The 130733-nt window shown below is 40.4% G+C and overlaps 2 protein-coding genes across 3 annotated transcripts in view; one reads left to right on the top strand and one right to left on the bottom strand.

Annotated features, from left to right (window-relative positions):
- Positions 1 to 9575: 9575 nt before the first annotated feature.
- On the top strand, positions 9576 to 101566 carry RHOJ (ras homolog family member J). Its single transcript, XM_032180242.2, has 5 exons — positions 9576 to 10180; positions 76680 to 76738; positions 88790 to 88954; positions 90907 to 91002; positions 98936 to 101566. Exons 1-5 carry the CDS (start codon positions 10003 to 10005, stop codon positions 99080 to 99082), a joined length of 645 nt encoding a protein of 214 aa, XP_032036133.1. The 5' UTR covers positions 9576 to 10002; the 3' UTR covers positions 99083 to 101566.
- A 24588-nt stretch (positions 101567 to 126154) lies between these two features.
- The window catches only part of GPHB5 (glycoprotein hormone subunit beta 5), a 17564-nt gene continuing 12985 nt past the window's right edge, over positions 126155 to 130733 (bottom strand). Inside the window, exon 3 of one of the 2 annotated variants that reach the window (XM_032134683.2) lies at positions 126155 to 127528. In XM_032134683.2, coding sequence (XP_031990574.1) covers positions 127340 to 127528 — 189 coding nt within the window. In that variant the 3' untranslated portion in view covers positions 126155 to 127339. The remainder of the gene's footprint in view (positions 127529 to 130733) is intronic. The other variant, XR_009210311.1, reaches the window with a different exon arrangement.

The following is a 130733-nucleotide window of genomic DNA, read 5'->3' as shown; positions in this document are numbered from 1 at the left end:
TATAAAGATGTCTAAGGGAGCTTGTTCATTCCTTCTGCCATGTGAAGCCATCATCTAATAAAAACAGGCACTCAGCCAGGCATGGTGGCTCACACCTGTAATCCCAACATTTGGGAGGCCAAGGCAGGTGAATCACCTGAGGTCAGGATTTCGAGACCAGCCTGGTCAGGATGGCAAAACCCCATCTCTACTAAAAAAATACAAAAATTAGCTGGGTGTAGTAGCACATGCCTGTAGTCCCAACTACTAGAGAGGCTGAGGCCAGAGAATCACTTGAACCCAGGAGACAGAGGTTGCAGTGAGCCAAGATGGTGCCATTGAGCAAGACTCCGTCTCAAAAAAAAAAAAAAAAAGGCCTCACCTAGGTTATAAACATGGAAGAATTTAATTCCTTTCTTTCTTTTGTCCTAGGGGTTTTCATAGACTTGTTTGAAGGTGTTTTTCATATCCGCCCCCAGCCCCGACTGTTTCTTCCACTTATCCCATTGAGGGTTGGTCCCCAGATCTTTCCTCCCAGTGTCTCCCAGTTCACCTCACTCTGAATCTGCTGGCGTCGTGTTCTTGGATTTCCCAGCATCAAGGTGAGCAATAAATTTCTATCGTTTGTAAATTGCTCAATCTAAGGCATTTTGTTGTAGCAGCCCAAGTGTACTACATCAATCTCTTTTAGCTAAAGCTAGCTGGGGTCCAATTTTGTTCCTTAAGTCTATTATGTATTCATAACTATGTTTTATGAGATGTGGGATTAGTATATTTTTAATTTAAAAGACAAAAAGTCATTATTTGATAAAGATCTCTCAAAAGTCTACCCAAGTGAGGGCTTAAGTGACTTGGATCTAGGTCTTAATCATGTAAATATAAAATAGTAGATTTGAAGAGAAAATCAACTCAAATTATAATCACATGTGCCCGGAACATTCCTCCAGCCTTTCATAGTTTTGATAAGCAAGCATCGAGTTCTTAAGCAAATCATCTCTATATGCATTGTGTCAAATAGCACATGACCAAACACAGTTCCCAGGACTTCTCCATTTTTCTTTCATGTATCAGTCAGGGCTCTTTCAAGTGCACATAATGAATATCTAACCTAAATGAATTTAAACCAAAAAAGGAATGAATTGCCTCATTCAAAAGGGAAATCCAAGTCCCAGGGCTCAAATTGTGTGATCAAGTATCTTTTTTCCCTGTCTTTCAGCTGTTTTTCTGTGCTGTAGCAGTAAAAAGCATGAGCTCTAGCAGTAGGCTGCCAGATTTCGAATCCTGGGTCCAGAACTTGTTAGCTGTTTTACACTAACCTTATCAATTGACTTCACTTTGCCTTCAGTTTTTTTAATTATAAAAATGAGAATAATAATAACGTTTACATCCCAGGTTTTGGATAAAATGAGTTCAAAAATATAAACTCTTTTATCATCATCATTATCAGCATCAGGCAATCTCTTTCTACCTAGTGGCAAAGATAGCCCCGACAACAGCTTATGTGATCCTTAGTGAGAGGAATTCCAGGGGAAAAGAGCACCTTTTTCCAGACAGCTTCAGGAAGAGCTCCGGCAATAATTCGCATTTGCCAAACCTGAATTACATGTCCACCCCTGGATCAGAGAGTGGGGTCAGCCCCCACTGAGCAACTTGGACTAAAGGTATAATAGAGGGGTTCCTCAAAGGGAAATTGGAGTGCTATTACCAAAAAAGGAAAGAGATCGTAGGCACAAACAACTATGTTCACTACAGAGCCAACTACATCCTGATTAGTAAAATGGTAAATAATAGTTGTTGCTGTTTTACACAGTGAACAATAGTATTCATGAGAAGGACACAGCCTGTAAGCCATGTTTTAAGAAAATTTTCTTTATTATTTGGGAAATTAGATTTCATAATTGTAGAAGTCCTCTCTAGATTCAATGAAATTGAGGTTTAGAAAGATCTTGAGACATAATAAAAAAAAGAAAATACAACAGAAATAAGCCTTTGGGTATCTGCAGAGTGGGCAGGTATTACTGTGACGGCTCCTCATTCAAGATAACAAACAAATGGCAGTACTCGAGTTTTGCTGTCATTGGAATTAGCCATGAATGCTTTATGGATATGGATAGCTTTGAAGGAAGGATCATCTTCCCCTTGATATGGAAGGGTGACCTAAAGACTGGATCAAAGGGCATATGTGAAATTTACAAAGGCCAACTCATTTTAACCGTATTGCCTATTTTCCCATTAAAGTCAGTAAATATGATATTTTATCATATAAAATTAAAGTGAAAAGAAGTTACCTTTCCACTTCCAGAGTAGACAAAAGAGATACACATTTCATGAAATCAGTTATAATTTTTCAAATTTTCTGAAAAGTGAGGAAAGATACAAAATAATCTCCATATATAATATGGTCAAAACCAATAGAAGCAAATTAAAAGTCACTATTTAACCTTGTTGAAGTGCCACAGTGCTTTTTGTAAATCAGTACAATCATGAAGTGGAAAACAATAAACGGAGATTTTATAAAATGTGTGTCTGGAAAATAAACACTTCGCAAGAATTTTGCATGGTAATAATAAGGTAGGAGATGACATGATTGTATGTCTAGAAAACCCCATTGTCTCAGCCCAAAATCTCCTTAAGCTGATTAGCAACTTCAGCAAAGTCTCAGGATACAAAATCAATCTACAAAAATCACAAGCATTCTTGTACACCAATCACAGACAAACAGAGAGCCAAATCATGAGTGAACTCCCATTCACAATTGCTTCAAAGAGAATAAAATACCTAGGAATCCAACTTACAAGGGATGTGAAGGACCTCTTCAAGGAGAACTACAAACCACTGCTCAATGAAATAAAAGAGGATACAAACAAATGGAAGAACATTCCATGCTCATGGGTTGGAAGAATCAATATCGTGAAAATGGCCATACTGCCCAAGGTAATTTATAGATTCAATGCCATCCCCATCAAGCTACCAATGACTTTCTTCACAGAATTGGAAAAAGCTACTTTCAAGTTCATATGGAACCAAAAAAGAGCCCGCATCGCCAAGTCAATCCTAAGCCAAAAGAACAAAGCTGGAGGCATCACGCTGCCTGACTTCAAACAATACTACAAGGCTACAGTAACCAAAACAGCATGGTACTGGTACCACAAGAGAGACATAGATCAATGGAACAGAACAGAGCCCTCAGAAATAATGCCGCATATCTACAACTATCTGATCTTTGACAAACCTGACAAAAACAAGAAATGGGGAAAGGATTCTCTATTTAATAAATGGTGCTGGGAAAACTGGCTAGCCATATGTAGAAAGCTGAAACTGGATCCCTTCCTTACACCTTATACAAAAATTAATTCAAGATTGATTAAAGACTTACATGTTAGACCTAAAACCATAAAAACCCTAGAAGAAAACCTAGGCAATACCATTCAGGACATAGGCATGGACAAGGACTTCATGTCTAAAACACCAAAAGCAATGGCAACAAAAGCCAAAATTGACAAATGGGATCTCATTAAACTAAAGAGCTTCTGCACAGCAAAAGAAAATACCATCAGAGTGAACAGGCAACCTACAAAGTGGGAGAAAATTTTCGCAACCTACTCATCTGACAAAGGGCTAATATCCAGAATCTACAATGAACTCAAACAAATTTACAAGAAAAAAAACAAACAACCCCATCAAAAAGTGGGCGAAGGACATGAACAGACACTTCTCAAAAGAAGACATTTATGCAGCCAAAAAACACATGCAAAAATGCTCATCATCACTGGCCATCAGAGAAATGCAAATCAAAACCACAATGAGATATCATCTCACACCAGTTAGAATGGCCATCATTAAAAAGTCAGGAAACAACAGGTGCTGGAGAGGATGTGGAGAAATAGGAACACTTTTACACTGTTGGTGGGACTGTAAACTAGTTCAACCATTGTGGAAGTCAGTGTGGCGATTCCTCAGGGATCTAGAACTAGAAATACCATTTGACCCAGCCATCCCATTACTGGGTATATACCCAAAGGACTATAAATCATGCTGCTATAAAGACACATGTACACGTATGTTTATTGCGGCACTATTCACAATAGCAAAGACTTGGAACCAACCCAAATGTCCAACAACGATTGACTGGATTAAGAAAATGTGGCACATATACACCATGGAATACTATGCAGCCATAAAAAATGATGAGATCATGTCCTTTGTAGGGACATGGATGAAACTGGAAATCATCATTCTCAGTAAACTATCACAAGGACAAAAAACCAAACACCACATGTTCTCACTCATAGGTGGGAATTGAACAATGAGAACTCATGGACACAGGAAGGGGAACATCACACTCCGGGGACTGTTGTGGGGTTGGGGGAGTGGGGAGGGACAGCATTAGGAGATATACCTAATGCTAAATAACGAGTTAATGGGTGCAGCACACCAACATGGCACATGGATACATATGTAACAAACCTGCACATTGTGCACATGTACCCTAAAACCTAAAGTATAATAATAAAAAAAAGGACTACAAAGATCATGATAAAATTAAGACTTTAAAAAATTTAGAAAAATAAATAAATAAATAAGGTAGGAGTCTTTTCTAGGGCGCTTAACCTGAAGGCCATGTGTGGCTCCATCCACCTTCTGTCCATGGCTACTGGGGTTATAAACATGGAAGAATTTAATTTCCTTTTTTCTTTTGTCCTGGGGGTTTTCATAGTTTTGTTTGAAGGTGTTTTTCACCACCCCCCTCCTCGCCAGCCAAAGACTGTTTCTTCCACTTATCCCATTGAGGGTTGGTCCCTAAATCTTTCCTCCCAGTCTCTATCAAATCTGATATTTGAGCTGTGGTCTCATTCAAGCCCTAGTAGCTTTCATGACTCTCTTTTTTCTGATACAGATGATTTCTAGATACAAAGTAATTAGCAAATGAACTGTTAATGAAATCTGAGCAGACATATTCAGTCCACAGAGCAGAATTACATTTCCTTCCACATTTAGTGCTTCACCAACAAGGGGTTGGTCAGAAACAAGCAGGCTCTCAGGGAAACTTGTATTTGTGTAATCCAGTCCAGTAACCAATATACCTCCTTGAATACAACAGAGCACAATATCTCCAGCTACTGTTGAGGGGCCTTCAAGTCCTCCATCTATATATTAATTTTTTATGACATTGATGCTACCAGATCATCGTAAGTAGAAGGCACATTTTTAGTTGTTTTCCTAGAAGAAGTGGAAAATTTCCACCAATCTTTCTTACTCTCCCAAGAGATCCTTCATACAAAAAAGGAAAAGAGGATGTGACTTGGCCCCAATCCACGGAAGTTCAGCCTGTGGCAGAGACATGATGCTTGCCCACCCAGACGATGACCAACCCTATGACTTTAGCCTTTTTGGACCCATATCACTAACTAGAGGAAGTCATCACCAAAGATCCTTGTCTGACTATAAGATGGCTATTTCTGCAAGCTATTCCCTGCTCTGTGGCCTTGGTGGAGGAACAACCCAGACTACCTCAACACTAAACTCTTCTCCCTTCTAAAGCACACCCCTCCAATCGGAAGAACAGGAATCAATAGGAAAGTTCTTTCTAAACTGTTACTTAGCTTCAGATTTTCTGCATTAAGGGAACTTAAAAGTCTCTAATTTCTTGGTTCCCATAGAAAGAGACAAAAAAAGTCAGATAAAGCACAGGACTGTCTTCCTCAGAGACAGGACTTTGTATTCAGAGTTAAGGGATGCAATAATGAAATGCAGAAGAAACACACACACACCTTTATTATTAGCGGCCAAATCAGCCTCTTCCTTCCTAGGAAGGAAAAAGATGTCCCATCTGCCTGTGGCTTGCAAGTCACCTATACCTCTCAGAATTAAGAGATTTGGGGAAAAAAACAGAAGTCTTCCAAGTAAGAAAAAGAAAGCCATTTCTGGAATTATGAAAAGACCATGTCCAAGAAAATGTAGCTGATGTGATATGATGTGATGTGATGTGATGTGACATGATGTGTGATATATGGCATGATATGACATGGACAATAGCCAGAGGCTGGGTGCAGGTGGCCTCACAGAAGAAAAATGCAGATACATGAGCATCCCTGACAGCAATGACTCACGCCCCTTGGGGAGGGGTGGTTCCAGTTCAGACTAGTCCTAGGACGGCCTGTCCAGTTTTAGCAGTGCCCCTACTGATCTTGAGGTTTAGGTCAGCGGGAGATTTAGGTCAGAACCCCTAGAACTACATAGCCCCTCCTGATTCATAACCATCACCAGTAAAGGCCAGACTCTCACATTAGTCCCAGAAAGGGCTTTCTCTGGAGTGGAAACTCATGATGAGGCGGGGCATCCTGGAATTATCAGAATCACAGCACATCTCATGTTCCTAAGACTGAAGTCAAAACAATATCCTCCACAGAGGCTAATCCAGAATCAGAGTATCTGATCTCATTGCATTACTCCCCTATGTAACTTCTAGTTTCAAGCACCAAAAAAAAAAAAAAAAAAAAAAGAGGGGAGTGAAGACTTGGCTCTCTTATTAAGGTCATAATAAAACTGAAAGCAATAAGAAGAGTCAGAATTTTACATAAAAAATGCCCTGTTGGCATTTGGGGAAATTTGTGTGAAGCCAAAGCTCAGAGGACAAGAAAGAGCTAAGGAATTAAGATCTCTTGGAAAAAGCAGAAAATAATCACCCAAAAAGATTTCACCACATTCTGGTAAGTTTGTGTAAATTTGGTGCTTGAGGTAAACCAAATAATTAATGGCTACATAACCACCACTCAGTCATTTTCATGGCCCAAGATCCAAAAGCACAGGCATCTGGTAAAGAATATTTTAGCAAATGGTCTTCATGCCACTTCCAAATGCATACCTGTCAACCTTTGGAATTGAAGGACATTCTTGACCATGCTACCTGGGCAAGCAATCAGAATTCTGTGGACTCATGGACCTATAAAAACAATGATGAATTGTCTTTATTTTTTTTAAGGTTCTGTTATTCTGGTTCAGATTCATTTTTTTAATATTTAAAAAGATTTCGTTTCACATGGACAACATGATCCACATAATCACCAGGCTGAGATGTTAAGAATTTTAACTTTTTTGCCACTTTTAATAGGATGTCTCAAAATCTTTTCTCCATAAATATTCAGTTTGGTGTGGGGGTAGTAAACAGTGATAAACCATGTTTGTTTTGAGAAATATAGCCAACATTCTCAACGGTCATAACCCATCTTTGCATGTAACCCAATCTGGCAGATGTACCAATCCTTTCGGTTAGAGGTAAAGGATCTATAACTAGATACTTCACGTCTCCCAGATGTCTTAATTCAAAGTTCACATAGAAATCAGAATGGACTTAAATGTCTGTGTCTGATGGCATAAGATTTAGGCTATACATAGATATAGCAAAATTTCACCTCAATCCAATTTCTCAATTTTGTCCTAGGCCAAGTATTCACTGGGCTGGGGCATGTTTGTAGTGTTGGGATAAAAGCCTTTAGTTGACCAGGGCGGGCGGGCATGTTTTATAACTCCCATGAATGGAGTACCATGCCACATTCACTGCCCAATCTCAGGGACAAAGTCAAAGGAAGAACCTTCTCAACGTTCTGCCAAATACATATCATCATTGTGCTCATTAGGCTCAAAGTGATTGTGCTCATCTTCAGGATGAAGTCTTGTCACTGCCAATCACTCTTTTATCTGCACAGATTTGTTTGGCTGCCACCTTCATACTCAAGCCTCTTTTCTAGAAGCAAAATATAAGTTTTCACATAGTAATTTTGTTATCACATATTCTAGGTGTTCCAGGTAGGCTAAATGAGAATAAAATTGTATAAATCACATGAAGTTGTAGGTGTCTTCAAATGCTTCAGAATGGCACGAAACATAAACAATTCAACTTCCATATTGCAAATAAAACCTCAGCTAAATGGTCTGTGGTTGCCACACAGGCTGTTCACCGATATTTGGTCCTCTCCTTTCTGATACATGGTAGGATTATACTTCTGACCCCCTGTTGAACCCAGCATGGGCATGTAATTTGCTTTGACCAACAAATATGAGCACAAGTGTCACTTCCAGGAGGAAGCCTTAAGAGTCAATAGGATGTCTCAAAATTTTTTCTCCATAAATATTCAATTTGGCACGGGGGTAGTACCTCTTCATCATATTCATTTCTTCTTCTGCCATGATGATCGTCAATATTGTCAATATGACTGCTCTATCAGCCTAGATCCCTGAATAAAGATGATAACAATATACAATAGAGATACAATGTGAGCAATAAATATATATATACATATATACTCATTTAGCTTCAGGGATTGTTTCTTACTGCAACATAACCTGACTGATACACCATAACTTGACTGAAACACCATCCCTTTATAGGAAAGAAAGGCTTGGACACTAAGCACTGTGATAAATGTTACTATAATCCAAAACAGAAGAAACTCCAGACTATACCTATTATACGGTAGCGTATAGATGATATGTGGGTATGTCTATTACAGACTTTTCTCCCATCTCACCCCTCACCAAAAAAAAAAAAAAAAATTCTCAAACATTTGAATAATCCGAATTCTTCAAAATCAATGTTCAAAAAATGAAAGTGAAAAAAACAGAGTTCCATCATTTTGACCCATTTGTCAAAAGTCATTTGCAGAGTTCCACTTCTTTTCTAAGACCAAGCACATTAATCAAATACAGAGCTTCAAAGGGACTTCATTTTGAGTGACCAAACAGACAAATAAATTAGCTGCCCATGGCTCCTTTGTAATTGAAGAGGACCAGTCTGACCCAAGGGGAGAAGACTAAATCAAAAAGCAAAACATCCAAGTAAAAACAGCATCGAGGGCCTTAAACAAACCAAAAAGCCATCCTATACCCTCTCCTGTCCAAGGGTGTTATGTATGAGCCAAGCACATGTGTGTTTATCTACTAATAAGAGAATGCAAACATTCCACATGTGATTGATTTCTTATGTGCTACCATCATAAAAAAAAGTTTGTGTCTGGAATACATATTTCAGACGTGTGGCAGTTTATAAACCTGATCACACATATTATACCTACAACTTACAAAACTTTTTCTCTTTGAAATGATGTGACTCTAGAAGGTTTTCTTCTTTATTTCTGGGAAGAATCGCTTAAAGTTTCTCATTTAAGTAAGTAAAGAACTGCTCGTTTTTAGTTTGCAGAGCTTCTAACTAGTGACTCAGTGAAGAGTGATGTCATATGTTATCCTAGGACTGCTGGTGTGGTTCTCTCTGCTCACTCTAACCATTCCCCCTGTTTCTGTGGCAGGCAGTTAATCCCCGGTTTCCATCCTCTAGTCAGCTTCTTCCCAGCCAGCCACAAGCGAACAGCCTCACAAGCAGGGGAAGAAACAGGAAGTCTGACAGCTTGAGTCTGCAGTGGGACCCCTAGTGTTTTCCCACTCCATGTCCTGGCATCGTTCCCCAGAAGTACAAACACACACACACAGAGCTCCCATTGTTGCAGCCTTCCTCAGCCCACTGATCCTAATATGGAATGCAGCAGGAAACCCATGATTTCCTGACACTCGGCAAGCTGGAGGAAGCAAGGGGAAAAAACTCCATTAAAAAGCCCAGCTTTCCTCCATGTTAGATGTGACTTGGAAAATGAGAAAGATTTAGCAAAATTCCACTGTGTCTTTTGCCAGGCTAGAGACGGGGAGAGCAGAGTAAAACCCTCAGGCTGCTGAAATTTCTAGGCTGTTAGGAAGCCCCTCGAATTCTGTGAAAATGAGGGTTTCTTAAGTCACACTGAGAGCGGAAAGGGGCAGACCCTTTTCATAACTCCCTCAAGTGTGTGTTACCTTTCTTTACCAGCATGGTAAGCGACAGGGCATATCCCGGCCTCGGACATGTCTGTATGATCCAAGGTACCCAAAGTCAGACAGAGTAAACTCAAGCCTGGCACTGGCTTTCCGCCGCTTCATGTGCTTTGGAAGAAGCAGGAGAAGCAATAGCAGCAGGAGTCCCCAGCAGCTGGAGCCGCAAGAATGAACTGCAAAGAGGGAACTGACAGCAGCTGCGGCTGCAGGGGCAACGACGAGAAGAAGATGTTGAAGTGTGTGGTGGTGGGGGACGGTGCTGTGGGGAAAACCTGCCTGCTGATGAGCTACGCCAACGACGCCTTCCCAGAGGAATACGTGCCCACTGTGTTTGACCACTATGCAGGTAAGAAAAAGTGGGAAACTCTCTGCATCCAGACAAACGATGCAGGGGGCGATACCTTAAGTTCAGAGGGGCCTGGCTCATTTCTAATGTCAGTATTGGGTGCGGGCCTGGCAGTAACCAGGGAGCTTAGCGTAGCGTACAACCCAGGACTTGACTGTTGGTAGAACAATTTGTGCATCAATTTGTATGGTAACACTTTTCCCCCTTAAAGCGAATGGGTAACGCCAGGAAAATACTCTGACGTGCCCTCTAGATTTGGGGGCCAGAGCTTTTACTCAACATTTGCCTCAACATTCATTAAAATTTTACTGTGAACATTTTTAAATGCAGTAGAATTGCATCACAATTCTTTTCTGCCAAAAAAAAAAGAATCACCACTAGACACACAAATGGTGAAAGGATTGTTCTTGCCGCTCTTTGCGTGTTCACCTCATGCCATTTATAAATGAAAATGCTAAGATTAATAAAACACTCGTTTTTTCTATAACAATTGGTGCTATAATACTATAGTTTTGTTTTCCTGGGGTCATAGATTGGGGGAGAGTTTTTAAAAGGTTTTAAATATCCTTTAAGCAATCTGTATCTTAAAAGAAAAATGTTTAATTAACATGTTTTTAAAAGTAAAAATACAAATAAAATCTGAATCATTTTAAAGTATGTCCTGAAAGGACAAAATGCACATAAAATATTTTAAAGCATGGCAGTTAAGACATTGTAGTCACAACTTACAGGGGACCTTCTATTTTTTGAGTGTGCTAAAATTTGTAGGTGTACTTGTCTGGGTGATACCATTATCTAAATTTTTCCATTTTGATTCTTTTTTTCTTAATTTCCAAAACAAATTTTATTAAGTTTATCAAAAGCAAGTTAATGAAATTCTTCAAGCTTATAGTAGCCTACATTTTATAACTTTTTATCACAGTGATCTTTATCAGAGATCTGAGACCTCGTGAATGGAAAATTTCTCCTCCTTCATTTTGGCTTTGGGTCAGGTTCAACGAAGTGTCTGCTTGGCAATGTGGCCATTTGAAATCCTCCTTCTGTAGAAAGTAGCTTCTTTTCCAGAACTAAGCCATCACCTAAGTCACTGCTTCCCCCTACACTTACATGATGTACAAAAATGTTACACAGCAGACAGGGAGAGAACCGCAGTGAATACAGTATCCATTTCCCAGCAGGTTTTTCTATATTTGTAGAAATTAAGAGCAAATTTTAATGCTGGCTCACTTAAGCCTTTCTGAAAATATAATAACTATGCCCAGAGAAGAACATTTTAATGAGAACAGAATAAAGAGAAGAACAGGTTGACTTTCATCTTGAGAAAAAAACTAATTATAAAATTTGAGGGTCTGCGCCTTGAGAAAGTTCCTCAGATTCTTCTCCTGAAAGCATCTTAGCAAAAGTTATTTATTCTACACCTTTTTTCTGCCAAGAAAGGGAAAGTGGCTACTTTATTTCAAAAACTTTTAAATCAAAGGTGGAACTGAAAATCTAAAGGGAGGGGCTTCAAATGCCTATGAAAATTATGTATCCAAATCCCCATGTATTCAGGGAGCCAGTTACACTATGGTATCCAGGAAAAAAGAGAATCAAGTCAGCCTATAAAAAATCTACACTAGAAATCAAACAAAGGCTGAACCACAGCTAGATTCCACTAGGCTCCAATAATTTTATATTTTAGTTATGTACACACTTACTATTGTTGAGCATTAAAGCATCTTAAAGATTTTGGCTAGTCTATTATTTTAGCTCCCAAGAAATCACAGCCACTATACTCAGAGCAATACTTTGCACATAGTAAGCATTCCTAAACATGGTTACTTTGATGTACACTTTGTACCTCTTTAAGTATATAATCATCTCATGTGGTTTCAGTAAGGTTAAAAAGAGAATGGAAACATGAGCCACATATCTAGGACTGTAATGAAGTGGTCATTTCTCTTTTTTTCTTTTTTTCTTTTTTTGAGACAGAGTCTTGCTCTGTCGCCCAGGCTGGAGTGCAGTGGCATGATCTCAGCTCACTGCAACTTCCACCTCCTGGGTTCAAGCGATTCTCCTGCCTCAGCCTCCTGAGTAGCTGGGACTACAAGCACACGCCACCATGCCTGGCTAATTTTTGTATTTTTAGTAGAGACAGGGTTTCACCATGCTGGCCAGGCTGGTCTTGAACTCCTTACCTTGCGTTCCGCCTGCCTCAGGCTCCTAACGTGCTGGGATTACAGGCATGAGCCACCGCGCCCAACCAGAAGTGGTCATTTCTATAAGCAGGGGGATCTTCTCCACCACAAAGACTTGAGTTCCTTTTACCAGCACTCTCCTGATATATGATCTGGTTGAACATAAATCCTTAGGCAGTCACATGAGAATCTACAATCAGTTGTAAAACAACTAAATGCCCTCTTCTCCATTTGGATCCAGTATCTAGTTCCTGGGTCCTACTGGCCTACTTTAAAATGACAACCTGCAGTTGAGTGCTGAGACTTTAGAAGCTATAGTTTAAGTCATAGAGAGCCTATCCATTGAAGACTTTTTACTAATAACTGCCCAACCCAGAAAAGTAGAGATAAAATAATAAGGATGGAAATACAACCTACTGTGCAAGATGGTGATCTCTGAAGTCAGATAGCCCGGTTCTAATACTGGCTCTGTCATTTACTCTGTGGCCTTGAGCAATTTACTTAACCTCTCTGTGCCTCAGTTATCACAAATGAGAAACAGGGACAATTAACGTATTAGAATTGTGTGTGAGAACGAAGTGATTAACATATGTAAAGTTCTTAGAACAGTGCCTCATGTGTGGTAAGAGTTAGGTACATGGTAGCTATTAAGAATACAGTCTCGATACTTCCATACAGCCAGGAAAAGGAATGAAAATGTAATTAAAAGATAAAGACTACATGAAGGAAAAATGTAATTACAAGAGTATCCTTTAGAAGAGTAAGGTAGGATGGAGTGTATGTATTTTCTTCATAAAATAGTTACCATGTTTATTGATAATTAACAAATATGTCTATATGAGGTAATAGTAATGGGATATTAAATTGGGAGGGGAAATATCAGTTTTGCATGAGTAAAAACTACGCAAAATTGTTTTGAATGAGTTTATTTTTGCAGGAAAAATCAACAACCAGCTACAAAAAACAATTTTTAAAGTTCTATGAATTCTGATGTATCCCTACCTCCTACCTACCAAAAGCACATCTGCTCCATGTAGCTTTCCTTGACTCCCCAAGAATAATTCCCTGTTCCATCTCCAATCCAGTTTCACAAATTTGTTTACATCTCTAGGATCTTCCACTATTGTATAACAATTTATATGCTTCCTTATTTTCCTATCTCTGCTGTGCTGGAAACCCCTTAAGGGAAAGGAGCTGTGTCTTTCACGTCCTGTGAAATCCAATAGTCAATTCTAGGTCCTCCTCTTGATCTCTTGGAAGCTTTTTTTATGGTTCATTACCCTCCTTCCTAAAATATTATCTTGGCTTGGTTTCTGGGATGCCATATTCTCCTGGTTTTGTTTCCACTCAACAGCAAATCTTTCTCCATCTCCAATGCCACCTCCCCTCTCTCTTCCCAACCACCAAATGTTGGGAAACACTGAAACCTCAGTGTTCAGTCCCTGGGTCCTCTTCTTTATTTACACTTAGGGTATGCTTGATTGTATCTAGTTTTGTAACTTTAAACATCATTCATATCCTGATAACGCCAAAACTTGTAGCTACACCATCAAAACCCTCTGAGACTCAGATTCATATATCCAACTATTTGAGTATCTAATAGGCATCTCATTCTTAACTTGTCCAAACTGAATTTTTTAACTTCCCCAATCTACTCTTCCCCTAGGCTTCCCCATGTAAGTACATGACCACTCTTTTCCACCCAGTTTCTGAAAACAAAAACTTTGGTATTGACTCCTTTCTTCCTTTGACAACATTCCCCTCCCTTTCCATTCAAACCATTAGTTATCATCCCTTCCTCCTACCAATCAGCTCAACATTCAAAATACATCCCAAACCTGATCACTTATCACCATCTTCATTGCCTTCACTCTTGTCCAAGCCACCATCATCTCTCATCCAAACTACTATAATCAATTCCCAATTCCCTACTTCCAATCTTGCCCCCTATCATCAGTTCTCCACATAGCTGGCAGAGGGACTGTCCAAAACCCCAACTTCTCCAATTACTTCCCTTTACACTCAGACCCAACGCTGTATTATGTTGTATATGATGCACTCCATGACTCAGTCCCTGTTATCTCTCCAATCTCATCTCTTAACACTCTCCTCGTCAGTGTTTTTGCTGTAGCCACACTCACCATCTTGCTATTCCTCAAGCACACCCAACTCCTTCCCTTGAAGTTTGTACTTGCTTTTTCCCCAGTCTCATACTATTCCGCTAGATCCCCCATAGCTTCAATTGACCACATTATTTAATGCATGTGTGCTTGCACACACACACACCACACACACACTCTCTCTTTAACCTATCTTGCCACATCTTTCATTATAATAGTTAATACTACCTGATGTTATATATGTATTTGCTATCTCCAGCTTCAAAAAACAAAGTCCCACATGTTACAGACTCTCAACAGACTCTCAACTCAGATTATTCTCAACTGAATAAATGAATTACTATGTCTTCGCAATCTTAGTCCTTCCAACACTTAGATAGTTTCTGGTCCATTAAAACTTTGATGAATAAATGAACAAATTGCTTGTCCAATAGATATCTCTTTAGGAATGAACATACAAAAATGTTTATTACATTTATTATATTTCTGAACTATTTTATTCAAATTTTAATCATTTTATCCCCACTGTAATTGTAAATAGCATTGAATTTTCTTTTTTTTTTCTTTTTTTTCTTTTTTTTTTTTTGTGAGACGGAGTCTCGCTCTGTCGCCAGGCTGGCGTGCAGTCAGCTCACTATAACCTCTGCCTCCCAGGTTCAAGCGATTCTCCTGCCTTAGCCTCCCAAGTAGCTGGGACTATAGGCATGTGCCACCACGCCCAGCTAATTTTTTTCTATTTTTAGTAGAGACGGGGTTTCACCGTGTTGGCCAGGATGGTCTTGATCTCTTGACCTCGTGATCTGCCCACCTCAGCCTCCCAAAGTGCTGGGATTACAGGTGTGAGCCACCACACCCAGCCAGCACTGAATTTTCTTGACCTAAGTGGCCAGTGTCACATCTACTGAATAGCTCAACTATATAATGTGTAAATATCACTTGGGATTCCTTCATTTACATTATATTCAAAAGCTGACATACATTTTGGGTGCCTCACTCAAACTCCTCTGGTTCTAATATACAGAGCATATTTCAGAGTAACCCTAAGTTTGGCTGACGGCTAGGTCTAAAGGGTAGGAGCAGTAAGATGAAGATGGGAAAAGTCACTCTTGTTTATTACAAGTGTGCCTAAGAAACAACCCTGGGCTCTGCTCCTTACTCCCTTCCAGGGATGAATCAATGTGTCCTAACAATCTTTAGAGCTTTCACAGCTTACCATGGAAGAATTGCATTTCTTCCCCCATCCTATCTTTAGTTTTGAGTTTTGTAGCAGACCCCTCACTGGTAAAATATTCTTACCGATTAATGTTTCACTTGACATATAGCCTAAGGATAAGAGCTCCATTTTGAATTTAGATTGTATGTTGAGTTAGATTGAGTACATGGTTTATATGTCAGGGTACATAGGTGTGTAAAATAAGCTCATTCCAGCTGAAACCTCTTTATGATGTTCACCATTTCCACCATCCTCTGTATTATTTTGTCTGTGAATCTTTCTTCTATCACCCACCCTCCTAGAGCTTCTTTGTTGAAAGCCATCAAATTTGGAAAACCACATGAAGCCACTATTTGCAAACCCAGGCAGCCTATGCAGGAAATTAACACAATTCATGGAAAGAAGAGAAATCCAGTTATTCTATCAGCTGATTGAGATGTAAAAGGAAGTTGTTTTTACAGAAAGCTGAAGGTCAGTTCTAACTTTTTCCACTTAGTTAAATGGTGATCAGCCCAAAGTAGACAGTCATAACCTTAATGGCCAGAGCAGGGGGTGGGAAACAGGTCCAACCCACAGGGGAAAAAAATAACATAATTATAATAAATAGTGAATAAAAATAAAGTCCCAGGTTTATAAAAGGTTGTGACACAGTTCTGCTCATTTGGGAAAATTTATTCAGAAGTTTATCTTTTGCTCTTTCTGAAGACACCTGAGAGTCTCTCATATCTGTAATCCCAGTGCTTTGGGAAGCCAATGCACAAGGATCCCTTGAGCCTAGAAGTTTAAAGTTATAAGGAGCCATGATCATGCAACTGCACTATGACCAGGGCAACAGAGCAAGACTTCATCTCTAAAAAAAAAATTATGGATACATTAATGGTTGTTCTTATTTACTTATAGAGTATACATGATGTTTTGACATAGGCATATAATGGGTAATGATTAAATCTGGGTAACTGGTATATCCATAACCTCAAACATCTATCATTACTTTGTGTTGGGAACATTCTAAATCTACTCTTCTAGTTATTTTGAAATATACAATAAATTATTGTTAACTATAGTCACTCCGTTGTTCTACTGAATACTAGATTTTATTCCATCTAACTGTATTTTTGTACCTTGTACCAAATAGCCAACCCTTCTTTATCATAAGATGCTATCATTTTCTCAACTTTCCTGATGAACAATTCCTGGCACAAAGATACTACTCTATTTCCCTCAAGGCCTAATTGCTTGTAATGGGGTAAGTGGAGGCCATGGAATAGTAAACAATATAAGCAGTATATAGCTAATAACAATAAAAGATCCACTGTTAGTTAGGACCTGCTATTAACAAGTAAACCCAAACATGTAAGAGATTAACTCAATGGCAAGGTATTCCTTGCTCATGTGATGCTCCTGAGCAGGTATTCAAGTCAGTAGGGCTGCTTTCTTCTATGTGGTCATTTAAGGTCTCAGGCTTCTCACATCTGGTAACTCTGACATCCCCTAGGATTTCAGTTATCTGCATCCACACAGCCTAATGAGAAAGAGCATGGAGAAACTTGAATGGAAAGTTTTATGGGCTAGGCCTGGAAGTGACAAACTTCGTTTTCATCACACTGCATAGGAGTTTATTTAGTCACAAGGCCACGCCTCACTGTAAAGGAGGCTGGGGGGAAAGCCCCTCTATGTGCCCAAAAGAGGGAAGAATGGATTTTGATGGAAGCTAGCAGTCTCTGCCTGTATCAGACTCTGTGGCCACCAAATATCCTTGCACATTTTTTCCCACATGTAAAAAAAAACTCACTCTTTTCCCCAGAAGGACCACCTAGAGTTGCATTCTGGCACTGCAACTGTGTCAAAGACCAGCATCTGTTAAGTGATGCATGATTCTGTTCACTTGATCTAAATGTGACTCCTTGTGATCCAATAAAAGACAAATTATCTACCCATATACACCATTTGCCCCGTGCAATGGTGGAACAGGAATGGGATAATCAAAACATTCAAACTCCCTTTCAGAAAGGGAAGAATGGGAGACACATTGCAATAATAGAATTCTGATGACAATCCTGATAGTGTCATCTATTAATGGAATCCAGAAACAATCATTTTCTAACTCTTTGAACCCATGAAAATCTGTGTTCTATCAATCTCAGCTTTAAAAACAACCAATTCATCTCTTCCCTTTCTTATAACACCTTGCTAAATACGTAAAATAACAATTAATACATACAAACATTCTGTCATTTTCCGGTCTCTTCATAGAGTACTATGGACTCAGTGGGAAGTAGCTTTACCTTCCAGGTTTCACAGACAATAGTTTTACAAAATGTTTTGCCACAGTATAACACAGATCATCTTTCCAACCTGCTCTGTTTTGTCACCATCTGCCACCTAACAGCTAAGCCAACAGCACATGTATTTTCAGGTTTTTGTAACGATGGCACCATACTACTAGGTAAGCTAAGATGTGTAACAAATAGGCCAAAATATATAAGGGTTCAAACTATTACAATCCTATTTTCTTACATAATTACAACATGTATTTTAGATTTAGAGGGTACCTGTGCAGGTTTGTTAGCTGGGTATATTGCATGATGCTGACATTTAGGATATGAATGATCTTGTCACCCAGGTGGTGAGTACAATACCCAATAGTTAGTTTTCTGACCCTCGCCCTCTTCCTTCCCTTCCCAACTAGTGGTCCCCAGTATCTATTGGTGCCATCTTCCTGTCCATGTGTACCCAGTGTTTACCTCCAACTTATAAGTGAGAACTAATGTAGTATCTGGTTTTCTGTTTCTATGTTACTTTGCTTAGGATAATGGCCTCCAGCTGCATCCATGTTGCTGCAAAAGACATGATTTCATTCTTTTTTATGGCTACATAGGATTCCGTATTGTATATGTACCACATTTTCTTTATCCAATCCACCATTGATGGGCACCTATGTTGATTCCATGTCTTTGCCATTGTGAATAATACTGCAATGAACATGTAAGTTCATGTGTCTTTTTGGCATAATGATTTATTTTCTTTTGGATATATACCCAGTAATAAGATTGCTGGGTAGAATCCTGCTTTTGGTCAGATAAGAGACCTTGGCAGGTCTTCAGGTTGGTGAGATAGTTCTGTTCCATGTTGTCATTCAGGGATCTACTTTTTTCCATCTTGTTACCCTGCCATCATCTAGGGCTTTGTGGTGCTCTGTATCTAGACATTAGAAGATGAAAGACTATGGAGGAGTAAGGGTAGGGAGTGGTTGTATGGGCCAGGCTGACAGGTGGCATGCATGACTTCTGTTCACATTTCACTGGAGAGAACTTAAACTGTAGGCCACACATTATCACAGGAAAGGCCAGCTATGTGCCCAAAGAAGGGACAAACAGACTTTAATAGACACTTAGTCATCTTCACCACAGTCATTAAGTTGAAATTGCTTATACCAAATACAATACGCACAGATAAACATATCAACTGCCTTAGCACCATATTTAACTCCCTATTTATTCCACTACATATGACGTACCTATATTTCCCAAACTTGCCTGGGAAATATAAGCTTTTCTTCTTGTCATAAGAAAAGCTTACTTGTCAAAAATGCAGATTCTTTGGTCCATATAAGGGCTTCTACACCAGACCCATTTAGAGACAGAGCTGTGAATATGAACGTCAATAAGCTTCGTAGACATTTCTAATTAAGTAGAACTTGTGACACTGCTGTTTTAGAGTTCAAACCCATTTAGATATCACAAATGTATATAGTTTCAGCTAATGTGACTTAGTAGGTTCAGAAAACCCTTCTTTATGCTGTAATGGTGCCTATGAATCAAGCCAAAAGGAGCAATTCTATAGTCAACCATCCATCAGTAAAAAGCAATTTAAAAACAGATATGCATGTAAAATTTCTTGACTTGGGAGTTTCCAGCAGATTGTGTCAAACAGAAAAGGCCTTTAGTGCCTCTTGGAAACAGCTAGCAAATTCCTAAGTGAGGAACCAGGGTGCTCTCAAAAAAGATCTGTACCTGTGGTAGGGACATAGAGAGCTCCTGGAAGAAGGAGAATACAGAAGGCTAAGAACAGAAAGTATTGGGAGAGGGCTGGTGCAGGGTGGGAGGAGAAGCCTCAGGGAGTCAGACTAGAGGCAAGTGGGAATTCTGATGCATAGCAGTAAGGAGACTAACCTTACTTACCCAAGGGCAGCCATGGGTAGACAAGTACCAGCTGCTGGGGGAAAAGCCTTGAGCTTGGGCATAATCTGCAAAGCTACATATGTGTGAATCACTCTGCCAGTGAAATAAATAATCAACATGACTGTAAGACCTTCAGAGGGGTCACTGAGGGAAATTAGAGAGCACCTGCCCTCATGGGAAGAAGCAAACGAGTCTTTAAAAAACAGGAAAGAGCCTGGGATCTTTGGGGTGGTTTTGATGCAGTTGTGTTTTGGAAGCTATGATTTGTTTTTCCACATTCATCCAGCCTTGTGATTATGAAATGAACAGTAAACATCTGTTTCCTCTCTGCAAATCCTTCTGTTCTTCTTCATGCTTTGACCTAACATTTGGGGAAAAGGAAAGAAAACAAAAACAGAAAACCTCTTACAGTACAAGTTCTCTGAGTCCAAAAAGACCTCTACTTAGGTCTTCCTGAAAGAGAGATGCATAAATGTGGGGAGAGGCAGATATTTTGTAACGGGAACTCAGCCACCCTTATCTGGACAGCCAGTTTACAATCACTCTTACTAAACGGGGACCAAGCCTTCCTTTAGTCTCTCCAGCTGTTTTAATACAAACTGGTAAATCAACTGGATCCAGATTGCCAACAAGAGACAAACAACACTCTGCATGGCCTGAGCAGAATGCACCACAATGAACAGAATGATTCCTGATCTTTCTGCAGCAAGTTACTTAATTATCTAACATTAAGTAGCTGAGTATTTACTGTATGTCCAGCCCTGTGTTGCCTTTGTTATCTTGCTTGAGCTTCACGTTATCTCTAGGTAGTAAGTATCCTCATTCCACAGATAAGAAAACTGAAGCTCAGAGAAGTGACATGTCCAACGTCACTCAGCAAAGAAATAGCAGAACTGGGATTCAAAACTATTAGCTCCGCAAAGGGGGCCCACTCTGATTAAGTTGGTCCACCTTTCAAAACCTATTTATCTCCTCTGTCATTATAATTTTCTTTGTTTATTTAATTTTCCATGGCTTGTCTCCCCCTAGAATATACAATTCCTGAAGGCAGGGCCCTTTCTGTCTTGTTTACTTTTATGTCCTCCATACCCGGGAATGAGCCTACAATATAATATAGCCACCCAGAACTGTTTGTTGAATGAATGAATGAATGAATGAATGACATCCAAGAGTCTCAGTCTTAACCAGTGCACTACACTGAAGTTAGCATCTTATGTGGACACTCAGGATAATTTTCTATGTTGAAATTATTTTATCCTCCCACATGCTGAAAGGATATATTGCAAGCACCATGAGCATACATTAAAATAGATTATATTCACCTTATTTAAAACTTGTAAAAAAATTGTTTTCTCTGGAAAAGAAAACACCAAAAGGTTTTGCTTCCAGTCAAATTTTAAGCTTATGAGTTCTGAGTGATTTAGCTAGGCATAAAGTGTTTTCCTAATTATATTGAGGATTTCTGTTCTACCTCTGTTATATTCTGATGCTATATCCTAGAGGCAAAGGGAAAAACTTAATTACTTGAAGTATGTGCTGCATACATTTTTTCAAATAATGAGATTAATTAAGAGGAAAAATAATAAGCAAGTAGTCTCCTTAATATATGCCAGGTACAAACCTCCTAAGAATTGTGAAGAATGTTCATAAAATCTAACTGTTCATCTCTTAGAAAGTATACCAATTTTCAACTGGTATGCTTGCAAGAGATGCAATGACTGTGTTCACATTCATTCATAATGGGGCACTTTATACTTGTCAAAGTAAGAATTATTAGGAGGAAAACAAGGCTATGCTCTCTCTCCTCAGGAGTCTTCCTCTCTGCTCATATTGAATTAGCTTGCACTGGAAGCACTAAATGCTTTTTTTTCTAAACTAAAATGAATTTCATATGACATTTGCAATAGTTCAAGCTGCTAAATAAGAGCTTTAAGAGTTTTCCATAGTAAACACACTTTTAACCAAACTTTTCAAAAGAGACAAAGAGTTGATGCTACATCTTAAGTGTCAATATTAGGCATAAACTTTGCTGTAGAGATTCTACTCTATTCATTTCATTCATTTAGCCTCTTAATAAGTCTCCATATCATGTTCTTTCTTTTGGATAAACTAAATCTGTCAGGCTGGTCAGAGCCATTTTCTTTCCCTCAAGCTGAGCAAAGATGAAGAACACCTCATTATTATCCTCAGAATAATTACTCTTCATGTATTTCAAGACCTAGAAAATTCTCATCTCTGTCATCCTCAGATGATACACCCAGATCCTTCTCACTCCCCCATAGCTACTTGACCTATTCTTTCCCCCTTTTTTAATGGACAGCTTTTCATGTATTCACTGCAAGTCAATCACAAACAACTTGCATTTCCAATCTACAGCAAGCACACAGTCACTCTTGCACTTTTTGGCAGGAATAGGTATCTTGTCAACATGGTTAGGTGCAGTCCTAACAGGATGTAAACTCTAAATAGTCTTTTAGATTACCTCTTTTTCTTTTTTCCCCTTTTTCTTTTTTCCCCTAGGTATGCAAGTTAATTTAGGTCAACCTAATTAAATGTAGACAACCGAAGTCACCAATGAGAGTACTACATTTCTCTTCTGGCATTTTAATAAATCTCCATTCAATTATCCCAGGTTTATCTACATTATAATATCATGTTAAGGCTTTCAAAAGACAGGATCTCTTTAGATCTAAGAATTAGTATCATTGTGGGATCTTCATATAAGTTCAAGGGACCACATGGCACCTAATTAGAAATGCCTATGAAGCTTATGAAATTCATATTCATAGCTCTGTCTTTAAATGGGTCTGGTTTAGAAGCCCTTTTATGGACCCAAAAATCTGCATTTTTAACAAGTAAGCTTTTCTTATGACCAGGCAAGTTTGGGAAATATAGGTATGTCATGGCACTTGAAGAGCATACTTAATCTTGGCTCAACAGTTTTTGGTATCATAGGAGGCATTTTCGTCCTTGTGATTACATAGATCACTGTGTTTTATAGTAATGTATATGGTATCATTTTAATAGACAGCCTAGTTTTACTAAGATTTAGTATGCAGTACATTACACTTCATCTTGAGTTATTCTTTTGCTTCATTCATTTCCTACCAGTTAAAACATTAAAAGCTTCTTAAGGTTAGTGCACATCAGCCAAACATCCTATTTAGCAACCTCACCAACTGCTACAGATCCAATTCCAGTTTCACAAAAGATACTCTATACCAGGGTAATCTAGAACTCATCAGATTTTCTGGACACGGAAAGAAATCTTAGGCTGTAAGCTGTAAACAATCCCTGAGACAACTACAATTGACCACAAGTTATCTTGGAGCCTACTATTTCATCAACTAACCTTAAGTATAGCATATACAAAGCAGAAGAAATGGATTTGTGTCATCATAAAAGTTGTTATATGTGGTTCCTCAAGTAATTTCCAAGACTCTAACTGATGTCCGAGTGTTGCACTTATGGTAGGAGAGGAAGAGTAGACGGTTGGGATATAGATAAATAGATATATAGCTTCAATGTCACAAGGAGCTAGTAAATTTACCATAGTTTTCCTTTGTGATGTCCTTACTGCCTCAGCTTTCCTATCTTTCACCATCTCTTGAGCAATTTAGAAGCCTATTCCCTGTGAAATGAGGAAGAGAATTATATTTTATTGGCAGACACTTAGCTCCACTTTTACAGCCAGTATCTAGTTATTCCCATAAACCCTGCAATTAACTCAGAGCCCAGAAAAGAGCACCACTCAGAGCATTTTGAGGGTGAAAAGGGTCAGCCCACAGAAGGATCCATTTGTTCAGTAAAAAAAAGTTAGCATTTTTCCACTTCTTTGAAAATGGGGACCAGCACCTTTAAACAAAGTATCTGATAATGGTAACTTCAGAGGATTTAATGCACTTTTTTTTTTCATTTCATGGTTGTTAAAATCAGGAATCTACTAATCAAGAAAAATTGTTTTTTCTTATTTAGGCTTTTTGCCTTCTTCTACTTCTTTTTTAAAGGTTTCTAAACTTTCTTTGGTATGTGCATTAAGAGCTGTCTTTTCTGGCTGGGCATGGTGGCTCACACCTGTAATCCCAGCACTTTGGGAGGCCGAGGCAGAAGGATCACAAGGTCAGGAGATCAAGACCATCCTGGTCAACATGGTGAAACCCTGTCTCTACTAAAAATACAAAACTTAGCTGTGTGTGCTGGCACACGCCTGTAGTCCCAGCTACTTGGGAGGCTGAGGCACGAGAATCACTTGAACCCAGGAGGCGGAGGTTGCTGTGAGCCAAGGTCGCGCCACTGCACTCCAGCCTGGCGACAGAGCAAGACTGCATCTCAAAAAAAAAAAAAAAAGTTCTCTTTTCCTCCCCCTCTGTAGTATCTCTGTCTGGTGAATTTCTACATGAAGGGGAACACACATCTCTCTAAGAGAAAGGCAGCAGTACATTAACTTAACGAGCAGCTCCTGATAAGCCATATTTCACGGTAGTACTATTTAAATTTCATCTTTTATTAAGGAATAAAAATACTTAAAATATTCTAATGGTATATATGAGAATCATAGAAATTCAGTTATGGAAATTATGCTGCGATGCAAGGGGAATGAAGAAGGACTGCATATTTCTTCTTTGGTGAATTAATCAGAGATTCTGAAGAAATAATGCAAGTCTATCTCCAAGCAATGTCTATCAAATCTACAGAAAGATAAAATTAAGTAATATTTTTCTCTGTGATTCTTCAAGGACAAGGTTTTTTTAATCCCCATTATTTGTTCTGCTAGGATTCATTAGTATCCTCTCTTTGGTGCAGACAGTGATCCTCTTCTATTACTCCCCAAACTTCTGCTCTTTTCTCATTATAATATCAAGTCTCTTAATACCTGGGTGATAAAAAAAAAAATCTGTACAATAAACCCCCATGACACAAATTTACCTATGTAACAAACCTGCACATGTACCCCTGAACTTAAAAGTTAAAAAAAAAAATCTAGTTGGTTACATTAAATAGAAAAAAAACAAAAACCAACCAACCAAACAAAATTCAGGTCTCAGAAACAAGAAGATTCCATGTAATCTAGGGAGGAAGACAAGCCGAGGAACTACCCAGTGCCCAGAAATCCTGGCTGGGCAGCTCCATCTCATTGGCCAGGAGATGTGCTTTCGAAAGAAAGCTCTGCCTGGAATCCTGTTCCGTTACATCAGAGTAGGCACCTAACTTAAGGGAGCTGGATATCCTTAGAAAAGATCGAAGTGTTCCCTGGAATACCAAAGACTGCACTTTTAACTTGACTTCCCAAACTCCTTCCTCCCTCATATACACTATCCTTCAATGGCTAATGATACGGAAATTCAAAAAGCAAAACAGAATTTTTTACTAAAGAATCTGACACTCTGTTCTATTTCTAAATATCTATACTGTATTTGGTCTCTTGAAGCAATAAGACCCCACAAACTTTCCTACTTCGCCTCTATTGTCTCTCAGCTACAGAGACACCCTCTAAAACAGCTGCTCGGGCTGGGCACAGTGGCTCACACCTGTAATCCCAGCACTTTGGGAGTCCAAGGCAGGGAGATTGCATGAGTCCAGGAGTTCAAGACCAGCCTGGGCAACATGAGGAGACCCTGTCTCTACAAAAAAAATTTAAAATGAGCCGGACGTGGTGGTGCATGGTTGTGGTCCTAGCTACTTAGGAGGCTGAGGTGGGAGGATCGCTTGAGCCCAGGAGATCGAGGCTGCAATGAGCCAAGATCGAGCCACTGAACTGAGCTTGGGCAAAAGAGTGAGACTCTGTCTCAGAATATATATATCTATATCTGCTCCTAATCCCTCTGCCAGGCTCTTCCTTCTAACAAGGCAAGCCTCTTTCTTCCTGTCACACATGAGCTTAGAGTAGGTACTTGGTAATAAATGCTGATTCTATTTCTAGCACTGGAGAATGGTGATAGCATTCTCTGACATTAGAAATAAAATCAGCATTATATATGAAAGGATACAGCACTTTTTCCAGTGTCCGAAACAAAACGGAATCCCCAGTGATGAGAACTGTGTTACGCATCTCCCATGGATGTGCCCAAGGAGTTCATTTTAAACTCCAAAATCAGAAATTTAAACTAGACAGTTTGAATATGACATTGTCATGCAATTTCGAAAGTAGTCGTGGCATCCCCCTTCAGAGGCTCTGAGAAGATTTCGGTGTGAGTGGATTCACTACATAATGGGCGCAGCCTAGTGTTGTGGTGGATCTGAATGTCAAGAGAACAAAGGCAGAAGAATGCAACTTTTTTTTTTAATACTTTAAGTTCTAGGGTACATGTGCACAATGTGCAGGTTTGTTACATATGTATACATGTGCCATGATGGGAGGCTGCACCCATTAACTTGTCATTTACATTAGGTATATCTCCTAATGCTATCCCTCCCCCCTACCCCCACCCCACAACAGTCCCCGGAGTGTGATGTTCCCCTTCCTGTGTCCATGAGTTCTCATTGTTCAATTCCCACCTATGAGTGAGAACATGTGGTGTTTGGTTTTTTGTCCTTGCGATAGTTTGCTGAGAATGATGGTTTCCAGCTTCATCCATGTCCCTACAAAGGACATGAACTCATTCTTTTTTATGGCTGCATAGTATTTCATGGTGTTTATGTGCCACATTTTCTTAATCTAGTCTATCATTGATGGACATTTGGGCTGGTTCCAAGTCTTTGCTATTGTGAATAGTGCCGCAATAAACATACGTGTGCATGTGTCTTTGGGTATATACCCAGTAATGGGATGGCTGGGTCAAATGGTGTTTCTAGTTCTGGATCCCTGAGGAATCACCACACTGACTTCCACAATGGTTGAACTAGTTTACAGTCCCACCAACAGTGTAAAAGTGTTCCTATTTCTCCACATCCTCTCCAGCACCTGTTGTTTCCTGACTTTTAAATGATCGCCATTCTAACTGGTGTGAGATGGTATCTCATTGTGTTTTGATTTGCATTTCTCTGATGGCCAGTGATGATGAGCATTTTTTCATGTGTCTGTTGGCTGTGTAAATGTCTTCTTTTGAGAAGTGTCTGTTCATATCCTTCGCCTACTTTTTGATGGAGTTGTTTTTTTCTTGTAAATTTGTTTGAGTTCATTGTAGATTCTGGATGTTAGCCCTTTGCCAGATGAGTAGATTGCAAAAATTTTCTCTCATTCTGTAGGTTGCCTGTTCACTCTGATGGTATTTTCTTTTGCTGTGTAGAAGCTCTTTAGTTTAATTAGATCCCATTTGTCAATTTTGGCTTTTGTTGCCATTGCTTTCTTTTGATGTTTTAGACATGAAGTCCTTGCCCATAAGAATGCAACTTTTTAAAAAGCATTTTATTTATTGCCCTCCTCACCTCTGTGTTTCTGGAGAACACAAAGGAGCTAGGGAAGGAAGGACACAGCTCCTCCTGCTCTCAACTCACCTATCATTGATGAATGACAAAGGGCAAGAAGGAGTCAGAGCAGGGTCTGGGCTCATGAGCAAATCGGTGGACCTTGAGTTTGTTTTTCACAGAATTCAGAGATGCCAGTCGCGTGTGAAGATGCTCCATCTTGGAGAAACTTTCTCCAAGTTTTATCCACACTGCTGGGTAGAGTTGAGAAGCAGTGGTCAGCCATCTGGACTATTGGTTCTGGTGGGACCTATTGGTCTAGCAAAGAGGTCCTATTATCCTCTGTCTCCAAGGCCCCACCCAGCTTCTCTGTGTTGAACCCCCACCCTTGACAGATGACTTTTCCTTAGTGTTACAGATCACTTTTCTCTCCTCTTCATCCAAGTTTATATTTACACATGGCATGTTTAACAATTACCCTACTCTCCCATCATCTCAGGATCTACAAGTTGAGTATTGCCCAAAACTCCATTCTCACATCCCCCTATATCAGTGTTTCTCTTACCAGGAGGTAATTATTATCTGCAGAGTTTCATGGGAAAGTTATGAAATATTCATAGAGGCTAACTTTCATACCTATCTCTTTAGTTCAGTGCTGGGAAGGATGTTTTAAATGTGAATATCCCAACCTTGAATTTCAAGGACATCCCTGGAAGAAAAGACAGAGAAAGGCAGAGACAGAGATACAAAGACTTCATCTCTCTTGGTGGTACAAGAAGGAGGGAGATATATTAATATATTCCTCAAGTATTGTCCTCCAATACCCCTACACAAACTCTGCTTTTTCAGATTAGGGTTCAACCTCATCGTTAAAAGATGACGTCAACATGTTTTAATTTTTTCCATGAAAGCTCTTTAAAAGTTTTTATAGTCTGATTTCATAGTCCAATTTCACTCAATCCTGAGAGCCTCTAAAAATAGCTTGTTGAGCAAATTTATTACCACAACCCGCAATCTCTCTCCAATATTTAATTTTACATTGAAATCAGGTATTTAGGAAATAACTTGTCTTTTTGATAACACAGTGCTCCAGGGGTCCCCAGGTAACTAACTAATCCTTTGCTAGCCAAACACTCCCAAGAAATCACAAATTATATAATGCACATGAAAGTGTTTGTGTGCTGGAAAGCACTATAAAATGTTATTGTTTCTTATTAGTAATAAATCACTTAATTTATTAAATGTGCCAGGAGTGCAGAATGACATAAGGTGTAATTAGCCACAAGGCACAGCAAAATCATAAAACCAAAGACATCCTCTTTCCCCAACACTGCATCTCTAAGAATGTAGTTAATCTTTATTTGTTCCTTCACACATGCATAAGCAATATGAATACATGAGTGCCAGAAATAGGGCTCAGAACTGGACGTCTCTGCTTCATGTACTGTAACTCATGCGCACGGTCTTGTTCCTTTTATGGGTAGAAATGCCTCCAAGCTGTTTGCATTATCTCAGCAGCAGTTGAGGGGAGGGGGATCGGCACAGCCCACATCCCCCAGCCTCAGTACCAGAAGAATCGTTTCTAATCAAGCATGTAAATCCATTTGTATGACCTTAGAAAGACTCCCAATAAGAACATTTGGATATTAAAACACTCTATTCTAAAAGACATCATTGTAATTGTACTGTTTACTGTTGATACTATAGTTAAAACAATGAATTGTCTAGTGAAAAATGCAGGCCTGCTTTATACGGAATAGTTAATAAGCACAATGAGTCCCTACTAGGATAGATCCAGAATTTAGTTATTTGGAAGATTTTGTTTGTTTGTTTCTTTCCTGATTCCCCTAGCATTCTGACTTTGGAAGTTAATGCCCACTCTTATCCCACACTCCCAGTTTGGGAGCCCTGAGCTAACCCCCAACCCCTTGACCCCATCTCAATTTTGGAAGTGTTCAAGGTCAATCTTCAAGGAAAGCCAGTTTCCTCGGATGTATCCAACTATCACTTAAATAAACTATCATTTATGCATTTTTTTTTTGAGATGGAGTCTCGCTCTGTGGCCCAGGCTGGAGTGCAGTGGCGTGATCTTGGCTCACAGCAAGCTCCGCCTCCCGGTTCACTCCATTCTCCTGCCTCAGCCTTCCAAGTAGCTGGGACTACAGGCGCCTGCCACTACACCCGTCAATTTTCTGTATTTTTAGTAGAGACGGAGTCTCACCATGTTAGCCAGGATGGTCTCGATCTCCTGACCTCATGATCTGTCCACCTCGGCCTGCCAGTGCTGAGATTACAGGCGTGAGCCACCATGCCCGGCCTTATTCATACATTTTTAAACAATAAAGGTTAGAAGTTGATGGGGGAGAAAAATTTTCCCTTGGAGCAACATGAATTGCCTCCAGCTTTCCAGGAGAGGGTTATATTTGCCATCGAAGAAAAAAGAAAAGAAAGCCATTTATAAGCAGTCTCATCTCTATTCCCATAAACATTGAAAATCTTTCATTTTTCAAGCAATTTTAACTCTCAAATGTGTACTGAGAGTTTCTGAAAACCCATTTGATGTTTTCATTTTTACTTCTGTAAAATAATATCTCATTGAGACTTCTGATATGACCATGATTGTATAAATCCAGTGTTCTTCTCTTCTGTTCCTGAAAACTATCCAAAAGAAAAATGGGAAACAAAAACACAAATTGTATTTTCAGTAAAACTAGGACACAGACTCTAAAGTATTTTGAAAAGGACGCTGAAAAAACAACAGAATTCACAGAAGAGACAACAGTGGGAAGTAGAAAGAAAGACCAGTGGTGTCAGGTCTTAGAAATGTCCCATAAAAATATACTTTTTTTTGAAGGCGAGGGACAGGCCTGGAGGGGAAAAGGACTACAACCCATGTATATAAAAGAGGTTCAGAAAAGAGATTAATCTTGCAGGTATCAGAAGCCTTCAACAGACCCGGTTCACATCACAGAAGCTAAGGGCTTCAGGAAGAATAATGCAGATGGAGCCATATTTTTCTGAAGACATAGTCTCTGTAACAATTGAAAGTATCAGCCTTTTCATGTAAAAAAAACTGCCCAACCTGGAATGCCCCTTTGACCCCTTCTCGTGACCATTCACAATAGCTTATACAGAAAAATTCACCTCTTTATATAAAAATCAATTTTTGAAAGAAACTAGTATTGCACTTAAAGGTGCCAGAAGAAATAAAGGAGGAAAAAATCAGCAACATTTATTAGCAGCTGAGACTTGCTTTCAGGAAAAATAATGCCATATGATAGGTAAATATTGTGAACAAATATTTTGCTATGACTGAGAAAAATATAATGAAACAATTACCTCTATTAAGAAAGAACACAAGGCAAAAATGCAAGAAATCAAGGAGAGATGGCAAGACACCTGGAGAAAGGGGAATGTGGGCTAGCAAAACTCAGGAAAGAATTAGAAGGAAAAATAAAGCCATCAGAGAAATGTAGATAAAATTGGAAACATCACAGAAACAGACCCTGTAGAAAACACATTAAGGAGTATAAGAATAGAGATATGAAAAGTAAGCCAGATGTAACATAAATGGTTTAAAAGAATTAGAGAGAAAATTATATATAAAACAATATATAAATAAAATAATAAAATATGGATATAATATATAAATAAAATTATATATAAAAGAATAAACAAGGGAAACTCAGCATATGTATAACTGGAGTTTCCAAAGAATAAAAGAATAAAAGCATAGTAATGTCATAAACCAGATTTGAATATTCCTCAAGAAAAAAAAATATCCTGGAGTGAAAGACATGAATCTACACCTTGGAAAAATTTTGCTAGGATAATTAAACTGGCACAGTCAATGTAAAGGCAACTCCTAGAAAAGTTAAAGAATACTAGCTTTAAAGAGACAGGCAAAAAGATCTGATCACTTAATGAGATGAAGGGAGCATATTATATAGTGTTAAGACCTATTCCTAATACTAGAAGATGATGGGGCAATACCTAAAGATAATCCAAAAAAGGAAGTATGAGCTAAGTATTTTTTTTTTTAAGACAGAGTTTCATTCTTGTTGCCCAAGTTGGAGTGCAATGGTGCAATCTCGGCTCACTGCAACCTCTGCCTCCTGGGTTCAAGCGATTCTCCCACCTCAACCTGCCAAGTGGCTGGGATTACAGGCACCTGCCACCATGTCCAGCTGATTTTTGTATTTTCAGTAGGGACAGGGTTTCACCATGTTGGCCAGGCTGGTCTTGAACTCCCGGCCTCAGGTGATCCACCCGCCTCGGCCTCCCAAAGTACTGGGATTACAGGCGTGAGCCACCGCGCCCAGCCGAGCTAAGTATTCTTATATTCAGCAAATAATACTTCAAGTAATGGCTATAAATAAACTGTTTTGAATATGCAAGGACTCTAGGAATATTGGTCTCATGAGACTTTCTTGGGGAAATAAACTAATATAAGACAAATTTCAAGCAACAAAGACTGGGGAACGTATAGTAACAGCACTAGTAGTTAACAGTAAATGTATTTAGCAGTAGAACTAAGACACAACAAATGTAGGCATTAAACTGACAGAACAAAATGTAAGTATAATAAGCCTTTCCAGTATAAAAATAATACCGACTGGGTGCGGTGGCTCACCCATGTAATCCCAGCACTTTGAGAGGCCTAGGCGGGTGGATCACTTGAGGTCAGGAGTTCGAGACCAGCCTGGCCAACATGGCAAAACCTCGTCTCTAATAAAAATACAAAAAAAATTAGCCAGGCACAATGGCAGATACCTGTAGTTCCAGCTACCAGGGAGGCTGAGGCAGGAGAATCACCTGAAACCAGGAGGCAGAGGTTGTAGTGAGCCGAGATCCTGCCGCTGCGTTCTAGCTTGGGCAACAGAGTGAGACCCTGTCTCAAACAATAATAATAATATCATCAACAACAATTTGGAACAGAAACAAAAAGGGGTGGGGACAAATAGGTACATACACCAATCGCTTTCTCTGTAGAAACTTGGAAATCAAAAGAACATTTAAATCTAACAAGTTTAATAATAGAGGTATACTTGTGATAAATCCTAAGAAAGATAATACTATTCACTAAAATTGGATAATGGCAAAAAAAGAGTGAAGAGGAGAGAAAGAAAATATGTATTTATTTTATCATTGTTCATAGTAAGGAAATAATAAATACTGTTTAAAAAAATGGAAGAAAAAAGGCCATTATATGAAATTAACAATGATGAATTAATATCTAGTACAAAAATGTGAGCATCCCTAAATATCAGTGCTACACATGCTAGAATATTTATTCTAAATATAGAATATATAATATGAAAGTATTAAGACCAATCATAACTGTCATATCAATAAATGTAAATGGCCAAAATTAACCTTTTTTAAAAAAAGTATTTCTGAATGAATTGCAAAGCAAAACCCAGTTTTATGCTGTATACAGAAGACATACTCAAAACTAAATGATTCAGAAAAATATTTGTTAAAAGATAGGTAAAAGTCCATAAGATAAATGCATAAAAGGAAGCAAGGTCTTGACCATATTATCAAGCACAGTAAAATTCAGTTCAAACTGTACCAAAAGAGAAGAGGGCACTTTATAATGAATGCTAAAGAGTTCAAAACATGGTTAGAATATAACTTATAACTATCAATGCATGATATAACATACTATCAATAGTCTGAAAGTAAAACCTAGAAAATATAAAAGAGAAATAGGAACACATTGGTAAAAGTAATCTTTCGTCCACCTCTCTCAGTCTATGGTAGATCAAGTGGAAGGAGACAAAAAATCTCAAAAGAAATATTTCCGGAGAAGAAATAGAGAAAGTTGTTAAAGGGTTAACCTCCCCAACCAAAAAAAAAGTACCAATCTCCAAGGGTTCTGTAGGACAAGCTGCAAATGAAAGTACCAGAACCTGATGATTTTGTAGGAAAATCCTACCAAACCATTTGCATGCTATTATCTCTATTTGAGAGCATCATAAAAGAAGGAAAAGTTACAAATTACTTTTATGAAATAAGTGTAACACTAATACCAAAGCCCAACAAAGATTTAACTAAAGAAACCTATAGAATAATCTCACTTTAGAAATATCAATATATGACTACCATATGGCTAATAGAAAAAAAGAAAATAAAATATTAAGAAGTAGAAATATCAATACAAAAGTCATATATAAAATACTGTGAATTTAGCAGCCAGGTGCAGGAGTTATCCAAAGCATTTAAGGACGGTGCAATGTCAGAAAATCTATTAATAAAATTTATCATTTTAGTAGGCCTGAGGAGAAAGACGATATGATCATCTTCATGGAAGATTTTTAAGGCATTAGAAAAATGAATTATTAAAATTTAATTTAAACAACAAAACAGGGAAATGATGGTATGATAGCCTCAAAGTTGACCACTGTCAGTTCCTTCCCTCCCTCTATACACAACATGTCCCTCCCTCTGTACATCAAGACATCTACACATCTAAATACCAGACACTTCCTTCCACTTAGAATCCAGCTATCAACTCCATGAAAACCAAACCATGTAGAAAGACCAAAATGAGAACTAATGCACTGTGGTGAGCAGTTTCAGCTGAGCTACCAGATAGTGGTCAACACCAATTACCACACATATGAGTGAGCTATCTTGGATGTTTCAACTCAGCCAAACCCTCAGACAACTTCATTCCATGCTGATATATTCTGAAGCAGAATAACTGCCCAGCTGAACCCAGTCAACCCACAGAAATGTGAGAGATAATAAAATAATTATTGATTTAAGTCACTAAATTTTGGTGTGGCATGTTATGCAGCAATAGACAACTTAACCACATAGATATTTTCTCAATACATTTATCATTTCAGGCCAGCCATGGTAGCTTGCACCTGTAATACCAGCACCTTGGTGGGCCGAGGCAGGAGGATTGCTTGAAGCCAGGAGTTCAAGACCAGTCTGGGCAACATGAGATCTCGTCTCTACAAAAAAAAAAAAAAAATTTAATTAGCAAGGTGTAATGGCATGCGCCTGTAGTCCTAGTTACTCAGGAGGCTGAGGCAGGAGTATCACTTGAGCCCAGGAGGTCAAGGCTGCAGTGAGCTACAATTGCACCACTGTACTACAGCCTGGACAACAGAACGAGACACTGTCACTAAAAAAAAATTTTTAAATAAAAAAGTATCAATCTAAAAATTAGGATTATGCTTAATAGAGTAGAAGTATTTCCACTAAAGTTAAGGAATAAGGCATGGGTTCCCATATTATATTATTTAACATTTTATGGGAGATACAAGATGATGTAATTGGATAAGAGGTATTATAGGTATAAAAAAGCTTAAGGAAGAGTGAAAACTATCACTGCAGATAGTATAGCTCGAAAAATCAACTACAATGCTACTATAAAAATATGTTTAAAATTAGAGACTTATGAAACTAAATTTATAAATAGAAGTCAATAGACTTTATATGTACATAAACCAGTTAGAAAATATAATAAAAGAAATTATTCCACTTACAATAGCAACAAAAAGGATTAATTATCTTAAATGAATATATGATCTTTATTTTTAAATTTTTTAAATATTTCTTAAGGACACCAAACAATGTGAACAAATGGTAATACATATGAATATAACAAAGATCCATTCTTCCCTATGTAATTTATATATTTAGCACAATCTTAATAAAAAGTCTAGTGAAAGTTTATATAGAAAAACAAAACAAACTGGAATAGCCAAGAAAAATCTAAAGAACACAAAAAGGAAAAATACCTATGAGTCATTAAAACAGATTATAAAATCTCTAATTACGACAGTGTGAGACTGACAAATAAATGTACCAACAGTCCAAAACAGTACTTTATAGAAAGTCGAAACATAGAAAATACAAAGGGGACTTTCGCAGAAGAAAAACAAATTATTCAACAAATACTTTCAGACTGCTGGATCTGACAATGATTCTAGCTTAATAACACACTTGACTGGCAAGGATGTAGAAAAATAAACACCAAAGACAGATTTACATGAAGTAGTGAAGATTACGTTTCAGAGCCCCTCATTTGCAGGAGCACCTTCCAAGTTTCTGGAATGGCTCTAAAAATGTGCTCACATCATATACACCATGGAATACTATGCAGCCATAAAAAATGATGAGTTCATGTCCTTTGTAGGGACATGGATGAAACTGGAAATCATCATTCTCAGTAAACTATCGCAAGGACAAAAAACCAAACACCGCATGTTCTCACTCATAGGTGGGAATTGAACAATGAGAACACGTGGACACAGGAAGGGGAACATCACACTCCGGGGACTGTTGTGGGGTGGGGGGAGGGGGGAGGGACAGCATTAGGAGATATACCTAATGCTAAATAACGAGTTAATGGTGCAGCACACCAACATGGCACATGGATACATATGTAACAAACCTGCACATTGTGCACATGTACCCTAAAACCTAAAGTATAATAAAAATAAAAAATAAAAAAAATAAAAATAAAAAAATAAAAATGTGCTCACATGGTCATAGATTTATTAATTTGAATTTAGTCACATTGGTATAGGGTTTTGCTGCTTTTATGCCCAGTTAAGTTATTGCTAGCCTTCCTGGGATAAGAACGACTTCCAAGAATATTCCTGTGACCCATCTACCAACTCCCCTAGGGCTGTAGGACAGAGGTGAAGGTCCGTAGATTCTATTGTCCTATGAGCATGTCCAGGCACCCAGCACTGGAAGAATGAGTTGCGGAGGTGATACAAGGCTTGATATGTTTCTCATTCTAAATAAAATACATGTATACTTTTATACTAACTTTGTATTTGTACTGTTGGATTATCTTTCTTAAAGAAAACTCATCCATTGATTGATGGTGGGAACGTAAACTGGAGAGCAAATTTATCAGAATTTCAAACACACATTCTTTTGACCCAACAATCCCTCCTTCTGAAGTTTTATCTTACAGCTGTTCTCATACATGTGCAGAATGACTTACAGGCTCATTCTTGGCAGCACTGCTTGTAATAGCAAACAATTGGAAATAATCCAACTATGTAAGAACAGGGGACTGATTCAATAAAGGATGACACACTCATGAAATGGAATACCATGCAATTGTTAAGAATAATGAAGCGCTTAAAGAATTGATCTATAAATATCTTATGATAAAGTTGTATGTGAAAAAAGTCAAACTACAGAAAAATGTGTATGGTGTGCTGGTATCTGTGGTAAAAAAGACTAAAACAGAATAGAAACACAATTGCAATACACACACACTTTAAAAATCTGAAGAATAAACAAAACACTAAGACACCAGTCATCTACTGGAGGTTGTAAACTGGATAAATGAGAAACATGAGCGGGAATTAGACTATTCACTGCATGCATTTATACATTTTTTATGTTTTAACTCATGATACAATTTTTTTTTTTTTTTTTTGAGACGGAGTCTTTCTCTGTCCCCCAGACTGGAGTGCAGTGGCACTTTTTTTTTTTTTTTTTTTCTGAGACGGAGTCTTTCTCTGTCCCCCAGACTGGAGTGCAGTGGCACGATCTCGGCTCACTGCAAGCTCCGCCTCCCGGGTTCACGCCATTCTCCTGCCTCAGCCTCCCGAGTAGCTGGGACTACAGGCGCCCGCCAACACGCCCGGCTAATTTGTTGTATTTTTAGTAGAGACGGGGTTTCACCATGTTACCCAGGATGGTCTCGATCTCGTGACCTCGTGATCCACCCGCCTCGGCCTCCCAAAGTGCTGGGATTACAGGCTTGAGCCACCACGCCCGGCCTCATGATACAATTTTTATGTTTAACTCATGAATGTTATTATGCATTCACAATTAAGTAATTTTTGAAGGACCTCATGGCAGCATTACCTTCCGAGTTTCTTCCAGAAGCCTTCCAGAGCCCTTGGTGAGGATTGCCTGCTTTTCCTATATGCTCTCATAGCTCCTTCTTCTCACCTGTCATAGCACCTATCACACTGTATTATAATGGCCTATTTACTGAGGTGTCTCTTCCACTAAAATAGAAGTTTCATAAGAGGAACCAAATCTCTAAGCATCTGGCACGGTGCCTGCTTCATACAAGGTGTACAAAATGCTTGTCAAGAAAAAGTCAATAGGAAATAAGTTGTTTCCTTTTAGAAGTAAAATGCTCAACACTGTTTGCTTAGATAGTATATCTACAAAGTGAGTCCAAATATTTGGGTCCAAATAACTGCTTTAAAGCAAAAAAGAGAAGGAGGAACATTAGTTTGAATTTAACTATGTTAGTATTATGTATTCATTTTCTATTGCTGTATGGCAAACTATCACAATCTTAGTGACTTGAAACAATTCTCATTTATTAGTTCACAGTTCTGTAGGTCAGAAGTCCAGCAGGCATGAATAGATTCTCTGCTTAAGGTATCATAAGGTCAAAATCAAATTGGTGGCCAGGCTGGTCTTGTCAGGAGTCTCTGGAGAAGAATCTGCTTCTAAGATTATTCGTTTTTGCAGAATTCATTTCCTTGGGATTGTAGAACTGAGGTTCCTGTTTCCTTGCTGGCCATCAGCCAAGCACTGTTCTCAGTTTCTAGAGGTCACTTGCAGTCTTTGACACATGGCCCCCTCCATCTGCAAAGCTCTCAGTGAAGCACTGCCTTCACAACAGACTCTTCTCCCGTTTTAAATCTCTAATTTTCCTTTCTGCTACCAGCTAGAGAAGACTCTCTGCTTTTAAAGGGAACGTGTGACTAGGTCAGGTTCATCCAGATAATCTCCTTATCTTAAGGGCAGCTGATTGGTAACTTCACTGCATCTGCAAAATCTCCTTTGCCGGGTAACAGTAACATAAACATGGGAGTAATACTACGGGTCAAGGATCACTGGGGTTATTTTAGAACTATTTCCACCATACCGTGTTGGCTCTTAACATGTCAACACTAATTATCCCTAAGGAATAGTTACCCAAATTTAGGCAGCAAAGAATTTTCTCCCTTCTCCACATATTTCTCTCTCCTTTCAATTTCTGGGATTTAATGACCTGAGAACACCAGCTGGTGTGTCTAAAGATTGCCTCAACCACCCTTACAGAAAAACAGTGTGTGGGAGGGCAGAGTGGGGTGGCGGTGGTGATGCAAGCAAAGGTATGTGCATGGACAATCCTAAAAATAGTCACAGGAAACTGAACAACAAAAAACGTTACAAAAAAAAAAACTAGGAAGCCCAATTTCTATAGGTATCTAAGACTGACCAAGATATAGAAGGAAATTCCCCAGACCTCAGTGGAGTGCTACTGAAAACAGAAACGTTGTCCCTCACATAAGGCCTTTGAAGTTACCATCAACTCAACTGACTTTGGTGTTTTCTAGTTTTTCTCCCTATAACTATGTTTAAGTTCTTTCCTTTCTTTCTTATTATATGGTATTATTTGGCGTGTCTATTCTCTAGTTCCCTTTGATTTGACATTGCTCTTCTATACAACAGTACCATCAAAACTAGCAGTAGTTCCCACTGCCCAGCATTTGTGACCCCAGTACTCACGTGACTGTCCTTCACACCTTCTTCAGAACCCTGCTCAAATGTCACGTTAGCAGCAAGGTCTTCCCTAATCATGCTGTATAAAAACAAGCTACTCTCCACTCATCTTGCCTTATTTTTCAGTAGAATTTATCACTATCTAATACATTGCACACACATATGTACACATAAACACACACACACACTTCTTTATTATCTCTCTATTAAGAAAAGGGGGCCATATCTCTGGCATTTAGAAGAATTCCTGCACCCAATAAATATTTTTTGAGTGAATGAATGGAAGTTTACAAGGGTACAAGGCTTTTTTTTTTTTTTTTAGATGGAGTCTCACTCTGTTGCCCAGGCTGGAGTGCAGTGGCATGATCTCGGCTCACTGCAACCTCCACCTCCTGGGTTCAAGCAATTCTGTGATCTTGGCTCACTGCAACCTCCGCCTCCTGGGTTCAAGCAATTCTCCTGCCTTAGCCTCCCAGGTAGCTGGGACTACAGGTGCCCACCACCATGCCCAGCTAATTTTTGTACTTTTAATAGAGATGAGGTTTCACCATGCTGGCCAGGCTGATCTCAAACTCCTGACCTCAGGTGATCTGCCTGCCTCGGCGTCCCAAAGTGCTGGGATTACAGGTGTCAGCCACTGCGCCTGGCCAACACTTTCACTTTTAATTATTTTTATGTTAGTTCTTCCACAATTCCAACAATGATTTTTATCCATCCCTACCTTTTTCCTCTGATTTTATAAGCCCTTTATCATGGATATAAGACAGTACTTATGAATAAGCACAGAAACATTTACCAGTTCCATAATTCACTAGTGAACACAACTACCTTGCTGGGTGATATTAACAACTACTCAAATAAAGTAAAATCACTTTCTTTATAACATGCTCTGCTTCAACCATTGTTTCTCCTGGTTCCATGGGCAAAGAACTAGTCATGCTTTTGCAAAACTTCACATTACAATAACATTGTATAGCCATGTTAGGAATGGACACACACATATGTACAGTGGTCAAAAGACGTGATTTTAAATCAAATATGCACAAATTAAACACTCAGCTCGGTATTGCAGTGGTGACTGATTTTAGACAAGTCACTTAAACGCTAAGCTATTGTTTCTTCATGTATGAAATGAGGATAATAATAGGACTTATTTCACCTAAAACTTACGAGGATTAATTAAGCCAATGCATCAATATATGTAGCAGTGTTGAACAAATATCAGTGGCTTCTGCTATTGTTGTTTCTGTTAATGTGGGAAAGATACTTGATACAACTTTTTTGTCCTTTTGTAATATCTTATCTCATAGACTATATTTTCTTTGGCTATGGTCAGTTTCTTACATCCAGGGAAGAGTAAATAATACAAAATGCCCACAAACAAAACCAGTGTGGATTAACGTCAGTTGGTTTGGCTCCTAAAACACTGAAATGAGGTGGGAAGTTATGGTGCACACATGTGTGAGAGTCTCTTCATAAGGAGAACAGACAGTCATGACAGTTGAGTGCTCAGGACACTGGCATGCCTGAGGCAGGGAATGATGCGACATGACTTCCTGGGGTCTCTTCCAGGCCTACATTTGATTTTTCTTGGTAAAAGCTCCATACACTATGAGTTTCATCAAATCATTTTCAACTAGAGAATCACAGCTGCCACCCTCAAGTGAAGTCTTACATTCTTGGGAATTCAGGCATACTTTTCTGATACTTCAAAAGATTACTTTTTCACAAGTCCTTCTTAAATTTAAATTTAGAATAAGAAAGCTGTCTTATTTCCCTAAAAACTATATTTTGCTGATCCAATATAATCCAAAAGAGGATTTAGATGGTAGCAGAAGGGAGAAAGGTAGGTTAAGGTACCTGGGAAGTGGGCAACAAGGAAAACAAGCACAGTCTGTGTCTCAGAGCCACTTCCCTGAATAGCTGTTTAGCAAGTTTGCCGGAATCTAAAGCCAATGCACACTGGTTCCTTGCAAGAAGCTCTTCACCACACAGTCTATATCAAAACTCAATAAGCCATAGTTGGTTTAAATTAAGTTACATTATCATGTTTCTCATGTAAGATCAAGAGACAATAATAAATATGATTTATGCAAGCATAATAATTATACCATACAATTCATCCATTTAAAGTCTTTTTTTTTTTTTTGCCCTTTTTTTTTTTTTTTTTTGAGACAGGGTCTCACTCTGTCACCCAGGCTGCGGTGCAGTGGCGCGATCTCGGCTCACCGCAACCTCCATCTCCCAGGTTCAAGCCATTCTCCCAACTCAGCCTCCCGAGTAGCTGGGACCATAGGCACGCAGCACCATGCTGGGCTAATTTTTGTGTTTTTGCAGAGATGGGGTTTCACCATGTTGTCCAGGCTGGTATCAAACTCCTGGACTCAAGCAATACACCTGTCTCGGCCTCCCAAAGTGCTGAAATTACAGGCATGAGCCACCACACCCAGCCTCCATCACTCAATAAAGACATATTTTCATGAGTATTCTTAATCCTTCAAAGTTGAGGTGAGTAGCCAAAAGATAGGTGAGGCAATATTAATTGAGGAGAATGTAAGGATCATGGGAAGCGGTATGTAAAAAGAAATGGAAAAGTTACTTGGGAATGAAAAAAAAGAGAGGGCTTTGTATTCTGAAACAAGACTCGAGAGCATGGCCTTTGAGCTCACGAAATAAGTAACTTCCTGCCAAATCCTGACAGACAAAAAGTATATTAGTAGTTTTCAGGGACTGTGAAAGGGCTAAATGGGGAGTAACTGCTCGTGGGTACAAGGTTTCTTTTTAGAGTGATTAAAATATTCTGAAATTTATTATGGTGGCAGTTGTACAACTCTGTGATTCTACCGAAAACTACTGAATTGCACTTTAAATGGATGAATTGTATGGTATGCAAATTATATCCCAATGAAAATGCTGAAAAAAAAATTGGAAGGGGGAAAACTAAAGATAGTAATATGATGCCTTTGCTTATGAAAGTGAACCTCAAACTAGACAGTAGCTAACAACTGAAATAACAGGAGAGAAAATTTAATTTCAAATTATTAGATAAATTCATCAAAGCCCTTAGTTCCTGAAATCACACACTAGATTTTATTTAATAGCTACAATAAAACCTGGCTACCAGGACAAATAACTCTTGAATCTGTCATCTCCATTCCTACTGTCACTGATTTAGTCATCCTCTCTTCCCTGGACCGTTATACAGTAACAGCCCTTTAACCAGCCTGGCTTCTCCCTTGGGACTCATTCTAAATATTACCACTAGAGAGATCTTCCAAACAACAACAACAACAAATCCAAGCACATCAATCCTCTGACCAATATCATTCAGCAGCTCCCAACCATTCCCAGAATAGAGTTAGGAATCTCTAGACAGGCTTAAAATGCCTTCATTTTCTATGCTCTGACTCCTTTTTTCAACCATATCCCCACCTACCACCCAAGTGAGCCCTGGGATTGTACCACACTGCACTACATGTCAGTCCCACACTCCCATTTCCACATTTGTGCAAGCCACCTGGTATGTACAACCGTTATTGTCCCTGGAAAGCTCTTGTACATCTTTTAATACACAGCTCAAACTTTACCTCCTTGCAAGCTTCTCTATTTCCCCAGATGTTCTACTGGGTGATTCCCGTACTATGATTCCTTAATTCATCCATGTATTCTACAAATATTTATTGAGTGGGTCAAGCATATAGCGGGTCAAGCATATAGTACCTTATCTGTGCCTTTATTACAGCAGGGCTCACACTGATAGAACTTTGTACATCTCTGCTCCTCCGACTAAACTATGATCCCTCAAGGACAGATATCATGTTCTATTGTTCATCTTTGCATCCCTGCTCCTAATATACTGCCTGATATATTACAGGTACATAACAATGCCTTGGATAAGTGAAAAAAGGGCACTGAAGAGATTATTTGAATATGCTCAACATTACCTATGAATCATCCTTTCGCTTCAATATAAAAGACCTGATATAAAAGAGATATGTTTTCTTGGTACTAGTAATAGTAATGCCATTTTGTGGTTGTTCAGATCTAAAGCCTTTGGATATATAACCTACACATGTACACACACATATATGCATATAGACAGATGTAATTATATAGTTTTTCATATTTGAACATGAAAGAGTTTAAAACAGATAAAATAAACCATTAACATAATTTTTCTCACTTTTGACTTTTCACATATATTTTTTCCAAAAAATATATATGAATTTGTACTTAAGAAAGGTGAAATTTTCTGTCCCCAGAAGCTCCATCTACACTGTTACGCAGATAACTGTTTTCTTTAACCACAATTTCTTTGGTAAGCCCCAAACCAACATTCCAATCATTTGCTAAACATATCCACTGAGGCATGGTGCCCTGTTAAAGAAATTAGTTCCCTTCCTTTTAATTTTAAAATATCTAGGAACCAGTAAACTCAGAAACATTGTGATCCTGAAATACTGTTATATTTCCTGCCAAGTTTCTTCTGTCTCATCTAAATCTCCTCGGGTTTCTGTGCTAAGACAAAAGCACTTTGGTGATTATCTCTTTACTAATATGCCAAACTAAGTTCTCGGGGTTCTTCCTTCGGGACTCTAAATTATCAAAAGGCATATCAAAACTATTACTGGTTCCGGGATGTGATACATTGCACAAGAAAACTTTCCTGGACTCCAAAAAAAAAAGAGGCACTATCACAGGGAGGAAAAATAGGTGAAGAGACAGCTATAGATTCAATGCTCTGTTTTAAGCTGATTGGATCCTGATTTTAAAAAGAAAAAAAGCTATTAAAGTCATTTTGTAGGCAATTAAGGACATTTTAATATGCAGTGATTTAGATTACATTAAGAAATTAATGTTAATTTTCTTGGTTATGATAATGCTACTGTGGTTATCTAAGAGAGTGCTCTTATTCTTAGGAGATGCTGCTAAAGTATTTATAGGTAAAATGTCACCATGTCTGAAGTACTTATAGGCAAAATTTACTTTTAAGTGGTTCAGCGGGCAAAATATATGCATACATATACAAAGAGAAAGTATTTGTGGTAAATTGTTAACACTGTTGAATGTAGATGGGGGTCATAAGGTGTTCCTATAATTCTTTCAACTTTTCAGTATGTTTCAAAATTTTCAAAACAAAAAATTGGAATAAAATCCTCTTTGAAGAAAAATGTTTTTAAAATAACAAGTATCCCTTCTGCTGCAACACACACTATTTCAAATTGATAAGGTCATTTAGTATTAGAGATAAGTCTGTAGGTCACTCATTATTAACTCCAGAACTGTGTTTAAATCAGAAAGTTGAATTCGCTAATCTTACCATAGAACTTATCAAAAGACTTGAGGTTATAATTATTTTCTCCTAGAGAAGAAATTTCAAAATGTAAGTTTATGGCTTTCTGTAATAAATGCTTTTTTGCTTGAACAAGTATTCCCCAGGAGAAAAATGTGCACATGGAAACACATGGAAGAAATTCTCCTTCCTTAAATACATTTCTTAATTATTTCAATGTTTTAAAAGCAATCATGAACAGGTTTTATTGTTTTAGATTTTTCCACATATAACAAACCTTCCTTTCTACATCCTCTCTTCTTACTCTGACCATACAGAATTCTCTTTTAAGGCCAACAAGTTCCAAGAGAGGCTACAGGCTCTGTTTCATGCATCACCTGACATAGTACGTTTTCTTGGAACAAGGTCTCTTCAGTAAAGCCTGCTGTGTAAGCCAGCTATGGTGGTAGATTACCCAGCTGAATGCCTTCTGGGATATTTTTTTCAATGTCTGTGTATTAGTCCGTTTTCACGCTGCTGATAAAGACATACTCAAGACCAGGCAATTTACAAAAGAAAGAGGTTGAATAGACTCACAGTTCCACATGGCTGGGGAGGCCTCACAATCATGGCCAAAGGGGAGGAGGAGCAAGTCACGTCCTACATGGATGGTGTTAGGCAAAGAGAGAGCTTGTGCAGGGAAAAGTCCCCTTTTTAAAACCATCAGATCTCATGAGACTCATTTAACACCACAAGAACGGCACAGGAAAAACCTGCCCCCATGATTCAACCACCTCCCACTGGGTCCCTCCTACAATACATGGAAATTCAAAATGAGATTTAGGTGGGGACATAGTTAAACCATACCAGTCTGTATGTGGCATGAAATGTTTTCTAGTTACCAACAAGTAGTGAAGTGTCCCGAATTCTCTCTTCATGGGAAGAGGCTTGAAACACACACACACACACACACACACACACACACACACACACAGTTATCGCTCAATCTTCGTAGGAGGATTGGTTCCAGGACCCTCCACAGATACCAAAATCCACAGATGCTCAAGTCTTTGATATCCAATGGTGTAATATTTGCATATAACCTAAACACATCCTCCTGTATACTTTAAATCATCTCTAGATTGATTACTTATAATACTTCATACAGTGTAAATTCTACCCAAATAGTTGTTATACTGTATTGTTTAGGGAATGATGACAAGAAAAAAATGTGTTCAGTACAAATGCAATTGTCCCTTTTTTTCCTGAATATTTTTGATCCTTGGTTAGTTGAATCCATGGATGCAGAACCCAAAGATATGGAGGGCTGACCTACTGTGCAGAAGTTTAATTCAAAGGAACTTGAATAGACAAAAGAAGGCGTTTCATCATACACAGCTTGCCTATAGAAATAAGAGAAAATATGAGCAAGAGAATAAAAAACAAAGTTTTCTTATTTTTTGAGAAGGAGCTTGGACCCATATGAAATAAGATGACATAACCTAGAAAGCATGATCTGACAAAATATTAACCAGCTCAGTTTATTTCATGAGAAAAAAAACTTTAAAATTTAAAAAGAATAATTTTCTTTAGTTTCCAAAGTACTCTGCACAACACTTGAAACAGTATAAATGTCAGATCAATTGCAGTCCCCAGAAAATTTTTAATTTTAAACATTAAAAAGTGTCTGCTCTTGAAAGTCTTTATCATTTCTAAAATCTTCCTAGCTTCCCTCTTAGGCCAAAGCAGGAGACTAGTATGTGGCATGCATCCTGTTAGCCATGACTCAAAAACTCCAATACACACTTGTTAAGTTTCAGTTTAACTTAAAATTTCATGGTTTCAAAGGGCAATTTCTTCTTCCGGCTTTCCAAATAGTATCCAAATATGGCAGAAACAACAGAAATAGCTGAGAAATGCTGATGAAAATTTAGCTATACATTTGTTTAAAGTTTGATTTTTTATGAATTTCTACTGGATTCGAAGGTTAGACTGAATTAATCAGTGTGGATCGTCAGACTGTCTCCATCACACCTGGTCTTGTTATCACAGCACAGTGAGACAAAGGGATTTTTCACATGCTTCTCATTCTTTAACAAGTACAACTTAGGTGTGAAATAAATTTTTCTTGCCACTTAAGCCTGGCTGTTCTCCCACCCTGCTCTGTCCTGCTGGTCCTTCAGCTGCCAAGCATTGGCAAGCTTCGGGCCATATTCACCACACTCTAGATTCACTCTAATGAGTTCATCTCTTGGCCTTGATTTCCACCAGCAGTAGATCATGGCTCAACATGGCAAATCCTTCACGTACGGAAAAAAATCTTCCTTGATAATTCGTGAGAGATGAGAACAAAAAATTGTACAGTTCAGGTATATTTAGAAAGCTGAAATCAAATTCATTTTAGAAGTACTCTTAGCGGTAGCTCCTGTGTTTTGTTTGCTTGTTTATTTATTTGCTTGCTTGCTTTCCTGGGCCAAAGTGAAAAATGTAGTTCAGATCAGACCACTTTTAGGAAGCCGTGTAAACTGTTGAAGCAACAGTCATCATCAGCATGGTATAAAACTAGCTTTTCAAAGATCAGGGTCAGAAGAAAGGGGGTTTCGCCATGTTGGCCAGGCTGGTCTCGAACTCCTGACCTCCTGATCCGCCCGCCTCAGCCTCCCAAAGTGCTAGGATTACAGGCATGAGCCACGGCGCCGGGCCAACAACTCATTTTAAAGTAGGAATTGAAATGAGCATTCAGGTGACAAATTTGGCCTATGTTACAGAGAAACTCTGGGGAGCCCATAGATTTTCTGTAATTCTCCTGTCATTCTAAGAACACTTGAAGACAAGAATCCACATACTCGCATGGACTCCTTTGAAAAAATTACAATGGATTCAAATTGTTTCTGAAAGTTGCTTTGACTAGAACCACTAACTTAGTTATCAGAGGCTGACTTGACTGACCTACTGCACCGACCAGAGCTTCTTCTCTGCATCAGGGGCTAAGACAATCATGTCAGTGTGACTTGGCTGCCATTTTTGTGATGGCCACTGCTATCCACTTGCAGGACAGACACACAAGGAAGGAGACTTCTCTTAAGATGATTAGAGAAAGGGAAAGAGAAGTCTCTTTACCAATCTATGTGTGATATTTTCTGGAATTAGGGGTAGAGAAAAGGGAAGCTTATGAAGAAAGTCAGGGCCAGGCTAAAAGACTAGAGATGAAATTCTGAAGAACTGAAATAAAAACTTGTGTGGATGTCTGAATCTCACTATTTCTAATCCTCAGGAGTAAAGGCCCTGACTTGCATTGCCTTTATAAAGTGCCATAGAATTTTTATATTTTATTTCACATGGTAAGTACTCTGTAAATATGGTAGAATGAGAAAATAAATAATTTAAAACATTGAAAATAGAGCCTTTGAGAAAACCCTTAAAAGGTTGGATTTGTTTAATAGGAAGAAGCAAAGGCTGAGAGGTAATTCGTGGTGAAACAAAAATATTAAAAGTTTTAATAATAAGAGTATGTAAATATACTTTCTTTCTGGGAATAGCCTAAGTGTAGTTGTATCTACAAGAAAGAGAGTAAAAAATCTCATCCTTTTCAAAGATGCACATTTATTATTGTCATCAAAACCATTAAGTGTTTTTTGGCATGAGATACTACTATATTAGTTGCTATGCAGAGCAATTTGAAGCGAAATCCCACATTTCTTTAGGAATTATAGCCTCATTCCTGCAGAGGCTGCTGTAGCACAGTATAACAAATGCTTGCTGGTTGATTGATCTCAGAGAAGGGAAAAGAAAAAAGATACAGCTGAAGATGTGTAGGGCTCCAGGCATGAGAAGAGAAATGTGAATAAATAGATACTGGAATATTTACATTGAATATGTGGTAAAAGTAATAAGGGAAGGAGTGGATGATTGATACCCAGCAGAAGCTGTCAAAATACAAAAAAAGCAATCCCACAAACTATAGGGTCACTTGTTTTATAAACCTGTTATTAAGTCACGCAATAGATATTTCATAAATACCTATTATCCTTACAGAACAAGTAACAAAACATAATGAAATCAAGTTATGTCAGGATTTTCCCCATGAAATTAGGTTTCTCAAGGAAAATTATTCAATTCATTTAATGTAACTAAGACATTTATAATAGGATTCCACTGTATTGCTTTTCCCATTTTTGACAATGGTTCCATGAAACGGCAACTATAATTCACTAAGAATGTGTTCAACAGTGGACTAAGTATTTGAAGCTTTTGGTTTCAATTTCAACCCATGGCAAGTCCTCTCCGAATATTTCCCTTGCTTTCTCCCCAGAAAGCTCAGGAGAAACAGTGACTAACATAATATATAAATACAAGATAACAAAGACATCTGGAAAGTCCCTTTGAGATTACCATCAGTTCTAGAGTGGCTCGCAAAATGCTGCTCAGGGAAAAGTCCAGTGCAGTGGAGGCCATGCCATATGTACATTCATTCCATGGTCATTGAAGTCTACATTTTTGTAATGTGGATTTTAAGCAGGGAGTCAAAAATTCAGTGTCATCCTAAATGTATTGACCATCTGTCCTCTAAGTTTTCTGGGAAAGCAGGACCAAAAATCATTTGCATCCTCCCAAGTCTTCCATAGAGCCATAAATACTTAAGAGGCAGAGAGACAGGGAGAGAGGAAGAGATTACTAATCCCATCAACAACTTGCCAGTTTTATTTTTATATTTTAAACGAATACTTGTTACCCTTGTCTCTGGGCACACATTCAGAATGGCTTGCCAATAGTTTTTGGTGGTTTCAAGGGAAGGTTTAAGATTTATTAATACAAAGGAAAGCAAGTACAAGCAAAAGACACATTAACTACCTTTATGTGCTTTCTGCAGCTTTGCAGATGACAGGAACATCAATATCCAGTTAACTTTGCAGAGCAGTTAGTTATGTTGTTAAGAGGTTACGAGGAAGAAAAGTGCAGGCTGGCACCAGAGCCAACTGGGAAGTCAGCCTAAGGCCTGCAGGGTATCTGAAGGCGCAAAGCCCCATCGGCACTGGTTGATCCAGTAGCAAAATGTCAAACTAATTTATATTCAGGCCAGGAGGTTCCATGGACTGAAGAAAAATGAATAAGTAGTATAAGGACACTATTTTTCAAGGCTACATTACCCTCAAGTGAATTAAAAGTTCATTGGTGAAATCACCAATGCCTCTCAAAAATTTTGACCAAATGTAGTGCTTTAGTAGAAAATGACTACAAAGTAAATGCTTTGGTGGTAAGTCCAAAGGAAGTTGAGTGACTTGGAGATGGTATGGGAATGTATCCAGAAACAGAGAGCACAAAATGTCTTTGAAAGTCCATGTTTTACTATCCTTGTGAATTTGGCATTCTACCTCATAATGTCGCCTTGTTTAAAGTGAAAGTGAAGTGTATATACTTTCTTTCTGGAATAGCCTAAGTGTAGCCATGTCTAAAAGAAAGAAAAGAATGATGTAAAATGAAATGGCCACAATTTTTTGCTACATGCAGTATTTTTGTATAAATGAACAACTCTGGCAAATGATTAAAAATGAAAGGTTCCATTTCCTATTGAGTTTTATAGTTCAAATGTAATCCCATACTTGAGGAGGCAGGAGAATGGCTTGAGACCAGGAGTTTGAGACCACCCTGGGCACCATGTAACATACCAAGACCCCATCTCTATTTTTAAAATTAAAAAATTAGCCAGACGTGGTGGTACATGACTGTAGTCCTAGCTACTTGGGGGTGCTGAGGAGAGAGGATCACTTAAGCCCAGGAGTTTGAGACTGAGTGAGCTATGATTGTGCCACTGTGCTCCAGGACGACAGAGCAAAACCCTGTCTCAAAAAAGAAAAAAGGGGGCAGGGGGTTTTGTTGGGAGTTGATGTGCAGGAAGACACATTCCTTCTCTGTGCCTCACTGCTCAAACCCACTTGGAGAAGCCTGGCTCTGATGGGAAGGCACACATTGACAATCACCATAAGTTTCTTTGCCGTGATTCTTTTTAAGCCATTCCCCACTCCAATTCTGTGAGAAAAAAACTCATAAGCTCTCATCCAAACCAAACGCCACTGTCAACAGACCTATACAACCAGTTATGTTAAGGATGGTAGTTCAAAGATGTAAAATAAAATGGCCACAATTTTTTGCTACATGCAGTATTTTTATATAAATGAAAAACTGGCAAATGATTAAAAATTAAAGGTTCCATTTCCTATTGAATTTTACAGTTCAGACCAATATGTTGTGTCATCCACATCCCCAAATACAAGGAACCCACTTGATTCCAAGGGGCATGACAATGCATATTGTAGGCATAAAAAAGTGGACAAGCGGTACTTGCACCTTCTCATAACTTTTTAAATTGAAATCCAAAACAAATTGAAGAAAATTTCAAAGGGAAAAAAGTGATAAAATATACCTTCAGGCTCTCTCTATCCCCAATCTGAACAAGCCCTTTTAAAAGCCGAAGGGAAAACAAATATTTTTCCTCATCTGTCTTGAGGTAACCCAGCTAGTGTCGTTATTAACTGGTGTTTCAACTGGAGTGAAGAACCAAAACTAGCTGCTCCTATTCCCATGCTCTTTGGAATGGCATAAGGATATAAAACTTGACATTTCTTTTTTGTTGTTATTGTTGAGATAGACTCTTGCTCTGTCGCCCAGGCTGGAGTACAGTGGCGTGATCTCAGCTCACTGCAAACTCCACCTCCTGGGCTCAAGCGATTCTCCTGCCTCAGCCTTCTGATAGCTGGGATTACAGGCACCCGCCACCATGCCTGGCCAATTTTTGTATTTTTTGTAGAGACGGGGTTTCCCCATGTTGGCCAGGATGGTCTCAAACTCCTGACCTCAGGTGATCCACCCACCTTGGCTTCCCGAAGTGCTAGGATTACAGGCATGAGTCACCACGCCCAGCCAAAACTTGACATTTCTAATGCACCAAAGAGGAGTTAACCCCATGACCAACACCATATTTTAAGTCTAAATGGCAAGGACATCCTAAAAAGTATTGCCATAAAACAACTCCTCAGAGAGTGAGGAAGGCTTAACTCATGACTCCTTTAAACACGTTATGAGTAATACAACAATAGCAGTAACTATTCTGGAATGGTGAACTTTTTTTTTAATTGGGCTATGAGAGATCATACACTCTCTTCCAAGGAAAGCAGCAGTCATTTACATAATTGTGCAAAAGGCACTCTTTCTGATGTGATGCCAAAAGATTGACATGATGAAAAGCATACTTTATAGATGATCTTCTATAACTGGCTAACATCAATTGATTAACGGTACATATTCCTACTCAGAACATGTACGACATTCATTTCTGAAACAGATGATTCTATTTACTTCTCATCTCCAGTCTCATTAGTTCCAGCACGGGGATGATAGAGCTTTGACTTCATAGATTTGTTGGGAGGAAGACGTAAGATACAGCATGCTCAGAAAAAGTTGTTGGCAGTTGGCATATTTCAAGAAGGCAATAAATTTTAGCTGCTATTGTTGCTATTATTGTTGTTTGTGAAGCTATTGAGAACATTATCAAAAAAAGGTAATGTTCTGGCTGGGCGCAGTGGCTCATACCTGTAATCCCAGCACTTTGGGAGGCGGAGGCAGACAGATCACCTGAGGTCAAGAGTTCGAGACCAGCCTGACCAACATGGAGAAACACCATCTCTACTAAAAATACAAAAAAAAATTAGCCAGGCATGGTGGCACATACCTGTAATCCTAGATACTTGGGAAGGCTGAGGCAGCAGAATCGCTTGAACCCAGGACGCAAAGGTTGTGGTGAGCCAAGATCGTGCCATTGCACTCTAGCCTGGGCAACAAGAGCAAAACTCTGTCTAAAACAAAACAAAACAAAAAAGGTAATGTTCTGTTGAAAAATGGCATCTTTGAAAATTAATAATGGCTACCACTTTTAAACACCCATCAAATCTCAAGCATTACATTAGTGATATTTAGACACATTATCTCTAATCCTTACAAGAATAACACAAAATTATTAAGACCCAATTTCAAAAACAAGAAAACTGAGACTGAAATACATTAAATAATTTGCCCAAGGTCATAGAACTACTTAAAAATTAATTTTCAACAAATAAACAAAGGAGTTCTCAGGTAGGCAAAGGCTTAGCTTTGATGTCATTATTCTTGTCTCTGATTGTGTCCACTCACACATGGGTATTTGTGTGTACACACGTGTGTTCACACACTCCAAAAGCAGCACAGCATGTTGAAAATTGTATGAGCTTTGGAGTTTAACAAACATGAATTTACACACAGTGTCCAGGGTTTGCTGGCTATAGGACCCTCTCTGCATATCACTGTCTTTAACTGTAGAAGTTGCTGAATAACTAAAATCCAAACATTCCCTCATCACCTCAATCATATATTTGGAAATATTAAACCCAAAGTGTTTCCATCTTGTTCTAAAAAACTCTGTAGGCATCAAGGTACTGAAGCAACTTCAACTCTTTCAGTGCTGTTATGTCTGAGCATTACTACATTTTAGTTATCACATACAAACTCATAATAGAAAAGATGTTCAAGATTCTCTTGCTTCATTAAAAAAAAGGCATAAAACACAACTGGCTACATCAATACACAGGGTATACTATTTAAAGAATTTTCTTGGCCGGGTGCACTGGCTCACACCTGTAATCCCATACTTTAGGAGGCTGAGGAGGCAGGAGAATGATTTGAGGCCAGGAGTTTGAGACCACCATGGGCACCATGCAACACAGCAAGACCCCATCTCTATTAAAAATTTAAAAATTAGCCAGACATGGTGATACATGACTGTAATCCTAGCTACCTGGCAGGGGGCTGAGGAGGGAGGATCACTTAAGCCCAGGAGTTTGAGACTGCAGTGAGCTATGATTGTGCCACTGCACTCCAGGATGACACAGCAAGACCCTGTCTCAAAAAAAGAAAAAAAGGGGAGTGGAGGGGTTATAACTGTACAAATCTGATCTTAGACCAATGTGTAAATCTGGAACTATGATCTCTTTGTTGGTAAATGCTTACAAACTGAAGGGTCTGGGACACTCCAAAAATCCTTAACTAACCATGGATGCTACTCAATAGAAGACGTCCACAGGCGCAGTGGCCCAGACCATCAGAGTCATCAGAAGAAGGGGGTGATTAGAGCCCAAGCTTTGAATTCACACAGACCTGAATTCTAATCCTGGCTCTGTCACCTATTAACCAGGTAATGGATGTTATTATTAGATAATTTATGACCTTTTCATAAACCCAAAGGAGACTCCATAGTGCAAGAATTCCTGGTGTTTCAAAGACCCGGCTTAGGAGTCTCCTGATTCCCCTCCTCCACCCCAGCTCTCTCCTGGCAACAACCCAGGTTGCTGGGCCAGGCTCCAGAGGGCACAACCCCATGTCTGGCTCCCATCACCTTCTTAGCTACTCACTTTCTGCCTCCTCTCTCTCACGTCCTCTCTACTCACCACTCATGTCTAACCCACTACCTTTCACTACAGTCTTGGAAATATTTCTCTTAATCTCAGGCAATTTCTTTTCCTTCCCATTTCATGTATAAGTAAACAGCACAACCTACAACAACAACAAAGATAAAAATGAAAAGTCTAGAGTGTTCAGGGAAATTGGGCTTAATAATAAGCCAGTGATAATCAAGAGCCTTGTAAGCATCCAGAGGTTTTCTTCAGAATCTCTATAAAAACCGCATCATAGGTAAAGCCTGGACTTTGAAACCAGACAAACTGGTGTTCTATTCCCAGCTCCAACTCTTACTACTACTGTGTTCTTGGAAAAATTACAAAACCTGAGACTCTTTTTTTCCTGTACTATTTTTTTTTTTTTATTTTTTAGACGGAGTCTTGCTCTGTCCCCCAGGCTGGAGTGCAGTGGCGCGACCTCACTCACTGCAAGTTCCACCTTCCGGGTTCATGCCATTCTCCTGCCTCAGCCTCCAGAGTAGCTGGGACTACAGGCGCCTGCCACCATGCCCGGCTAATTTTTTGTATTTTTAGTAGAGACGGGGTTTCACCGTGTTAGCCGGGATGGTCTCGATCTCCTGACCTCGTGATCCACCCACCTCAGCCTCCCAAAGTGCTGGGATTACAGGCGTGAGCCACCACGCCTGGCCTTCCTGTACTATTAAAGTAAGAAATTAATGAGATAATTCACATAAAGCACTTGGTACAGTGCCTACACTGTAAGCATGTCATGAATGTTAGCTATTATTCATATGATTCTCTCTCTCCTATTTCTTGTACCTTGTTTTTCTTTGACCACTAGGATTGAAAATAAAATTTTCACAATTTTTTCAGTGTAACAGTATGTGGAGTAAGAAAAACTTCTGTTTTGTTATATATTTATAAGAAGTCAGCTTTACTGTGCACTATTGCGAGCCAGCCTAGGAATCTAAACGTAGAAGTGACGAGGAATGGAGGGTGGGCAGATAAATATATTCCAGGTTCCAAATTCAGCTTGACAAACTAGATCACAACCTGTTTACAGGCTTATGAGAGAGGGCTTCAGAGTCAGCCCTTAGTGGAAATAGGGCTTTAATTCATTAATTTATTAATCCATTTTAACTGTTCCCTACATTCTTACCCGGCTCCATTTTACAGATTTTGAGACAGAACTGGAAGGGGATTCAGAACAAGTCTGGAATTAGAAAGACATTGAGCTAGGCTGGGAGGCTTCTAGGAGAGAAAGGAATCTTGGCCTTGATCTTGGGTGAAGAATGAAGAAAGGAGTAGCCAGAGCAAAGACTAAGCAAAAGTTGGTAGAATTGTGTTGAAATAATACACAAGTTTTCTCAGTGTAAACAGTAAGTAGTATGTGGGCTTTTTTGACCCTCAACAAGTCCCTTAAGCAATGAACTTGGAAGAACAGCCTTCTAGAACAGCATCTCCAGTGGTGTTTCCCTGCCCACCAAATGTATCTGAGCTTTCAAAGCATGGAATTTGAAATTAAAACCTTTCTTTTCAGGCTACCCTCTTTTTATCATTCTTCCATTTCTACTTTTCTCTTTCCTGTAGCCCTACAATCTAGTGTGTTCTAGTGAATAGGTGAAAAAAATATATAAAGAAACTATAATCTTAGAAGAAATGATGGACATTTTCATTGTAAATTCTCTTGGAAGAGACTACTAAGTTTCTGTTAGCAAATGCAAACTATCCTTATTCCCACTTATGAAAGTAAATTGTCTCCTTCTCATATTTGAATGTGCCCTTGGGTAGAATAATGATAGGGGCGTCATCATGGCTTTTGGTAGGATCTGTTTTGCCTTCTTCTCACCTGTTGGTTATGTGTGAAATAAGATAAATTCCTCATATAATGTATAGCCCCTAATAAAGTATTGTATTAGTCTGTTTTCATGCTGCTAATAAAGACATACCCAAGACTGGGTAATTTAAAAAGAAAAAGAGGTTTAATGGACTCACAGTTCCACTAACCAGGGAGGCCTCACAATCATGGCAGAAGGTGAAAGGCACATTTTACATGGCAGCAGGCAAGACAGAGGATAAGAGCCAAGTGAAAAGGGAAATGCCTTATAAAACCATCAGATCTCATGAGACTTATTCACTACCATGAAAACAGTATGGGGGAAACTGCCCCCATAAATCAATTATCACCCACTGGGTCCCTCTCATAACATGTGGGAATTACGGGAGCTACAATTCAAGATGAGATTTGGGTGGGGACATGGCCAAACCATATCAAGTATCATATTAATAAATTATGATATGGATCTTTGACTAGGTGTGTTAGTCTTGAGTAGTGTATCAAAACATATGCATATTTTCTTTTATAATACAGTAATTCTATACATTCAAATGTGGGCAAAATTTTGATAATTTATGTCAAGGCAAATGCAACTAAAAGAAGTGGAACATTTGTAGAGCTAAGGAAATAATAAAATACTCAAGTTTTGGAACTCCTTGACTTACATGCCTTAAATCTGAGTCAGACTTCCCTAGATACTAGTGTTATGGAAAAAGAATTTGCTCCCTCCCATCCATTCCACTGCCAGATTTATTATTTATTATAGCTCTTTTCCATTTTAGCTCCCTTTGTCATTCTAAGGTATCCAGAAGGGAATTCCATATTTTACTATTTTGAGTAGATTTCAGAGACAGAAAAAATGATGGGAATTTGGCCCTTAATAGAATGGTCTTTTCTTCTGCAATTATATAAACTCAATACTGATTTTTATTTCCTAACATTGCTCTCTTTCCTCTGTTTATCATTCATTTATTTAACAAACATTTATCGGCATGGTGGAGCCACAGAATGAACAAGGCAGACACAGTCCCTTTATCACTACAAGTTACAGGGGTAGTCCTAGCTTCAGATGAAGCTTTAAACATTACTCACACGACATCTTTCAGCCCTGCCTTCTCAGGGTTGCTTCCATTCTCAGATTTCTTTTCACAGTTCCCAGATGGCTCCCAGCAGCTCCTGGAGCTTCCTCCTTACTTATGCACTACTGGTCAGAAAGAGGAACCATTCCCCACTTCCCCCCATCTCCACCCTCACTCAAAGAAAGGACCTAGACTTGAGTATTGCTGGTCCCAATTGGTCTGACTCGGGTCATGTACCGGTGCCTAAGCAATCAATGTGATCAAGGACATGGGATATACAACAGGTATAACTCATCAGAGCCCATTCTTGCAAACAGTCAGAGCCCACTGCATATGGCTGAGAAGCTCAGGGCACTTTTAGGAAAGAAAAGAAGGCATGAAATTGATGCTGGAAGGAACAAGACATGTCCACTGAAGTCCCTGTCCTTACAGAGCAAAAAGCTTCTAAAGAGTTGGCAGAATAATGGGAACTCACCAACCCTATGCACACATGAATCATTTCTGATAGATGAGGGCTAACAAGTGCATAGTCTTGGGAATCTTCCCATAGCAACAGGATGCAGGCCGAGTGTTCTGTTAAAAACTACCACCGAGCAGCCAGCATATGCTCAACACTGCTGGCCTCTGGCAGCGATTTAGAGGTGAAACCCTTCGTGTCCAATTAGTCTACACCTTGACTCATGCAGTGGCTAAGAATTGACCTTTATTTATAAAGTTCAGAGTCTCAGATAAATTTGACAAGAGCTGCTAAAAGTTCAAGTGTTTGCAAGGATATTAGTTTTCTCATTTAATCATAATTTAATTTTGATTAACAAGTGGACCTAGTTAGAGAAAACTGAAAATAGCTCCATTTGAACCTCATGTTAGTAGAAATACTCCTTCTCAATCTTGTTTTCCACCTTGAATGCTGGATTTATTTCTAAGCTCACATGTTATACCTCATCAATCTAATGCTCTAAGTCAGTGGTTCTCATCGTCGGCCACTTGGGGAGCTTTAAGAAATACCAATACCTAGGTCTCAACCCCAAAATATCAATGCCTAGATATCGATAGATTCTGTTGTAATTGGTCCAGGGTGCAACCAAGGTTAAGAACCACTGCTCTTAGTAGAACCATGTTAGAGACAAAAATAATGTCTCCTAGGAAGCATGTCAAATTTGCACAAGCAACCAATTTAAATGCTGTAGCCAATCAGTTAGGAAACAGCTAAAGTTGACCCAGGATTAAATCAAATTTGGAAATAGGGGGAAATGTTCTCCACATGGACAGCAAGTCACCCATCTGTGCATGCTTTTGCCCCCGCTAGACACATCTCCCACATCTCTACTGCTACCACCTGGTCTAAGCTACCATCATCTTTTCTCTGGGCCACTGTAATATGCTCCCAAGCTATAAAATATACAAGCTCTGCAGGCCATTATCTGCTTACTCCCCTCATTCACTACACTCCAGCCATGTTGACCTGTCTTTTTTTGTTTTGTTTTGTTTTGTTTGAGACAGGGCCTCACTCTGTCATCCAGGCTGGAGTACAGTGGCCCGATCATGGCTCACTGCAGCCTTAACCACCCAGGCTCAAGTGATCCTCCCAGCTCCTGAGCAGCTGGGACTACAGGAACATGCCACCACGCCCTGCTAATCTTTGTAATTTTTGTAGAGATAGGGTTTTGCCATGTTGCCCAAGCTGGTCTCAAACTCTTGGGCTCAAGCGATCTGCCCACCTTGGCCTCCCAAAGTGCTGGGATTACTGCGCCTGGCCTCACATCTTTCCCATCTCAGGACCTCTGTATGTGTTTTTTCCTCTGCCTAGAATGTGCCCCCCCCCACACACACACACACAAATACACAAGGACTTTTTTCCACTATGCACACAAACACTGTGCCTTGCACACTCAACTTACTGCTCAGCGCTCAGTTTCAATGTCACTTCTTCAAAGAGGTTGTCCCTGACCCCTAATCTAAAGTGAGCCTCTAAAGGCTGGGTGCGGTGGCTCATGCCTGTAATCCCGGCACTTTGGGAGACCAAGGTAGGCAGATCACTCGAGGTCAGGAGTTCAAGATCAGCCTCGCCAACACGGAGAAACCCCATCTCTACTAAAAATACAAAAAATTAGCTGGGCGTGGTGGCAGGTGCCTGTAATCCCAGCTACTTAGGAGGCTGAGGCAGAAGAATTGCTTGAACCTGAGAGGGAGTGGCTGCAGTGAGCCAAGATTTTGCCACTGCACTCCAGCCTGGGCAACAAGTGAAACTCCATCTCAAAAATAAATAATTAATTAATTAAGTTAAAAAATTAAAAAGTTAAAAAAATCAAGTGAGCCTCCTGTCTTACATTCCCTTCGAGTCCTGTTTTATGTTTTCCTAGCAAGGGGTTATTTGTACAGTATCTGGCTCCCCTTCTAAACTACAAGCTCCCTGAAGGCAAGGATATTCTGTTTTCCTCACCCATGTATGCCCTAGCACCCAGCTTTGCCCCTGGTCCATAGTAGATTCTCAGTAAATAATTATCAAGTGTAAAGAAAAGAAGTATGTTTTATTGTACCACTTCCTTAAACTGAAGGATATTGTAAGAAATGGCTTCTGAAGTATATAACCATAGTTACTCAAGATCATGTTTAGAACCTTGTTCACTACATTATTGTAAGTCTTCTCTTTACAAAAACCCATAGAAAAGAATTTTCACAGTCTCAATTCTAGGAATAGTGTTTTTCCTGAGAGAGAAACACAAGCCTAAGCTTCAACAAGCTCTCTGCAGACAAACCCAAAGAGAAAGGGGAAGGTGCTGAGCAATGCACACCCAGTTACTGCTCCCAGATTTACCAATCAGATGATTCACTCCACTGGGGGCATTCAAGCCAAGTGTGTTGACCCTAAGTGATTTCCTTCACATGGAAACATTACGTCAAGGGAAAGGAGGTCCTCTCTCCCAAACATCATTGACTTAATAACATTTATTTATTAAGTATTTTATAAGATAAAGTCTCTATTCATTTTCTACCACTTCTGTAACAAATTACCACAACTTATTATCTTATCATTTTGGAGGTCAAAAGTCCAAAATGTCACAATGGATCACGACTGTAATCCCAGCACTTTGGGAGGCCGAGGCAGGCTGATCACATGAGGCCAAGAGTTCAAAACCAGCCTGGTCATCATGGCGAAATCCCATCTCTAGTAAAAATACAAAACTTAGCCGGGCATGGTGGTGCACAAGAATCACCCGAACCCAGGAGGCAGAGGTTGCAGTGAGGCGAGATCACGCCACTGTACTCCAGCCTGGGCAACAGAGAGAGACTCTGTCTCAAAAATAAATAAATAAATAAAGTCCAAAATGTGTTTCACTAGACTCAAATCAAGGAGCCAGCAAAGCTGCATTCCTACAGGCTCCAGGGGAGAATTCATTCCTTGCCTTTCCCAGCGTCTAGAGGCTGCCTGGCTCATGAGCCCTTCCACAGCACCTCAACCTCTGCTTCTATTCTGACATCATCTTCTCTGACAGGTTCCAGGAATTAGGATGTGGGCATCTTTGGGGGACCATTATTCCACCTACAACAGTTATGTCAAATGATTAGAAGTCTGTGGATAATCCAAGGTATATATTTAGGATGTGATTAAAACCATATCCAAGAACTATCTACTAATTCAGTATCCAGTATCATCCATTCAGACCAGTTCATGAATTCAAATAGTTCAGCCCAAAGACATAATATAAAATACTTTTCATCCTGAAAAAGTAGCCCAGGGATATTTTCAAAACTTTGTTTTAACCCCGAGAAAAACATCCTTCCTAATCAATAGTCCTCTAGTGTGCAGCTGTGATGAACGAAGCTCTTGTTATTCCTCCTGCCTAGAATTTACTACTCTCTTTGTTGTCCCCCAATCCCCCATACCCCCGACTCTCACTCCTAGCCGTCTCCCAATCTTCTCCCTCACTCCTCCATGCCTTCCCAAAAAGGCAACAGCATCAGGAAAGGGACATGAAAATGGAATAAGAAATATCTCTTTTTTCTTTAAGAGATGGGGTATCATTATGTTGCCCAGGCTGTACACAAACTCCTGGCCTCAAGCAATCCTCCCACCTTGGCCTTCCCAGTAACTGGGACTACAGGCATCAGCCACCACACCTGATAGAAGCATCTCTTAAGAATAGGAACATGAAGATGAGATCATTTCTAACAGACAAATTACAAAATTCTCTGTAACTATTTAGGTTGGGATTTGGCTAGATTTTTAGACAATTTTTCTAGCTTTCCTTCTAGCTCTGGATCTATATAGAAATTGTTTATATCACTTGCCTATTCTTTCTTTTCTTATAAACTCTTAAAGATGAAGGCCTCTATCATTCTCAAGGTCATATAAGGGGTCATTCCATAGATACATGTCTGTTATTGGTCCTGAGCCTAAGGCTGTCATTTGCACATGCCAACTCCTAATTCCCCCATCTGCTAAAAGTACACTTCCCTGAATGCTTTGAAAGCATATAGGTTTTAGATAATTTTTTTTAGAGGCAGGGTCTTACTCTGTCACCCAGGCTGCAGTGCGATGGTGCAATCACAGCTCACTGTAACTTCAAACTCCTGGATTCAAGTGATTCTCCTGCCTCAGCTTCCCAAGTAGCTAATTTTTTTTTAGAGATGGGATTTCACTATGTCGCCCAGGCTGTCTCAAACTCCTGGCCTCAAGTGATCCTCCTACCTTGGCCTCCCAAAGTGCTGGGATTGCAGGCATGAGATACTGTGCCTGGCCCCTAGATACAATTTGAAATCATTTGCTTAGTTATTTTCTTGTATTCATCCTGGCCACTTCCCCCTCCTTGCCAATCTCTGCTTTCCTCCAGCCATTTCTATTTTTAGGCAGGTCAGCAGTTATTGATTTGTAAGGCTACTCCCTTCTTACTGTTTCTAAGATCATATGACAAAAACAACTAGTTACAAATGCCATGGTCAATGAGCAGAAGATCTGATCCTTGCAGCACAGTCTAAAAGAGAACAGTTTTTGCTGACTGGTAGAGGGTCAACCAATGTGACAGTTAAAAACACACACACACTGCTTGAGTTTGTCTCAGGAGGTATGGCTAATATCCATTTATTTTCACTAATTCTTAAGCCTGGAAGGTAACTAGCAGATATGTTCTGTTTTTCTCTCTGTCTCTTGGTTGGGAGTCAGATTTGGAAGCAGAGTCACTGCAGCTCTAGAACTATCCCCCACAGTGCTCCCAGGCAGCACAGTGGTTGGAGTGATGGTAGAGCCAGCCCCTTGCAGAGGTGGGGGTCAAGGTCTTGAGCCGATCCCCCAGGACCTGAAATTGACAACTGCAATGGCTGCCTTATGTCATGCAGGACCGGATCAGCATTGTCTCGGCTGTCAGTGCTGGGAACTGGCCAAACACTCCATCACTGTCTATCTTGGAGTGAGCCCAAGCCATGGGCTCAACAGCCTTTCTTATTTTCTAGAATTGATCAGTTTCAATTCAACAACTGCATCTCCTGGCATGCACACCAGAAAGTATGACCATGGCCTTCTGCTATGGTTTCCTGGGTGCTGGGAAAGCTACAGGACTCCACAACTCCCCTCTAGTCCACCAGATGCTCCTGAGATCCCTAGGAGAGCTTTATCCGTTTGATGTGATCCCCTGTGAAATGTATGCGCTCCTGGGGGAGGGGGGGCATTTAAGCCATCCATTCATTCAGCAAACCTCATTAATTGAATACTCATTACTTGCAAGGCACTGTGCTGGGCCCTAGAGACTTCTCTTTGCCTGTAAGGAGTTCACAGTCCAGTCAGTTATTAAGCATTTGTAGTAGCTCAGTGTGTGGGGGAAGAAAGAAAATTGGAAAGATTTTAGTCAAGGAGAAGAGAAAAGCAGGATACCAATTTCCAAGGCCAGCGAGGAGAAAGCGGGGAGAGCAGAGCTCACCCAGAGAAGATAAACGTGTAACTTCCCCAGCTGCTCCTAAATCCATGCCCACACAGGCTGCCATGGTAGACAGACGGACAGATGGACAGACAGCAACAATGGGTATTTCCACAGGTCCAGAAGCACATCTTTAAAATTATGTCAGATAACTTCAAAAGGACTCTTGAAGTCCCCACATAGAAGAAAGCGCATTGGATTTTTATAGCGATCCAAGCTGCTGGGTACAATCTACTGAAATATTGGACTAAACAACAGAAAAGCAGCACTTTTCGCAGCCTTCTTGGCCCCCATCACTCACTTCCCTCCCTTTACTCATGCTCTCAAATGTTGAGGCCATGATCCCCTTATTAATGACTTAGGGGAGCAAGAGAAAATTTTCCAAGACCTAAGGTTACTTTGTTGTAATTTCATCTCTTTCATCTCTTTTTGGCCACAGTCCCTTCCAAGCTTCAAATCCCCCCCTGAGGTAACCATCAGCCCTCTCGGGAGGTTCTTCCCACAGCAGGTCCCTGCAGCTCTCTGCAGGAATTCATCTGGGACCATGCCCCCACCCTCTTAAGGTCTGGCGACTAGTGACGGGGCAAGGATGAGCACTCCAGCTGCTGTCCTGACTAAGTTGCCTCTCTGCATTTCCTTTGTGGAATACGCTGCTCCCTTTATACGTAACTGTCAACCACCTTAGGGGCACAGAGAAGCTACATTTAAAGGAAGGATGAGAGCGTTGTCTCTTGAAGTGGGGTCTGCAGACCAGTAGCAAGGGCACTACCTAGAAGCTTATTAGAAAAATAGATTCTCAGGACCCACCAGACCATCTGAATTAGAATCTTCACATTAACAAGAACTACCACCACCACCCAGCCCCACCTCCCCCCAGCCTTACCCTCCCCTACTCTATGCTCCTGATTCAAATGCACTTGTGATGGCAGCAGGAGGAGAAAACAGCTCCAGCCCTGCTTGCTGCCCTGTCTCAAACTCAACTGAAGGGCCACCAATCCAGGTGTGAGCTTTCCTATCTCTCTTTTGGAGCCACACATTTCTTGCAGCCTTAAGAAGAGGCTCTTGCCTTGACTTCACCAAGAATGCCAACTCTACCATGAATAGAAGGATATTCTGTGTCACTGAGGCATTTACAAATCATTATGGCACCTTTATTCTCTTTTTTACCTTTTTTAAGAGACAGGGTCTCGCTCTGTTGCCCAGGCTGGAGTTCATGGAGGGCAGTGGCCCGGTAGTAGCTCACTGCAGCCTCCAACTCCTGGCTCAAGCAATACTCCTGCCTTAGCCTCCCAAGTCGCTAAGAGTACAGGTGCATGCCACCTGGCTAACTTTTTTTTTTTGGTAGAGACAAGGTCTTGCTAGTTGCCCAGGCTCTTCTTGAATTCCTGGGCTCAAGAAGCCATCCTCCTGCTTTGGCCTTCTGAAGCACTAAGATTACAGGTGTGAGCTACCATGCCTAGCCATGTGTTTATCCTTTATTCCTCAACCACATGCTTCCATAGCTCATCCCTGTATCACTTACTCCCTGCACTATATGCCAACTGGGGGCCGGCATCAGATCTCTGTGACTAAAAATATTATTTTATTTATTATCCATCTGTTGAATCCCTATAGTGGGCCAAATACTCTGCTAGATATTTGTCCTTTAAGCAAGAGCCTGTGGATCAGAGAGCACAGTCCCACTGTGTAGCCCTCATTATAAATTTGTGATTGGAGGGGAGGGAGAGGCGCAAGCTTCACAAGATAGGGATACCGGAGTGACAGCAAAGGTAATCAGTATGCTACTGCAGCCCACCCCAATCATACCCACACGTGGCTCTTCTGTAACATCCTTTGTCTCTTGGCCAGTCCCTTCTTGGAGGGCAGGGCTCAATAATGTACCAGTCCCCCCAGGAAAGAATAGGCTGGACCGAAGTGACAAGAGTCTCTTGGCCGGGTGCAGTAGCTCACACCTGTAATCCCAGCACTTTGGGAGGCCGAGGCAGGCAGATCACGAGGTCGGGAGTTTAAGACCAGCCTGGCCAACATGGTGAAACCCCGTCTCTACTAAAAATACCAAAAAATGGCCGGGCGCGGTGGCCCATGCCTGTAGTCCCAGAACTTTGGGAGGCCGAGGCAGGCGGATCATGAGGTCAGAAGTTTGAGGCCAGCCTGACCAACATGGTGAAACTCTGTCTCTACTAACAATACAAAAATTAGCCAGGCGTGGTGGCATGCACCTGTAGTCCCAGCTACTCAGGAGTCTGAGGCAGGAGAATCGCTTGAACCCGGGAGATGGAGGTTGCAGTGAGCCAAGATTGCACCACTGCACTCCAGCCTGGATGATAGAGCATGACTCTGTCCAAAAAAAAAAATTAACCAGGCATAGTGGCACATGCCTGTAGTCCCAGCTACTAAGGAGGCTGAGGCAGGAGAATTGTTTAAACCCAGGAGCTGGAGGTTGCAGTGAGCCAAAATCACGCCACTGTACTCCAGCCTGGGCAACACAGTGAGACCGTCTCCAAAAAAAAAAAAAAAAAAGTCTCTCTTTATCAGCTCACCCCGACCCAGTCCCCAGCAACCCTGACCCCTATCGACTCAAGAGCCAAGCCCAGCTCAGGCTGAGTTGCCCTTCCAGGCAGAGCCAGCTTAGACAAGAAATTTAACAATCCTCCAGAATTCATTTGGGTTTTCCCAGATGACGGGTCATAGGTCAAGACTGATGGAAGCAGAGAGAGGCCACAGGTCAGAGAGTTATCTGAGCGACCAGGTCAGGTTAGGGCAACAATGAAGATACCATGGAAGCTGTGAGCCAGGCCCAAACAGCCTAGGAAACCAGACTGAACCAGCCCCTTCTTCTCAGGAGGTGCTTTCAAAGATGGATTCAGGTTACAGTAGCCCACAGCTCTCTACATCCTCCTTCCTTCCTCACCATATTCCTTCCCCACCCACCCCATCCTTCTCCCCTGCAAATATGACTTTTTTCCCCTCCTGTGATTTTTTTTTTTATTTGCAAGGCTGTCATTTCTCTGTCGTTACTGGCAAAGCCACTGAATATCACCCCTCCCCAGCCTTAGTCCCGTGCCAGGTCCTGAATACCTTACTCCACGAGGACAGAGGAGGGGAGGTGATTTCACATCCCTCCATCCAGGGGAAGTCTCGACCCCTCATCCACAGGGCTCCTCGCACAACCTCATTTTGCCTCTAACCCATTAGTGACTGACTCCAAGAGGGCTATCATCTGGCTCACACCTGTAATCCCAGCACTTTGCGAGGCCGAGGCGGGCGGATCATCTGAGGTCAGGAGTTCAAGACCAGCCTAGCCAATATGGTGAAACTCCATCTCTACTAAAAATACCAAAAATAAGCCAGGCGTACTGGCGGGCGCCTGTAATCCCAGCTACTCAGGAGTCTGAGACAGGAAAATCGCTTGAACCCGGGAGGTGGAGGTTGCAGTGAGCCAAGATCATGCCATTGCACTCCAGCCTGGGCAACAAGAGTGAAACTCTGTCTCAAAAAAAAAAAAGGGGGGGCTATCATCTTATTTCTAATTCCCTTTCCTACCCTGGAGCCTTTAACCTACTGGTCTAATAGAGATTACAGTTTCAGCCACCCTATGCTAGCCTTGACAGTGTCATACTTTACACAGCTAAGCATCTACAGGTTCCAAGAGAAAGATATGAGGTTAGTATAACAAGAGAGTTTAGCAAATAACCCCTTGACCTGTTTAAGACATATATATATACATATAGTATTATAAATGTTCCATGTTGGGACTACAAGAAAAAGTATTACATTAAAGAAGTTTATCATCATTCCCCTCCTATTTTCCCCTCCTTTGACTGAGGAGAGAAAGCATCCTTGGCCACCCAGCTTCCCTCTCCCCAACAGCCCAAAGGAGAGTATGAGGGTACCAGCCATGCCCTGGGCTTTCCTGAGTTGCCAGAAAGTAGACTAAACCCTTTACACAGGCATGCTGCTAAAGATGGTAGAAGCAAAGCTTCAAGGCTGTGGCAGGCCATGAAAACTACTGAGAAGAAGGTGGTTTTAAGAAGCAGTGCTATGGTTCAGGATTTGAATCCTCCCTGGTGTCTTTATCTTTCAGGTGAGATCAGAATGGTTTACAAGTATTTTTGGCTGCGGGTACTATGTGTTTCCTTGTATGTGAAGCCACCATGAGAATGTACCACATGGTTCCCGTTTATATTTGAGTTGCATTTTTTAAATGCTTTGTTTTGTTTCGAGACAGAGTCTCACTCTGTCGCCCAGGCTGGAGTGCGGTGGCATGATCTCGGCTCGCTGCAACCTCTGCCTCCCGGGTTCAAGCAATTCTCCTGCCTCGGCCTCCTAAGTGGCTGGGATTACAGGTGCATGCCACCATGCCTGGCTAATTTTTGTATTTTTAGTAGAGACAGGATTTTGCCATGTTGGCCAGGCTGGTCTCAAACTCCTGACCTCATGATCCACCTGCCTCAGCCTTAAACACTTTTAAATGCACAGAAATTCTAGTGAATTAATTGCACCTTACCTAAAACTGGGCAGAAACACATCAGCAAAGCCAACAACAACAACTCGAATCCTCAGATTGCTAATCCAGTGAACCTACTAACCCCAGGAACCAAATATTGCACAAGGCATCTCTCTATCTTTCAGTGACAACGCATAACATAGGTTCTGAAGGGAGTCAACATTAAGTGCATCCTTTCACCAACTTTGAAACTCTCCTTAAGAGGAGTAGCTAGCCATGCACTTTATGTTGCTGATAAGCATCCTGAAAATTATATTTTTATTTGTAGGTGCTTTGAAGGAAAACAATTAGGAAAAATATGTGAACAAGGGCAGAGAAGTAGTAGACTTCTTACCTTATACAAACTCTGAGAACATACTTAATAATAAAGGTAACAGTGAAAGATGGTTTTGCATATATTTATTGCAGAAAGGATCCAACCACTGTTTTATCTCAAATTATCATATATATAATCCTCCCCAATCATAATTAACCATCAAATGTGAATCAGCAGATATGAATATTTCTTGACATATATTAAGAAACAAAAAATAAGGTTACCTTATTTTTATTTGAAAAGAACCTATGTTTCGTTACCTAAAAAGAACCCATATTCCGGCTGGGGATATTAGAAAAAGATAAATGAAATAAATAAAGGGAAAAACCACAAATACATAAAATTCTAGGACTGAATAGCAAAGAGACAGGCAAGTAAATATAATCTTAGGATGACAACCATGCACCAAAGTAGAAAACAGAGCAAAACAGCTTGATATTCTCCAAATTATATTGTAATCATCTGGAAAAGAAGTTATTGAGAGCAGAAACACACACTGAATATTCACTTGGCTAGTTTATCTCACTATACCTAGACATTGTCAATAAAGGGCTATATTTAGAACCTAATTTACTATGTTGTCTTTATAGCTCATATATTTCTTTCAATTTACAACTAATACATTTTGGCAAATTCCCACGTTCTCAAATGCACAATATTTTCTCGGTACCTTTGGAAAGCAAGTATAGGTAGAGCATTAGTGGTTCATCATAGTTTTCTGAAAAAGATGAGTTGCCCTGGAATACGCAGTTTATAAACCTCCACTGCAGCAGACCTATTTATCACACGTTCTACTCATAAAATTATAAGCTTGGTCCTACAGCCTAAAATAAATCTGGATAAGCCTAAGACGAAAGCTTCTAAGAGTCAATCTAGGAGAAATGATAGAATTTAAGTGATGGGAGGTAAGTTAAATGACATTTAATACAATCTGTATATACATTAACAACAGCACAATAACCATGATTGCTGAGCACCCAAATACTAGTTTTTCTAACTGTTTTACATGTTCATGATAGCAAAGAATGGAAAAAATAAAGTGTTTTCTGTGGTTATTTTACATATACATGTAGAACTTTATCTCCTGCTATCTGCACATTATATCCTGAATATTTTACCACATTCCCCATTATTTTTTAAAAGGTTCCATCTTAAGGCTGCTCCGTAACTATTGAGGACCGATCCCTGATTGTTGAGTGTGTAAATGGTTTCCAACTGTTAGCTACTATAAACACTTTGATGACGAATAGACTTACATATACACATTGTTGTACACATGTACAGTTTTTTTATTTTACCATAATTACCAAATGCCCTCTTGATATAAATACTTGATAGTATTTACATCAACACTACCTTAGCTTTTATTCTGTCATGGGGGATACACTGCAGAAATAAGTTTGCCGAGTCAAATGTGAAAAAGATGTTTCCTGTTTAGGCTTTTGATCTAAATTGCCAAATGGCTTTCCAAAAAAATTAATCCACAAATCTGCATTTTCTCCAGCAGTGTGAAGTGTCCACATCTTCATGCACTCACCAGCACTGGGTATTTCTTCTCTTCGTCATTGCCAATTTGAGTGACCCAAGGCTGTATCTCTCTTTAATTTAAATTGTTTTCACTCCAATGTTAATTTGCCCTTTATATTTATTTCTTTGTAAATTGTCTATATTCTTGCTTTTTTTCTTTCGGGTTAATCCTTATTGATTAAAAACCTGTTTATGTATCAAAGATATAATCTTCTTTGACCTTCATATATTGTAACCATTTTTCCCAGTATATTTACCTTTCTTTTTGATAACATCAAAAGTTATCTTTTCTATAGGACAGTAATCAGTTTTCTATTAAACCCAACCACCTATGCTAACATTGCCTTTTTTCTTTTTTTTCCTTTTCTTGAGACAGTCTTACTCTGTTACCCAAGCTCTGGAGTGAAGTGCCAAAAACATGGCTCACTGCAGCCTTGATCTCCTGGGATCAAGCCATCCTCCCACCTTAGCCTCCCAAGTAGCTGGGGCTACTTGATGCACATCACCATGCCCAGCTAATTTTTTTTTTATGTTTTGTAGAGACGGGGTCTCACTTTGTTTCCCAGGCTGGTCTCAAACTCTTGAGCTTAAGCAATCCTCCTGCCTCAGCCTCCCAAAGCGCTGAGATTATAGGCATGAGCCACTGCACCTGGCCTAACATTGCTTTTTAAATATTATAAATGCCTAGTTCTTCAAAATGCTCTTTGAACAAGATTTACCATCTTACTGGTTCACTCACCAACGAGTTAATAAATCTTTGACATGTGCTTATCCTATGCTTGCATGAAAGCTATTTTTTTTTAACTTTCCTAAAATTGTATTTCTTGCTATATCCAGAATCTAGTGTTTCTTCCTCCAGCAAAGCAGCTTTGTGGTACTACATACACCACATAGTCAGGTGTGCCTCATTCTAACTAGCAAATACAGTACACTAGACATAATAATGCAGATAGCTGGTTATGTGCTAGCAACTGAATGGCACTTGGAGGCATCCCTGTAACTGACCTGACATTTCCAACATTTCTCTTGAAAGCCATCCTATCATCATCATATTGACTTCAAAAGACCACTCTTGGCAGCTGAGACAGCCAACCCAATGAGGAAGGGGCTTTGATGGTTTACAGAGCATGACTGACACTTCCTCATCCAGAACTGCAGAACACACACTGTTTTGTGAGATAACTGAAATGCTGAGGGAAGTAGACGTAAGTTCTACCTGAGCTATTTTCTCTCTAGGTGAAACTCAAGACAGCAAGACCAGGACTTAGACTTCATTAGCATCTCACACCAAGTCACAAAATTAACCACTCCAATTCGCTCAAAGAAGAAAGACAGAGTAAAGAGTTTCATGGATTTGAGAGAAAGGAGCTTCATTTTACATACTTAACAGGTCACTGACAACTTTTCACACTTTATTGAGAGAACCGTCTGCACCATTAGCAGGTCATTTGACCTACTCTCTTTAAAACCTCTCTAAGCTCAGAAAGCAACACTAATAGCTCCAGGAATAGAAGGTGATCTGAGATTTTAGTCTGACCACTGTCTCCCAGGCAGATTTGCTGGCTATAGGAACTTCCCAGCAGTTCCAATCTTTCCAGGAGCTTCAAGCTGCCCCTCTGTACATTTTGAAGAACTTTCTTCTCCCCCAGTGCTCTATATTGGTACTGTGTATTCAGCATCTATTATGTATGCCATAATACATAATATGTAGGCTGTGTACTCTGGGGTATACTGGGCATGGAGACTCTGCCCTCAAGGATCTTCCTGTCCAGTGGGGAATATCAGACAGATCTAAATACCTATTATAGGGTAGAAAATGACTAGTAATTCACAAATATTAAGATCACACCATGTGCCAGTTAATGTGCACTGAGTATTCAGTGGAGAGCAAGACAGGCTAGTCCTTGTCCTTAGAATGGGTTCAATAAGCATTTGCTGAAAGAGGAAAAATAACAGTCATTTTGTACCCACCATAGGTCAGACTATGTTCCAGGCATTTTCTCATTTAATTTCCTCCTCACAAGTACTTTCTTTGGTAGGTGATGTTATCCCCCATTTTTAATAGATAAGGAAAGAGGGGCTCAGAGACAGTAGGTGACTTTCTCAATGTCATTACAGTGATGAATAGCAACGATAGGATTCAAATACAGAACTATCTGACTTGAAAGATCCTGCTCTTTGAACCTCACTACGTTTACCATTAGCATTTTATGACAATACCTTCCTTCTGTGCAGGTGTGACTGACTCATTTCCAAATTGAAAAGCCTCACAGGACACAGGCTGGCAAGCAATAAGGCATCCACTGCTAGTCCCAAGATAAGGACTCACAAAGCCATGACCCGTATAACCCTCAACGTTTGATTGACACTTGATCTATCTCTGGCTGTCCCTTGACATCCTCTGGCATAAACTGTGTGATCTACTTATCTTCCTTCTGAGAGAATGAGAGAATAAAAGGGCAGAGAAGAGGAAATGAAAAGTTAAGGGCACAAGCTCTGCCCCCTCTTTTTAGGATTCCTCCAGCAGGACTGGCCCCACACACAGACAGACTAGACAGCCACTACACAGCAAAGCTGAACATCCAACATGGCTTCCACACCCATAATGGCATCCTCCCTTCCCCCACCATTTTGCCTTAACTCAAGGAAATTATTTTAAGTCCTTCTCTTTTACTCATTTTGAGGAAAAGAATAATTCAGGACTTCAAACTTAACAAAGCCATCAGAATGAAGCCTCAGTGAGCCAGGGCAGCTCCACCCTGTGTGCCTACCTTCTTGGCTTCATCTTCCCCAGTGCACCCTGGGCAGCTCAGGACCACAGCTGTTCCTCCCCCAGTACACCCTGGGTAGCTCTTGGCCATCCTCAGGAACTCAGCTCAGACACCTCCTCCTCCAGAAAGCATTTTTTTTTTAATTTCTACTTTTATTTTAGATTCAGGGAGTACATCTGTAGGTTTGTTCCATGGGTATCATGCATGACGCTGAAGTTTAGGGTATGATAGTACCCATCACCTGGGTACTATGCTTACTACATACCCAGGTAGTAAGCATAGTACCCAATAGTTAGTTTTTCAACCCATCCTTCCCTTTCTCCCTCCACGCTCTAGTAGTCCCCACTGTCTATTGTTGCCATCTTTGTGTCCATGAGTACCCAATGTTCAGCTCCCTCTCATGAGAACATGCAGTATTTGGTTTTCTGTTTCTGCATTAATTAGATTATGATAATGGCCTCCAGCTGCATCCATGTTGCTACAAAGAACATGATTTTATTCTTTTTATGGCTACATAGTATTCCATGAGGTATATGCACAAGGCTTTCTTTATCCAATCCATCCTGGATGGACACCTAGATTGATTTCATGTATTTGCTATTGTGAATAGTGCTACAATGGACATACAAGTGCATATGTCTTTTTGGGAGAACAGTTTTTTGGTTTTTGGTATTTTTGGATATATACCCAGCAATGGGATTGCTAGGTCAAATGGTAGTTTCAAGTTCTTTGAGAAATATCCAAACTGCTTTCCATGATGGCTGAACTAATTTACATTTCCACTAACAGTGTATAAGGTTTCCCTTTTCTCCACAGTCTGACCAGCATCAGTTGTTTTTTGACTTTTCAATAATAGCCATTCTGACTGGTGTGAGATGGTATTTTACTATAGTTTTGATTTGCATTTCTCTGATGATTAGTGATGTGGAACATTTTTTCATAAACATGTTGGCCACTTGTATGTCTTCTTTTGAGAAGTATCTGTTCATGTCTCTATTAAAAAGTTTTTTGGTTTTTGCTTCTTGAATTAAGTTCCTTATAGATTCTGAATATTATACCTCTGTCGGATGTGTGGTTTGTGAATATTTGCTCCCATTCTATAGGTTGTCTGATGACTGTTGATACTTTGTTTTGTTTTGTTTTTGTTTTGCTGTGCAGAAGATCTTGAGTTTAATTAGGTTCCACTTGTCCATTTTTGTTTGGGTTGCAATTGCTTTTGAGGACCTAGTTATAATATCTTTCTCAAGGCCAATGTTCAAAATGGTGTTTCCTAGGTTTTCTTCTAGAATTCTGATAGTTTGAGGTCTTATATTTAAATCTTTAATTCATCTTAACTTTTGTATATAGTGAAAGGTAAGGGTCCAGTTTCATGCTTCTGCATATGGCTAGCCAGCTATCCCATCACCATTTATCGAGTAGGGTGTCTTTTCTCCATCTCTTATTTTCGTAAACTTTATCAAACATCAGATGGCTGTGGGTGTGCAGTTTTATTTCTGGGTTCTCTATTTTGTTCCACTGGTCTATGTGTCTGTTTTTGTACCAGTACCACACTGTTTTGTTTACTGTAGCCATATAGTATAGTTTGAAGTAGGGTAGTGTAATACCTTTGGCTTTGTTCTTTTTGCTTAGAACTGCTTTAGCTATTCAGGTTCTTTTTTGATTCCACAGGAAATTTAGAATAGTATTTTCTAATTCTGTAAAAATGACATTGGTAGTGTCAATGATAAAAAGTCAAACTTTGTAAAATATTTGAAGAGATTTATTCTGAGCCAAATGTAAAAACCATGACCCACGACACAGCCCCAGGAGGTCCTGAGAACATGTCCCCAAGATGGTTGGTTACAGCTTGATTTTATGCATTTTAGGGGGAACAGAAGTTACAGAGACATAAATCAGTACATGTAAGGTGTACGTTGGTTAGGCCTGGAAAGGCCAAGGGATTCCAAGTCATAGGTGGATTTAAAGATTTCCTGATTGGCAATTGGTTGAAAGGGTTAAGCTCTGTCTGAAAAGTTGAAGTCAACAGAAATAAATGTTTCTAGTTAAGATAAGCGGAGTTGCAGAAACCAAGGTTCTGCAATCTATCTATATAATATATAGATAGATAGTTACATAGACGAAGGCTATGGGTAGCAGGCTTCAGAGAGAACAAATGGTGTCTCTTATCAGACCCTAAAAGTGCCAGACTCTTAGTTAAATCTCTCCTGGAAAAGACATGAAAAGGGAAAAGAATTTTCTATGGATTGTAGACAAGAGACAGTTTTTCAGGAAAAGACATGAAAAGGGAAAAGTATTTTCTATGGATTGTAGACAAGAGACAGTTTTTCAAGGCCATTTCAAAATATCTCCAAGATATTTTAGAGGGAAATACTTCGGTTTCTTTCAAGGCTTGTTCTCTGTCTTGTGATGTTATACTAGAGTCAGGTTGCAATTTGGCATCTTATTACTACAGAGTCTGTTTTGTCAGTCACAAGACCTCTGTTTTCCTGTTAATGCTGGTCAGCTGTGCCTAAATTCCAAAGGGAGGAGAGTACAATGAGGCATGTCCCACCCAGCCCCCCTTCCCATCATAGCCTGAACTAGTTTTTCAGGTTTACTGTGGAATGCTCTTAACCAAGAGGAGGGTTCCATTTAGTCAGTTGGGGTGCTTAGAATTTTATTTTTGGTTTACAGTAGTTTGATAGGAAGGCTGTTAAATCTGTATTGCTTTGGGCAGTATGGCCATTCTAACAATATTGATTCTTCCCATCCATGAGCATGCAATGTTTTTCCATTTGTTTATGTCATCTATAATTTCTTCCAGCAGTGTTTTATAGTTCTCCTTGTGGAGATGTAGGTATTTTATTTTTGTGTGGCTATTGTAAATGGGATTGTGTTCTTGATTTGTCTCTCAGCCTGAATGTTGTTGGTGTATAGAAATACTACTGATTTTTGTACATTGATTTTTGTATCCTGAACCTTTACTGAAGTCATTTATCAATTCTATGAGCCTTTTGGCAGAGTCTTTATGGTTTTCTAGGTATAGAATCATATTGTCAGCAAAGAAGGATAGTTTGACTTCTTCTTTTCATATTTTGCTCAGAAAGCCTTTTCTGATCCAGCTCCACAGTGTGTGTGTGCAGACATGTGCACAGCCAGCAGTGCCCCTGCCGCAGGCCCCCACACCCCTCACACTGCCCCGACACAACTCATGCCACACTGCACAGTGCCCATGCTTTGCCAGGAAACCACTTGTCTCCATGCTCCATGGCAGGAAGAATTGTATCTGGTCTTTCTGCTCCCACCATTGAGTTCAGTCCAGGAACCCGGTAGACTCCTGAAGAAGGAAAGAACAGAGGAAAGAGAAAGCTTTGTCCAGACCCTCTGCCCACCACCTCACCTTCCTGTGCTCACTTCAGGCCTGGTGAAATTCCCAGGGATCAAAGCTGCGGTAGGGGAAAAGGGTGAGACCCGAGGAAAAACAGACTGGAGAGAATGACTGAGAAAGCAAGGAATATCTGAGCAGGCACTCCAGGGCTCCCCTAACATAGGTCAGAGCCATTGCTTAGGAATATTTGCAGTGCCCAGTGGGGCAGTGAGGATGACTCGACTTCTAGGAATCACTCCACAGATGGCCCCAGGCCTGTATGTCATGAGACAATCTAAGGGGTCTCTGGAACAGCTGCCCCTGACCTGCATGTACTGGGCTCACTTGAGGTTCCATGCTGCGATAGCTGGATGTCTCCCTTCACTCCTAATCCATGACAAGTTAGTGAACTGGTCATTGAAGAAACCATTTAGGCAGATTTCAGAAACATCTGACTGGGCTCTCTTCTACCATTGCGCATGAAGAGGAAAAATTAAACAGGACGAGAGCTCTGGGCCACACCGCCTCACCTCCATTCCTATTGCTAGCCTGACTTGTGAAAGGAAGTGAAAACATTTAAATGCCCTTCTTCTGTCAGCATGGTAACTAGGGTGGATGGAGCTGGGTTTACCATTTTTAAATACACATTTAACAGCTCATCTGAGCGGCCGCAGCCATGTTATCAAGCTGAACACATGTTGATCTGAGTAGATTAGAAAAATAGTTCCCAGTGTCTGGGGACATAGTGCTTTTAAACAAGTGCTTTGCTTTTCAAAGAATGAGCCATTAAGAAGTTCCTTGTATACATGTAGCCCATGAACCTGGAAAGAAATAAAAGTAAAATCAATACAGAATCCACAACTCTAAGCAGCAGGCTAGAGAATTTGGCTGTTAGAGATATGATTATAAAAGATTGCTATTCAGTTTATCTTTCATTTCCTGCACAGCTAATGATAGGAGGAATCAAAAATCATCTTCACACTGAATTTGCACATTTTGACAAGAGAAAAAACTCACACTTTTCTTCATATTTTATTTCCTTTTTCCAAAAAGCGATTCAATTTTTTTTTGGAAATTTAAATTTGCTCTTTCCATTCACGAAAAGAATTCTATTACTCCTGCATTCAATCTGTTCAATCTCAGTTTAGTTTCAAGTTGAGACTTTCGTTTCCAGACATGTACAGAGTGGTTGCTGTCCCTGTTTTGCTTCTCATTTTCAGGGCACAATTCCTTGGCAAAGTAGTAAGCTACTGAGTTAAGTCAAACTCACTGCTTTTCACCCTCTAAGCGCCCTTTAAGTATGTGAGACCGAACCCATACAACGTCTTCTGCAACTAAAGTTCAAAATCATAATGAATCAATTGTGCAAAAGCACAGGAGTATCTAATTTTAAAAAACTTTTCAGAATGAATGCTAAGCCCTTCTCATTTAACTATTTGCCTTTCTTTATAGTCTATAAAAATATGTATTAATAGGTGTGATAATATTCTTTGTTTTTAGGGTTTTATAAATATTTCAAAGACAAATACAAGCAGAGAGATTTCTAATAGACAAGCTACTTACACAATTCTGTGCCCTGAAAGGTGTCTCAAACCAAAGAAAAGAAGGCAATAATCTAATGAAAAAGGGGCCCAGCATTCTTTTTCTTCAGAAGCTTGGTGTTCCAGAGCTGAATAAGGATCAGTGGGTAGCCCACAGAGTGTCCTGGTGGCACCAATAATATTCATCTCTGTTGAGAAATTTGGACTTGGCTTAGACCATCTGCCATCACTGCAGCCCAAGGTTACCTTTCATTTGGAAATTATGCTGTCAACTTGGTTTAGAATGTACATGGGCGAGGCATATGCTTCTTCTTGCTGCCCAAGGAGATGCTGGCATGGAAACAATGTGAGGGCTCCTGATTGAAGCTTGTGTTTATGGACTCTCCTCTTCCCTTCTCTTCTCTTCTCCCCTAGTTACTGTGACCGTGGGAGGCAAGCAACACTTGCTCGGACTGTACGACACCGCGGGACAGGTACATTTTTATTATCTTGATTCACTGGAGGGCGGTGGTGTAGGGGAGAAAAAGATCCGTTTGCTTAGGCAGATGGGACTCCTAGCACAGATATTACCCATTCTGATCATTTGGGGCCAATTTATTGTCTGCCTAAATGACAACCAAAAGCACATTCTCAATATTTTAAAAATTACAAAAATCTAAATTATTACATTATTTAAGGCATTGATAGGTAAATAATGATTCATTTGACTGATGACCATCAAAAACCAGAATAACAGATTTGTGACCACGAGTTTCAATTTCTTTCTGTGGAAACCTATTCCAGATTCAGGATTCATAGGTCAATTTCATAAATTTTAGTTCCACCCATTTTTTTTCAGGTTATTTTCTTTGCCCACGCTTTATTTGAATTGCCTAATGAACTGCGAAAAGGCCCAAAAAGAGATTGGTGGGGGTGAGGGGAGGAGAGAGGGAGAAGATGGATTAAGTGTTGGAAGGAAGAAAAGCCAGGATCCTAGATGTTTTCCAAAAGTGAGAGTCAACCCTGAATAACTGGGGGTTGACTCTAAGTTCCCTAAGATTCTTGAAATATTCTCACTTTGTCAGGACTGTTTCTTCAAGTTGGAGAAACTGGCCCACCAATAACATAAGACAATGGGCTAAAACCCTCAACATTTAATCAGCTGGCACATGCTTTCTTTGGGTGAAAATGGCGCTTAATCTGTCTTTCCCAGCATCCCACACATCGCTACGAAGTTTCTCATGTTCTAATGTTCTAATCTAGTTCATGGATTGGTGGAGGGGAAGTGGTTAAGCAACTGATGGCCGTAGCCCAATTTCTTGGATAGAGCTTTTGTTACCATGTCTTGGGCCATCTATTTAGGTCAAAATCAGCGGGTTGTTCAGTCTGTCCAAATTCATACATCTTAAGTTCTTTGGAGTAAACATTTTACCCTGCTATTTCTCAGTGTGAGTTTCCTGGGAATTGTTATTTGTAGTGATGCATTCGTCTAGGCCTTTTTTTTTTTTTTTTTTTTTTTCACAATTGTTTGGATATACATCGTTTTGCTCAACTTGAAAGCTCTTCACAAGAATATAAATAAATGGAATTCTCTTTGGGGATTTCTGTGAAAATTTGTAAGGACCACTGTATAAATGTGTGTGGAACATCAAAGGCAGGTGTTGGCCAGACTAGGGTCTAGAACCTGGAAAATCTAGCACCAGACTCAAAGCTTCTAAGAGCATCCAGGGTCCCCTCATTGGCAGATGCCTGTTTTGGTAAGCTACTGCCAGGAACTGGGAGTGGAAGCAACCTCTCACGTCAATAGCAAGACATACGACTAAGAAAGGAGGCCCCCCATGTGCTCAAATGAAAAAAATCATTTGCTCCTCTGATCTAAGATACAAGGGCCTCAGGATAGCTCATACCCCCAAAAGAAAGCATTCCAGCAACAAGGGTACACCACTTTGGAAGCCAAAGTTGCCTGCTCTAATTCACTCAATCATTGGGGTGTCCCCATTCATCAGGAACTCATAGCCTGAAAGAGAGAGGAGTTTATACCCTCCTCTCCCATAGTCAAATTTTACTAATATAATCCGGTTGGAAAAGTTCAATATGGCAATGATTATTTCATGACTCTGAAACCTCTCTCTGGTCCCTCTGGCTTCCGAAAAAGTCTCCCTGTCCCCTGCTGCCCAGTCAGTTCTCCCCTCTTCTGCAGCAATCCAACAAGTATTGCCTCCTGTGCATTAACTGCCCCAAGAACAACCTCCACAGGCTTCTGTTTAATTTTAAATCCAATAAAACTCTTTAAAAGCTCTGGTGGAGTTTATTTTTCCCACTGTTCTGTCCTCTTAAGAAAAAAATTTAAATAATACCAGTATAAGAGTTGAATCTGTAAGACATTGTAAAAATATCTTTAAACTCCACATCAAAGCAAACAGAATGGCCCAAACCTCTGATACAAAAGTGATGAAGACTGATAAAATATAACCAATAGATTATAAGATATTTTTTCAACTCTCACTTGAATGCTTTATATTCAGAGGTAGACAAGGCTCAAAAGGAACCATAAAGCATGAGGAAAAGGAATCAGAACGTATCTTAAGGTTCCTTCTAGCCCTAAAATTCTATGAGGACTTTTCACATATAATCTCAAGAAACCCTGATAGAACTGGAGTAATTAGGCAAAAGGATTTGAGGCTAGACCCATGGGAGACCTTTCAGCTGTAAAAGATTACTAAATAATGGGAATGTGTTACACTACAGGATAACTTGTAATTCATTTTCTAGAACAGTGATTCTCAAACTAGAGTATGTGTCAGAATCACCTGTAGGGCTTGTCAAAACTCAGCTACTGGGCCCCACTCCAAGAATTTCTGCTTCTGCAGGTTTAGGGTGGGACCCAAGAGTTTGCATTTCTTTTTATTTTTTTATTTTTTTGAGACAGGGTTTCGCTCCCGTCACCCAGGCTGTAGTGCAGTGGCGCAATCTTGGCTGACTGCAACCTCTGCTTCTCGAGTTCAAGCAATTCTCCTGCCTCAGCCTCCCAAGTAACTGGGATTACAGGCACCTGCCACCACACCCAGCTAATTTTTGTGTTTTTTTCTAGAGACTGGGGGGGGGGGGCGTTCACCATGTTGCCCAGGCTGGTCTCGAACTCCCAACCTCAGGTGATCCGCCCACCTCAGCCTCCCAAAGTGCTGGGATTACAGAGTTTGCATTTCTAACAGGTTTTCTGGCAATGCTGCTGCTGGTCGCTACACCATACTTTGAGAGCCACTCAAAGTGTGGTCCACCAACCAGTGGCATCAACGTCACCAGGAAGCATGTTAGAACTGCAGAATCTCAAGGTCTATCCCCAGTCTACTGAATTTGCAAATCCATTTTGTTTTTTTGTTTTTTGTTTTTTTGAGACGGAGTCTCGCTCTGTCGCCCAGGCTGGAGTGCAGTGGCGTGATCTCGGCTCACTGCAAGCTCCGCCTCCCGGGTTCACGCCATTCTCCTGCCTCAGCCTCTCCGAGTAGCTGGGACTACAGGCGCCCGCCACTACGCCCGGCTAATTTTTTGTATTTTTAGTAAAGACAGGGTTTCATCGTGGTCTCGACCTCCTGACCTCGTGATCCGCCCACCTCGGCTTCCCAAAGTGCTGGGATTACAAGCGTGAGCCACCGCGCCCGGCAAATCCATTTTAAGAAGATCTCCAAATCATTAGAATGCACATTAAATTTCGAGAAGCACTACTCTAAACGTTTCTGGTGGTTGAGGCATTGTTCTGAAAGTTAGGAGGATGCAATGGAAAATAACCATTACTAAAATGTATTCCCATAGTTCTACAATTCAGCTATTAAGACTTTGTAACAAATTTAATTTGGAAACAGTGTCCCAAAATTTCCATTCTCAGTCCTAGGTAGAATAATCTGCCTCTTCTCAGTTATATTCTAGTAAATGTGCTGGATAGCTAAAGAACATGTATAATTCAAAAATACTCATTTTGCCAATTACAATGGAAGAGAGATGATCTCAAAACCAATTGGTTAATCCCTGAACCACAAAAAGAAAATGTCTCTGAATCCAGCTATAGAGTCCATATTGCTTGAATAATTAGATTTTTGTGCATGAATAAACCAAGAAGCAATCCTCCACATCTTTGTCTTGAACTAACTGAAGCAAATGTGTTCTGAGAGTTAAAGTGATAGAACTCATTGTCTCATTGTTTGCAGCGCTAAACAATGTCAGCGCTAAACAAAATCATTTGACCTGCTTTCCCTTGACTTTGAGGCACCTAGTCTGCCTCAGACCTGGCTACAGCCCCATGAGCCATGGCCTGAGACACTCCTGCGCCTCCACAATTCAGGCAAGCATGCGCTAAAGATAGTTTATAATGGGCTGGGCACAGTGGCTCATGCCTGTAATCCCAGCACTTTGGGAGGCCGAGGCAGACAGATCACAAGGTCAGGAGTCCAAGACCAGCCTGGCCAACACGGTGAAACCCCATTTCTACTAAAAATACAAAATTAGCCAAGCATGGTGGCAGGCGCCTGTGATCCCAGCTACTTGGGAGGCTGAGGCAGGAGAATCCCTTGAACCCGGGAGGTGGAGGTTGCAGTAAGCTGAGATTGTACCATTGCATTCCAGCCTAGGCAACAAGAGCAAAACTCCATCTCAAAAAAAAAAAGAGAGTTTATAATGAAGTCACTTGCATACACTGTCAACACGTGGTGGCTGCTATTAAACATTAGCTCCCTTCCCCAAACCCTGAAACAAACTAACATTTGGACTTGGAATGGAGCCCTTTGGAGATAGATTCTTCACAACTCTGTTTAATTCTGTTAGGTAGAATTCCAAACATTAGATTAGGCAATGAATTGAGGAATTTTTCTCAGGGTGAGTGCATGTTACTCCTCAGATCACACTAGGGAGGAAATAAGGCCAACCAGCCCTGTAAGCCAAATCTATTTACGTTGTGCCAACTCATCCTGTACGAGACAGATCCCTAGTAGTGTGTTACTGAATGTTAAAGGGATATCTAGAGCTCAGATCTTTGGCTCAGCTTTGAAAGAGTCCCAGAAGCTGACTTTCCCATGATGTCCTTGCGGGCCAGTTTGTTTGCAATGCATCAGGAGAGACCAAGTGGACAGCAGGGGGTTGGCTGGGTTGGGGATGCCACAGCCAACCCTGGGCATTCACCAGCTGAGGAACTTCAGACTGGGAGAGGGCTCTTTCCCAGGTTACGGCTTGCAGCCAGATGTCCTCCTACCTCACAGCAGATCATTACAGTGGAACCAGCCATAGTACTAAGACAAGGTCTTGCCTCCTTCTCTTGATGTGGCCTCACCTAGAAGGATGATGTGGGCAAAGCCCTACTCAGATTATGGCCTCTTGGGCAAGACTCTAGGATGGGCATATCTCAGAGACAACACCTGTGAAAATGGCAGTTAGCAGCACTGCCAGGGAGGAATGACCGTCTCCTGGTGTCAGGAGCCAGGTGCAGCCTGGCCAGGCGCTTGGTTCTGTGGAAGGGTGAACCACTGCATGTGGGCAAGCACAGAATGGTGTCTGTCACTGAGAAACCACAGCAGCTCAGCTGTCACCAGTGACCGTGGGAGTAGAGAAGCAAGGAAGGCCATCAGCCGAGCCCCTCACTCGCCCAGGGCTGCATGTTGCACATTTTCCCCAGGCCCTGATTTCTGAAGTCCCGCTTTCCCCCAAGGGCTGAGGAAGCATGCAATCAAGCAAGGAAGCAAGCACAGCTAGGGTTTATGAATGGCAACCCAGGCTCCACTTGGAAGGACACACATAAGCCTTCCCCTTTGCTATTGGCTGATCCAATGGGGCCATCTGCAGCACAGGATCTGGCAGAAACCCTCTATGGAAAGTCTGCCTAAAACCTCAGAATAAATGTTTTCCCTCAGGGAGCAACTCCAACTTTCTTGCTCACGTGTATCTTCATGTGGGATTTTCAGGAGTAGGCCATTTGGGAGATTAGGGAGAAGTTTGCCCACGTGACAGCTGCTTAGTAAAAGTAACCTTAGGACACAATCTTACTTCTCCCCAAATTATGAAAAAGAGAGCTGTAGGAACTGAGAGTTGCGGTTGGAGTTTGCAAACATTTGGGTCTTATTACTACTCAGTTCAGAAAAAGTTAATTTCTGAATCAGCCCTGGCATCCAATAAGGGTAGGGAAATGCGTCCAGGACCAGCAGCTGTTGTTGATATGGGCTGGAGGATGGACTCTTTTACTGGATCATTAAAGTATTTACTATGTTCAAAACAATGTTCTAAGTGGCCTACAAATATTAACGTATTTTATTCTCATAACAACTCATAAGGCCAGCACTATTAGCCTCAAGTGAGGCGTGGAGAACTTACCCAAGATCACACCACAGTCACAAACGCAGAGAATTTCTACCCACCGCCCATGCTCTTAAGCACCGTGCTATGCACGCACCCGATACATGGTGCCCACGTTTTTCAAATTAAGCCTGATTTATGGGCGAACATGAAAATGAGACTTATACCAAAAAAATCTGGGATAAATGTCACTAAACCCAAGACTTGGAAGCAGAATTCTATTTCCAAATTAATGTGGGTATGGCGGGGTGGGAGGAGCTCAGCGCAACTCTCTTTGCTGCTCAAAGTGTGGCCCCTGGACCCAGTAGCACTAGCATCACCTGGAAACTTGTTAGAAATGCACATTCTTGGGCTCCATTCCAGTCCTGCTACTGAATAAGAATTAGCACTTTAGCTTGGGCAACATAGCGAGACCCTATCTCTACAACATTTTTTTAATTACCCAGGCATGGTGTGCATACCTGTAGTCCCAGCTACTTGGGAGGCTGGAGAAAGGATCACTTGAGCCCAGGAGTTCAAGACTCCAGTGAACTATGATCAGTGCACTACAGTGTGAGCAGAAAGCGAGACCCAATCTCAAAACAAACAAACAAAAACAAAATTACATTTTAACAAGGTCCACGGGTGATACAAATATATGTAGTGTCTAAGAAGTGCTATCTAGAAAATGATTTCACTTACCTGCGTCATGATGCAGCCTGTAATATTTAGGACCCAGGTGTTTGGCGCATCTGATGCTAACACTTTCTCTGAACTTTTCGTGTTTAATAATCACCCATAGTCACCCCAGAACACTAGATCTGCCTTCAAACTGAACATGTTCTTGCCTTCAGGGTGAAGTTCGGCTAAAAGCACTCAAAGGCCTACTTTGCCCCAAATCCTTCCCTGCACTCCCCAATCCTAGCCTCTTTGTCTACTTTACCTCCAAAGCCCCATTTGAGCCTCTCTTTTAGATTAAAACACTGTCTCTTCAAGAAGCAAATAAGCACCTGTCTTCCATTCTGAATTTCAACATTAGAAATGGCCTCAAATACCAACTAAACCACTTATCCACTTCTCATAGCCCCTTGACATCATCTCCACATGTTACCATCCAACCCAGGGCCAAAGCAGGCTCTCTGGTGAAAAAACATTGTTACCAGCTGGCACAAATTCAACTCCCCAGCCCCTAGTCCCAAGGGGACACTTTCTTTTATTAATCCTGACCTCCCTGCCATATTTTATAGCTGCAGCCCAGGGTTAGCTTCCAATAGCCCAGGTGTGAGCCTTCTTTAAAAGTATTTTTGCTCTGTTGTCCTGGTTAAATTACTCCATCTGTCTAGACGCTTGTTTCTTAAACCATAAAACTGGCTCCGGGGAGAGGGAAGAACAGTAACCTGTGGTTCTGAAACTCGAGCTGCATCAGAATCACCTGCAGGGCTTGTTACAGCACTGATGGTGCAGCCTCTCCCCCGGTGCCTCAGCTTCAGGGGGCTGCGTGGCACCTGGGAATGTGCATGTCTAACAAGCTCCCAGGTGACGCCAATGCTGCTGGACTGAAGAGCGTAGATTGGAAACCACTGCATTAGCTAATCTTTAAGGCCTTTTCTAGTCTTGGAATTGTATTTTCCCAATTCAGTCAGATAAATATTCTACATCATTCCATTTTGAGATTAGCCAGCAAAGAGTAAGAGAAACTTAACCTGTCTTACTTCCACATAAATCAAATTATTTCATGTATTTTCATTTTCTTTCCCCAATTGAATTGCCAATTCTTATTCACCTTATATAGTTCATACAGCATCCTTAACAGTGCTACCCATTCAGTAGGCACGAAATCTTTTTAAATGGAATGATACAGCAGGACTAAGGTTTCCACAGAAGAGAGTTCCAGAATACAGAGCACAGTGAGCCCAGTGACTGACACTACCATAAGCAACTCAGCTGGAGGGCCAGGAGGGTAAATGATCAGAAACAGACTTCTCTCACCTGCCCCACCTACAGTCAATCCAGCAACCCATGGTCTTCCAACTTTTCCATAATGTAAATAGAAATCCTTTGATAGCCACTGGGTTAAAAAAATCAGACAAACATACTCCTTTCCGACTATTAACAACAGTTATTTGTTCCTACCTAACCTAGTTGTGACATTTCTCCTGATGGTGTTTTTCTTTGGTTTTTGGCTTTGAAGTTTTAAATATACAGTGTTGCTGCCATCCAGTGGTAATCTGAAGCAGATGCAGGCCATCAAATAGATGATACATCCTGTGGTCAAACATTTTGATTGCTGGGTAACATGTGAGTCAAGATTCCTGGATAAGTTAAGAAAATGCTTAATCTGTCACTTAAAATTCTGAGCTGCAGAAAACAGTGTGGTCACAATTGAGAGGCAGAGCTGGATTTAGGCTAAATACCCCATCCTGGTATTTATGAACTCTGTAACATTGGCCCATCATGGAACCTCTCTAAACCTTAACTTCCTCCTCTATGAAATGTGAATGTTGATGGTACCATCCTTCCAGTTCCATCAGGAGGATGCAATGAGAACGTACATAAGAGTTTAAAACAATGCCTGACCTTTAGTAATAAGTCCTTGGGCGCATCCTCCATTAATGTTGGAGATGATAGTGAAGTACAGCCGTGTTCTCGACTCCAGGCCCACTCCAAACCAGTTAAGTCAGAACTTCCAGATACACAGGCCCACTCTCCAGAGATTCTAATTTAGCTGGTTCCAGAGTAGAAAAGGGGGTGGAGCAAGGAGTTGATTAGCAGAGCTTCAGGATGGTTTAGAAGCTCCCCAGGTGATTCTAATAAAAGTCACTGCAATAAATGGCCCACAGAAATGCCATGTGTTCATTTGCAGGTCACTGTAGAGGTCATTTCTTCCAGTCTATCAATAGCATTTATTGAATATTTACTGCGGAAAGAGTACATGTAGGGATGAGAAAAAAATCAACATGGTCCCTACTCCATTTATGACAATCCAGATGGGAGCATGCAGTGGCAGAGGGCAGGTGGTGTGGTGAACAGCTGTAGATTATAGTCTGGGAAGACTTCTCGGCTCATGGGCCTTACAGCTGCTCTTTAAGGGAACACTCCAGAGAGAAAAGAGAAAAGTGGGGAGACCATGGAAGAGGAGGTTTGTTTTTCAGAGCTAGTTGTGTAAAGAGGAGAGGGTAGTGCCAAGAAATTAGCTATCCCTTTCTCCACTGCCTCCCCAGCTACACAAACACACACACACACACACACACACAGACATAGGCACAACTTGGCTGAGACGCAACCCAGTAGACCTGGCCCAACTTCCCAGTATGACCAGTGTTTGTTTATTCAGCTGTGCACCCAACTCCCAATTATTGACCAGAAATGTGGTAAATTAGCCACAATAGTAGGGTTTTTTTTGTTGTTTGGGGTTTATTTTTCAGGATTTTACTTTTCAGCATCATTGCCATCTTGCTTTGCATTTTGCATTAGGTACCAAAAACCTTTGTTTAAGTTTTAATAGTAGTAGCCGTAGCGGCCACATATACTGAGTCCCGTGTTCTGCATACTCTGAGTAGCTAAACAATAGATCAATGCATGCCACCAACCGGAGTGGACCACACTTAACATTCTAAGGTACTTCCTTTCAGTCTCATGTGTATGTAGTGTGCACATGTGTGTACTTCCTTTTCTGGTCTTTTTTTAAAAAATTTTTTATTATACTTTAAGTTCTGGGATACATGTGCAGAACGTGCAGGTTTGTTACATAGGTATACACGTGCCATGGTGGTTTGCTGCACCCACCACCCCGTTATCTAATAAATATATTATTAGAGTCAGTAGAAAGGTTGATATTAAAAATATATCCATGATATATTATGTTTTACAAAACACAAGTGGCACAATATGAACAATTTAATCAATTTGTTTTTAAACTAAACATGTGTATGTTGTATACATGCATAAATATAAAATGGGCCAGGTGTGGTGACTCATGCCTATCATCCTAGCACTTTGAGGGGCTGAGGCAGGAGGATTGCTTGAGCCCAGGAGTTCAAGACCAGCCTGGGCAACACAGTGAGACCCCATCTCTACAAAAAATATAAAAATTGACTGGGTGTGGTGGCATGTGCCTGTAGTCCAAGCTACTTGGGAGGCTGAAGTGGGAGGATCACTTGAGCCCGGCAGTCGGAAGCTACAGTGAGCCATGATCACGCCATTGCACTCCAGCCTGGGCAATAGATTGAGACTCTGTCTCAAAAAATAAAATAAAGTAAAATAAAACGTTTGGAAGGACAGTGTTTAAGCAGTCGCTCCCTCTGGGGAGAGGAAATACTATTAGAGACCATATCAGGGATGAAAACAAGCTTTCACTTCAACTCTGTGTACTTCTTTAATGTTTGCATTTTTGCAATGAGCACATACATGTTTTGTAAGTTTCTGAAATGTTTTATGAAGAGTAGTCATGCCCCTAATAAATGAGTTAATTATTTATTAACCCCTCTCTATGAATACATGTATATCATAGGTGTGAACACATAAGTTTAGTTGCACATATAGTATACGCACATATATAGTGCACACACATCATATATAGTGTGTATACACATACAAATTATGTATGGTGTGTATGGATACATGTCATGTTGTGATATGTGGTGTATATATAAATATGGTATGTGTACACACAAAGTTACTGTCTGCTTATATGTTACTAAATTCTATAAAAATATATAAAACTTTCTATTGAAATATCAGGTTTTACCTTGGAACCTCCTAAAACATTTTACATACAGTAAAAGGTTCTTGCTAACATTTTCCCAAAGTCGAAATGATGCAAAGTTTTACTTTGTATTTATCAACTCCCACTAAAATAGCAAATACATAAATATCTTATGCAACCAGAAACTCTTCCACAAGCATATTCTGATCTGAAAAATGTTTAGAAAGAAAATAATTAAGCTAGCATTTTATTTATTTGGCCTTTAAGTAATATTTGAAACAAATCCAAAATTCTTAGCTCTAAACCCTCACTCAACATATTTCTTCAAATATTGTGGTGTCAAATTTGGCAATAACTCTTGTTTTGCATGTTAGTTCATTTATTCTAAATTAAATTTGGATATAATTTTTTTTTAATCGTGTGAGGAGTGGATTCCTGGTGCCTTGGCAAATAGCTCACTAATTTAAATATAGTGTATTCAATATAACACAATTCCAACATGATGGAAGAATTGCAATAATCTTTACTGAATGTTACACTTTAAATGGGTGAACTTTTGGTTTTTTGTTTTGTTTTTTGAGACAGGGTCTTGCTGTGTTGCCCAGGCTGGAGTACAGTAGCATGATCACAGCTCACTGCAGCTCCAAACTCCCAGGCTCAAGCCATCCTCCCACTTCAGCCTCCTGAGTAGCTGGGACTACAGGCATGTACCACCATGCCCAGCTAATTTTAGTATTTTTTTGTAGAGATAGGGTCTTGCTATATTGCCCAGGCTGGTCTCAAGCTCAAGGAATCAAGTGATCCTCCCGCCTTGGCTTCCAAAGTGCTGGGATTACAGGCATGAGCCACTGTGCCCAGTCAGGTGAACTTTTGAATACATAGAAACAGAGAGTAGAACTATTGTTACCAGAGGCAAGTAAGGAAAGGAAACGGGGAGGTTTTGATCAAGGGTACAAAGCTGCAGTTAGCTAGGGTGAGTAAGTCTACAGCTGTAATGTACAGCATGATAACTATAGTTAATAACACTATATCGCATACTGGAAATATGCTAAGAGAGTAGGTTTCTGGTCCTCTCGCCATAAAACATATTTTTAAAGGTAAGCTGTAGGGAGATGAATATGTTAGTTTGTTTCACTGTAGCATATATGTGTATATCAAACACCATGTTGTACAACTTAAATGTCTACAATTTAAAAATAAAAAATAAATGGGTGAACTTTATGGTACATAAGAACTTTATGGTATATATAGGTAGGTATGTAAGATATATCTCAATAAAACTGCTAAAAATATTTTTTAAGTTCATCTTAAGAAGGGGCAATACATAATCTCTGTACGTAACAAAAAGGTATTTTTCTGACTGATGGCTCCTTTAGTTCTAGTAGAGAAAGAACTACCAGATTCTAGGGTTGAGGAAGAAACGGGATCCCAGTGCGCTGTAGTGGACTCTTACCTGCAATCTGACCTTGGAACCACATGGGACACACCTTACACAGGCTGTACAAACCCTTGTCTGCTCTTCCCACAGGAGGACTACAACCAGCTGAGGCCACTCTCCTACCCCAACACGGATGTATTTTTGATCTGCTTCTCTGTCGTAAACCCTGCCTCTTACCACAATGTCCAGGAGGAATGGGTCCCCGAGCTCAAGGACTGCATGCCTCACGTGCCTTATGTCCTCATAGGGACCCAGGTTAAAATGTGGGCGATGGCAGGGTGGGGCGGGCTGCAAAAATGGGAAGACCCTTTAGGTACCTCGTGAACATTCTATTCTGCCAAACACTATGGAAGAGTGTCTCAGACATGTCAATCCTATGAACAGAAGTTCTTAAGGTGTGCATGACGATTTAGCCCGTAGTGGAAAAGATAATAGAGCTATTTAATATGGAGCAGAAAGTTTTGATATGGCCTTCAAAAATTAATCTCTCTGATTTTTTTTAATAACAAAGTAATTTTTAAAATAGACACCCTTTGCCAGGCTTGAATCGAGCAATGAGGTGAGGGTGTCAATTGAACATATTATCTAGTACTTTTTATATCTGAAACCCACAGTTGTTTTAAAATCACAAAATAGGTAGAAGTGTCAAGGTGACCACAGCAATCAGAATAGGCATTCTATGACAGGAACTCTTTAATTACACTTCTGGAGAAGGAAGATAAAAATTCACCACTGTCTATTCCTTTTAAACCTCTTGGTCTTCCAGATCTTAGAGAAGAAGTTAAAACACATATACCAGATAAACAAACCTACGATTGTGAAAGCCTTTACAGTGTTCTGAAAGCTAGTCAATTTCCATAGTTTGAGTTTCCAGTAGTAAGCCAATCACATTAAATGTATTAAGGATTGTTACTGTTTATAGTTTTAAATGGATTTTGTTCTTTGGCATTTTAAAATCCAAATTACTATCCCAAAGACATAGGAATATACTAACACTGAAGGGCTTCATTGTTATCTGTTTCATATGCTATTTATTTCTATTATTCATTTATGTTCTTTTTGAACAAGAGAATTTTTTAACACAAAGGAAAGAAAAATATTTCCTAAAGAAGATATGGACAGGTACACAGTATATGTATTTACTTAAAGAATGTAGAGGAATACACATCTCCATAAATCAGAGTAATCATAGTTAACGCTTCTGCTCTGAAAGATAATTATTTGTTTAAATGAAGTCTTTTGCCTTGAATTCCAGATAATAATGTTTGCCCATATTGATGGAGCCTGAATCCCTGCTGCCAAATATGTGACAGAACATTCAATCACCTTTCCGTGATTCGAGCTGATTTTATTAGAGATAGGCACAAAATTGAACAATTATCATACACACACATGCACACACACACACAAATTAGTAGAGCTGAGTAACGTGCTTACAAAAGGGACCCTAATATATTGGTCTTTCTTTAAGACACAAGCCCTTGCTTTCCCACATTCACACCCATTCATGAACACATGGGTTCACATACACAGTGACGCTTTAAAGCAACCAAAATCTTTAATTAAATTATCAAATCTAATCCAGATATATAAATGCTATCTTCAAAGTTCTACCTTTGAAAAGATTAATGCTTTTCTTGAGCAAACCCTTTGAAAATTTCTCTCAGGGACTTGCCTTCCAGAGCTTGCAGAACATGTGTTAGAATATCCTCACAGGTAGCAAATCTTCATACCTCCTTTGAGGATGAAGATTTTATTTGGAAAAGCGAAAAAAAAAAAAAAAAAGATGTGTTCAAAGCCAGGAAATAAACTAGTAAATAATGAGTAATATAATTTGGGATCAAATAAGGCCTCACTGTAAGGTAATGAGACTGGATTGGTTATCTTGCATGCCCTGTAAGTAGAATAGAGAAATAAATAGAAAATTTTGAAAAAACATCTGAGATAGCAACAGAATCACCCGAGTAGTCTTCACTCACAGGGTAACTGTTTGAAGGGGAAAACATAAGGAAAGTCTGTTGTGTACATTTACAAAGAAATTGCTTTACTTTTTTAGACATAACATGGGCATGTGAATCTGCTTCCTTAAAGAAAATTTAGCAACTTCAAAGATGTTAACAGGGAAAAAGACTCTATGATGTCACAGTTTAAAATACCTGGCAAGGCCTGAGAAAACAAAGAAGTTTTCACGTGTGTTTTCTTGCCAGATTGATCTCCGTGATGACCCAAAAACCTTGGCCCGTTTGCTGTATATGAAAGAGAAACCTCTCACTTACGAGCATGGTGTGAAGCTCGCAAAAGCGGTACAGTCAGATTTGAATTTCGTTTTAAATGTATGCTGAGAGAAGAGTGTGTTGTATGCTTTGGAAATGGGTGTGCAACACTGGGTTCTGCTTTAAAGTGCAATGTGTTTAGAATCTTCTCTAAGCTTTCTATTCTCCCCCTCTGTTCTAGTCAGGCTGGAAGGAGCCATTTGGTTAGCCTTCTTGTCAGCCAGCATTGCCTGTTTTTCATTCAGAAAGCAATTTGGTGAATTTAAACAGCTGAAGCACTTATCATTTGATTTAGCAACCTCTAGAACATCTACTTGCCATATTTAGCATGAATAAAGGGAGTCGTTAGATATATATTTGTAAATCTCACTGCTTATTATGGATGTAGCTCATTTAAATAACCCCATAAGAGGCATTTTGTGATTTTCTTGGGAGAGACTTGGGTTAGCATCTGGCAGGGTTATATTTGTCCAGTATTTCTCACTGTATAATGAATAGCCACTTAGAGAGCCTGGACTGTGTCACAAACAGCATCTGGAAGGATAACATATACCTAAAAGTGACTAGTTGGGGATCTAAGAGGCTGGCAGATAATAGCTCAGAGCTGGAACTGTTTTCATGGACCTTTCTTCCTTCTTGAGAGCTTAACATGAAGAGTTAGGAAAATGCTTTAGGAAGTATTTGCCAGACACCAAGTCTTTTCCTCCCCCATTACCCCGAGATGTGAGCAAAGCAGCCACTGAAAAAGATACGAGAGGGTGGAAGTGCTTTATGCAAGAGGAGGCCGATAAATCACACCTCCAGAACATAAATCGGACTCCTCACCAAGTCATAAATCTATTGACCCAGGTTAGAGGTTTGAAACTTTTCAATCTTACTTTCTAAGTGACTAACCTAGTAAAATACATACCGCAGGCAGAGTTAGAAATCACCCTCTTCAAGCCAGTCAAGAATATTAACTACAAATTCTTCACTTACAAAACTGTATGCATTTATCTTATTAAAACTTGCTTGTAGGCACCAAAACTAAGCATGATACACTCAGCTAGAAGTGAATTAAATACAATCATGTTTTTACAGGTATCCTGCCTGAGAACCTCTCACAAACACCTGATCGAGATACTGAACTCTTCCTACTTCTATGCACAGTAATGTCAATAATAACTAGCACCTGACGTCCATGGAGTTCTTAGGATCCTAAGTACTTAATGATATCTCTCACTTCAGCCTCATAATAACCCTCTTAAGCAGATAGTGTTGGTCTCAGCTTACAGATGAAGAAACAGTCTTAGAAGACAAGCACGTAGCTAATAACAAAGTCAAAAACTTCCAATCCAGCTCTGTGGACATCACCACTCGTGTACCTGACCATTGTGTAAATGACCTCCAACTGTGTATCTTTCCTCGGGTGAAATGGGTTTATGCCTGTAGGTGCTTCTACCTTCTCCTCAAACATTCAGCCTCAAATGCTCTCATTAAGATACCTAAATATGTAGCTCCATAAATAATTGTATGTGGTTCCTTTCTACACATTTTTCACAGCCAGGATGTCCCCACTGCCAGCACCAGCTTCTTGCAGGCACTCACTTTCTGTGTTCCTTCATGCCGTCAGCTTCCTAGCCTCACTTCTCATTGGGGAAGTTGTTTTTTTTTTCTGTCTGAAAAGAAGTCGTTTCAAAGCCTCCCATCTCATTTCATACTTATTTTTGGAACAATGGCTGAGTTCACCATTTATATTGCCTTTTGCTAGTTTCTCCTAGCAACTGCTCTCAGATACAGAGGGAACCATGTTTAGCTTACAAAATCCAATTTAGAAGAAAACCTAGCAAGATTTTAACTTGTTTTATCACAATTCATGTAATTATAGAGATGCTTTAAGTTTCTCTACTCTCTGACTTTTCTGTCAAGTAGTTTATAATCACAGCTAGCATTTATGGAGTGTTTATAATGTGCTAGGCTTGGTGCCAGGCGCCTTGCAGCCTTTGTCTTAATTAATCCTCACAGCAACCCCCTGAGGTGTGTATATTATTATCTCCACTTTCCTACAGGAAACTGAGGCTCAGAGAGGTTAAGATCGCCCAGCTAGCAAGTGCAGAGTGAGGATAGAAAACTGTGCTTTAACCACCTGCTTTTCTGCCTCCCTCCTATAATCTGAAAAGAAACCTTTAGGTTTGGGGCTTCTTTTTTATATACTGGAGTCCCTCATTTTCATGGGCAAAGCTCCCCCACAACTTAAAGGCTTTGTAAGTTGAGATTTTTCATATCTGATTCTTTCTGTTCAATACTTTTCCATTTCCAAAACATTTTCCATCTAACATCTCTTTTTGGTCTCAAAGGGTGTTTTATTTTTAAAGGACATTTTTATATCATACATATTTACAATTCTTTATACTCCAAAGTCAACCACATTTACATATTTTGCACTAATTTATTATAAATATTCATTATTCTTTTCCCATTCTTTTACACATTTGTAACTGTCCCTATTGCTGCTAGAATTATTAAACAACAATTGATTAAGCACCTAATATGTGCCAGGTGCTATGCTGGATGCTACACTGTTTAGCTCTAAGATTATAATTCTTTTTTTTTTTTTTTTTTTTTTTTTTTGAGATGGAGTCTTGCTCTTTCACCCAGGCCAGAGTGCAGTGGCACTATCTTGGCTCACTGCAAGCTCCACCTCCCGGGTTTACGCCATTCTCCTGCCTCAGCCTCCCGAGTAGCTGGGACTACAGGCGCCCGCCACCACGCCTGGCTAATTTTTTGTATTTTTAGTAGAGACAGGGTTTCACCGTGTTAGCCAGGATTGTCTCGATCTCCTGACCTCGTGATCCACCCGCCTCAGCCTCCCAAAGTGCTGGGATTACAGGCGTGAGCCACTGTGCCCGGCCGATTATAATTCTTTGTGCGTTCTCTTTCCCAGTTCCATCAAATACAGTCTAAACATGATCTTCTAAGTTCAGACTTCCTAAGGTATTTTTTGATACAGGAATTTGCCATTTTTTCTTTTTTAATCTCTGGGTTCTCTTTGCCCTCTCCGGCCATCTTCTTCACACTGTGCCTTCTGTTGTTGTCACTCTTTAATTTAGCACCTGCTAAGTTTCCTGCTGGGTTTTTAACATGCACAGGTGGGATTTAAAGCAGCAAAATTGCTGCAAACATCCTGTCATCAATGTTCAGTCACATTAATCAACTGGAGTCTTTAATGCCCTCTTCCTGACTGGAAGAGTCACTGCCACCTGCCTTGTGCTGGCCATTTTCCCTTTCTCCCTTGGTCACTGAAAGTCACTTTGCCGCTGGTGTCTGGGTTACAAAGGCCAGAAGAGGAGGGAGACAGGCAAACAAAAGCATGCCACCTGGATAAACACAGTAACACACATCTGGGCAATGTACCAGGTAGCACAGAAGAGAGAGAGACTAATACATTCATGGAAGGAGATTTCAGAGATTTCTTTAACCAGTTAACATCTTATCCAGGTTTGAAGGATGAGGAAAAGTTTTTCAGGTGGGCAAAGGGGTCTGGCGAGGGCAGAAAATTCCAGACAGGGAGACCAGGATATGCAAAGGCATCCTTTAAAGCATAGGGAGCAAATTGGCAACTGACGGGCCAAAGTTCACCCACAAATGTTTTGATCAGTCCAAACACATATTTTTAATGCAATTTAGTGGCCAACATTTAACAGTTTGGAAACACATTTCCAGCTTCTAAAAGAAATTCAGAAGGTCGAGCAACTCTAGCCCAGCATTTCCTCATCAACAGAAACTGTTAAACAGTCTTTTAGATTAAACATGTATTCTTCAGTCTGCCGCAATCTCCACCACTCCATATTATCCTATACTCAAGTAGCACACTTTACATGATCCACCCTTGAATTGGCATCTCTGCATTATAGTCTTCAAAGGTCAGCAGCAAATCTGTCCAGCCTAGACATTTTTTCCTCTCTCACCAATCTGATCATAATGCTGACTTGTTGAGATGGCGGCTTTTCTCTTACAGCCTGTTTGGTTCTTTTTCTTTTTCTTGGCTCTCTATTTGCCTTCTCTGTGTGCCTTTGCTAATTCTCAAATGAGGAATAAAGAACTACTCTGCTTCCAGCCATTTCTTTAGATACGAGCTTACTCTGTTTATCCACTAACATCTTCTTTTCTCTCCATTTACAGGACATGCCTTCCTTCTTCTTCCCTTCTCTCATCACCTTTATTATATCCATAACAGCTTCGCCCATTTATTCATGAATTTTGCTCTTTCAGCCACAATTTCATTACATTTGCCAGAGACAGCCCAAAAGCGTAGTTAAGACTTTGGCTCAGGAGGCAGACAAATTCGAATCTCTGCCATTTCCTTAGTTGTGTGGCCATAAGGGAGGTTACTTAGCCTCTCTGGGTATCAGTTTCCTGAGCTGTGAAATGAGGATGGTGACAGACTTTTCCTTGTAAAGTTCTTGTGACAATGAAATTAGCTCACGTACCACAAGGTCCAGCTCAGCAAACTACAGTTGCTGTTAAATCCATGAGCCCTCTCAGACACGTCTACAGCTGGGAAGATCTCTTTGCCTTTATCCCTTCCAGTTACTTTCTATCTTATTCTATAACTTTTCCTGCCCCAGCTAGAACAACATGGAAGAAGTACTAGGTTTTCTTTTACTTGATTAGTCATTATGGCTTTTTTTTTATTTCTTGTCACTCTTGTATCTTCTGTATATCACTGATAAATGTCCCTGCTTTTGAGATAATAAGTTTTAGCTATTATAAACCAATCAGAAAAGTGTTTTTTCAGTTTACACCCTCAATCTGTACTTTTTTCTTGAAAATAAGTCATTTGGGTGGAACACATTCCAGATTGCTCACATGTGTATCTAAACATGGAGGCTTGAATCCTGAACCCTCCCAGATGGCTTCTGAATACTTGACTGTATGGGTCATTTTGCTCCAAGGAGCAGATGAAGTTGCTGCTGTAATAAGGGCCACATTTCCTTGAGACAATTTTTCGTTTCACACCTTTGAGGACACAGATAATTTTTTTACCAATCTGGCTGTGCTTTTTCCTTGAACCAGGATGAATTCTTCTCCGACCCTCATAGCACTTGACACATGGTAACAATACCTACCTCATAACTGGGTTCTGTTTCTCACACGTGTTTCCCAAATGACACCAATAATCTGATGACTACTTTTTCTATCAGTACAACATAATGTCATATTAACTCAGTTACACAATAATGCCTTTATCTGCTATTTCATTATCTTCAGAAATGTCTGAATTGGAAGAGACAAGCTTGGGCTCCTCCCGCTCCATCGAAAGGCAAAGCCTGACATGCTGTCAGGGGCACACTGGGGGCAGGAGGATGGGGAGTGCCCTGCCCCTCCTGCAGGACTCCAGGTGTGAGTGAGCTCGGCCCAGCTGTCCTGGAATTCCAGGCAGAATCGATCCTAGGCTTGGGATCCTTAGTGGAGAGCTATTCCAGATAAAAAGGTGCTACAGCAGTTTCTAGGTATTTTTCCAGACAAGCACCACCACATTACAGACAAGTCATTCAGAATCATTCAGTTGGCAACGCCGTTGCCATTAGATTAATGTGCTTTTCACATGTGTTTGAATCAAGCATTGAACACAGTCCCAAAATGCAACAGAAGGCATTTCATCATGTTATTAGGAAAATTTTCTCTGCGCTTTATTCCTCTCTTGTATCTAACTGTTTTTAATTATTTAAAAAAGTTATTTCCTAATCTGAAAACCAAACCATGATCAAAATGAAAGCCATAAAATAGATTTTCAACATCCAATATCTTTCTCCTTTGGCTCATACAGTAACCATTCTTGTCAGGAAAAAAATTTTAAATGCATAATCTCTGTCGGAGAACTTAGGAAATAGTGTCTGGGCCCAACCAAAACCACTTTATTTGATGGTTAGTTTTCATATTTGTGGCCTTTGAAATAAGTGGACAATCTCATTTCATTAACTGTCAACTGGACCGGCTTCTTGCAGAGCTGAGTGATAGGGGTCACAGTTACTGTCACAGAGCAAGGAAACGAACATGTATCAAGAGACCCAGATTCTGGGTCTATTTCTTTCACTTTCTAGGTGAGTGCCCATAAGCAATTCATTTTACCTCTCTGGGGTTATTCTCGCTCTGTTCTAAGCTAAACCACAAGTTCATTTAGTCCACACATTGCAAACTGGCTGGCTGCTGCCAAATATATCCCACATCAGTGTCTTCCTTGGCCCACGGTAAATATTTCATTAACTGGTAAATATTAAATAAAAAATCCAAATTTCCAACTCCTCTTGAAAAATACAAAAATGGGCAACAGTAAACCAACATTACCACTTGGAAGCTGATAAAACTGCACACTCTAGAGGGGCCATGTGCTTTACAGTCCACCATAGTCCCCTCGTCTCCCTATTGTCTTGCACCAGCCCCACTTTATCATTTACATAAGCTGTTGGGCATAATAGGCCTATGATTTTGCTACCTTGTTTTAGCCATTTGTCTGCTGTAGTTTCCAGGAACTCACCATTTAGCCAACCTCTTCTGAATCTGCTTTAATTTTTCAAAGTGATTCTTAAAATGTGAATGAAAAACTAAAGTCATTTCTCCAGATGTCCTTAATAGTAAAAGGCCAGCGTCACATCACTGACCCTTCCTGAGCTTATGAACAATTAAAACCGCAGGTCTCCTTCACAAGAAGCTGACTGCTAAATACGGTCTGCCCCGGTCTGTGATTTTTAAATGAGAATCTATAGTTCTGGCCTGAATTTCTATATTTCTCCTGAGAGGTTTGTGATTATCAGACACACGATAGTATGAAATCATCAGAATATTTAAAATGAAGCCCTATGCAAGAATGAAATACCTTATTTAAATATATAGACTGTACACTGACAAGGAGGATGTCTCTGGCGTTAAATGTCTTTTATGATTATTGTTACATGTTTTATTGTTATTGTTACATGTTTTAGTGGGTTTTTTTAACTTTTTAAAAAATATGACTTTTAAAGTATGTTAAGGCTGGGTGCAGTGGCTCACGCCTGTAATCCCAGCATTTTTGGAGGCTGAGGCAGGCGGATCACATGAGGTCAGGAGTTCGAGACCAGACTGGCCAACATGGGAAAACCCCGTCTCTACCAAAAATACAAAAACTAACCCAGCTTGGTGGCACGCGCCTGTAACCCCAGCTACTTGAGAAGCTGAGGCAGGAGAATCACTTGAACCCAGGAGGCAGAGGTTGCAGAGAGTCAAGATGGTGCCACTGCACTCCAGCCTGGGCGACAAGAGCGAAACTCCATCTCAAAAATAAATAAATAAATAAATAAATAAATAAATAAATAAATAAATAAATGAAGTATGTTAAAACTAAATAATAATGCCAATTGGATATTACTTTGTTGAGGGATACCTTAAAAGAGGTACATTTTAATCAAGAATGACCTATAAAACCATATCACTCACTCTCTTTCTATCTGCTTTATCAACCAAGCTGACACTTTGCCTTTTATCATACCAAAGAAGATACATTTCACTTGTACGTGATTTACACATTCTGCCTACAAATGAGAGGATATGAAAAACAAGATCATGCACCCCTGTTCTTCACAAAACATATTTAAATTATATCATTGGTTTTGAATTGTCTCCTAATTTTTTAGATCTTTGCATTTTTTATGTCCTTAGGAATAAATGGCTATGGGTCAATTTTAGGATTTACTGCTTTCCAGAAGTGATCCACGACCATTTATTGCTAATAAAGGAAAGTAAAAAATACAAAAATACAAAAAAAAAAAAAGGATAACAGATACAAATTTAAATGGAAAAAAAAAAAAAAAGACAATCATAATCCAAACCACCCCACAGGCTAATCGTAGGACAGGCAGAAGTAAGTGCTTGTCTGGGCAGTGAGTTGATACCACTGTGTTTTTCTCTGTTTTTTATCTCTCATGCCTTTCTCTCTTTTGCGTTTAAGATCGGAGCACAGTGCTACTTGGAATGCTCAGCTCTGACTCAGAAAGGTCTCAAAGCGGTTTTTGATGAAGCAATCCTCACCATTTTCCACCCCAAGAAAAAGAAGAAACGCTGTTCTGAGGGTCACAGCTGCTGTTCAATTATCTGAGGTTGTCTGGGACCTGCCTCCACCCCATCCAGGGATGAGAATGGCAGCCAATCTCTGCGGCCAAACTCCAGCCAAAAAGGAGGGCACGACCAGAAAGGAATCCCCTTTGCACGGAGGCTTGCCCCGCCACCCTGTGAGCCCTCCCAACACAGCACACTAGTCAGCCCACTGCCAAGACCTCCCTGCCAGCCAGAAGCATCCATACTGCACACTATCTGAGAATGCTGGGCCTGGATTGCAGACAGTGCCGCTGCTAATCATATCAAAAACAAAGTCAAAGGCCATCTTACATTTTACAAATCCCCAGCTCATGAACGTGAAGCTGATAGGAAATCACCCCAGGGAACCCGAAAAAGAAACTTGGTTCCTCTATTGGTGGCCTTACTTGATGTCTTTTACAAAACTTGGGGCTACGATACTAACCTTTTTTTCTGAATCTGCTGTTCTACCCATGTGTCTCACATTCATTTGTATTATTTCAAGAAATGTACTAATTTCCAGTTCACTCAGGCCTTACAAATCCATACCAAATTTGCCTAAAGACAAGGCATTTTATATTCATTTCTATTTTCAGCATGTTTCTACCAAAGCCATTAGAACCAACACGTACCTCTGAATGCCTGATTACAAGAAGACACGAGAAGACTTTAAAAGTTTTGGAAATTTACAGAGCCATGATTTTTGAACCTGACTGAAAGAAAACCATCTGAATTGTTGCAGGTCCACATTTTTGCCAAAGATGCACTCTACAAATGCTTAGTAGTGGCCTGATTTTTTTCCATGTTATATTGCCACAACAAACTAAAAATGAACTATGTTTAAGAATGTAGTATTTCTGTTTTTCATCCAAGTTGATTGGGGGAAGAATATGGCAGGATCCATCTTCTACAGTATTGTGTGTTCAGTAAAGTGGACATTCCTGCTCCTCCCTTCCCCCATTGCATGCCCTCTTCCTCCCTTGATTTCACTTTCTCTCATGCCCGGATCCCTTTATTCTCTCCAGTTATAACCCAGTTATAAAAGAAAGATCTGAGCATAAAAATATGTGTTTAAAAATACCTAAAAGTAAAGGAAAGTGCTTTAATTTTTCTATTTGCTTCAACCGAAAGTGCTTCTCAGCTCACCCCATGTAAGTTCTCATTCCATGTAAATGACATTTTCCAGTTACAACTGATACTGAGATGTTGCCTCTCTCTTTCCTTACTCATCCTCCCAAATGTCTTTGTGGGAGCCATATCAGTGGATACCAAGCTCTGTATCCATTTGTCCCCTGCCCTCCACAATGGGTGACATAGAACAGGGAATTTGGCCCTGGGAAGCAAAAGCTCCCAGTAAGGAATCCTGTGCCCAATCATGTACAGCAATTCCAAACATCTAGGAATTTTTGTATCATAGAGCAAATTACTTCCTATCTTTTCATTAGAGGCTATGAGGGCTTCTAATTAGTCTTAGTTGCTTGTAAGTGCCCTGGAATCACCCAGGTAGACACTTAATTTTTTTTCAATTGCATGAGCAAAGTGCTTCTTAGTGGTATGAAATTACAACAATTTTAGTTTAAGACTTTCCAGATTCAAGCTCCCACTGTTGGAAAAAGCCAGCCTTTCTAATCTCTTCTGCTACTGAAGGAAGCGCTTAAGAATTGTGTGATAGCCAGGCACCATGGCTCATGCCTGTAATCCCAACACTTAGGGAGGCTGAGGTGGGTGGACCACTTGAGCTCAGGAGTTCGAGACCAGCCTGGGTAATATAGTGAGACCCTGTGTCTCTATAAAAAATTAAAAATTAGTCAGTTGTAGTGACACACCTATAGTCCCAGCTACTCAGGAGGCTGAGACGGAAGGATCACTTGAGCCCAGAAGGTAAGGCTGCAGTGAGCTGTGACTGTGCCACTACACTCCAGCCTTGGTGACACAGCAAGAACCTGTCTCAAAAAAAAAAACCTACATTTCAAGTACTATTTCCCTTCTCTCCCATCTAATTGCTAAACATTTTCTTTCATAAGCACACACTCCAATGACTGGAAAAACGGGAGTTTTAAGTCAAAGCTTGACATTTAGAGAAAACAAGGACTTTCTGACTTTCTAAATGGAAATCAACTGGGTATGAACTATAACTCTGCAGAGGTTATGAATTCATCCTTTACAAACAATAATGAACTTTTAGTCCTGTAATAAATGAAATGTTATTAGGCAGCTTTGTTGCATGATTGCATAGTTACATCTTGCTAATGGGCCACTCATTTCTCATTGATGTGGATGAAAAAATGAGAGCAGTATGTTTCCAGGTGTGTGCACTCAACAGGCAAATAGCTCCCGAGGTCACTGCTTCCCTAATGGGCCACAGGAAGTAAGTTGATCATGATGGGGCGATCACTCTGTCACCCAGAACCAGCAACTGGATAGAGACTGTTGTTAGTGTCGGGGTAGAGCACAGGCTCGCAGGGGTCTTAAGAGCTAATTACTGAATAAAACAATCTAGAACAAAGCAACCTAAAGAAGTTAATGTCATTCTGCCAACTTAATCAGTTATTCCTTGTTTCATGGCAAGATCGAGTTTGTTTCACTAAAAAGTGTTTTCTGCTATAAGATTAAACTGTCTTCTGAAACCAAAGATAAGAAGAGACATAGAGGCCGGGTGCGGTGGCTCATGCCTGTAATCCCAGTGCTTTGAGAGGCCAAGGCGGGCAGATCACGAGGTCAGGAGATCAAGACCATCCTGGCTAACACAGTGAAACCCCGTCTCTACTAAAAATACAGAAAAAATGGCTGGGCATGGTGGCAGGCACCTGTAGTCCCAGCTACTTGGGAGGCTGAGGCAGGAGAATGGCGTGAACCCGGGAGGCGGAGCTTGTAGTGAGCCAAGACCGCACCACTGCATTCCAGCCTGGGCGAAAGAGCCAGACTCTGTCTCCAAAAAAAAAAGAAGAGACATAGAAATTTGAAGAAGGATCTTTTAATGGTCCACACCATCTTCCAAAGTCAAGAAGTGGCAGCTGATATCCATTTGAAAGTAGAATCCTAGCTTTTTAGAGCTAGACAACGCCTCAGAAACTATAGTTCAATTCCTCATTGTACCACTGAGAAACTCAGGCCTAGATGGGTAAAAAGAGGTGTGTTGTAGCAGTGCTGGGACAGATGTCAGTTTTTCTGCTTCCCATACAATCCTCTTCAACCCAATACTACAATGTATTCATTATCACACACATTAAGCTGGAGTTTTGTAGCCATGTTATTAGAGTTGCAACTGTTTATCCTATAGATTCTAGCCACATTTTAAACACATAACTTCATGTAGTTAGGCCACTAAAAATAAAGTAATCCATCAAACTAGTAATATACTAGAGAATTTGACCTATATACTAAGATACCTGAAATCCACAGTATATGGCAATTTAACCCCCATCTAATAATGGCTCAATCAAGTAGCTAAACATATTTATTTCACTCAGATGGTTGGTTGTTTGGTAGAATGAATGGACTCCTTGGGCTATTTTGGGAACACAAAAGGACTAGGACACAAATCAAAGCCACATCCACAGTAAGAAATCCGGGCTGATTTCTGCCAAGAAAAGTTATAAAGAATAATTACTTGATCACGTGGGGAAATTTCGACATAAAAGAAGTAATGGATAAAAAGAAAGAAAAATGAACAATTGCTGAAGACAGTAATTATAGCAACCCTAAACCAGAAAGCACTAAGCCAGGAAGTCAAAAACTAAGTCATACACATATGACAAGGTGCGGGGGTTGGTCCTGAGACTTCAGTGAGAATATGTCCGATCAGGAACCATTTGGAAGATTTCTAGTTCATAAGAGATGTACCAAATGAAGTGGATGTGACCATACGCAATGTGCACAGGGCCCCCAAGGAGGAAATAGTATGACATAGTAGTAAAAAAGCAATCACGACTACACTCACAATTTTAGGAGAAAATAAAACTAAATCCAGAATTTGAAGCCAACAACAACAAAAAAATGTCATTATTTAGGGTATACGTTCCTGTGGGCAGCACCTTGCAAAGTAGAACATCTTCAAGAAGAAATATTTGACTTGAGGTAAGGCTTTCAAGATTGCCATATTACTTTCATAAAGGCAAACTCATCCTTGAGACCAAAGTGATAGAAGATTAGAAATTAAGGCTTTGTTTTAAAGAAATGTTGACATCATACTGGAAATTATTATCCAGCTACTTACACATTCGTTTTTAAATCCATCCCTATGTTTAGCTGCCAAAATGCAAACTGCGCATTCTCTCTCAACAGAGAGCGCCACAGGTCACCAGCCATTATTCTCCCAGGAGGCATTGAGTAGGCTGCCCAAGTACACATAAGGAAACTCAACAAACTATTTTCATTTCAAGGACCATTAGAAACAGAAAGGAAAAGAGAAGGTCAGGGAAACTTAGTTTCTAACAAAGGAAGTGACGCACTTTGAAAAAGAAAATATTTAGAGAACGGAGAGGAAGCTAAACCCAAACAGCCAAAACACACAGCTGACAATTATTCCGGGAGGTTGGTAACTTCTGCCTGGTCTCTAGAAGCACAGGAAGAAAGGGCTGTTAGAGTGAAGAACACTCCATGGTTCTGGGTATCTAGGCAGAGTCAGTCAACAGGGCTAATCATGTGATAATCGTGGGTAATTCCACCTCACAGTTCACTAAAAAACAAGTGGAACCCTGGGCAAAGCCCTTTGGGTCTTTAATAGCAATGGAGGACATCACCCTCTCACTCTCTCTGCTTCTACACAGCAGGCAGTCAAAGAAAACTTGCCAAGAAATATGAGTGAATAAATGATTTTGAAAGTTTCATTGAGCAGGAACATGAAAAGAATGATTTGGGGATCGCTGGAAGGATAGTTACTTGTATGAATAATATTTATTCACCATCAGTGAGATATTTCTCAATAGAAAGATTGTATTTAAAATGTACAACCACAATAACAGAAAAAAAAAAAAAATACGAGATAAAGCAACAGTTCACAGTGCCACAATGGTCAACAAAGACCAGAAAGGAAATTAAAGCACAAGTTCTACTCAGCAGCACTTCAGCCATCAGAAGCTCCACTGAGCTATTTTGAAGATCTCTTTCAGTTAGGGGACGAATGAGTCAAAGAGGGCTTGGCTGCTCTGTGAAATGGTGAGATTCAAGTTCAACCATAGTTCTTGGCCTTGAAATTCCACTACCAGAAATTAGAGTAAAATCTGAACCATTAATCTTGGTCACAATCTATGTTTTTGTCCTTAGAGGATATTATGTCAAAAAAACTAGGGTTGCTTCAGTGTGTGCGTGTGTTTTAAATATGTTCTACTTTGATCATTTCATTTTGTTCTATGAGTTCTGCAGTGACTCAGAAGCTCCATGATACTATAACTGGAGTAATTTTGTTGTATTTTTAGCCATGTCCTCCAAGCCTCCCAGTATATGCTGTGATCATTGCCGAACAGAATCTGATCAGTGTTACAGGGGAAATCATGTGTGAGGCTCTACAAGGAGAGGGTCTCCAGGGCCCACACCTGAGTCATGCCTTGACGCAACCTCAGCACACTTAGCCTCCCAGTGATTCTGTGCAAGTCTGTCTCAGTCTTTTGAGCTTATGTTAGTTCTTTGGGGGAAAAAAAATAGGAACAACTTCTGAATAGGGCAGTATGTTTGGGGCAGCTTTGTGAATACATATCTAAAATTACCTTCATTTGCCATTTTTTAAATCAATTTTTTTCAAGCAATCAGATTCTTTTCTCCTAGAGGAGCTGTGGGCAAGAAAGCTAATGAATTCTACATCCTTCTCATCACCTGGTTTAAATTGTTTTCTGCTCTGAGTAAACAGTAATTACTGTTTAAGTACATCTCAGCAGAATTTTATCCCGATTGCAACAGTTCATGTTCCTCCTAATGTAATCTCTGCAGAGGAAATGATCGTCAAGGGAAGTAGGCTGACCTGCTCACGGGATGGCGTTCTTACAATCTGCATCTTATGTAATGGCGATTCTGTGTGCCTGTGTCATAATTATTGGAATATTATTTTATGCTTTTTTTTTTTCTTTTTGAGATGGAGTCTCGCTCTGTCGCCCAGGCTGGAGTGCAGTGGCACCATCTCGGCTCACTGCAAGCTTCCCTCCCAGGTTCACGCCATTCTGCCTCAGTCTCCTGAGTAGCTGGGACTACAGGTGGCTGCCACCATGCCCAGCTAATTTTTTTTGTATTTTTAGTAGAGACGGGGTTTCACCATATTAGCCAGGATGTTCTAAATCTTCCTGACCTTGTGATCCGCCCACCTCGGGCTCCCAAAGTGCTGGGATTACAGGCGTGAGCCACTGCACCCAGCCTATTCTATGCATTTTTTTAACATTACAATTTATTTTGTGCCATGTTCTGACTTTTAAGTCATTACATTGTCTTTTTTCTATTCATATTTCTGGGAAATCTGAAGGTGTCTCCATCTGCCATTCCAGAAAATTGCCTTCCCCAGGCCTCTGTTAGAACAAGAAATTGTCCAGCCCCTTGTGACTCAAGACGTGGCCTGGGAACCAGCAGTGTCAGCATTACCTGGGAGCTACCAAGGACTGTGGAATTTCAGGCCCAGCCCAGACCTACTGAATCAGAATCTGCTGTTTAACAGGACCCCCAAGTGATTTGTATACACAGTGAAATAGGGGAAGTACTGGTCTCTGAGACAACCAAGTTCATCATCAGTCTTTACATCCAAACATATAGCTGCCTAACGAAGAACCATCAACTTAGCCTGTCTCTCAGATGCTACCTTTTGAGTGTCACTTAGGCTAATATTTGAGTTGCTCACATTTACTGGATGAATAAAAGGGCTGTCAGAAGTCTTTTCTTTTTCTTGTCATGTGCTACCCAGCTGCAGGAAAGGAATATGCATATTTTAGAATCAAAAGCAGAAAAGCAGCATCTGGTTTGCTAGATCTGCTAGATCTAAAGTACTTCTGTTCTGAAAGTCTTTTTTGTGTTTATTAGGGTGAGAAAAAAATGCTCCCCCAAAATTATTTTCCATGAAGACATAAGAAAGATTCATGGTATATGAAGTTTTATAAACTCACAAAGTAAAGATAAAACAAATTTCTGAGGCACGAAACTTTTGGTAAAGTTTCTGTCTTCATTGCTTAAAACACGGAGCTCTAGATGACAGAATAAGGGTTGATTACAAACAACTTGTCCTCTAAACAGGACACAGACTCATGCCAGAGACTCGTGTTGTTATTGCCTTAAGCACAGACCAGAGTTTTACTAACTTTCTAAACATATTTTTACTAAACATCACTGGGGACCATGCTTTGTTCTCCCTACCCACACCCCAACAACCCTGGGTACAAGAGCCCTTTAAAAACTGTACACAGCCATGTACAGCAGCCTATCCTCTTATTCAAATCCTATTGTTGCTGATGACGTTCTGAAGGCAAATCACACCTATCTTCAAACAAATCAAAAAAGAGCACAAGGATCACCTGTGCTCTTGTACCTGCAAATGGCCTAGCTAATTTTCTCACTAGGATGTCAGTGATTTGGTCCCACAATAAGGACCTGATAGCACTGTGCAGGTGCAGTCATTAAAGGCCCACCTCCTCTAGGAAGCACCAACCACCTCCCTCTTCCTGCAGCAGGCTTCACTTTCCATTTGCAGACACAGGTCTGACGTTAGGACATTCAATCAGGTGTTCCTCATGCTCCAAGCAACTGGAAGCCCCCTGTGTTCCAAGATTACCTTTCAACTGAAAAGCTTTTAAAGGCCAGGCACAGTGGCTCACGCCTGTAATCCCAGCACTTTGGGAGGCCGAGGTGGGTAGATCACCTGAGGTGAGGAGTTCGAGACCAGCCTAGCCAACACGGCGAAACCCCATCTCTATTAAAAATATAAAAATTAGCTGGGCATGGTGGCGTGTGCCTGTAGTCCCAGCTACTTGGGAGGCTGAGACAGGAGAATGCCTGAACCCAGGAGGCAAGTGTTGCAGTGAGCCGAGATCGTGCCACTGCACTCCAGCCTGGATGACAGAGTGAGACTCCATCTCGAAAAAAAAAATAGCTTTTATTTATTTATTTTATTATACTTTAGGTTTTAGGGTACATGTGCACAGTGTGCAGGTTTGTTACATATGTATCCATGTGCCATGTTGTTTTGCTGCAGCCATTAACTCGTCATTTAGCATTAGGTATATCTCCTAATGCTGTCCCTCCCCCCTCCCCCCACCCCACAACAGTCTCTGGAGTGTGATGTATAGCTTTTAAACTGGGACAGCTGTCACCTCTGGGAGCCACTCGGCTAGCCAAAGCAGCTAACATTCTTGGGCTTTAGCAACTCCCAAAACAGAATCTTACCAAAGATTATTTCTTTTTTTTTGGGGGGGGGGATGGAGTTTTGCTCTTATTGCCCAGGCTGGAGTGCAATGGCATTATCTCGGCTCACCGCAACTTCCATCTCCCGGGCTCAAGCGATTCTCCTGTCTCAGCCTCCCGAGTAGCTAGGATTACAGGCATGTATCACCACACCCGGCTAATTTTGTCTTTTTTTAGTAGAGATGAGGTTTCTCCATGTTGGTCAGGCTGGTCTCAAACTCCTGACCTCAGGTGATCTGCCTGCCTCGGCCTCCCAAAGTGCTGGGATTACACACGGTGGTGTGAGCCACCGTGCCCAGCCAATTATTTCTCTTTATTGCAAATGTATCCCCGATTTCTTCCTTGTAACCACTGATGCAAGAAGCCAAAAGGGCTTCTACCACAAGGGCCTGCCTATCTTCCTACAGCCTGCCACAGCATGGCACCCCGACCCAGCTACTTCCTTTCCCAGGCCACAAAGGAAAGTCTATTTTATCCTCCTCAAAAAAAGTGAATGGGAGAAAACTAGTATCAACAATCCATTTGCCTTCAAGAATCCATTTACTTGTAATCTTAAAATGTTTAATTCCCAGTGCCTTTACTGTAACGGTAAAATAAATTCCCCATCCAGGATAACTAAAGGCCTCTCTTCATTTGAATAAAAACATTTCTACTGAATTAGGCACATTGAAATGATCAAGTGCTGAAGGAGAAAACCCTTCCTGCCCTGCCCTTGCTCAGAGCTCACACATTCTCCTTCCCTTGTCTGCAGTGTAGAGGTTGGCACCGGTAAATTTATGGTACATTAGTTCCTTTCAGCTTTGTCCTGAAGTTGGCTCAGATTTTGTTAATGCTGAAATTTGCAGCTGAATTCAGTTGGACCTTGCTTCTCATTAATGAGTTGACATTGCAGTGGGAAGATGTTTCAGCATTCCATTTGCTCCTTGAGCTTGCTCAAGCAGGAGCCAAAAGCTGAACAAGATCTTCCTCTTAAAAACATGCCCAACATATTTTAAAATGCTGGATAGTTTAATTCCACTCAGTAAAACTGGTCCCCCAAAATATTTTCATTTTGATATGCAGATTCCAAGAACAAATGGAAGATGGGAGGTTCAAAACAGTCTGGAAGCTTAGATCGTCTGACTTTGAAGGCTCACTCCTCCATGTTGGGTCACCTGAAGAAATTTTTTTTTTTTTTTAAACAGAGTCTCACTCTGTTGCCCAGGCTGGAGTGCAATGGTGTGATCTCAGTTCACTGCAACCTCTGCCTCCCAGGTTCAAGCGATTCTCCTGCCTCAGCCTACCAAGTAGCTGGGATTACAGGTATGTGCCACCACAGCCGGCTAATTTTTGTATTTTTAGTAGAGACAGGGTTTCACCATGTTGGCCAGGCTGATCTCGAACTCCTGATCTCAAGTGATCTGCCTGCCTCGGCCTCCCAAAGTGCTGGGATTACAAGCGTGAGCCACCGTGCCCGGCCATCACCTGAATAATCTTTACGTGAGCAACACAGTAAAATCAAGAAAGCATGATCTGTTCATGCATTTCATGTAGAAAGAACTTGCACATTAACAGGATAAAATTTTTATTTTAACTGCATAATTCTGTATGTATATACTTCCTCGAGATAATAACTATTAATAGTTCATCAATATCCCTTATTGTGTATGTGTACAGTTTATTTTCAGTGAATAAATGCTCTTTCAAATGATTTTAACTCATATTTGCAACTTGGAGATAGTCACATTTATTCCTTGCTTGTAATTCTTTGAAATTACCAAAAGAAAACTACTGTTCTTATCTTAGTATTATTGATATTCTTTATTAAAATAAAATGTTTTTTGTCTTTTAGAGAATGTCTGTTTGTTTGGTGTTGTCAGGGGCGTGGATAAGGAGGTGTTTGTATTTTTGGCTTTGTGTGACTTTCCAAAAGCCCCAGTGGCTCACAATCAAGGTCAAAGCTTATAACTAACTGTTCTTGTGTATCAGGAAGGCTTTATTAAAAAAAAAACTCAATTATTTAGTATGCTAAAGAAATTGTACAGCGAGAGGAACTTAGGGTCAAATATAAAGCCAAAGAGCTTGGAAAGGTTTACTTTATTTCTGATAATGAGGACCTGGAAAAGAGAATAGAATAATCCCTCTACATTTCTTAACATTGGAGACAAATCCCTGCCTTACATTGCCAATTACAGTGCTTTGCACCTGCTCCCCTTATTTTCTCATCCTTCCCTAGTTCTTGTCCCAGATATCACCTGCTCAGAAGGCTTCAGTACCCTTTTCAGACATTCTAGGATCACAACCACAAGCCTCTAAGCCTACTAGACTTCCCTGTATACAATTCCAAACAATCCCATTCATTAAACCAATGGATTGCTTGAGCCTTGAGCCTGGGAAGTCAAGGCTGCAGTGAGCCAAGATCGCGCTACTGCACCCCAGCCTTGGCGACAGAGAGAAACACTGTTTCAAAATAAAAAAGCTCCCATGGAAAAATAAATTTCCAGGAAATTCCCTCTTTTTACCATTTATTAGCTACAAAATAACACACTTCTGATTCTAACAGACCCTCTGAAAGAGGCAGACTGCTCCTTCAGGACCCAGGAGACCCCCCCAAAACTGTGAGTGCCCCAACTGTGGAAGGGGGAAAGGGAAACCCTCCTCTCCTGAACACACACCTGCACTGGAGAAGATGAAGTTCTGTTTGCTGGACAAGTTTCCAACTTTACCAGAAGCTGAGTCAATTTGGAGAGCCAAGGGAAATACAGGGGTACAGGAAGCAGCAGAAAGGCCCTGGGAGCTCGCTGGGTCCCCAAGCAGCCCATTCCTGCATGGCACCACAGGGATCCATCAGGAGGGTGGCCAGAGGAGCAGGGGGTAAAACTCCACAGGGAGAAGGAATTGTCTAGCTGAACTTTGTAACAGTTTGAACTCGGTGAGAAGCCTCCTGGCCAGAACTCAGGGGAAGGCGCAAATCCAGTGTCCAGACTCCACAGGCTGGGGAAGAACCAAGCCCTTTTCTTTGGAAGCTGGGAGGCGGATAGCCTGGGGCAGGTTTTCAAGCCCATATTGCCCTCTGCCTGGAAACGGTCTGGGTGGCTGTTGGGTGGGGGGGGCACAGTGGGAGTAAGACAGATCGTTTGGTTTGCGTGGGAGCTGCATGAGGCCTGTGACTGCTGACTTTCCCCCACTTCCCTGACAACCAGCAAGACACAGCAGAGGTAGCCATAATCCTCCTGGGTACACAACTCCAGTGGCCTGGGAATCTCACCCCCATCCCCCACAGCAGCAGCAGCAGCAGCAAGACTGACCAAGAGTCTGAGCTCAGACATGCCTAGCCCTGCCCCCACCTGATGGTCCTTCCCTACCCACCCTGGTAGCAGAAGATAAAGGGCATATAATCTTGGGAGTTCTAGGGCCCTGCCCACCACCAGTCATCCCCATAATACTACAGCTGATGCTCTCTGGAAAGCACCACCTCCTGGCAGAAGGCCAACCAGCACAAAAATAGAACATTAAACCACCAAAGCTAAGAACCTTCACAGAGGCGAGATTTCCTTGAGAGGTGATTCTAGTTGGTTATTGGGGGTGGTGGGGAGAGAGAGAGAGAAAATTTATTCCAGGCAGAAGACACCACATATAGACAAGTAGAAGAAAGAAATTCGGAACTCAAAGACAAGGTGTTCAAATTAACCCAATCCAACAAAGACAAAGAAAAAAGAATAAGAAAATAAGAATAAAGCCTCCAAGATGGCTGGGATTATGTTAAACAACCAAACCTAAGAATAATTGGTATTCCTGAAGAAGAAGGTAATTCTAAAAGCTTGGAAAACATATTTGGGGGAATAATCGATGCAAACTTCCCTGGTCATGCTAGAGACCTAGACATCCAAATACAAGAAGCACAAAGAGGCCGGGTGGAGCCAAGATGGCCGAATAGGAACAGCTCCAGTCTCCAGCTCCCAGCCCCAGCGACACAGAAGACGGGTGATTTCTGCATTTCTGCTTGAGGTACCGGTTTCATCTCACTAGGGAGTGCCTAACAGTGGGTGCAGGACAGTCGGTGAAGCGCACTGTGCGTGAGCCAAAGCAGGGCGAGGCATTGCCTCACTCGGGAAGCGCAAGGGGTCAGGGAGTTCCCTTTCCTAGTCAAAGAAAGGGGAAACAGACGGCACCTGGAATATTGGGTCAGTCCCATCCTAATACTGCGCTTTTCCAACGGGCCTGGAAAACGGCACACTAGGAGATTGTGTCCCGCACCTGGCTCGGAGGGTCCTATGCCCACGGAGTCTCGCTGATTGCTAGCACAGCAGTCTGAGATCAAGCTGCAAGGCGGCAGCGAGGCTGGGGGAGGGGTGCCCGCCATTGCCCAGGCTTGCTTAGGTAAACAAAGCAGCCAGGAAGCTCGAACTGGGTGGAGCCCACCACAGCTCAAGGAGGCCTGCCTTCCTCTGTAGGCTCCACCTCTGGGTGCAGGGCACAGACAAACAAAAACTCAGCAAGAACCTCCACAGACTTAAATGTCCCTGTCTGTCTGACAGCTTTGAAGAGAGTAGTGGTTCTCCCAGCACGCAGCTGGAGATCTGAGAATGGACAGACTGCCTCCTAAAGTGGGTCCCTCACCCCTGAGCAGCCTAACTGGGAGGCACCCCCCCAGTAGGGACAGACTGACACCTCATTCAACCGGGTACTCCTCTGAGACAAAACTTTCAGAGGAACTATCAGACAGCTGAATTTGTGGTCTCATGAAAATCCACTGTTCTGCAGCCACCGCTGCTGACACCCAGCCAAACAGGGTCTGGAGTGGACCTCTAGTAAACTCCAACAGACCTGCAGCTGAGGGTCCTGTCTGGTAGAAGGAAAACTAACAAACAGAAAGGACATCCACACCAAAAACCCATCTGTACATCACCATCATCAAAGACAAAAAGTAGATAAAACCACAAAGATGGGGAAAAAACAGAGCAAAAAAACTGGAAACTCTAAAAAACAGAGCACCTCTCCTCCTCCAAAGGAACGCAGTTCCTCACCAGCAACGGAACAAAGCTGGATGGAGGATGACTTTGATGAGTTGAGAGAAGAAGGCTTCAGACGATCAAACTACTCTGAGCTACGAGAGGAAGTTCAAAACAATAGCAAAGAAGTTAAAAACTTTGAAAAAAAATTAGAAGAATGGATAACTAGAATAACCAATGGAGAGAAGGGCTTAAAGGAGCTGATGGAGCTGAAAGCCAAGTTTCGAGAACTACGCGAAGATTGCAGAAGCCTCAGTAGCAGATGCGATCAACTGGAAGAAAGGGTATCGCTGATGGAAGATGAAATGAATGAAATGAAGAGAGAAGGGAAGTTTAGAGAAAAAAGAATAAAAAGAAATGAACAAAGCCTCCAAGAAATTTGGGACTATGTGAAAAGACCAAACCTACGTCTGATTGGTGTACCTGAAAATGATGGGGAGAATGGAACCAAGTTGGAAAACACTCTGCAAGATATTATCCAGGAGAACTTCCCCAATCTAGCAAGGCAGGCCAGCATTCAGATTCAGGAAATACAGAGAACGCCACAAAGATACTCCTCGAGAAGGGCAACTCCAAGACACATAATTGTCAGATTCACCAAAGTTGAAATGAAGGAAAAAATGTTAAGGGCAGCCAGAGAGAAAGGTCGGGTTACCCACAAAAGGAAGCCCATCAGACTAACAGCTGATCTCTCAGCAGAAACTCTACAAGCCAGAAGAGAGTGGGGGCCGATATTCAACATTCTTAAAGAAAAGAATTTTCAACCCAGAATTTCCTATCCTGCCAAACTAAGCTTCATAAGTGAAGGAGAAATAAAATACTTTACAGACAAGCAAACGCTGAGTGATTTTGTCACCACCAGGCCTGCCCTAAAAGAGCTCCTGAAGGAAGCACTAAACATGGAAAGGAACAACCGGTACCAGCCACTGCAAAAACATGCCAAATTGTAAAGACCATCGAGGCTAGGAAGAAACTATAGCAACTAACGAGCAAAATAACCAACTAACATCATAATGACAGGATCAGATTCACACATAACAATATTAACGTTAAATGTAAATGGGCTAAATGCTCCAATCAAAAGACACAGACTGGCAAACTCGATAAGGAGTCAGGACCCATCAGTGTGCTATATTCAGGAAACCCATCTCACGTACAGAGACACACATAGACTCAAAATAAAGGGATGGAGGAAGATCTATCAAGCAACTGGAAAACAAAAAAAGGCAGGGGTTGCAATCCTAGTCTCTGATAAAATAGACTTTAAACCAACAAAGATCAAAAGAGACAAAGAAGGCCATTACATAATGGTAAAGGGATCAATTCAACAAGAAGAGCTAACTATCCTAAATATATATGCACCCAACACAGGAGCACCCAGATTCATAAAGCAAGTCCTCAGTGACCTACAAAGGGACTTAAACTCCCACACAATAATAATGGGAGATTTTAACACCCCACTGTCAGCATTAGACAGATCAACGAGACAGAAAGTTAACAAGGATATCCAGGAATTGAACTCAGCTCTACATAAAGTGGACCTAATAGACATCTACAGAACTCTCCACCCCAAGTCAACAGAATATACATTTTTTTCAGCACCACACCACACCTATTCCAAAATTGACCACATAGTTGGAAGTAAAGCTCTCCTCAGCAAATGTAAAAGAACAGAAATTATAACAAACTGTCTCTCAGACCACAGTGCAATCAAACTAGAACTCAGGATTAAGAAACTCACTCAAAACCGCTCAACTACATGGAAACTGAACAACCTGCTCCTGAATGACTATTGGGTACATAATGAAATGAAGGCAGAAATAAAGATGTTCTTTGAAACCAACGAGAACAAAGACACAACATACCAGAATCTCTGGGACACATTCAAAGCAGTGTGTAGAGGGAAATTTATAGCACTAAATGCCCACAAGAGAAAGCAGGAAAGATCCAAAATTGACACCCTAACATCACAATTAAAAGAACTAGAAAAGCAAGAGCAAACACATTCAAAAGCTAGCAGAAGGCTAGAAATAACTAAAATCAGAGCAGAACTGAAGGAAATAGAGACACAAAAAACCCTTCAAAAAATTAATGAATCCAGGAGCTGGTTTTTTGAAAAGATCAACAAAATTGATGGACCGCTAGCGAGACTAATAAAGAAGAAAAGAGAGAAGAATCAAATAGATGCAATAAAAAACGAAAAAGGGGATATCACCACCGATCCCACAGAAATACAATCTAGCATCAGAGAATACTACAAACACCTTTATGCAAATAAACTAGAAAATCTAGAAGAAATGGATAAATTCCTCGACAAATACACCCTCCCAAGACTAAACCAGGAAGAAGTTGAATCTCTGAATAGACCAATAACAGGCTCTGAAATTGTGGCAATAATCAATAGCTTACCAACCAAAAAGAGTCCAGGACCTGATGGATTCACAGCTGAATTCTACCAGAGGTACAAGGAGGAACTGGTACCATTCCTTCTGAAACTATTCCAATCGATAGAAAAAGAGGGAATCCTCCCTAACACATTTTATGAAGCCACCATCGTCCTGATACCAAAACCTGGCAGAGACATAACCAAAAAAGAGAATTTCAGACCAATATCCTTGATGAACATTGATGCAAAAATCCTCAATAAAATACTCGCAAACCAAATCCAGCAGCACATCAAAAAGCTTATCCACCATGATCAAGTGGGCTTCATCCCTGGGATGCAAGGCTGGTTCAACATACACAAATCAATAAATGTAATCCAGCATATAAACAGAACCAAAGACAAAAACCACATGATTACCTCAATAGATGCAGAAAAGGCCTTTGACAAAATTCAACAACCCTTCATGCTAAAAACTCTCAATAAATTAGGTATTGATGGGACGTATCTCAAAATAATAAGAGCTATCTACGACAAACCCACAGCCAATATCATACTGAATGGGCAAAAACTGGAAGCATTCCCTCTGAAAACTGGCACAAGACAGGGATGCCCTCTCTCACCACTCCTATTCAACATAGTGCTGGAAGTTCTGGCCAGAGCAATCAGGCAGGAGAAGGAAATAAAGGGTATTCAATTAGGAAAAGAGGAAGTCAAATTGTCCCTGTTTGCAGATGACATGATTGTATATCTAGAAAACCCCATTGTCTCAGCCCAAAATCTCCTTAAGCTGATTAGCAACTTCAGCAAAGTCTCAGGATACAAAATTAATGTACAAAAATCACAAGCATTCTTGTACACCAATAACAGACAAACAGAGAGCCAAATCATGAGTGAACTCCCATTCACAATTGCTTCAAAGAGAATAAAATACCTAGGAATCCAACTTACAAGGGATGTGAAGGACCTCTTCAAGGTGAACTAGAAACCACTGCTCAATGAAATAAAAGAGGATACAAACAAATGGAAGAACATTCCATGCTCATGGGTTGGAAGAATCAATATCGTGAAAATGGCCATACTGCCCAAGGTAATTTATAGATTCAATGCCATCCCCATCAAGCTACCAATGACTTCACAGAATTGGAAAAAACTACTTTAAAGTTCATATGGAACCAAAAAAGAGCCCGCATCGCCAAGTCAATCCTAAGCCAAAAGAACAAAGCTGGAGGCATCACGCTACCTGACTTTAAACTATACTACAAGGCTACAGTAACCAAAACAGCATGGTACTGGTACCACAACAGAGACATAGATCAATGGAACAGAACAGAGCCCTCAGAAACGATGCCGCATATCTACAACTATCTGATCTTTGACAAACCTGACAAAAACAAGAAATGGGGAAAGGATTCCCTATTTAATAAATGGTGCTGGGAAAACTGGCTAGCCATATGTAGAAAGCTGCAACTGGATCCCTTCCTTACACCTTATACAAAAATTAATTCAAGGTGGATTAAAGACTTATATGTTAGACCTAAAACCATTAAAATCCTACAAGAAAACCTAGGCAATACCATTCAGGACATAGGCGTGGGCAAGGACTTCATGTCTAAAACACCAAAAGCAATGGCAACAAAAGCCAAAATCAACAAATGGGATCTCATTAAACTAAAGAGCTTCTGCACAGCAAAAGAAACTATCATCAGAGTGAACAGGCAACCTACAGAATGGGAGAAAATTTTTGCAACCTACTCATCTGACAAAGGGCTAATATCCAGAATCTACAATGAACTCAAACAAATTTACAAGAAAAAAACAAACAACCCCATCAAAAAGTGGGCAGAGGACATGAACAGACACTTCTCAAAAGAAGACATTTATGCAGCCAAAAAACACATGAAGAAATGCTCATCATCACTGGCCATCAGAGAAATGCAAATCAAAACCACAGTGAGATACCATCTCACACCAGTTAGAATGGCCATCATTAAAAAATCAGGAAACAACAGGTGCTGGAGAGGATGTGGAGAAATAGGAACACTTTTACACTGTTGGTGGGACTGTAAACTAGTTCAACCATTGTGGAAGTCAGTGTGGCGATTCCTCAGGGATCTCGAACTAGAAATACCATTTGACCCAGCCATCCCATTACTGGGTATATACCCAAAGGACTATAAATCATGCTGCTATAAAGACACATGCACACGTATGTTTATTGCGGCACTATTCACAATAGCAAAGAGTTGGAACCAACCCAAATGTCCAACAACGATAGACTGGATTAAGAAAATGTGGCACATATACACCATGGAATACTATGCAGCCATAAAAAATGATGAGTTCGTGTCCTTTGTAGGGACATGGATGAAACTGGAAAACATCATTCTCAGTAAACTATCGCAAGGACAAAAAACCAAACACCGCATGTTCTCACTCATAGGTGGGAATTGAACAATGAGAACTCATGGACACAGGAAGGGGAACATCACACTCCGGGGACTGTTGTGGGGTGGGGGGAGGGGGGAGGGACAGCATTAGGAGATACACCTAATGCTAAATGACGAGTTAATGGGTGCAGGAAATCAACATGGCACATGGATACATATGTAACAAACCTGCACATTGTGCACATGTACCCTAAAACCCTAAAGTATAATAAAAAAATAAAATAAAATAAAATAAAATAAAATGAAGCACAAAGAACATCCAGGAAATTCATAACAAAAAGATCTTCACCTGTAATCCCAGCACTTTGGGAGGCCAAGGCAGGCGGATCATGAGGTCAGGAGATTGAGACCATCCCGGCTAACACGGTGAAACCCCATCTCTAATAAAAATACAAAAAAAAAAAATTAGCCAGGTGTGGTGGCAGGTGCCTGTAGTCCCAACTACTTGGGAGGCTGAGACAGGAGAAAGGTGTGAACCCAGGAGGTGGAGCTTGCAGTGAGCCGAGATTGCACCACTGCACTCCAGCCTAGGCAACAGGGCAAGACTCCATCTCAAAAAAAAAAAAAAAAAAAAATCTTCACCAAGGTACATTGTCATCAGGTTATCCAAAGTTAAGACGAAGGAAAAAAATCTTAAGAGCTGTGAGACAGAAGCACCAGGTAACCTATAAAGGAAAACCTATCAGATTAACAGCAGATTTCTCAGCAGAAACCCTACAAGCTAGAAGAGACTGGGGCCCTATCTTCAGCCTCCTCAAACAAAACAATTATCAGCCAAGGATTTTGTATCCAGTGAAACTAAGCATCATATATGAAGGAAAGATACAGTCATTATCAGACAAATAAATGCTGAGAGAATCTGTCATTACCAAGCCACCACTACAAGAACTGCTATGCTAAAAGGAGCTCTAAATCTTGAAACAAATCCTGGAAACACATCATAACAGAACCTCTTTAAAGCATAAATCACACAAGACCTGTAAAGCAAAAATACAAGTTAAAAAGGAAAAACAAAACAAAACAAAAAATACAAAGTAGGCAACAAAGAGCATGTTGAATGCAACAGTACCTCACATTTCAATGCTAACATTGAATGTAAACGGCCTAAATGCTCCATTTAAAGGATACAGAACCACAGAATGGATAAGAACTCACCAACCAACTATCTACTGCCTTCAGGAGACTCATCTAGCACATAAGGACTCACATAAACTTAAAGTAAAGGGGTGGAAAAAGGCATTTCATGCAAATGGACACCAAAAGTGAGCAGGGGTAGCTATTCTTGTATCAGAAAAACAAACTTTAAAGCAACAGCAGTTAAAAGAGACAAAGAGGGACATTATATAATGGTAAAAGTCCTTGTCCCACAGGAAAATATCACAATTCTAAACATATATGCACCTAACACTGGAGCTCCCAAATTTATAAGACAATTACTAATAGACTTAAGAAATGAGATAGACAGCAACACAATAATAGTGGGGACTTCAATACTCTACTGACAGCACTAGACAGGTCATCAAGACAGAAAGTCAACAAAGAAACAATAGATTTAACTATACCTTGGAACAAATGGACTTCACAGATATATACAGAACATTATCATCCAATAACCACAGAATACACATTCTATTCAACAGTGCATGGAACTTTCTCCAAGATTGACCATATGATAGGCCATAAAACAAGCCTCAATAAATTTAAGAAAATTGAAATTATATCAAGCACTCTCCCAGACCACAGTGGAATAAAACTGGAAATCAACTCCAAAGGGAAGCTTCAAAACCATGAAAATACATGGAAATTAAATAACCTTCTCCTGAATGAGCATTGGGTCAAAAACGAAATCAAGATTGAAATTTAAAAATTCTTCAAACTGAACGACAATAATGACACAACCTATCTAAACCTCTGGGCTACAGCAAAGGCAGTGCTAAGAGAAAAGTTCATAGCCCTAAATGCCTACATCAAAAAGACTGAAACAACACAAACTGACATTCTAAGGGCACACCTCAAGGAACTAGAGAAACAAGAACAAACCAAACTCAAACCCAGCAGAAGAAAGGAAATAACCAAGGCCAGAGCAGAACTAAATGAAATTGAAACAAAAATAAACACAAAAGATAAATGAAACAAAAAGCAGGTTCTTTGAAAAGGTAAATAAAATTGATAGACCATTAGCAAGATTAACCAAGAAGGAAGAGAGAAAATACAAATAACCTCACTAAGAAACGAAACAGGAGATATTACAACTGACACCACTGAAATACAAAAGATCATTCAAGGCTACTATGAAAACCTTTACTCACATAAACTAGAAAACCTAGAAGAGATGGATAAATTCCTGGAAAAATACAACCCTCCTAGATAAATCACCAAAGAATTAGATACCCTGAACAGACCAATAACAAGCAGCAAGACTGAAATGGTAATTTGAAAATTACCAACAAAAAAAGTACAGGTCCAAATGGATTCACAGCAGAATTCTACCAGACATTCAAAAAATTGGTACTAATCCTTTTGACGGTATTCCACAAGATAGAGAAAGAAGGAACCCTCCATAATTCATTCAATGAAGTCAACATCACCCTAATACCAAAATTAAGAAAGGACCTAACCAAAAAACAAAACTACAGACTGATATCCTTGATGAACGTAGATGCTAAGATCCTTAACAAAGTACTTGCTAACCGAATCCAACAACAAAAAGATTATCAAAAAGATAATCCACAATGATCAAGTGGGTTTCATACCAGGGATGGTTTAATATACACAAGTCAATAAATGTGATACACCACATAAACAGAATTAAAAACAAAAATCACATGATCATCTCAATAGGTGCAGAAAAAGCATTCAGCAAAATCCAGCATCGCTTTACGATTAAAACTCTCAGCAAAATCGGCATAAAAGGGACATACTTTAATGTAATAAAAGCCATCTATGACAAACTCACAGCCAACATAATACCGAATGGGGAAAAGTTGAAAGCATTCCCTCCGAGAACTGGAAAAAGACAAGGATACCCACTCTCACCACTCCTCTTCAACACAGCACTGGAAGTCCTAGCCAGAGCAATCAGACAAGAGAAAGAAATAAAGGGCATCCAAATCAGTAAAGAGGAAGTCAAACTCACTGTTTGCTGATGATACAATTGTTTACCTTGAAAACCCTAAGTCCTCCTCCAGAAAGCTCCTAGAACTGATAAAAAAAAAATTCAGCAAAGTTTCCAGACACAAGATTAATGTACACTAGTCAGTAGCTCTTCTGTATACCGACAGCGACCAAGCAGAGAATCAAATAAAAAACTCAACCCCTTTTACAATAGCTGCAAAAGAAAAAAAAAAAGGAAACTTAGGAATATACCTAACAAAGGATTCAAAAGACCTCTACAAGGAAAACTACAAAACACTGCTGAAAGAAATCACAGATGACACAAAAGAATGGAAACACATCCCATGCTCATGGATGGGTAGAATCAATAGTGTGAAAATGACCATACTGCCAAAAGCAATCTACAAATTCAGTGCAATCCCCATCAAAATACCACCATCACTCTTCATAGAATTAGAAAAAACAATTCTAAAATTCATATGGAACCAAAACAGAGCCCACATAGCCAAAGCAAGACTAAGCAAAAAGAACAAATCTGGAGGCACTTGATCTCAACTATCTCACCTAGGTACATTGTCATCAGGTTAACCAAAGTTAAGACGAAGGAAAAAAATCTTAAGAGCTGTGAGACAGAAGCAACTATCTGATCTCAAACTCTACTGTAAGGCCATAGTCACCAAAACAGTGTGGTACTGGTGCAAAAATAGGCACAAAGACCAAGAGGACAGAATAGAGAACCCAGAAACAAACCCAAATACTTACAGCCAACTGACCTTCAACAAAGCAAACAAAAACATAAAGTGGAGAAAGGACACCCTTTTCAACAAATGGTGCTGGGATAATTGGCTAGTCAAATGTAGGAGAATGAGACTGGATCCTCATCTCACACAAAAATCAACTCAAGATGGATTAAGGACTTAAACCTAAGACCTGAAACTATAAAAATTCTACAAGATAACATTGGAAAATCCCATCTAGACATTGGTTTAGGCAAGGATTTCATGAGCAAGAACCCAAAAGCAAACACAATAAAAACAAATATAAATAACTGGGACCTAATTAAACTAAAGCACTTTTCCACAGCAAAAGGAACAGTCAGCAGAGTAAACAGACAACCCACAGAGTAGGAGAAAATCTTCACAATCTATATATCTGACAAAGGACTAATCCAGAATCTACAACGAACTAAACAAATCAGTAAGAAAAAAACAAACAATCCCATCAAAAAGTGGGCTAGGGATATGAATAGACAATTCTCAAAAGAAGATATACAAATGGCCGACAAACATATGAAAAAATGCACAACATCACTAATGATCAGGGAAATGCAAATCAAAACCACAATGTGATACCATCTCACTCCTGCAAGAATGGCCATAATCAAAAAATCAAAAACACAGTAGATGTTGGCGTGGACACAGTGAACAGGGAACACTTCTACATTGCTGGTGGGAACGTAAACTAGTACAGCCTCTATGGAAAACAGTGTGGAGATTATTTAAAGATCTAAAAGTAGAACTACCATTGGATCCAGCAATCCCACCACTGGGTATTTACCCAGAGGAAAAGAAGTCATTATTCAAAAAAGATACTTGCACACGCATTTTTATGGTGGCCCAATTCACAATTGCAAAATCGTGGAACTAACCCAAATGCCCATCAACCAAAGAGTGGATAAAGAAGCTGTGGTATATATATACACACAATAGAATATTACACAGCCATAAAAAGGAATGAATTAACAGCACTTGCAGTGACCTGGATGAGATTGGAGACTATTATTCTAAGTGAAGCAACTCACGAATGGAAAACCAAACATTGTATGTTCTCACTGAAATGCGGGAGCTAAGCTATGAGGATGCAAAAGCATAAGAACGATGCAATAGACTTTGGGGGCTTTGGGGGAAGAGTGGGAGGGGAGCGAGGGATAGAAGACTACAAATAGGGTGCAGTGTATACTGCTAAGGTGATAGGTGCACCAAAATCTCACAAATCACCACTAAAGAACTTACTCATGTAACCAAATACCACCTGTACTCCAATAACTTATGGAAAAATAAAAAATAAACACATTTCCAAGAGTAAGGAGTTGCTGAGAGTTAGTTTATGTGCCAGAGTCAATTTCCCTGCACCACTCCTCACATGCATAGGAAACAAGTTTAGAACATACATCCCTCAGTTCCACAGCAGTCTCTGAATTTCCCTTCAAGGCTCTGCTTTTTCTCCCTCAGTCTCTTCCACGGCAAGCTTTCATTTAAGCTACAGCAAAACATTATCTTCCTAGAGGTTATACAGGAAACCAGAGAAAAGTTCTAGTCTCCATAAAACAGCCCAACCTTGCATGGAGCCACCTCCAGGAAAGATGGCAGAAATGCTAATCAATGGTAAGAGATAGTCTGACGATAAACTTAAAGACTTCTCCAAGCAGGAATGACTTGTAAGAAGCATTCCAAAAAGGCACTGTGCTCTAGTGGAAAATGTTTGGTTCTGATTCATAGAAACCTAGCATGAGCTACTTATTAGCTCTGTGACCTTGGGCAAGTTCTTTGACCTCTCTGAGCTTCTATTTCATCATCTGTAAAATGCTAATGGTAAAATGACAATGACAATGCTTACTAGCATAGTTAATACAATAACTAAGAAGTATTAATATAAAGGATTCTGCTTATAGTAAGAGATCCATAAATAATAACAATACATATTTTTTTATTTTCCAAACACAGTACCTTGCACAAAATTTAAGTTAATAAATATTTGTGGAAAGAAGGAAGGGAGAAAGGAAAAGGAAGACTTGAAAAAGATTCAAGTTTAGCACAGTATAAATCCGGATAGAGGCTTTCCTCTTTTTCACTAATAAATTCTCTAATGATAACATAGATCTATTGAGGAAATTGTTTGAATACCATGGACTATTAGCACACAGATCCTGCAGATCAGAGCCCTCTGGTGGCCATTGCAGCTTTGCTACCTGTTAGAACAATTTTGCCCACCTTGTGTCTTACAGCTGCATGTCGCCACCTGGTCCCTGTTGTCCTAGATCCCTATCTCCTACGCTGACACCGGAAGCCCAGTTCCACAGCAGCTCCCCCTGGCATCAACCTCAGCCTAGAAAGGACAGTGGCGACCAAGCTTTTCTGAGATTCACCCCTCACTAGTCAGTCTTTGTTGCTTTGTAAAAGAAATGGCCACTAAACCCTCCAGATGAACACAGCCAACTGGCGAGTTCTCTGGTTTTATGTAATAAATCCATTCTAGCAGGCCCACCTCTCTGTGCCTTTTGTTCCTCAGTACTCTGCCAGGACAGTTCTGGCATCTTTTCATTAATGCAAGCCACCATTTTCCTCACTCTTGAAGGACACATCCCAACAGCACACTGGGACCAGACCCAGGTGTCCTTTTGATTACATTATATTCTGATAATGCCTGCATATGGATGAAATCTTCTTATCCAGTCTTATATTCTGGCACCCCCCCCATACCCTGTCGGAACCCCCCGAGACCCATTGTTAAGCACACTCCACCAATTCCTCCTGGTTTACATTGTCAAATCCTGAAGCTCCTTCAGGGGAGGTGCTTGTTCCTCCCACCACAGAGCAAGTCCTTCCCCAGCCAGATCATCCTGAGATTTGACCGTAATGAACAATCTAGAATAATACGGGATTGTGGGCAGTATTTGAGGAGGGTGAGTATCGTCATGTAAAGCATCCTCCTCAGCATGGTCTCCAGGCAAGGGGAGTCTGCTCTCCACTAGCAAGGAGGGGCTAGGAGGTTCCTCTGCAGGGAAACCTCAAGTTCATCATCCACCTGACTGTTCCCATTCCAGGTCTCTACGTCTCACTTTTTCTCTATTAGGACGTTGACTTAAGTATAGGAGACTTGCCAGAGTGGCAAATTCAGCCCTTTTATTAACTCAGCTGCTTTCTCAATTAAATATTAGACCTAATTTTCAGCACAGTCTGTCCTTCAGCTGCATTCGAAGACGGTCTCTTCAAATCAGCTTTCATATCATGCCTGAGGGCTTTTATTGCACTTAATGACCAAGTCCCACAGTCTTTATAATTACCATGGTCTTCAATATCTCCCAGATGTTACTGTACTAGCCAGTGCATGCCTTCCCATGTGTATTCCAGATCAATTCACTACAAGGCAGTCAGTACGTGAACTGCACAACATTTTGGTCAATGGCAGACGGCACATATGATGGTGGTCCCATAAGATTATATTTTTTCTGTACTTGTTCTATGTTTAGATACACAAATACTTACCATTGTTTTACAGTTGCTACAGCGTTCAGTATAGTAATCTGCTGTACAGATTTGTAGCCTAGCAGCGATAAGCTATACTACATAGCTTGGCTGTGTAGTAGGCTATACCGTCCAGGTTTGTGTAATTACACTATGATGTTCTCACAATGACAAAATTACCTAATGATGCATTTCTCATCATGTACCCTCGTTAAGTGACCCATGACTGTAATTGTGATGCTACAGCATGCTACCTCCTGCATTAAAGCTGAGCTTCCCAAAAGACAGCTAAGCTGGAGTTTATTCATTTGGCCCCTTAAATCCACTCTCTACCTTTCTTCAACTTGCTGCCTAGGAGGCCAACATTTATGGACTGAATCAATGGGTTTTCTCACTCTCTGCTTTCCCATTTGATTCCCATGTGTTTTTTTTTTTTTTTTTAGGAGATGGGGCCTTGCTTTGTCATTCAGGCTGGTGTGCAGTGGCACAATCACAGCTCACTTGCAGCCTTGACCTCCCAGTCTCAAGGGATCCTCCCACCTCAGCCCCCTGAGTAGTTGGGACTACAGCTGCACACAACCACACCCAGCTAATTTTTTTTATTTTTTGAAGAGACAGGGTCTCACCATGTTGCCCAGGATAGTCTCAAACTACTGGCCTCAAGTAATTCTTCCACCTCAGCTTCCCAAAGTGCTGGGATTACAGGCATGAGCCACCACGCCCAGTTTGATTCCCATTTCATTCAACAGAAGACCAGAGGATGGGAGGAGAGTGAGGATGGGTATCTGCTCCCCCACCTCCCTCCCTACCAAGTGTCAGTTTGGGAAGGGCTGCATCCTCCTACCAAAGGCTGCAGCTCCTGTCAAGGATCCCACTCCTACAGTTGTCTCTGGGGTCTGACAGTCACTCCCTCCTCTTGTTCCTTCAGCCTAGGGTTGTCCATTGCCACTGAACCCGATCTGTTTCAACCCCACTTATTGGTTTCCTTAATTCTGCCCACACTTTTGTAAATCATCTCTTCAGTATCCCACTACAATAGATCACTGGTTTCCTGCCAGGACCTTTATTCATGCTGCGGTCATCTTTTCTCAAATCCTGGCAAGCCCTTTGTGCCTCAGAAAATTCTGAGAAAAGTCTTTAGAGGTGGGTTGAAAACACTTGAGTGGCACCACCCAGGATTCATCCCTAATCATCACCCACTGTTCCAGCAGAGACCCCAAGTACTTGCCTTCTTCTTATGTTAGAGTGACTTCCTTTCCTACCAACACATCTGCTAAAGGTTGGGTGGATTTTGCTCCTGCCCTTTGTTCCCAGATGTTCATCCCGCATTCCAGTACTTGACTGTCAATCTCAACATTTGCTTTACTGTGTTTTAGGGGGACTCCTTGAGTTCTTATTCGAGGAGGACTCCTGGCTCCCAGGGGTATGTCTATGCCACCGTTGGGACTCATGCTACCCAGAGTCATCTGTCTGTGTCCCTTACTAAACATGACATGCCACATTAATGCTTAAGTAAAAATAACCTTGTAGTTTATTTGAGGTGTGCTTCTCACTGTTATTCCAAGTGTACTAAGAACTAAAAAGACTTTCTTGAAATTTGTCATGAATCCAAAAGACAGAGGACATGCTTTATTGGCATTAATATAGGTTTTCTTGGCACATTATGAAAAAGGAACAAGGTTAAATTCAAACCCAAAAATGCCAGAATTAAAGATATTTGCATAACATTAGAGTTTGAGAGGTTTTTTCCAGCCACAGAATTAGCTACTGTAAGATTTTAGAGAGGGCAGGAGCTAGAAAATCAGACTTTTTCATCTGAGCCAGCGATGCAGTTTTACCCCTAAACGCATGTAAAATTTCTGAGTTTAGTAAGTTACAACTTAAATTTAAAATATGATAAATGGGGAAGAATACTTGTGATTGGCCATTTTGCCATAGCTTTGGGAGAACATCATACTCTAAAACATGAGTTTAGTTTAATAAGTTTTTAAGGCTAAATGAGACAGCTATTAGTTACATATTTTATTTCTGGGTTTTTTTTTTTCTTTTAATCCCAACGTAGCCTCTTTATTAAGACTCTTAAGGGAGTTAGGGAATTTTGCTAGGGAAAAGAATTATCCAAATCCAAACATCTTTTCATTGAAGCTACTCTCTTTGTATATCTGAGCAGTCTTATTTCTTATGTAGATAATTGCTCAGTTAAAAGGGGAAGGGAGCATTTTCCCTAAAGAAGCTTGCAGCTGGAATTCCTCTGGGGTGAGGAAGACTAGTACATGGGTTTTGTTCATTTCTAGCCCTTTAATCATAAATCTGGTTGGAGATCACTTGTTAAATAGAAGATGAGAATTTAAAGACTTTCCAGCCTCATATCCTAATCACATCCAATGTGTTTAAATCATTAGCATATTATAAGTCCAAATTGGGGGAGGATTGTGATACACAAATTATGTTCCAAGACTCAAGGCAAAGAAAAATTAATTTGCAGGTATGTGAACTGGAGAAATTATTTTGGTGAAGGCACGAATATTGTTTTGAACTTTTAGCATAAGTAGGCTGCATTTGGGCCTTTTGCCTGAGCTGGACCTAAGGGGCGACAGGTAACCTCCTCCATGGGTATGGTCGAAATTAAACAGTCTTGCATCCAGGAAGTATAACTGCATGTGCTGCTCACGCAGGTGGGTCTGTGAGGCTGAGGCTGCTAGCTGCTCTCTGCAGACCATGCCAGCCTCAGATGGTCTCACACTCCGTGGTGGCAGTGGAGCAGGCTCCGCAGTCACAGCGGATGGCCACAGGATAGGTGTAGAATGGGTTGACTCCCGGGGCACAGTTGGGCAGCTTGATGGTCACCTGTTTGGTCTCGTTGTAGGTACAGACTCGATGATGGGCTTCGATATAGGGGGGTTCCAGAATGGGTTTCTGTCCCCACAGATAGAAAACAGAGAATTCATTAGAACATATGATCTTGTTTCAGTTTTTTAGTATCATTTATCACTATCAGAAATTAACTTGTTATTCGTTGATTTACTTGTTGCTCTGTCGTCTCCCAGTAGAAAACAAACTCCTAAAAGCAAGAAGCTGATTTCATTCAAGACCATACATATCCTAAGCTCCCAGGAGAGACCATAGCACACAGCAAGTGCTCCATGCATAGTCAGCAAATGAATCATCTTGGTCACTGCAAATACCTTCTAACTGGTCTCCCCTCTTCCATTTTTACTCCCTACAATCTATTTGCAACACAGTGGCCCTGAATGATCCTGTTTTTAAACATAAGTCAGATCATATTACTCCTCTGCCCAAAGCCCCAGTGATATCCCATTTCACTCAGAGCAAAATTCAAAGACCTTAGGATCACCTTCAAGACCTACATCACCTTATCTGCACCTCAACCTTCTGAAATGCCTGCAACAATTCCCACCTCACTGACTTCCTTTCTAGGCTCACAGAGGTCTCCTTATTGTTCCTCTGACCCACCAGGAACAGTCCCAGCTCAGGGCCTTTGCACTTACTGTTCCTTCTGCCTGGAACATTCTTCCCCCGTATGATTCACTCCTTCACCAACCTTTGGTTTTTGTTAGAATGTCACCCTCTCAGAGAAGCATTTCCTGACCACCCTATTTAAAATTGCAACATTCCATCCCCATGCCCAGAAACTTCCCATCCCCCATCCTGCTTTATTTTTCACCACAGCACTGATCGATACCACATGACATAGTCTACCTTTCATTCATTTGTGTGATATTCCTCCCACTCTAGAAAGTAAGCTCTTTTAGGACAGAGATTTTTGACCGCTATGCCTCCAGTACCTAAAACAGACCCCAGGAAGGTTTCAATAACTATTTGTCATTGAATCAATGAAAGAAAACATTACAAGACAGGTTCCCGAATACTCTGTGCACTGTTCTGATCATCAAAAAGATTCATTTCCTTCCTTCACCTTTTATAAATCTTAAGTTCAAAGATAATTTTGATAAACAGAACACACAGATCAGAAAAAATATCAGCACCTAGCTGGAGTTAACATCTCGAGCCCTGCAGTCAGAACTATGGAGCTTGAGTCCCTGTTCTGCCACTTGCTGGAGACCTTGGAAAATCCACTCAACTTCCTGAAGACTCAGTTTCCTCCTCTGTAAAACAAAGTATCTACCTCCCACCATTGTTTGAGAGATAAGGTAAGATGATATACACAATGTACAATGTCTAGCACAAAGTAAGTGTTCAATAAATGCAATCCATTTTTTTTTTTTTTTCGAGACGGAATCTTGCTGTCTCCCAGGCTGGAGTTCAGTGGCACAATCTTGGCTAATTGCAAGCTCTACCTCCTGGGTTCATGCCATTCTCCCGCCTCAGCCTCCTGAGTAGCTGGGACTACAGGCACCCACCACCACGCCCGGCTCATTTTTTGTATTTTTAATAGAGACAGGGTTTCATCATGTTAGCCAGGATGGTCTCAATCTCCTGACCTCGTGATCTGCCCGCCTCAGCCTCCCAAAGTGCTGGGATTACAGGCGTGAGCCACCACGCCCGGCCAATCCATTGTCCTTATTAGTGCAATTATTATAAGAAAGTAATGAAAATAATAACAAGCTTTCAAATGACAGTAACTTTGCTTTTTTGTTCTTCTTTGTTCTAGACAAAAAAGAATATATATACATATGTAACTCAAGATGAAGTTCTTGCATGAATGTCATGAAAATAGCAGCCTTGCCTTTTTTTTCTCTTTTTTTTCCTTTTTTTTTTTTTTTTTTTTTTTTGAGATGGAGTCTCACTCTGTCACCCAGGCTTGAGTGCAGTGGTGTGATCTCGGCTCACTGTAACCTCCACCTCCTGGGTTCAAGCGAGTCTTCTGCCTAAGTCTCCCAAGTAGCTGGGACTACAGGTGCATGCCACCACACCCGGCTAATTTTTGTATTTTTAGTAGAGACAGGGTTTTACTCGCCTCTACTAAAAACTGGCCAGTCTGGTTTCGAACTCCTGACCTCATGATCCACCCACCTCAGCCTCCCAAAGTGCTGAGATTACAGGTGTTAGCCACTGCGCCCGGCCAGCCTTGCCTTTAACAAAGACCAGAAGAGCTGAATTTGTCCTCATCTGTTTTCTCCTACCTTCCCGTATTTGCTTTAAGTCCTCTTACCATTAGTACTCTGGGAACCTAGGCAGACTAGACGCACCATAAAATTTCATTTTCAGATACATAATTTTTTGGAATAAGTCGTCCCAAATACTATATGAGACAGACAGACGTATGCTAAAAATTTATTTATTATTTATCTTAAATTCAAATTTACCTGGGCTTCCTGGTTTTCTGGTTTTATTTCAGTTTGGGTTTCTGTGGGGAGGGGATTGGTTGTTTTGTTTTATTTTGTTTGTCTGTTTGTTTGTTTGCTAAATCTGGCAACTCTATACCCGGATTATGAGGAATAGCTATCTTCAACAACAATTCCACCTTCAAATGTAAATCCAGCCAGTTTGTCATCATGAACATCCTTATTTTCAGACATGCTTTCAGTTAAGATCCCCCCCCCAAAAAATCAAGTGCTTTGTAGCTCAGAAACTTTCAGATTGCTGGGAAAATGAATCTCATTCTTCTATTTATTTTCTATAGGTAACCTCCCTTTTCATAACACAGTCAAGACATGAATGAAAGCTGGCTAAGATCAGGGAGAATCTTGTTCTTTAATGGTTTTGGTGCTTCCATCTTTCGAGTGAGAGCACAGTTCCTTACCTCCTATGGGTGACCATGATCCAATTAAAGACATTCATCAGTTTTTAAAAAGAAGAGAAGATGGGCTGAATTGAGGGGAAGCAGGAGTTTGAGGATTTGGCACAGAGAGGGCTTCAAATAGCCCAGACACTAGATGCGAACAGGGAGAGGCCCTGCCAGGCCAGTCCCTGAACAGGAGGAGGCGCCAAGTGCCCCAAGTGAATTTGCTGCCAATTGACAGGCAAAGTCTACTTAGCAAAACCCGATTTTCATTTGGCTAGTAGGGCTCAAGCCCTGAATGAGGCAAAAAGAAAACTACTTTGATAGAGTAGTTTCATCCAATTTGGAGATTTCATCACTATGACCCAATTCCATTCACAGGGCCGCCATTGTACCTAAGCAAGAGCAGGTTACCCT

Source organism: Hylobates moloch, unplaced genomic scaffold, assembly GCF_009828535.3.
Source record: "Hylobates moloch isolate HMO894 unplaced genomic scaffold, HMol_V3 SCAFFOLD_16, whole genome shotgun sequence".
Taxonomy (NCBI): Eukaryota; Metazoa; Chordata; class Mammalia; order Primates; family Hylobatidae; genus Hylobates; species Hylobates moloch.
The sequence above is the reverse complement of the archived record's forward strand: the minus strand, read 5'-3'. Positions and strand labels throughout refer to the sequence as shown.

Bases quoted from the DNA above. Each gene is read 5' to 3' on its own strand.
- RHOJ (XM_032180242.2), top strand. From the start codon at position 10,003: ATGAACTGCAAAGAGGGAACTGACAGCAGCTGCGGCTGCAGGGGCAAC. The intron at 76,739-88,789 runs GTACATTTTTAT...CTCTTCCCACAG, and splicing joins TGTACGACACCGCGGGACAG to GAGGACTACAACCAGCTGAG. The intron at 91,003-98,935 runs GTACAGTCAGAT...TTTGCGTTTAAG, and splicing joins GTGTGAAGCTCGCAAAAGCG to ATCGGAGCACAGTGCTACTT.